This window comes from Lissotriton helveticus, chromosome 1_1, assembly GCF_964261635.1.
Source record: "Lissotriton helveticus chromosome 1_1, aLisHel1.1, whole genome shotgun sequence".
Lineage (NCBI taxonomy): Eukaryota > Metazoa > Chordata > Amphibia > Caudata > Salamandridae > Lissotriton > Lissotriton helveticus.
The window spans coordinates 1715421057-1715549651 of NC_136057.1; the positions used below are offsets into that span (position 1 = coordinate 1715421057).

General features: G+C 47.0%; 1 protein-coding gene across 1 annotated transcript; it reads right to left on the reverse strand.

Annotated features, from left to right (window-relative positions):
- Positions 1-63519: 63519 nt before the first annotated feature.
- On the reverse strand, positions 63520-120451 carry LOC144832986 (uncharacterized). The gene is made up of 5 exons (XM_078689135.1): positions 120236-120451; positions 81821-81926; positions 81325-81431; positions 81024-81196; positions 63520-64567 (listed from the first exon to the last, which is right to left on the reverse strand). Exons 1-5 carry the CDS (start codon positions 120339-120341, stop codon positions 64289-64291), a joined length of 771 nt encoding a protein of 256 aa, XP_078545261.1. The 5' UTR covers positions 120342-120451; the 3' UTR covers positions 63520-64288.
- Positions 120452-128595: the final 8144 nt, after the last annotated feature.

Below are 128595 nucleotides of genomic sequence, written 5' to 3' on the forward strand. Positions count from 1 at the left end.
ACTTTCCGGTTTTGCGAATCAAAATTATTAAGGTCAAGCGAAAGGAGAAAACACCAAAAAAAGAAAAAGGTGTTTATGTATACATTTTCAGGCCAGTCAGTATCCTGCCTTCGTTGGCGGTATGGAATACGTAGCATAAGATAAGGGAGAAGTGCTGCATTTAATAGAAAAAAAGGTTTCTTAATTTTTATATTCATTATATGTTAAGAGAAAGGGGACACCGGGATTATGATGTCAAACAGGGCTAGATAATAGTCAGATGTCTTTTCTCCAGATAGTGAGTTACATTCAAGAGTGTTGAATGCCACTTTAGTTACTAAAATATCTACAAGGCCTTAGTCGAGATATATTTTGAGATGTTTTGTTAACACTCACCTTTAAAAGAAAAGCAAGTACGTAATGATAATCACCCCGTCCGGGCGTTATTTGGAATTCGAAGTCATCAAATATATTCACAATTCGTATACAAATGATCTAAGGAATAGTATGAGATGTATATGTAATACATATATAACGTTATAGTATATTCGTCTAGAGCAAATTGATATCTCTAAGCAAAACATACCTTGGTGTTTACTCGGTCAAAAAGTAAACCGGGTGGAGAAAATGGTCGTGGCTGGGCGGATATGCCGAATCATCCACGTTGTGAAGTGCACCTAAAAAAGGGGGATTTACCGCCAAAGTTGTAAGTGATTTCTACTAAATTGTGCATTCATAGAAAGCTGTCTGCACGGACCGTAATTAACCGGCATACTCTCGTATCTTCACAATAGAAAGGCGCTTACCTAATTTGTCTATGTCTCCCTCTTGAGTTGCCCGGTGCCGTTTTTCAAAGACGGACAAGGAACCGGAAGTGAAAACGGTATAAGTACTTTTTTCTAAATGAGAAACACTAGACTGTTAGTTTTTCTGTTTCTTAGTAAAGTTGTGGCAAAAAGGAGAAGAAATACTCTCCACCGCTGTGAACCCTCGTAGGTTCATTTTTTAATTAAAGAAGTTTAACTCTTGATGACTTTATTAGGTACAAAATATCAATTTGTAAGATATAGTTTCAGACTGTACCGATATTCTAGTTATAGCTTTATATGGCCTGTATTTTTGAAAATTCTTTTATAAAAAGCAACATCCTAATTTCCTGTTGATACAGAGATTAAAAAAATTGGAGAAAAGGAAAAGGAAAATAACGGGGCACATGCACACCCATTATGATATTTCTCATTCTATATGAAATTTAGTTACTCTTGATAGATTAGGATCTAGATATGATACATGAGAATTTCGCTCTGTTATATTATGGAACCAAAATTTGTTTTGGATCGGAGAGACGATTATTTATATTATAGCCATTGGGTTTAAACATACGGTTGTTTTTTACCTTTTTGTGTTGTATGTATGGTATCAGAATTTCATATGCACCCTATGTTGGTAAAATAGAGATGCATCTCTATTGTTAAGCGAGAAACACAAACGACCACATTCAAAGAAATATAGGATACAATGCCAAGTAAAAATCGGCGCGTGAGAAAAAAAACACAATACATATATTGGTTAACTATTCATAATTATTAGAAATTGATCAAAAGTTGTAGGGAATATCTCCTCAAGATCTTATTACTGTCTGTCATTTTGATGTGATTTAGTTGCCCAGAAAGAATTGAAGCTCAGGGTCATAATTTAATCCGAGCTCTATGCTTCGCAGACGCATAATCCAGGTCGCCTCTTTACGTCTTAAAGAAAGCTCTCGGTTGCCGCCTCTTACATGGATGGGAACCGTTTCTATGCCAAAGAAAGAAACTCGGAAGTCTTCCACATTGGTCTGACATGTGGCTATGTGTAGGGCAACTGGATATTTGGGGTCCTGTTTTTGGATGGCCCTCATATGTTCGGAGATTCTCTCTTTCAAAGCCCTAATTGTGCTTCCAACGTATTGTTTGCCACATATGCATTCAATGATGTAAATCACGTATTTCGTGGTGCAATTGATATTGACCCTGATATCATATGTTTCTTCAGAAGGGCCCTTGAAATGTTTGGTATTATGCTTGGCCCACTTGCACATAGTGCAGAAGCCACACTTGAAAAAACCATTGCTATGTTGAGTTAGCCAGTTGGGAGCCATGTCACTGCGAGGAACAGTGGGACTCAGTCTATTCCTCAGGTTTCTCCCTTTGCGAAAAGTGATCTGCGGAGTATCTGGGATCATGTCTTTTAATGTCGTGTCTTTTTTCAGCAGACGCCAGTGTCTTGTCATGCTATTCCTGATCTGATGGTGAAGTGCGTTAAATTCCGTGATCAATCTCATTGTTTTTTCAGGCAATTTTTGGTTGTCCTTACCTTTTAGAGTTTCTACTCTCTTGATTTTTTTCAATTTCTTATTTGCTTTAGTGAGGATTGTTTTGGAATAACCACGTTTTTCAAAACGCGTATTCATGTCTTTCAAAGTGAAGTCGAACTCGTTATCTTCACTGCAGTTGCGTCTTGCGCGGAGGAATTCTCCAAAAGGTATGGATCTGATCTGATGAAAGGGGTGAAAACTGCCTGCTCGTAACACAGCATTGCAGGATTAGATGTTTGACCCACCCATCACCCGAACCTAATTCCTTAGATGGAGTGGATTGCTTTATGTCACGGTTTTTCTTTCCACTACCGCATTACCCTCAGGATGGAAGGGACTAGAATACCGCAATGCAACGCTCAAGCTAGCCATGGCCTCTTTGTAAGCTTGAGAGCTAAACGCAGGACCTTGGTCAGAATGTAGCGTGCCGATTGCGTATGTGCCGATCCTTTATAACAGTTCTGGCGTCAGCCGAGCGCTGGGGCCACATCCAAATAAATCTTGTTCTAGTAGTTGTGGGACCGCATCTGTCCATGGTGACGTCTGCGTGTAGATGGTGGAGTGGTGTGGCTCACTGGTTAGAGGCAGGAGACCCGGAAGCAGAGAACGGCCCGGGACCAGGGTTCAATTCCCGACGCGGCAGGGTCGTGGACCAGGGTCAGCGGACTCAATAATTCTCGCCTCGGTGCCTACTCTAACCAGGGATCACACTCGGCAACTCTGGGCATTAGCTTGCCTCATCTCTACAACGGCCCCCCACATTCGCCGGGGATGCCTGGTTTCACCTTGGAGATACCCAGTAGGGACCATCTCACAGGGATAGCCAGGACGGGTTCCCCAGCGGTCTACAGCGCCAGGACGCCTCAGGGCAGCAGTGCGCTTTACAAGACACATACATTTACAAGACACATACATAGATAGTTTAATGCTGTCTAACAATGGTGTCTGAACTGGGCTGGCTACACTGTAGTCAGGTATCTGGTGATCTTCAAAGCTATGATATCTGTAATAGGTATCACAGTTTATTTCAAATTTGTAAACTTGGACACTCATTCCTGGCCACCAGTACATCTCTTCTAATTCTATTAGAGATTTTAAGATCCCTTGATGTGTCAGACCCTCTCCCATATGTGCTTCTTGAACCAAAGCACCTCTCCGGTTCTTGTTTGAAATTACTCTGTCCCCCACTTCAGGGATTCGAGCAAAAGGAACGGAGTTTGCATCAATTATGTATGTATAAGTGAGTGGATAGTTTAGAGGTAGCGCTGCATTGCTGCCTTTCAATGAGGCTTTTACCGCTAGCAACGTTTCACCATCTATTACTCTTTTTGAACGAGTGATTGTAGCTACGGAAGCCGTTTGCACAGCTGCCTTTGCGGCTTCATCAGCCAATGAATTCCCTGCAACGTGAACGCCATCACGTTGATGAATCAGTGTATGAATCACGTGAGTCTTTTGTAGTTCTTTTTGCAAAAGAACTACTTGTTCCCAAAAGCTTTTTATGCTTGATTGTGCCACCTTTGTATTTTTGAAACCATTTTGAACCCAGGTCTGCAGGTATTCATTATAATTCCTGACGCAGTTATACGACTTGCACACTATTAGTGTGGGGAATTCGCGATCGGTATTTCAAGCGCCATCTTGAAAGCCTGTAGTTCAGCTCGCTGAGCTGTACAGTCTCCGAGTGATTGAGTTTTAGTGCTCATAGTTATAGTATAGTTCTTTTTTTTGTCAACTCTTTTTATTGGCATTTCTATGTCATTTTCAACAACACAGTTCACACATCGTGTACTTCAAACACAGTATCAACAGTATTCTGCTATCAGTGCTCCAACAACACCTTGTGCTATTAAGACGCTGTTATAGTGTGACATATACGTCAGGCGACTGAGTCCCGGTTCTTCGTACATGGCCATATCCTGTGCGAGCCTTTGCGTCTCTTTTCCGCCTGGAGTGCCAGTACATATAGACATAACTCAGTTGCAACCACAACATTTGCAAGAAACAGTAATAACGAGATACAGCTTTATCACCTGTGTTCAAGACAAAACATTCCTCCATTCCCATCCCCGAGGTCCCCCTCTCCCTCCTTCGGTCAGTAAATGTGTTTATTTCCTCATCTTATCTAACCGGCCTCCCGCACCCCCCGCTCCCCGTCTCCTCGCTCTCGGTGCATGTATGTTCCCCATGTCTATTGCCTCCAATAAGTGCTAAGTCGTGAGCAGCGCCACAATAGGTGAAGGAGGTCCGCATGTAGCTCGCCGCATCGGGTGCAAGACGCGTCTGCCCTATTAAAATACTTATTGATTAAAGCTGGGGTGAGGTAGGCCCTGTGGACTATATATACCTGGATCTGGCGAAAGCGCATGTTTCTGGGGATGCGCACCGGACTTTTGAGCATCCGTTCCCATTCTTTATCCGTCAGTGGTCGTCCCATGTCCTGTTCCCACTTCCCGCGGAGGGGGGCCAAGTCCAGCTCTGTGTGCAACCGTAGGGACGCGGCAAACCATTTGATGAAATGTCTGCCCCGGCCCATGACATGGAGGCACTGTATTGTGAGATGTTGCGCCGGCTCCTCCGTTATGTCACCCCACCCCACCCCATCACCATCCGGGCTGTGAGTGACCTATGCATTAGGAATCCCCCAGGGGGTAGCCCAGCCTCTGCAACCAACGTCTCGAAGGGGATCAGTGCTCCATCTTGGTAGAGGTCACCCAGCGTCTGCACCTCCGCCTCCTGCCACTGCTCGAGCATGCGGCATGTGAGAACTCCCTCACCTCCCGGAGAGCCCTCCAACGGCACCGCGGGCGCATAGGGAAGCACCTTCCTCGTGAGGTATAGTGCCCTGCGGAAGCACTTGTATGCCACCCCCAATAGGAGCGGGGCAGGTCTAGCCCTGGCTGCCAGCGGGTGAAACAGCGCAGTGATCCTTTCCATGGTATAGGGCAGCTCGCTTGTGGCGGTGTCCTCCCTCCCCCTGTCCGCCATCCAGCGGGCAATCCATTGGAGCTGCGCTGCCAGATAGTAGTGCTCAAAGCAGGGGGCCGCTAGGCCACTTTTGTCTGTGGGGAGAAATAGCTTCCCCAGGGCCAGCCGGTGTCGAGACGCGCCCCATACGAAATCACGTAGGGTCCCGTTGAGCTTGGAGAAGAAAGAAGCAGGCACGAACAGAGGCATGTTCGTAAAAAAGTATAGAAGGCGAGGAAGCATCACCATTTTGGTCAAAGCGACCCTGCCCGTGGGCGTCAGGGGGAGCGTGGACCAAAAGCCTATCTGCGCCCTGAGCACTGTAACCGCCCTACCTAAGTTCCCTTCCAGCAGGTCCGCTGGCTGCCGGTAGATCTGGATCCCAAGGTATTTAAACGTGTCCGCGCGCCACTGCACTTTCGTGCCCTGTAGGCTATACTCCGGATCATTCACCCCGCTGTTAAAGGTGTATAGGCAGGACTTACCCGCGTTAACTCGAAGCCCTGAGAGATCACTATACTTTACTTTATCAGATCTTAAACTACTGTTATCGGCCAATTATTGGAACACTGGATTGAAATCTGAGTAGATTTGCACTTCTGAGGGTGTCTATGGCACAAAATGTATTGATGCATTTTTACACCATTTCTAGGGTGACCCAAGTATGAATTTGGCTGAGGCTCTTTTCTTTCTTCTACACTTCCTTGAGGATACCTGTTGGTGTGAGGGTGTATCCCCAAAAGACGTACCTTTTATTTAAGAAACAAGTACTGATAAAACAGCCTCCTTATTTTGGAGTTTTGTATTTATTTTATTCTGACAAGTGCTTATTCCTGACAGTGGTCCACGTGGCCCTGTCCCCTGTACATAATCCCCTGTAAATTCTGCCCGTGCCTATGGCACATTGTAAAGTGTGTGTTTATTATCTAATGTGTTTGGTATAATACAAAGTCTATTTTTATATATAACCTTGTGTGGAGTTCCTTTTGTGGGGGGCCTGGGGTGTTGTTGCTGGTGGATGCGTGCGCAAATACTTAACCTACATTGCCTCCTGCATTAGCCTTACTGCTCGTGTCACGTTACCTACAGGGTGAGCAGGGGTTATATTTGGCGTATAACTCCCTTGCCCTGACTAGAGTGGTGGTTTCTGTCTGGCTTTGGCACAAGCCTTAGCAAACCGGAAATCCCCATTTCTAACAGCAAGAAAATACCTACTTTCTAAAAGTGGTATTTTCAAACACAAAATGTTAAAACCAACTTTACTAAAAGAAGTATTTTATCATTCTGAGTTCAGGCATACTAAATTAATTTTCTACCATGTTCCCTGGGTCAGTTAGGATTATAAGATGTTATAATAAAACTGCACATTCTGGCCTATGGGGGCAAGTAGCCTTGCAATAGTGAAAAACTAAATTGGCAGTAATTCATTATCAGGACATACTACACAAATCAGGGTATGTCTTACCTTTCACATACAATGTACCCTGCCCTAGGGCCTACCTTAGGGGTGGCTAACATGTAGAAAAGGGGAGGTTAGGGACTGGTAAGTGGGTGCACTTACCAAGTCCTGCGGCAGTACTAGACTGCACACAGGCTCTGCAATGGCAGGTCTGAGACACACTTTACAAGATGCTTCTGTGGGTGGCACAATCAGTGCTGCAAGCCCACTAGCAGCATTTGATCTACAGGCCCTGGGCACATATGGTGCACTGTACTAGGGTCTGACAAGTAAACCAAATAAGCCAATCATGTAGTCACTAATCCCTTATAGTAATTTACAATAGGGAGCACTTGCACTGTGGTACTGAATAGCAGTGGTACAGTGCCCAAAGCATCTAACCAGCAAAAACATATCAAAAACAGAGGAGACCACAGCAGAAAATGGAAGGGAGACTCACGCCATTGGTACCAGGTCTAACAAGTGTCCCCTCCAGCTGAAATGTGGGGAGAACTACCCAACCTCTTCGGAGTCCTCTGCACTAAGGTGGAAAAATCTGGACAGACCATGCGCATTGGCGTGTTCTGTACCAGGGCGGTGTTCCACCGTGAAGTCCTTCCCCTGTAGGGAAATGGACCACCTCAACAACTTTGGATTCTCACCCCTCATCTGCATCAACCATCTGAGGGGCCTGTGGTCTGTCTGAACCCGGAAATGAGTCCCAAACATGTATGGTCTCAACTTCTTCAGTGCCCAGACCACAGCAAATGCCTCACGCTCAATTGCACTCCACCTCTGTTCCCGTGGAAGTAACCTCCTACTGATGAAAGCTACAGGTTGGTCTGGGCCCTCCTCATTGATCTGTGAAAGAACAGCCCCCACACCATGCTTTGAAGTGTCTGTTTGGACAATGAATTCCTTTGAGAAGTTGGGCACCTGAAGTACGGGTGCTGTGCACATGGCAGTCTTCAGGGCGTCAAAAGCTTTCTGACAGGTATCAGTCCAGTTCACTTTCTTGGGCTGCTTCCTGGAAGTCGACTCAGTCAAGGGTGCAACAATGTTGCCATACCCCTTGACAAACCTCCTGTAGTGCTCATACATAAAGGAGCTATAGGGGTGGAAAACAGGTCATCCCCCACTCAATATCTCATATACAATGATGGAGCTGTTCACACGGTTAAACTCCTCCTCAGATCCCCACCCAACTATTAAAATTGTGTTGGGGCAGCGGTAAGAATTATGCCGTCTATGTCTTACGGATCTGGGTCACCACTTTCAAATAATTGAAAATGAACTGTTGCGCTGTGTTCCACCACTGTCTTCTCCGTCAGTCCCTCCCCTCGTGTGAAGTGGATCCTTCAAGTGAGTGAGAAGGGAAGAAAAATGTGTGAAAAGGGATGGTGGAGCCTCACGGTAATAATACCATGGGGGTAAACAGGATGATACTTGCCTGCTACCTTAGGTTCTCATCATCAGCATCCACCACTCCCAAACAAAAATTGTGAAAGTGCGAAAGGAAAGAAGAAGAAATGAACAATGGTGCTAGGATGTCAAAATCTGCCCGTACATCAGAGCAAGTCCGATGTACCGCAGGATCTAACCCACAATAAGGACTATGGAGCCTAGACCTTAGGTCCACCTGTCCTGATTAAAACCGAGCTAGACCACACTGGCTAATGGACCTTTATTCAGTGCTGTGTCTGCTCATTAAAAGCCAACATGTTTCATTGCCCAGAGATAACTCACGGCAATTTCTTCAGGATGTGGGTCTGTCACTTAACCCTCCACCAACTATTTAATATTTATTATTGTTCCTGCAGAAGACATAAGTGAAAACCAACGCAACATCAGCAGTAGGCACCTATTCTCTGTAACTAGTATTGTCATTAAAAAAAAACGTACATGAGTTGTCGTAGTCAATTACCGGGATCAAGCCCATTATGGGCATACCTGTACCCTCATGCATCTGTGAGTATGTGCTTGGTCACTGTCTCACTGGCTGTCACGTATACTGCTACCGTCAGTCTGTAAAACATAGTGTATTGGGGTGAATCACAACAATATTTCAATAGACACATACATTCTGTATCGTTTCACACTCCCATGATATCAAAATATATTGTCTCCCCATTTCTAACACATTGTCAGTTTAGTGGTTTCATGTATTGAATCAGGGAGTTAAGAAATATACTCCTCCCCAGCCCTCTGTTTAGCCCTCAGACCATCGGTTGGTTACGTAATTACCAAATTATAGGTAAATCCTATGTGCTGTTTGTTCTGGAATACCCACATTACTCCGTATTCCTTATAGCGTGCTCGCATAGACTAGATCGTTTCATACTCCAGCTAAACATGCTGCTGACCGCGCCCTCTCTTACGATGTCCCAATCTGCCGTATATGCGCTGCACTTAAAACTATTTCCAATAATTTAAACACATCAATGCTGGACCCTACCGCAAGCACCCACTCACTGTAACTTCGTTGGCGCAAAACAATGTCTCATCATCATTCGGGTCAGGTATGCGGTAGTAAATTATACACATGCAGAGCGTGTCTTGTCATCACGCGGATCACGTGCTACCTGCTCTCAGCTCGACCCTCTGAGGTAAACATGGCCGCCATCTTTTAATATACCAAAAAGACGTGTTTACTTAATGCTTGAAAGAAAACACGCTTTTAGACATCCAAATCAGGAGCAAAACCTCTTAGTTTAAACTTGTAAGTTTTATTCTCCTGACATCCTGTAAGGAAATACACAAACTTCAAACTTTGATTTTATCGCAAATTGATGTACAAATCATTATTTTCAGTACAGATCGCTATTCTAAAATACGACACGGTCTCAGTAAATTACCTGCATGCCCAGATATTTAGTATGAGGCCCTCCATCCTATATACCTAGGGGTGTTTCTTTACAGCAAGCAACTGTCAATTGAGAAACTTTATTGAGTGCCTTATAGTTACCTGGCCATGTCGGGGGTATTGACCCCCATGTTCATTATACATCTCAGATAACAATTTTTACATGCTGTCCCGACTCATTCGAAAAGTGTGGTTTTTAAACCCCTGCAATGAGTGGTGTCACAGTGCTGCCCTGCTGTATAATGGTACAAAAGGGGTGGTGATGGACGGAGCATCTGAACCAATCAAACACTCACACCCAGTCAAAAGATCTGGGTTTAATCCATCACCGTTCTTTAGCCCACTCTGCCACCCCAGTTCAGACATGGCTATATGCAAATCAGTCTGACCCTGTGCCTCATGGGAACAGTCCAGCCCGAACTGCCAAGCCATGCCTTCCCTGGACCGGAAACAAGCTTCCGAGGACCGGTTTCTGGCATTACAGCCTTCTTCAGCCCGGCTTGCTTGAATCCAGTGGCAAAGTGAGCAAGGGACTCACGTCTGAGCATACCCTGCCACACTTATGGCGGCCAAAGTGGTACAAAAGGGGGTGGTGATGGACGGAGCATCTGAACCAATCAAACACTCACACCCAGTCAAAAGATCTGGGTTTAATCCATCACCGTTCTTTAGCCCACTCTGCCACCCCAGTTCAGACATGGCTATATGCAAATCAGTCTGACCCTGTGCCTCATGGGAACAGTCCAGCCCGAACTGCCAAGCCATGCCTTCCCTGGACCGGAAACAAGCTTCCAAAGACCAGTTTCTGGCATTACAGCCTTCTTCAGCCCAGCTAGCTTGAATCCAGTGGCAAAGTGAGCAAGGGGCTCACGTCTGAGAATACCCTGCCACACTTATGGCGGCCAAAGCTGTACAAAAGGGGGTGGTGATGGACGGAGCATCTGAACCAATCAAACACTCACACCCAGTCAAAAGATCTGGGTTTAATCCATCACTGTTCTTTAGCCCACTCTGCCACCCCAGTTCAGACATGGCTATATGCAAATCAGTCTGACCCTGTGCCTCATGGGAACAGTCCAGCCCGAACTGCCAAGCCATACCTTCCCTGGACCGGAAACAAGCTTCCGAGGACCGGTTTCTGGCATTTCAGCCGTCTTCAGCCCGGCTTGCTTGAATCCAGTGGCAAAGTGAGCAAGGGACTCACGTCTGAGCATACCCTGCCAACTTATGGCGAACAAAGTGGTACAAAAGGGGGTGGTGATGGACGGAGCATCTGAACCAATCAAACACTCACACCCAGTCAAAAGATCTGGGTTTAATCCATCACCGTTCTTTAGCCCACTCTGCCACCCCAGTTCAGACATGGCTATATGCAAATCAGTCTGACCCTGTGCCTCATGGGCACAGTCCAGCCCGAACTGCCAAGCCATGCCTTCCCTGGACCGGAAACAAGCTTCCGAAGACCAGTTTCTGGCATTACAGCCTTCTTCAGCCCAGCTAGCTTGAATCCAGTGGCAAAGTGAGCAAGGGGCTCACGTCTGAGAATACCCTGCCACACTTATGGCGGCCAAAGCTGTACAAAAGGGGGTGGTGATGGACGGAGCATCTGAACCAATCAAACACTCACACCCAGTCAAAAGATCTGGGTTTAATCCATCACTGTTCTTTAGCCCACTCTGCCACCCCAGTTCAGACATGGCTATATGCAAATCAGTCTGACCCTGTGCCTCATGGGAACAGTCCAGCCCGAACTGCCAAGCCATACCTTCCCTGGACCGGAAACAAGCTTCCGAGGACCGGTTTCTGGCATTACAGCCTTCTTCAGCCCGGCTTGCTTGAATCCAGTGGCAAAGTGAGCAAGGGACTCACGTCTGAGCATACCCTGCCACACTTATGGCGGCCAAAGCGGTACAAAATGGGGTGGTGATGGACGGAGCATCTGAACCAATCAAACACTCGTCCATCATCACCCCCACCCACCACCCCCTTTTGTACTGCTGGATAATGGGGCCCATCTCCTCTAATATAAGAAATGAACTTACAGTAACAGTCATCTCCTCCATGCCAGGAACTGCCACCCCTTGTGCCTATACATTTACACTTAAAGGACAGGGGCAGGATAGTGAGATGTCTATGGGATGCTCAGTTAAATATTGACTTTACCCCATTCAATCAAATCATTAAGCCCTCGTTGGTCCACCCCTCCTGGTAAATCCAACGCGCTTCTCTCGTACTCAGTCTGCTTTCAATGTTATAGTGGTCACCTGTAACCTTCTCGAGTACTACCCAGCGGATGTCCCTCGGAGTATGTTTCAGTACCTGGAAATGCTGCACCAGTTTTGTTGTAAGTTTCCCTGTGCGCAAAGTGCTCAGGTGCTCTTGTATCCTGATTTTGACTTTGCGTGTCGTGAGACCAATGTAATGTAGTTCACACGGACACGTAAGTCTATAGATGACTTTAGTAGTATTACAGTTACTGAACTTGTTCAGAAACAAAGTTTTGTTCTCTGCCAAGGAGACACTTTTTGCCGGTGCAGTAAGCTCACACACCGAGCAACTGCCACATGGAAAATGTCCCTGTGGCACGTTGGTCTCTTGTGGTTCCTGTTTGGGCTGAGTGTGAACCAAACCGTCACCTAGATTGGCTGATCGCTTAAAAGCAAAGCGAGGTTGAGGCATATTCATGTTTTTCATAGTGAGTAAGTGCCAATGTCGTCCGATAATCTGTCTGATTTTAGTAGATAGTGGTCCAAAGGTAGTGACCACTGGAATACATTCTCCACTGCTCTTAGGTGTCCTTTCTAACAGTGCTGCACGTGGAGTGTTGAGTGCTCGTTTTCCTCCCTGTTTGATCACTTTCCTGGGGTAATAACGCTCTTCAAATTTCACATAGAGGTCCTGAGCTTGTTCAGTGAACTCTTCCAATGATGAACAATTCTGGCTATATCTTAAAAATAGACCCACCGGCAAATTGTCACGAAGGGCTCGTGGGTGATAGGATCTATAGTGTAGGAGCGAGTTCTTGTCGGTAGGTTTCTGATGCACATTGGTCACCAGCTTGTTATTCTGTGCTCGGATGTCAAGATCTAAACAAGTTACTGTGGATCTGCTGATCGTCCACGTAATCCTCAGGCACTTGTCTAGATTGTTAAGCCAATCTAGGAACTCGTTCAGTCTGGTTTCCGAGCCTGTCCAGATGCAAAGCACATCATCAATATATCTCTTCCAGAGGACAATGTTCCTCTGGAAGAGATTGGTGTCATGGTTGATGTAATGTGCCTCAAACTGGCCTACATAAATGCAGGCCAGACTTGGAGCGAATGTAGCCCCCATCGAGGTACCAGAGACTTGTGAGTACATCTGGTCCTTAAAAGCAAAAAAGTTGCTAGTCAGGGTGTTTTCTATGCACTGCAAGACAAACGTTTGTGGTGTGTCATAAAACCACTCGCATTCCCCCAGGGCGGACGCTGCTGCTACCCACGTCGCTTCCTGGGGGATGCTAGTGTATAATGACTCAATGTTTATTGTGACCAAAAATTGGTTATGCTGGTCATAGGTTACATTCTCCAATATTCTCAACACATCTGTGGTGTCTTGTACATATGATGGTTGTGTAACTACACATTCCCTCAGAAAGTAATCTGAAAATTGTGATAACGCTTCCAATAGTGATTGGATGCCCGATACTATCGGGCGGTGGTCGCTGGACTTTATGAATTTTAGGCACTATATAAAAGGCCGGCATTCTCTGTTTCAGATTGATTAAAAACTCTGCTTCTTTATATTTCACCCATTTTTTCTCTTTTGCCTGTGTGACTAGCTCGATAATAGTGGCCTGTAATTCCTTTGTGGGGTCCCTGACAAGTGGTCTGTAATTTTGGCGGTCGCCAAGTAGCCTGGCGACTTTTGCTTCATAGCTCTCGGTGTCCATCACCACCACCGTCCCGCCCTTATCGGCCGGTTTGGTGGTGATGGCCGAGTTGTTTGTAAGACCCTTAAGGCCTGCCAGTCCCTCCCGCTCATATTGGTATGGGATGTACCACTCGTGTTTTGCTCCCGGTTTGCAATATCTTGTAATACTTTCTGTTCAAACTCTTGCACCTCCGGACCTACTCGATTAGTAGCTGGACAAAAGGTAGAGGGGCATCTCAAATTTGTTGAAAAATTAGAGGAATTGTCTAGTTCTTTTCCTTCAAAAATATTTTTAAGTTTGATTTTTCCCATAAGACCAAATATTTCACCCCGTAATTTGAAAGCATCATGTTTTGGGGTAGGGACATACCCTAGGCCTTTATTAATGACCCATAGCTCATCTTCTGTCAATTGGTGTTTCGAAAGATTGACCATAATGTCCCTGTCACGCCTAGCTAGAGGGTAGTCCTGCCCAGACTGCGTGTTATCCTCGGGGAGAACATCTGCCATGATGAGTTCAGGTTTTGGCGAGCACGTCCTCGTCCTCGTCCTCTGTCCCTGTAACTGGCCCCTCTTTGATTTGTAGGGAGTGTGGGCTGCTGACCTAAAAAAGGCCCCTAGGTCCTCTTTCGTTCTGTCCTGGTGGTTGAATCTCACCCTTTGGTTAGATGTGTGTGGTTGGGCATTCAAATCCTCGTCCTCACTACTTGTATTTTCAAATGCCCAGTTATTAGGAGTCCACCTCCCTTGCTGTCGCCCACCTCGCTGACCCTGTGGTTGTGCTACCTGTTCTGGGGCTTGTTGATAATACTGCTCTTCAGTGTGAGGGAAAGCCCATTCGTGGCTAAATCTTTCTAGATTTCTCCTCAGTCCTTTAATTTTTTGGTTGACATATAGGTCTGGTACTCTCCTAAGTCGTTTTGAATCTTAGCTAGTTGTTCTTTAGTGTCCACTATCGTCGTGTCCACTTTAATTGCTTCCTCAATGTCTAAGATTTCTTTTAAAAGTTCTTAACTCAGTCTTTTGGCCGTACTGATAATGAGGACAAGCCAATCCCTGGTACACTTATTAGCTATATAGCTCCAGTCTACCCTGAATTTCCTGTCCTCTAAAAAGATTTTCGGCTCAATGCGGACCAAGATGCTGGCTGGTGCTGCTACTGCTCTCAAGTACTCGGTCATCAGCGCCCCACAGAGCACGATCCTAATTTTGTGTTTTCTAATGTTAGATAATTTTTCCCATTCGTCGCGTGCTGATGACGTCCCACTTAAAGGAGCATTCGGCAAAAGCGAAGAACCAGACAAAATGGAGCTATATGGTCATCAGTGAAGGCTAGACAGAATTTGTCCATACTCTTGTGATTATGACAACCGTGGAAATGGCCACCAGGGCCTAAAATGATGCAACAAACTCGGTAAATTGAGACAGAGTTTATGTCTGTTAAAACCTATTCCTAATCACAAGAAGTAAGTACATCTGGTCCTTAAAAGCAAAAAAGTTGTTAGTCAAGGCGCTTTCTATGCACTACAAGACAAACGTTTGTGGTGTGTCATAGAACCACTCGCAATTTCCCCGGGCGCGCGCTGCTGCCACCAACGTCGCTTCCTGGGGGATGCTAGTGTATAATGACTCAATGTCTATTTCTTAACTCCCTGATTCAATACATGAAACCACTAAACTGACAATGTGTTAGAAGTGGGGAGACAATATAATTTGATATCCTGGGAGTGTGAAACGATACAGAATGTATGTGTATTGAAATACTGTTGTGATTCACCACAATACACTATGTTTTACAGACTGACGGTAGCAGTATACGTGACAGCCAGTGAGACAGTGACCAAGCACATACTCACAGACACATGAGGGTACTGGTATGCCCAGAATGGGCTTGATCCCGGTAATTGACTACGACAACTCGTGGAAGTTTTTTTTAATGACAATACTACTTACAGAGAATAGGTGCCTACTGCTGATGTTGCATTGGTTTCCACTTGTTTTCTGCAGGAACACAAATAAATCTTAAATAGTTGGTGCAGGGTGGAGTGACAGACCCACACCCTGAAGAAATTGCCGTGAGTTATCTGAGCAATGAAACATGTTGGCTTTTAATGAGCAGACACACAGCACTGAATAAAGGAGTGTGGTCTAGCTCGGTTTTAATCAGGACAGGCGGACCTAAGGTCTAGGTTCCGTAGTCCTTATTGTGGGTTAGATCCTGCAGTACATCGATTGCTCTGATGTACAGGCGGGTTTTGACATCCTAGCACCAGTGTTCATTTCTTCTTCTTTTCTTTCGCACTTTCACAATTTTTGTCTGGGAGTGGTGGATGCTGATGATGAGAACCTAAGGTAGCAGGCGAGCACCATCCTATTTACCCCCATGGTGTTACTCCCGTGAGGCTCCACCATCCCTTTTCACACATTTTTCTTCCCTTCTTTCCTTCTCACTCACTTGAAGGATCCACTTCACACGAGGGGAGGGACTGACGGGGGAAGACAGTGGTGGAACACAGCGCAACAGTTCATTTTTAATTATTTGAAAGTGGTGACCCAGATCCGTAAGACATAGACGGCATTATTTTTACTGCTGCCCCAACAGACACTTTAATAGTTGGGTGGGGATCTGAGGAGGAGTTTCACCGTGTGAACAAGTCCTTCATTGTATATGAAACCTCCTGTAGTGCCCTGTGAGTCCTAAAAAGGCTCTTACTTGTGTCTGGGTTTTGGGGGGTTGCCATGAGAGGATGGTATCAATCTTGGGTTGTAGGGGCGTTACCTGGCAGCTTCCTACCCAGTACCCCAAGTACACCACAGAACCCAGCCCGATCTGGCACTTACTTGCCTTGCTCATGAGGCCTGCTCTTTGCAACGCCATCAAGGGGATCTGAGGAGGAGTTTCACCGTGTGAACAGGTCCTTCATTGTATATGAAACCTCCTGTAGTGCCCTAAAAAGGCTCTCACTTGTGTCTGGGTTTTGGGGGGGTTCCCATGCCAGGATGGTATCCATCTTGGGTTGTAGGGGTGCTACCTGGCAGCTTCCTACCTAGTGCCCCAAGTATACCACAGAACCCTGCCCGATCTGGCATTTACTTGCCTTGCTCATGAGGCCTGCTCTTTGCAACGCCATCAGCACTTCCCAGAGGTGGCACAGATGTTATTCCGAACTGGCGCTGAACACTGCAATGTCATCCAGGTAGGCGGCACTGAAATCTTCCAGTCCAGCCAAAAACTGGTTGACCAACCTCTGAAAGGTTCATAAAGGGAGGTGGTGATGGACAGAGCATCTGAATTAAACAGAACACTCATACCCAGTCAAAAGATCAGGGCTTGATCCATCACCGTTTTTAGCTCACTGCACCATCCCAGCTCAGAACCTGGCTATATGCAAATTAGTCTGACCCTGGCCCAGTGCATCATGGGAACAGGGCAGACCAAACTACCAAGCCAATTCTTTACTGGAAATGAAACAAGCTTCCGGGGACCGGTTTCTGGCATTGCAGCCGTCTTCGGCCCGGCTTGCTTGAATCCTGATGGTGCAGTGAGCAAGGGACTCATGTCTGAGCATACCCTGCCACTCCTATAGTGGCCAAAACGATTCATAAAGGGGGGTGGTGATGGACAGAGCATCTGAATTAAACAGAACACTCATACCCAGTCAAAAGATCAGGGCTTGATCCATCACCGTTTTTTAGCTCACTGCACCATCCCAGCTCAGAACCTGGCTATATGCAAATTAGTCTGACCCTGGCCCAGTGCATCATGGGAACAGGGCAGACCAAACTACCAAGCCAATTCTTTACTGGAAAGGAAACAAGCTTCCGGGGACCAGTTTCTGGCATTGCAGCCGTCTTCGGCCCGGCTTACTTGAATCCTGATGGTGCAGTGAGCAAGGGACTCTTGTCTGAGCATACCCTGCCACTCCTATAGTGGCCAAAACGATTCATAAAGGGGGGTGGTGATGGACAGAGCATCTGAATTAAAGAGAACACTCATACCCAGTCAAAAGATCAGGGCTTGATCCATCACCGTTTTTTAGCTCACTGCACCATCCCAGCTCAGAACCTGGCTATATGCAAATTAGTCTGACCCTGGCCCAGTGCATCATGGGAACAGGGCAGACCAAACTACCAAGCCAATTCTTTACTGGAAAGGAAACAAGCTTCCGGGGACCGGTTTCTGGCATTGCAGCCGTCTTCGGCCCGGCTTGCTTGAATCCTGACTGGGTATGAGTGTTCTGTTTAATTCAGATGCTCTGTCCATCACCACCCCCTCTTTTTGAATCAACCTCTGAAAGGTGGCAGGAGCATTCTTCATCCCAAAGGGCATAACCCGGAATTGGTAGTGCCCATCTGGTGTGGAGAATGCGGACCTCTCTTTTGCCCCATCAGTTAAGGAGGTCTGCCAGTACCCAGACTTTAGATCAAACGTGCTGAGGTACCGGGCAGCCCTAAATGACCAATGAGCTCATCAGCTCTGGGGATGGGGTACGCTTCAGTCCTGGTGACTGAATTGAGCCCTCGGTAGTCCACACAGAACCAGAGTTCTGGCGAGGCATCCAGTGTGGCAGTCTTTGGGACCATGTCCACTGGGCTGGCCCAAGGACTGTTAGAGGACTCAGTCACCCCTAAGGCAAACATCTTGGAGACCTCCTCCTTGATGTACGCTCTGACCCTGTCAATCCCTCTGTAAGCCTTGTGTTTGACAGGAGGACGGTCCCCAGTGTCTACATCATGGATACACCACTCTGACACCAGGAACCAGGGAGAACAAATCAGAGAATTGCCCCAACAGTTGGCGACAATCATTCTGCTGCTCAGGGGTCAGGGTGGAAGAGAGGTTTACTCCATCCACTGACCCATCTTGCTCTGTTGCAGACAGGAGGTCAGGAAGAGGCTGTCTCCTCCTCCATTCTACCATCTGTCACTAGGAGCAAGCCCACTTCGCACCTTTCCAAGTGGGGCTTCAGGCGGTTGACATGTAGGACCGGCAAAGGGTCCTGGGAGATCGCAAGTCCACCAAGTAGCTGAAACCACTTATTGCGCTCCATCACCTCAAATGGTCCGGTCCTCTTATCTTGGAGCATACAGGGCTTCACTGGGGCCATGACCCAAACTTTCTTACCAGGTTGAAGCTCAATCAGAATGGCATTCTGATCGTACCACCACTTCATCTCTTCCTGGCTGGCTTCCAGATTCGCCTGAGTGAGTTGTCTAAATCGCCTAGCCTGGTTCCTGAAGGCCATCATGTAGCTATATATATATATCCTGGGGAGGTTTCCTGGGAGTCTTCTCCCAGCCATCCCTAACCAGACTCTGAGGTCCTCTCACCAGGTGTCCATACAGCAGTTCAAAGGGACTGAACCCTAAGGACTTCTGTGGCACCTCACGGTAAGCAAAGATAAGGCCTGGCAAGAGGTCGTCCCACTTAAACCTCATAGGTTCCTCAAGACCCATATTCATGCCTTTGAGGGCCCGGTTGAATCTCTCAACCTGCCATTAGCTTGGGGGTGGTAAGGAGTGGTGGACTTATAAGTTACTCTACACTCCTGCCACAGCGACTTCATATACTTAGAAATGAAGTTTGTACCATGGTCTGAATCCACCTCTCTGGGGAACACCACATGGGAGAAAATCCCCATCAGTGCACGTCCCACCACAGGGGCCGTCACTGTCCTGAACGGGAGGACTTCTGGGCAGCATGGCTTACCAAGATCAGGTTAAACCTGTTGCCCATGGCTGTCTTGGGGTCCAGAGGCCCCACAATATCATTGTCCACCCTTTCAAAGGGGGTGCTAACCACAGGGAAGGGTTAGAGAGGAGCATTGTGCTTCCTCTCACTCTTCCCACTTGCCTTTGTAGTTTGACATGTCCTACAATGAGGGTCTGAACTCTTGCGCATCTGGGGCCAATAAAAGTGGGTGACCAGCCTTTCAAAGGTCTTGTCCTGCCCCAGATGTCCAGCTAAAGGCACATCATGAGCCAAACCCAGCAGGAAGGCTCTAAAGAGCTGGGGTACCACCTGCACACAGGCTGACCCAGGCTCAGCGGCCTTAGGCTCGCTATACAGGAGGTCCTTCTCCCAGTAGATCCAATGTGATTCAGACTGATCACCTGCTGCCTGTTGCCTCAAACCCACAAAAGAAGGGCACTTCTGCCCTACACAGAATTCCTCCCTGGAGGGTCCTCCTTTTTGCTGCCAATGGGTCAGCTCAGGCAGGTCCCCCGGTTCGGCAACTTGCTCCCCTATAGGTTCCAGGGCATCCCCTCAAGGTCTGCCTCCTCTTGGACCATGGGAACAATGGGGGCTGGTTTCCCGCTCCCTCTACCTCTTCTCTTTAAGGCAGGTACCTGGTCAATACTTTCAGGCTCCAGGATCTCTTGAACATCCTTACTGACTGCCATAGGCCGAGTGGTCACACACGCCCCCTCAGGCAGGCCCAACATCTCCAAATGAGACTTCTTCTTCACCTTAGCCCAAGGAGAGCTCTCTAAATCATTGCCCAACAGACAATCCACATGCATAGCTGACCCCACAGCTACTTGGAGAGTACCTGAGACCCCCCCACTCAAAGGGAACCTGAGCCACCTCCCACTGGCTCTCTGAGTTGTCCGCTGCAACTACAGGGAAGAATGCATGGGGGATCACCTGCTCCTGAAAGACCAGACGACAACAGACAGCTGTCACACTGGCCTGTGTCTCTCAGAGCCTCCACCCTATGGCCATTGATGGTCACCCACTGCCTGTATTTTTTAGTGTTATCAGGCAGCTGGGTCCTAGGGGCCATCTCACAATCTCCTAAAGAGACGAGGGACATTTCTGCGGGACCCCACCCACTTTGGGCACCCATCTCCTCCCCTCCCAGGGCTTCACTTGCCATCTGACGGGATGGTGCATTGCAATCCCTCTTGGGACACTGGGGATCATACCAGCAGTGGCCCACTTGTTACATTGAAAACATGAAGGGGGCCCCCTGTGAACAGGTTTACCTGTCTGGGGCTCTGATTTCTTCCCAGAGGGAGGCTGGGACCCCTTCCCTTGGTTCCCTTGGGAATTACATTGGGGCCCTTTCTGGAACTCCCTCTCTTTACCCTTCTCCCCCCCACTCTTCTGCTGAGGACCATGCCCACCTTTGGCGGAGTCTCCTACATGACCCTTGTGGACCCAGGTTTTCACCCAGCGGTCCGCCTCCTCAGCAAGCTTCCTAGAGTTAGTTAGCTTGCTAGCAATAAGGTGCTGGCGTAGCTCTGGATAACAACTAACAGACAAGTGCTCCCATGCAAACAAATCATAGAGCTCCTCAAAAGTACTCACTTTGCTACCCTTCACCCAACCATACATAGCTGAGAGATCAAAATCAGTTTCCCCTATATTAGCAGTATTAGATTTTTAAATATATTGTGTTAGCATAATGTATCTAAATATTCTTTATGTCCCGACCCGACGTTGTCCGGGTATGAAATAGAATGTGTGTAATGTGTGTATTTGGCAAGGCCACTTTATTTTAAAATCTCGCGGTAGACAACATTTTTTGTTTCATTAGAATAGGAACGGAGAAGGCCCAGCTGCAGCCCTGGTTGATGTTAGCAGGCGCGTGTAATTGGTGTAGTGATCCGCCGCCTGAGCCCGGCTACAGCCCTGGTTGATGTTAGCAGGCGCGTGTAATGTCGTTGAATGAGAGAGTTATCAGCCGCAGGTAAATACGTTTAATGAGAGAGTTGAGTGACAGCGAGTAGGAGAGGCTGCAGTAATTGTCCCCGCAGACACGCTCATTTGCGTGTTCCCCCGCTTGAGGCCCAGATGCAGGCCTGTTTGATGTTAGCAGGCGTGTGTTCCCCCACTCGAGGCCCAGCTGCAGCCCTGATTGATGTTATCAGGCGCGTGTAATTAGTGTACTGATCCACCGCCTGAGCCCGGCTAGAGCCCTGGTTGATGGTAGCAGGCGCGTGTAATTTCGTTGAATGAGAGAGTTCAGTAACAGCGCGCAGGAAAGGCTGCAGTAACGTTACTTACCAGGCCTCCAGGTGAACGCGTTTGTCATGCCCCAGCACACGGCCACAGCAGACGATCTTCTGATTAATGTACGACCCACATGGCCCCCAGCGTGCCCCTTAATGCGGCGCAATTGCGTTCACATGGCATGAAGGCCGGACACACGCCCCCAGGATTTCTCAAGCCCCCAGCGTGCCCCTTGATGCTGCGCAGCAACGTAATTGGCGCTTGTATGTACGACTCACATGGCATGAAGGGCGGACACACGCCCCCGGCGTTTGTCACGACCACACCGTTTATCACGCCCCCAGCACACGCCCACAGCCCACGATGTGATGGCTGTACCACACGCCACCAGCGTTAGTCACGCCCCCAACCCACGCCCACAGCACAACGCAGACACGCCCACAAGGGACTACTTTGCTGGCACAGTTCTTTTACCTTTTAAATGTATAGAGGAGTTGGCCTAACGGCTAAGGCGCTCGACCTCGGAATCTGGGTTCGAGTCTTGGTAACGACGCCAAACATCCTGTGAGTCTGGGCAAATCACTTAATCTCCCCGTGCCTAACAAAAATGAATGTGTGTCCTCATGTAACTTAACTGGTGCTATGTAAAGCGCTCTGATACCTGATTCAGTTCGGGTCAAGTTCGCGCTATAAAACTATACAAAAAAATATATATATATGGTGGCCGTCTGCATAGCCGATGTCCTTCTGCTGCAACTGCCCTTTCCAACGCTGTATTGGGTGTTGTGATTGGTGCTGTGGTTACTGAGATTACCCGCCTCAAAGGTTTGGGCTCTCTCTTTATAATATCAGTATGGATGCCTAACCTATATCTGTTTTAGCTAGTTGGTAAGGGTATATGCTGTTCGTGTGTTCTGTTTACATCGAGTAGGCCGAGAACCATACAGATGCCATCTTTTCTCTGTCTGTGTCAGGCCCGGGCAGTGATCACGTGTTACTCTCCAATAGTTGTCAGGCCCCAGTTGAGTTGAGTTACTGAGAGCAGCTGAATACACACCATTCTTCCTCTGTCCTGGGACTCAAGGTCACATCTGGCTTTGAGTGTGATAAGCTCATTCCTGCAGGCGCCGTGCCTGCACTACCAGGCACCGGGACGAAAGGGAGTCACCCCTCCTGACCTCCCCAATAATAGCTAAGCAGTGCTTTGAACTAATCATGTGTGCCATATATGGTCCTTCCTTGAGGCCAAAGAGCCAAGTAGTATTTTTCCATTTACGGTGACTTCATGTACTGTGCTGAAAGTATATATGTGCTGTTTTGAATATAAGCCAGCAGTCTTCTCCGCGCACCTGATGGGTGAGGGTTGGAGAGGCTCCTCTATAGAGTATTTTGCATAATAAACGATTGAACTTTCTTCACTGCCAACTGACTGGTTATTTGGTAATTGGTATTGGGGCTATTGGTAGGTATAGCTCCTTATCTTATTTTTATGGTACGTCATAGCTCTGCAAAAGAAAGACACATATTCTACCCAGGTGGTTGCCTCCAGCTTTTTACAATTCCTGAACGAACCTCTGTCTACAGAATTCTGGGTCAATCCATACCTGGTCATCAGGGCATAAAGCATCCTACTCTCACTGAGCAGGTGTAACAATGTATCCCTCCAATCAGTAACAAAGCGACCCCACAACCCCGCTCCCTCTCAGGGAACCGGTTGGCCAACATTGCAATTTCATAGGCTGCAAACCACTGCCCAATATCGTCATGCTTATGGAAATATTTGATGACATTCATGGGGAAAAATATACCCTGCCTTCTGCAGCCACAGATGGTGCGCTGCCTCCAGCGAGACTAATTTCTAAACTTTTAGCCGTAAGCTCCAATTCCCTCAAAAATCTATCATGTGCTAATTACTCTTTTTCCCTTTCAAAAGCTATCCTGTTATTCTAAAGCTCCAGTTTCTTACACTCTAGGTCCTTTTAACCCTCCATCTTGAGGTGGCCATCGCCATTCTATGCAATCTATTTCTCTCCCTGTCCTCCAGCTCTCCTTGGACATGCCCTTGGAAGAAACACTGCTGCCTATCAGAGGCAGGCTGGATGGTTTAAACCAGGCAAGAAAATACCAACTTTCTAAAAGTGGTATTTTCAAACAAAAAATGTTAAAACCAACTTTACTAAAAGATGTATTTATCATTCTGGGTCCAGGCATACTAAATTCGTTTTTCCCCATGTTTCCTGGGTCAGTTAGGATTATAAAATGTTATAATAAAACTGCCCATTCTAGCCTATGGGGACAGGTAGCCTTGCAATAGTGAAAAACTAAATTGGCTGTAATTCACTATCAGGACATGCTACACATATCTGGGCATGTCCTATTTTTCATATACAATGCACCCTGCCGTAGAACCTACCTTAGTGGTGGCTAACATGTAGAAAAAGTAAGGTTTAGGGACTGATAAGTGGGTGCACTTACCAAGTCATATGGCAGTACTGGACTGCACACAGGCTCTGCAATGGCAGGCCTGAGACACACTGTACAAGCTGCTTCTGTGGGTGGCACAATCAGTGCTGCAAACCCACTAGCAGCATTTGATCTACAGGCCCTGGGCACACATGGTGCACTATACTAGGGTCTGACAAGTAAACCAAATAAGCCAATTATGGAGTCAATAATCCCTTATAGTAATTTACAATAGGGAGCACTTGCACTGTGGCACTGAATAGCAGAGTCACAGTGCCCAAAGCATCTAACCAGCAAACACATATAAAAAACAGAGGAGACAACAGCAAAAAATGGAAGAGAGACTAATGCCAATGGTACCAGGTCTAACTCCTAAATAACACTTTCTAGACTCTTTCCGCCTCTATCCCACCTTCGTCCTATTCAATCAAACTACCGCTCTAATTAACAATTCATATTTCCCTATACTAATTCTTTAGGGTCGGGAGTAGGGTGCTACCCATCAAAAAGTTCTTCAATGCCTCCTCAGGGGTAGTAAGCGACATAAATACAATTACGAAGTTCAACGTCACCTACTGGTGTGCAGGGGTACTGCTCATGATTTTTCAGAGCCAGTCTGATGTCTGTGGAATATTCTAAGGGGAAGGATCTGCAGATAAATAGTTGCTACCAGATAACATGTTGCCAAAGATAAGTAACATGTTCACCACTGCCTAGTCCCTTGGGAGAGGAGAAGAGAATTAAGAGGTTCCCTATTACCCTTACTCAAGCCTCTGATTTTGAGTAAATTCTATTCCCATCTCGGGTTTATTTAGGACACTCTTGCAAAAAGTACCACAAACTTTTTTGAAAGTGTTTTATGCAGCTACAGCTATTGGAGCTGCAGGCGTGTTTGAAAGCTGAAAAAAACACAGAACAGTGGCAAGGCTTTCCTGCGCACAGTGAAACTATAGGAATCCCAAATTAAGTCAAAACAAACAGTATAGTGTGCTCCAAAGAACAAGGACAGCCACTCTTGTCCCTACAATGAGGACCAGAAACCCGATCCTATACACAAAAAAGGGGGATAATGTCCTGAGCACCAATCTTCATGTAACTCAAAGAAGTCCAGTCTTCCTTCTTTTCACACATGGATTTTATTCTTGCAGTAAAATAAAATCTTCAGCTTCAATACATGTGACTCTCTTCTGATACTTTCTAGCCAACACGTGTTTCGTCAGTTTAGCAATGCCTCCGCATCTCTGACTTCTTCAGGGCTCGATTTCAATATCCATTAAAAACGTTGCATAGCAAGTGTGCCACGTTCCAGGAAGACAATAAGTAACTTCGTAACACGGATCAAACGTCTAGTTTCTTGAGTTCCTCATCTGGAACTAATGTTTCAACAGAGAGTGTAGTCTGTTGCCTCGAAGAAATAGCATTCTCCTCACCTACGCGACTCGGCGTTGTGGACAGGCATGTAGGGGACCTCTAATTCGCTGATGTGCAAAAAAAACCTTATTCTTTGAGGATATGGTGTCAGTCCTGGGCGTCTTCTACGGTAACTCCAATATGTGAAAATCGCAGGGAAACTTGCTCTCTCTTCCAAAAACCAAAGCAGATTGCTTTTCCACACGGGGAGCTGCATCTTAGCAGCTCCCTATGTGGAAAAGCAATGCCGGCACCCGCAGGATGTGGGGAGCTGGCTGTGACCGTGGGGGCATTGGGGCTCCCCCCACGGTCCCCAAAGAGGTGGCCAGGCCCCGGGGGATGGGGTCCCCGGGGCCAGGAGTGGCCAGGGAGGGGGGCCACACAGCCCCCCTCCCCAATAATATATATATATATTTTTTAAACACGCAAGGCCGGCACTGGAGGATGGGGTCCCCGGGGCCACAAATGGCCTTAGGAGGAGGGCCACGCAGCCCCCCGGTAGGGTAGGGTCAGGCAGTGGGGATGGGGTCCCCAGGGCCCCAAAAAAGTAAAAAGAAGGGGTGCTACACAGCACCCCCCCCCCAAATAAAAGACTTGAGATCGTGCCTAGGCCCCGCCACCTCATGAAAACACTCTGCAAACGCGCCCTGTGGTGCGTTTTAAATTGGGGCATTAATTCCCTTTCAATACTGGGGGTCCCTGGAGGCCAACTAGCCCACCAGAAACCTCCAGTTTGCGCAAGGGAGCAGCGTTGCTGAGAGGTGTTCAGAGGCCACGCCCCTTTTCCCACCTCTCTGCAACGCTGCTCTGTGGCACCTACTGGAGGTACCTGGTGGGCTAGTTGGCCCACAGGGACCCTCAGGATTCAAGGGGACATAATTCCCCAACTTAAAACGCGTCATAATGTCATGACTAATGTCACTGACCATGGCATGAGTGATGTAATATGTGACGTCATCAGCAGTGCATTGCGGGCGCGCGAGTTATAGTTAGCTGAACTATAACGGGAATTTCTATGGATTTGTACGAGTGAAATGTCCAACTAACTAGAACGCCCCTGAAACCTGTTTTTTTTGTGAATATATATATATATATATATATATATACACACACACACACACACATACACAAATGTATCATTTGTTATTACAACGAGCGATGGGGGGGGTCTCTCCCCCACCAGTTTACGTACACATCTTGTCAAATTAACTCATGGGTTAGATGTACCTGGCTAATCCAACTTCCAAATTAACTCATAAATACAAGAACGAGAGATGACGCAAAAAACTGAGTGTGACATAATTACACTCATGAACAAAAATATGATATTGCTCATATCAATATTAGATGCTCCGCACTTTTGGCTGCGACCCTCCGGTGTGCTGTGTACCTCCTTAGTTTCAAAGTCTATGTGCTCCTTCCAGGATACAGTGATACATTCTGAAACCTTGCTGGTTTCGCCCACAAATAATTTTATTGGTAAAAGTCGGCCCAGATTCTGAACACTGTCACCCAGCCTCACAGCGCTGCGTGACAGGAAGAGAGCATGAGAGAAATGGAACTCTACTCCCCTCTCCCTAGTGCTGGAGTTGATTTCAGCAGCTATGTACCAAGCATATACCTAAGCGCCATATCGCCAGGATGTGTGCCAGAGTCTAGCATAGGGTTTTGTACAGGAAGGCTACCCTTCCTGTGCAAAATACTATGCCTAGACATGCACAGTGCAGCATGAATGCAAAGTCGGAAAAGCACAGAGAAATATAAACATTTCTCCATTTAACAACCGCTTTTCAGCGGCGTTAATTTTTGTCGATAAACCCTTTCTACTAATGTTGGTGAATAGGGTTTAGTGTCAAAAAGTATGGGTGGTTGCATGGGAACGCCCATGTGCCACTCATGTAAAACCCTATTAACGCAAAGTAATGCAAAGCAGAGTTTCTGGCTGCTTTTCATTGCTTTACCATAAAAACCAACACAAATATTTATTTGCTTTGGTTTGTGAATCCTAAAACGGGTTTAGCATCGGGTTAGCGTTAAAAAAAAGTAAGGCTGACCCGACGCTAAACCTTTGAGAATCTGGGCCCTCGTCTTAATAATAAATATAACGACCCAGTCAGAACCTCAGCGAAGCCCAGGTGTCACAAATTTGCCAGTGAAGTTATCTATCTTCTACCGACAGTCGTGGGACCTGGCCAGACGCGGTTAGGGGGTGCCCCTAAATATCACTACCCATTATTTTAATAAAATGTGCGTAAAAGGGCTGACTAAACATAAAACATTGGAAACTATGTCATACATTGCAACACATCTCTAATTGTTTGTGTGTAACTTACGTCAGTGGTTAGTCAGCGACTAATAGTCGATATGCACTAACATGACAGGTAAAGTCTAAGAGGTGATCATATACATTTGATTCTATTTATGCCACCACCAAAGGTATATATTTGCTTTTATTTAGGCCTTCACACAAAAGCGAAAACCTGGAGATGTCTTTCAGTGTATGACATATTTTACAAATGTTTAAGAACTGAGGTCATATATGAGGAGAGAGACAGAAGCATCAACGAAGACCACATCATCTTCCGATCAGTAAAGCAGCTATCATCATAACCAAGGGACGTAAGGTCTCCTATTTATTTTGCATTCGCTCTCAAAACGCGGTTGCATATTTTTGTACCACTAGAGGGTGCTGCACCCTTACGGACGAGGCAAAGGTCCTCATCACTTTGTTCACTTTTCAGCTCCGTCTCATTATCATCCAGTTTCACTGGTGGCTACCAGCAGGTTGACTTATGACTGAATTCTAGGTACCCATGAAAGGTTCCTTGAGCTAATGTGTCATTTCCAGGGAGTTGATCAAAAAGCACAAAGGCCCCCCAGGCACAGATAGTTGCAAACGGCCATACGTCGCGTATAATAACATTGGGGCGGGGAACGAGGCAGGGCTGCCCGCTCTCCCCACTCCTATTTGCGTTACTTCTAGAACCACTGGCAGTGAAAATCCGGCTGGACACTCACATCAGGGGGATAGCCTGGGAGGTGGGATGGGAGGACCACATTTCCTTATATGCGGACGATGTATTAATCTACCTGACATCCCCTTCCGCATCCCTGGCCGCCCTGCTGGACATACTCAACAGCTATGGTGAGGTATCGGGCTACACCATTAATTGGACAAAATCACTGCTCTACGTCCTTCGGGGTGACCCACCCGTACTCCCCCCTGATTGCGCTCTACAAATAGTCTCCAGAGGGTTTAAATACCTAGGAATCTACATAACGCCTCAAGAATCGGTTTTTATGGACGAAAATCTGCAGAAACCTCTATTGAGGCTGAAAGCTGATGTTTCCCATTGGAGATCTCTACCGCTGACACTACTGGGGAGGGCCGCGCTCTTTAAGATGCTGGCACTCCCCAGGTTCCTATATGTTCTACAGAACACGCCATTCCCGGTCCCATTGCATTATTTCAAATCAATAGACGCAGAGGTCTCTTCGCTCCTTTGGGACGGAAAACCGCCTCGCATTTCACACGCTAAACTATCCCGTTCTTGGTACGATGGGGGTATCGCTCTGCCCAACACGAAACTATACTACTGGGCAGCACAGTTGATGATAGTTAATCGATGGATACATGCCCCACAACAGGACCCAGCCTTCCGTCTTGACAGAGCGGTACTGCCCACGGATCAACTAATGAAGGCGCTGTATTCAAACAAACGACGTCACACACTGACAGGCCCAACAGCCCACACGGTCAAAATTTGGCATGCAGCACAAAGGGCGCTGGGATGGGACGGAGTGCTCACACTAGCCACTCCCCTTTGGGACACGCGCCGTCTCGGCACCCTAGCACACACTAAGGGCTTCCGCCAATGGGACCTTATTGGCATTTCTAAGATAGGTGATCTGTGGAAAAGGGGGGCAATTGTCTCTTTCCCCGTCCTTCAGGAGCATTACGGAATGGCGGACACAGAGAAATATAGATATATGCAAATAACTCATGCACTTCAAAGCGCCATACCGACAGGGTCTACACTTGCGGAATCATCTCCACTGGAAGACAGGCTCCTTACTGACCAAATAGACAAGAAAGCTATCTCGCTTACATACCAGAAACTGATCAACAATCTCCCGGACCATACAGTAGTGCTCCGTAGCAGATGGGAGGTTGACCTAGGAGACATCGAGGACGAAGACTGGCTACATGCCCTTGCATCGGCCAGGGAGGCCTCCATTCCGTCACGACTCAAACTGATACAACTCAAAATAGTACACAGAGTTTACTATTCCCGTACACTCCTACACAAACTGGGCCATACCCTGGACCCTCATTGCATGCGCGGTTGTGGCTCCCCTGGCACATTCTATCATATTTTGTGGGACTGTCCAAAGATAGAGAGATACTGGGACCACATACTATCAGAAATATCCGAGGCTACCGGGGTAGAACTGCTCAGGGAACCCAGATGTTGTTTGTTGAATATATGGTCGCCAACTGATATGAACCGGGGATTGCAAATGTGGGCTACACTGGGTCTCCCATTGGCGAAACGAAATATCGCAAAAAAGTGGGGATCTGGCGTGGTGCCGTCTCAGGCGCAATGGGAAAAGGACATGGACACAGCAATGGTTGCTGAAAGGGCTGTTTACGTGCACAGGGGCTGCCCCAAGAAATGGTCCAAGATCTGGGGGAAGTGGAACGAACACAGAGGACAGATATGTGATCCCCCACCGGACTTGTCGGACCTAGAAACTAGTCCATGAGGGGGTGGAGGGAGGAGCGGCATATTACGAATGTGGGGGATTTGTATGGTTATGGAAGGGAGGGGGTAGTTGTGCTCCATCACTGTTGGGGTCTAGTACTGAGAAATGTTTAACGTAAGATCCCACGGGGGGTAGGAACAAACAGGCACGACTGACCACGTCCCGTAGGGACAGCACGGGATCCCAAACGTTGTACATATACAGGATATTAGTCATAATTGATGTACCTATAATGTCTTGAGAAGTTTGAAAGCGACCTACCGTGTAAAATGTCTAATTGATCAACTGATTCTGAATGTATTTGGTGCTGTGTAATTTGATGAAAAGCTAAATAAAAGTTTATAAAAAAAAAAAAAGCACAAAGGCGATGACCACAGAAGGATATTATCGGACTCAAGTCAGACAGTCTGAGCAGGGTAAACTTGTAGAGATGCCAAGCACCAGAACTCGGTAAACAGATTCCAGAAAAGGAGGGGGAGAAGGGATTGTGTGGGGGTGTTAACGCGGGATTTCTGGTCTATGGTTATAAATCCAGATCCCAAATCAAGTCGATTGAATCGTTGGTACCTATCATTGAGTAAAAGGCAATCCACTATTAGGTTAATCAATTAAGAACTTACACCACTCTAAAGAACCACTGACTACAAATAAGTTTAAAGATTTATTATAAAGCCAGAAGTATCTGAAGATACAAACATCTCAGAATAAGATTCAAAAGATATACAGGTATCAATATAAAAAGAAATTCTCTGAATGCTCTTAATCGGCAAAAGGAAATTATCAAAAATATCTCAAATACCATGAGTATTGCAAGAATCGCTATGAGTTGCAACTTAAGAGTCATTTACAGAAAGGAAAAGTTCAGATTAGTCTGTCCCTACACTAGACTAAGTGACATCCCTACTTAACAAGATCTTTACCTAAAAAGGTGTCAGCCGTGGTGACTTCCAAAGAAGATCACGCACTTCTCTTAGTCTTCTTGGTGAATCGCTCTCTTGTGTTCAATCTATCTGCCTACCCATCCACTCTCTTAGGTTTCTCAGACCCTCTGCTCTGTCTCCTCCCCGGGGTGCTGTCCCTAATACAAAATCTCCTTTCCAATAGGAACGCCCCTAGAGACGCCCCTCACGTGGTATCGGTTCTGGCGGTAAATTCCATGCTGGTGCTCCTCTGGACCCTTCGTTAAAGTTGACCTTGCTTCCCAGGCTTCTTCTCCGCTGGTCGGTACCCCCCAGGAAATTCCTGAAGCCTCCTACAGGCCTGTGCCAGGCGTCTCTGAACAAAGCCCATTCATCACCAAACTGATTAGGGCTCCTCGCACCTGCAAATAGACAGTTCTACTGTGGGCCCCAAATTCCGGCCTCCACCATATCTTTAAGTCGTAAACTATGTCTTCGTTTGTGCTCTGTGCGACCTCTCCTTAACGAGCACATGCAGATCAAAGAAGCGACTTTATCTATTCAGGCCTACTAAATTACATGAAACAGGCCTCTGCACTCTGCACATTTAATTTCTTTGTTTAAACAGCATTCTAACTAACACACATTACTATAATGTAACACATCTATATAAAACATATATTTCAATTCTATGCTTAGTAATACTTTGCAGTAAAAACGACATTAGTATCCGAGTTACTTAAAAGTGTAGCAGCATCTTTCGTTTCTTGTGAAATGCCATGTGGCCTACACATTTCCATGGTTTGCAGAGTTACATTTCTTTTTCACACAGTCACATAACGTAAGACTCCAACATCATTCTAACATTTCTACAAACTTCTACATTAGTTTTCACACTGATATATGTATCCCTATTCTAGTTAAACACTCTTATTTATTTTCACTCTATGAGTATAACACTCTTGTGCAATCTATATTTAGACTAATACTACGTGCTTGTAAATATGGTGCACTTATACGTTTTTCAGATCTGCGCTCTCTCAATCCCCCCTTTGATGACTTCCAGTAGTCATCATCATCACAACACTCTCTCTTAGGTATAGATTGTCAAACTGAAGTTGTTGCAACATTCCCTCGTTTCATCTCCTCTAGAGCCCTCAGACTCCTGTACTGATTCTCCTGCATCGCAGCTAATCTTCTCCCCTGTTCTCGCATGGATTTCTGCAACCTGTTTGCTCTATACCATTTGTACAGTCGCACCAATCCCCACAAAGTGACTACACAAATCACTATTATGATGATAGGTTTCAGTATGTACCAAACGAAACCCTTTCCCAGGTTGGCAAACCAACCTCCAACCTTTCCCATTCCTTGTCCTACTTTTTCCCACACATTTACCTGCGCCAAATCCTCAACCTCACGATGAATTGAAGTAATGTTTCGTATGTACTTCTCTAGAGGTTTTGAATTGTCTGGAATGTAAGTGCAACATTCCTGGACCTTCAAAGCCTTACAGACTCCGCCCTCTTTGGCTAACCGAACGTCTAGAGCAAGTCGATTCTGAAGAACCATTGCCCTTATCGATTGCATCTCTCCCTCTACCAGCATTAAAGATCTAGCAGTACTGGCAGATAATCTATCTACGACTGTTGCCAATCTTCTAATCTTGATGTCATTCAATATGATTCCCAATAGAGGAAATGCAGCTCCAAATACGTCTCCAATTACTTCAGAGCTTGCATCTCTCCTCCCTCTTGCTTGAGCTCCTCCCTTTTTAGACTCTAATTCTTCAGCATGATATATTTTCGGGAAGACAATTGCCAAATAACATGATCCATACCAATTATCTGGTAGTTTCACATATGCATTTCTTCCACAAACAAAATATACATTGGGGATCACCTGCATCTCCTTCAAGAAGTCTTTAGAGTAATACTCCAATTGGAAGGCATGTTCACAACTGACTTCTCCTACAAACACATTCTCGTAATAGGTTTGACCCCTATGTATACATAGTTTCCCTTTCTTTTCTCGATCTAATGCTATTGGACCACTGCTACCCTTGCTTTTGTGTGCTCTTTCTTCTTCAGTCCAATCTGTTTCCCATTGACCTAAAGTCTTTAGAATCTTTTGTCTCCTGTATCGAGTATCCACCTGCCCTATAAACTTTTTCTCAATTTTTGACACGGTACAAGTCAAATTATTTCTTCGGGCATGTGAAGTATCTAATGTTCTCCATGGTAGGAAAAATTTCTGTAATCTGTCTTCACTCTTATAATAATCCCACTTATTTAGATGTTTATAATTTGGCACCTCTGGCAACACAGAATCGAAGTTCGAGAAGTAATACTCGAACCCATCCCGTTCATAAAATATGCTCAGCAACAAACTACATGTGATTCCATAAGTCAATGGAAGATGGTGGTACCTAATACCCTCGTCTACGGATGCTGGCAATTTCATGCAAACGTAGCAATCCTTCGCCTCCATGACATCAATGTATTCATAAAGCAATTTGGCATAAGCATTTGACTTAAAGTTCCCCTTAGATTCATCTGTATGTAATCTGCGAATCTCAGCTGCTAGCACAGCTTTCTCTTTCTCTGTATTGTCCCCCCTTGGACCAACAGTGACAGGTGTCTGTGTTGGTACTCTCTTTTCTTCTTTTGTCGCCTTTGCTTCATTCTCATGTCCCACTACATATGATACAGTAACCACTATCACTATAAGAGAAATCACTACCCCTAAAAGTATGCCTACTATGCATTTTGCCCTGCGGTTCGAGTTGCCAGCCTCCATGATCTCAAAACAGTGTAGCTCTGGTTTTCGTTCTCAGCCAAAGTCTCTTACTGGACTCCAATGTCCCTTTTCTTTGCACAACGTCTCTCTTTGAGTCCACACCTGGAAGCTGATAATTCCCTCCGCAAGAACAGTCTTTGAGTTCTGTAGCAATAGACAGCCCTAGCCCTTCTCCATCCACTAAAATGGAAGTCCCTAATTTCTTTCTTCTTCCACTCGGCGCTAGGTTATCTTTCAATCGGTATTTACAAAGTTCTTTACAAAGTCTTTAGCAATCCGGAATTATGCGCGCTCCAACAACTCTTATCACTTGCTTCAATACTTCCAAACGAAGAAGGAATCCCTCAAGTACTGGATACCTTGAACAGCAAACCGGAAATTCAACAGTGTTTAGGATCAAGTCTCTTATTCCGCTCAGGAGAGGAGGATAGACGATGTTAAGTGTCAGCAGTCTTTCGACCTCCACTCCTGGTAACAGGAACTTTACTTCCACTGTGATGATTGGGTCAGTTCTGGTCAGGGTCACTTCCCTCACCCTCCCAGTTCTGCGTGTCTCGGACATCTGCAGTGAGGTAGGTCCACTCAGGAGTAGCGTATCTTCTGCAGGGCACTCGCACCCTCCTTGATCTTCTCGGACCTTCCTGTTCTTGTCCTTGCGCACTTTCTTCTGGATCTGAGTCTTCGGATATAGGAGCAAGAGTTCTTTCTGAAGTCAGCTTTAAGTTCGGCCTTTGTTTTCTTTCGGGCCAACTAACTTCTCCACGTCTTGTTCTCCTACTTCTTGTCCTCTCACTCTGTTCTTGATCACTCTGGTACTGGTCTGTGTCTGAGCCGTTTTCATAGCAGCTTTCTCCTTCTGTGGCAACTTCGGTTTCACTGCCGCCCTGCCTTTCTTCTTCTAGATCTGTTGCACTCCCAACTTCTTCAGACACCCCCACAGCTTGACTGATCCCCTCTTGTGATTCTTCTTCCACAATTGGACTTTCGTCTGTGAGAGGAGCTGCTTCTTCCAGGGGTGCTGGAACTTTTCGAGTATGGGATGCGTGGATCCAATTAGGCAGCCCTCCGCACTTCACAGCAGTGTTCGTTATTAAGATTACTTGATAGGGTCCCTTCCAGCGCACGTCTAAACAATTCTTCCGGACGTGCTTCTTCACCAGGACCCAATCTCCTGGGCACAGGTCGTGGCATAAGTTTCTTAAAGACGGAACTTCTGCAGCCTGTACCTGAAGAGACACAGAATGAATGGCGTCAGACAACCCTTTGCAATAATCCAGGATCAGGTCATCTGTAATGTTCAACAATGCCGCAGTTGGGACAGAAGGAAGTCTCATTGCCCTCCCCATCAGCACCTCGTGTGGAGAGAGACCTATCCTCCTGTCGGGTGTGCTACGCATACTCATAAGGACTAAAGGAAGAGCATCAGGCCAACTCAAGGAAGTTGATGAACACACTTTAGCTATTCGGCATTTTAGTGTTCCATTTATCTGTTCCACAATACCCGAAGCCTCTGGTCGATAGCTACAATGCAATTTCTGATCAATGTTCAATGCAGAGCAAAGCATCTTCACAATTTCGCTGTTAAAATGAGTTCCTCTGTCCGATTCCAGAGAGGCAGGCACCCCGAAACGCGGTATCAACTCTCTAAGCAACAACTTTGCTACTGTGAGTGTATCGCACCTGCGTGTAGGGTATGCTTCAACCCATCTGGAAAATATGCATACAACCACCAGAACATACCTAAGGCGGTTGACTTTTGGCATCTCAATAAAATCCAATTGCATTCTGTTGAAAGGCCCCCCAGACCTCCCAATGTGACTCAGTGTAACTGGTGTTCTTTTCCCTATGTTCAACTGCTGACAAGTAACGCATCGTTTACACACTGCTTCTGCTGCAATCCTAAACTTAGGGCAATACCAAGTTTGCCTGAATACCCTCAGCATGGCATCCCTTCCCAAATGTACTGGACCATGTATCTGTCGTGCCATTGGACTCGCTAACTCCTCAGGTAGCACTGCCCTTCCATCTGCTGAAACCCAAAAATCCATTTCGCTTCTCACACAACCTGCTGTTTCCCATGCCCGTTTCTCTGATTCAGGTGCATTCTCTTGCATTACTCTTAGATCCTCCCAAGTGTCTACTGTTTCTAACATCATATTCAGTTCTGTCTTCTCCTGGGCCCCATCTATTTCCACCTTCGTGAAAGAATATCCATGCTCCGCACAATAGCGGGCAACTTCATCTGCATATCTATTTCCCTGTGACACAAAATCTGTATTTTTTGTATGGGCTACACATTTCACAATTGCAATTGCGGCTGGACCCTGTAATGCTTCCAACAACAGCCGCACAAATTCTCCATTTCGAATTGGCGAACCAGAGGAGGTCATGTAACCTCTCTGAGACCACAATTGCCCGAAATCATGAACAACACCGAAACCATATTGGCTATCAGTATATATGGTGACTCTGTTTTTATTACCCGCTATACAGGCACGGGTTAATGCAATGATTTCTGCTACCTGTGCGGAGTGTACTCCTTCCAGCCAAGCGGCTTCCACAACTCCAGTAATGGTGCAAACAGCATAAGCTGCTCTCAACCGACCAGTATCGTCTCTTAAGCATGAGCCATCAACAAAGTAAATTTCATCGGGGTCAGTCAATGGCTCATCCACAATATCTGGTCTGGGCTTCGTGCATAGTTCAGTCACATCAAGGCAATCGTGATCTTCACATTCTTCGCCTTCTATATCATTGGGAAGTGGCATCAACGTAGCAGGATTCAAGACAGAGCACCTCTTAAGGGTCACGTTCTCAGCAGCAAGAATAACTTGCTCATAGCGCGTGAGCCTACTATTGGTCAAGTGCTGTGTCTTGGTCCTGGTCATTAACAATTCCACAGAATGAGGTACATACACCACTAACTGGTGTCCCATCACTATGCTTTCACAACGCTCAATGCTGACACCTGTTGCAGCAACGGATTTGAGACATCCGGGCAACGCTGCGGCTACCGGATCTAATGTAGCCGAAAAATATGCAACTGGTCTACGGCCATTTCCATGAACTTGCACAAGAACTGACAAAGCACATCCCTCTCTCTCACAGCAGTAAAGTGAAAATGATTTTTCATAGTCTGGCATCCCTAGAGCTGGAGCACGACATAAGTCATCTCTCAACTGTAGGAAAGCCATCAAGCACTCATTGTCCCATGGTACCGGATCACTCACCTCCCTGTGCGTCAGTTTCTGTAAGGGTTTTGCTTTCAGTGAAAAGTTAGCTATCCACTGTCGGCAATAACCAACCATTCCTAGAAACATCCTGACTTCTCTCTGCGTCGTAGGCGCACTCATTTTCATTATCGCCTCTATTCTGTCTGGTGACACCTTGCGCTTTCCTTTTTCCAACCTGTGACCCAAGTACTGTACTTCTGTCAGACAGTACTGCAATTTGCTCGGAGATACCTTATGCCCATTTTCAGCTAAATGATTCAGTAGGGCGATGGAATCTGTCTTACACGCTTCCTCCGTTTCTGACGCAACAAGTAGGTCGTCTATGTACTGGACCAGAACCGAGTTCTGTGGCAGTACTAGACTTTCAAGATTCTTCTTCAACAGTTGGTTGAAGATTGAAGGGCTATCTGTGAACCCCTGTGGGATTCTACACCATGTTAGGACGTGATCTTCCATTTTAAAGGCGAAAAGGTACTGGCTTTCTTCATCTAATGGGATTGAAAAGAAGGCCTGACAAAGATCTATCACTGTGAACCACTCAGCTTGGAATGGTATCTGAAACAGTATCACTGATGGATTCGGTACCACTGGACAACATGAGACAACTATCTCATTGATTTTTCGAAGATCTTGAACTATTCTGAACTTCCCACTAGGTTTCTGCAAACCCATAATCGGGGAGTTGCATGGACTACCCACGATTTCCTTCAGAATTCCCTGTTGAATCATAGAATCGATCACAGGTTTTATTCCTGCAATCGTCTCTTGGGACAGTTTGTATTGAGGCGTTCTTGGGTAATCGACATTTGGTTTCACCATGATCTTCACTGGCTCTACCCCTTTGACCAATCCTATCTCTTCTCCTGTAAAATCCCATACCTCTGATGATACTGCCTCGCGTAAATCCCAAGGAAGTTCCTCCACAGTCAGAGTAGGATACAGTTCTATGCATGTTCTTGAATTAACAACTTTAAAAGTCGCATCATCGTCCGTAGTCTGTACCTCCACTCCCTGAGGCGTGCAATATATGGTGCAATTCAATTTGCACAATAAGTCCCTTCCTAACAGACACACAGGACTTGAATCACAGACTACAAACTGATGTTCATTCATGTAGTTTCCGATTCTCACTGACACTGGTTCTGTCAGAGGGCTAGTCATTCTCTTGTTTGCGACTCCAACCACCTGAATTGTTTCCCCCGACATTGGTAGATCAGGAACCACTGCAGATCTCAGAGTTGATCGAGTAGCTCCAGTATCCACCAAGAATGTTGTGGGACACCCTGCTACCTCTGCCTCAACAAATGGCCCTCTCTGATCCACTTCTAGAACTGCCCCGAGGGTACAGTCCTCTTCTTTGCTTACACGTTGTCCCGTCAAAGGGTCAATGTAGTAACATTTTTCTTCATCTATGAAAAGAGGCATTTGTCTAAAGACCTTTCCCCCGTCGCAATCTTTGGTGGCTGCGGAAACTGAGCTCGTGGAGCCGAGATCCCCCCTTTGCCCACCTTGTTCCTTGGCACTGTCACCCCTTGAACTGGAACCTCTTGAACTTCCTCTTCTACCTCTAATTCTCCGTTTTCAGGGTTATAGGGACACTCGCGTCTCCAATGTCCCACCTGATGACACTGGTGGCACTTTGTCGTTTTCTTCAACGTGGCAATGTCAATTCTAGGTCTCGAGTTTTCCTCACTGTCCTTATTCTGATTACTCGATTTCCGTCCCATTGTCCCTGTTCCCTGCTGCTGCTGTCCGCTCTTTCCAGCCGACTGCATCTGCACTACCATTAGTTTTTCTTTTAGCTTCTTTGCTTTGGAATCTATTTCATCACTGCAGTACCTTGTGTACCTCAAAATCTCATCTAATGGTCTGTTTTGCCAACAAATTAAATGTTGCTGAATCATCAAACAAATATCAGGTCTCAACCCCAAAACGAACTTTGACACAAACTGACCTATATCCTTGGGGTCCATTACATCGAGTCCACTGTATTGTTTGAATGTTTTCAGCAATCTCTCATAAAACTCATGAACTGTCTCCTTGGGTTCCTGTCTTGGTCGGTCTATTTTTACCCAATCTATGTCTTGTGGTGGTACCTTATCCTTCAGCCAAGTTATTACCCTTTCATACTTTTGCATTACAATTTCAGACGGTCCATTTGTAGCAGCATTCCTTTCTGGTTCTACAGTTGGCCACTCGACACTAGTCTTGCATGCTGTCCACAAATCTCCTGGGACCACAATGTCAAACAAGGTGTTCAAATCAATCCACAATACCTTTGAGATTTTCACAAACCTTTCTACCTGCTTGTACCACTCAACAGGATTGTCCCTCAACTTCGGAAATGAGTTGGTAAATGCAGCCAAATCTCCTCTACTCCAGGGCACATGTACATAGTTCCCATTCGATATTTCCCTCAAAGGAAATGCCTCCATCTGCATTACCCTTCCTTCCGGAGACATCACACTCGTGCTCCGCCTGACAGTACCCCTTTTGGACCACCTCTCTTCCCATTTGTCCAGATCTCTCCACGCTCTTATTCCTGCTATCAGCTCCCTTATGTGTGTTTTTAATCCTGTAGTTCTCTTCTCTTCTCGTCTAAGTCTTGGTCTGAATACTGCAACCTATGGTTACTCTGTAATGTCTTTGTTCTGGACAAGTCTACCATATACTTGTCTGCCAGTTCAGACAGTTTCTCATGAATTGCTCTAGCCTTTCGGGTAATATCCTTTGCTATAAACAGTAACTCATCTTGTTCGTACAAGTCAATCCTTTCTAAGGCCAACGTCCCATCTATTATCTCGTCCAAATCAGATTTTAAACTAGTGACATCGAGTCTTTTGGCCTTCACTGCAGCTTTCAATATGCTAGCTCTAGGGGGTCCATTCATACCTCTCCCATCCCAGCTCCGAGTCCTACGTCTGGGCTCAGGCGAGTTACGGGGAGTCCTCCCATGCTCCCACCCCTCCAGGTCCCATGCAGTTCCGTCCTCTCGGGGTGGATGATAAAACACTCCATTTTGCCTCGTAGTCCCACATTCCCCATCCTGCCTGGTTTCTCTGGGTGCATGGTAGGACATTCCATTACTCCCCTTTTCCCCACAGTTTGCCTGTGATCTCTGACTACTCGATGTATGGCGAGATCTTTCACTGTTTCCTCTATTCCAGTGCTGTACCTCCTCTCCAAGTGCGTGATGAGCGCACCTAAACCTATCTCTGTATGCTAGTACCATTTGGTCTCCACCCTTTTCAAAGAGACGAGACATCTCTTCACACTCCGTGCTTCTACCATTTCGCTCCTGCTGGTCCCTACCATCCATAGGACGTATAACTCCTCTATTCTCCTGACTTTGACCCTCACGCTCCTGACTGCTTTCGCTAGCCCCGCAGTGAGATACCGTTCGTTGCCTCGACTTCCCCATTCAGCTTCTGCTCTTGACCTGTTGCTCGGTGCTTCTGTGGACCCATCCCATTCTCTCAAGTCAGCTCTTAACTCTTTAAAGGATTTCGGCTGTGGTCCCCTTAGGTCCATCGGTCCTCTTTGACCCTCCTGTCCTGTTGTGGGACCCACTGCTGAATCGAATGGGGTGTTCCACGTTACTGGTCCTGGCAATTGCCTCCAGGCATTTGTCGTGTTGTTCCTCCTTTCCATCTCAACCCTTTCTCTGTCTAACCGTATCTGTTCTTCCTCTCTGTCTCTCTCGGGGTTGTAAATCGATACTATAGGACCTATGGTAACGGGTACTTGTAGAGCGTCTGGCAATCCATAAGACTCAACCTTCTCTGTGGTTGGCGTCTTCTGTACCACAAACCTTCCGTCTACACTCTGTGCTGTACTATGTTGAGGTGCCTCCTCACCTTTGGTAGGTGTCCATTCCGATATAGGAAGTGGTATATACCCCTCTATGGCAGCCCCACCTTCCCTTGAGAGTCCCCTACTTTCTGTCTCCCCAACGTTCGGAGGCGGTCTATCTATCAGCAATCTATTTATCAAGTTGTCCTCCGACTCGCTCTCCTCATCCTCTTCCATGAGCCTCTTTTCTCCTGCCACCTCTCTCACTGTGTACAGCTTATCCACCTCAATAGCCTGTACCCTCCATCTTTTGGCGTCCGCATCCCATTGAGCATCTCGCACTGCTCTTACCGATCGCTTCAGCCTTTCTTGGCGCCTATTCAGATTCCTGTCGTGCGCCACCCTAATCCATGCGTTAAGGGCCTCAAACTGTGTTGGTCTAGGCGAAGGGTTCAATGAGGACATGATTGCTTTCAGTCAATGTAATGCTTCTAACCTAAACGTTCCATACTTTGGAAACGTCAGTTCCTCATTCCCTTCCGTAATCTTGCTCCAATCACTAATCCACAGAATAGTGTGCAAACCAACATTCGTTGCCATATAGTAAGCTGGTGTACCCTCTGGCGGTGCCTCTTCCCCGTAATAAGATTCTCTTCTTTTTCTTTTAAAAATCCCTTTCAAACATTTAAAGCACTTCATGATTTCTATTTTTCTCCGCGTTTGTTTACTTCCTGATGACAATCCACCAATCTCAGCGCTGTTCTCGCTAACTGGCCTATCAGAGCGCGTCTTCTCGCCAACGTCACACCAACCGCCCTATCACAGCGCGGCTCTAGCCAACGTCACACCAACCGCCCTATCACAGCGCGGCTCTAGTCAACGTCACACCAACCGCCCTATCACAGCGCGGCTCTAGTCGACGTCACTCGTCCCCCTTTGCAGCAGTTCCCCTCCTTTCTCAGCTCGTCTCCGCGGTCATGATGCGTCCCATTCATACTCTGAAAAATGATTACTTCCGTCCAAGCGATCACTTTTCTTGACTGTACGCCCACAGTCTACCTGTAGTTGTCACCTTAACTGACGAAATGTCTTTCCGTTTACGTCCAGACAATCGCCTTCTCTGATAGGTTACTTACACACAGTAACTTTCAACCAGCGTCCGTTACTCACACACTCACTCTTACACTCCCCCTATCACGGTTCCGCGGAGGTCAAGGGTACCTCATGACTTCCTTACTCTGGTCGACAACTACTCTGGATGTTCGATACACCCAAAACCACTTAAGCTCTACCCTGAACTTAAGATTTTCCACCAGTTCACCCGTTTACCAGGTTTACCGGTACCAGGTTGCGCGCGCTCACAACCCTCTCTCAATCACACTACAGGCATTCAACTCCGCAAGACATTACAATACAGATACAACACAAAACACCGCAATCTGTTCACGCATGACCCTTGTTATACTCACTCTCTTCCGACACTGCTGCTTCTCTCGCACCGTCAGCACCTTCTTCGGCACTTGATTCTTCCGCTGCTCATCTCTCGATCTCTAGGGGCCTTGGGGTAAACTAACCTAGTCTAGATTACCTTCCTCAAGAAGATAACCATCCTACTCTGCTACCAACTGTTAACGCGGGATTTCTGGTCTATGGTTATAAATCCAGATCCCAAATCAAGTCGAATGAATCGTTGGTACCTGTCATTGAGTAAAAGGCAATCCACTATTAGGTTAATCAATTAAGAACTTACACCACTCTAAAGAACCACTGACTACAAATAAGTTTAGATTTATTATAAAGCCAGAAGTATCTGAAGATACAAACATCTCAGAATAAGATTCAAAAGATATACAGGTATCAATAAAAAAAGAAATTCTCTGAATGCTCTTAATCGGCAAAAGGAAATTATCAAAAATATCTCAAATACCATGAGTGTTGCAAGAATCGCTATGAGTTGCAACTTAAGAGTCATTTACAGAAAGGAAAAGTTCAGATTAGTCTGTTCCTACACTAGACTAAGTGACATCCCTACTTAACAAGATCTTTACCTAAAAAGGTGTCAGCCGTGGTGACTTCCAAAGAAGATCACGCACTTCTCTTAGTCTTCTTGGTGAATCGCTCTCTTGTGTTCAATCTATCTGCCTACCCATCCACTCTCTTAGGCTTCTCAGACCCTCTGCTCTGTCTCCTCCCCGGGGTGCTGTCCCTAATACAAAATCTCCTTTCCAATAGGAACGCCCCTAGAGACGCCCCTCACGTGGTATCGGTTCTGGCGGTAAATTCCATGCTGGTGCTCCTCTGGACCCTTCGTTAAAGTTGACCTTGCTTCCCAGGCTTCTTCTCCGCTGGTCGGTACCCCCCAGGAAATTCCTGAAGCCTCCTCCAGGCCTGTGCCAGGCGTCTCTGAACAAAGCCCATTCATCACCAAACTGATTAGGGCTCCTCGCACCTGCAAATAGACTGTTCTACTGTGGGCCCCAAATTCCGGCCTCCACCATATCTTTAAGTCGTAAACTATGTCTTCGTTTGTGCTCTGTGCGACCTCTCCTTAACGAGCACATGCAGATCAAAGAAGCGACTTTATCTATTCAGGCCAACTAAATTACATGAAACAGGCCTCTGCACTCTGCACATTTAATTTCTTTGTTTAAACCGCATTCTAACTAACACACATTACTATAATGTAACACATCTATATAAAACATATATTTCAATTCTATGCTTAATAATACTTTGCAGTAAAAACGACATTAGTATCCGAGTTACTTAAAAGTGTAGCAGCATCTTTCGTTTCTTGTGAAATGCCATGTGGCCTACACATTTCCATGGTTTGCAGAGTTACATTTCTTTTTCACACAGTCACATAACGTAAGACTCCAACATCATTCTAACATTTCTACAAACTTCTACATTAGTTTTCACACTGATATATGTATCCCTATTCTAGTTAAACACTCTTATGTATTTTCACTCTAGGAGTATAACACTCTTGTGCAATCTATATTTAGACTAATACTACGTGCTTGTAAATATGGTGCACTTATAAGTTTTTCAGATCTGCGCTCTCTCAGGGGAGTTGGATGGAGAAGACGGGGGGGGGAGGATGGAGAAGACGGGGGGAGGGAGAGGAGAGGCAGGATGGGGGGGGGAGAGGCAGGAGGGAGGAAAAGATTTCTCTAATTAACTTAATTTTTGTTTCATTTAATGCCCACATGAAACGGGATTGAACCCAGAGGAGGCTCCTCTGCTAAGGCGGAGGAGCATCGCAGAAAGGAAAAATAAAATGATAATAACACAATGTTATTATCATTTTATTTCTGGGTACTGAGCCACTTTTGGGGCGGGGCTGGGCTGTCGTCACAGACAGCAGGGGAGGAGTGGTTGGCGCACTTCAGTGAGCATGACGGTTTGGCGGGCTGTCTTGCTAAACAGTCATACGCACTTCCCATGTTCTCCACCCGGCGCTATAGCACAGCCTGGGTGGAGAACATGCACAGGTTGTCCGTCCTTGTCTGCGCGCCAAATCAGACCAATCATGACACTGGTGACAGCAGTACCATGATTAGCTAGGGGAAGGTTGTGTTCTTCCTGGAGTCGATGAGGACAGAGGAGAGACGGCGGCCATACAGAGGTAAGTGTTCGGAGATAGGCAAAAGGGCATGACCTGCCTAGATATTTCCTCTCCTTTAGGTAGCAGCTGCGGAGCGGAGTGGAGAGAGCGAGTGAGCAGAGCATCCGCAGTGGGTTTGGCGTTCGGTGTTGCGTTGTTAGCCAACAGCCGGAAGACGCCCCCCTTCCCCTGTTACGGAGCTTGAAGGCTGAGCCCCTGCTGTGGAGACAGCCGCCGAAAAATCTGCAACGGGCTTGGCAGGTTCGGCGGGAGGCTCGAGGCCAACAGAGCCTAGCTACTCTCCGGACTGCTGGCCATAAGTGCCCACCCTCCCTCAGGTGAGATCGCAAAGGGGGGAGGGGCGGGGGGGGGGGGGGAGTGTCAAGCACCGCGATCTGCCCTGCGCCACCCGCCCCAAGAAGAAGAGACCACAGTGAACTTAGAGGCGAAAGGAGGAGAGCATTAGAGGCAGATAAGACTCTCTCTCCCTCACCCCCCCGCCCCCTATCTACAACACTGCCCAGGCCAGTAACTTGAATTTGGGCCCCGCAGGATAGGACAGCGACTTTCAGGGTTGAGGGGGAGGAGAAGGGGAGGAGGAGGAGGCGAAGAGCACTGGGGACAGGCCCGATCTCTTACCTCCTATCTCCAACCCACCCAAGCCCTTGGAGTAAGAACCTGACCACGGGCCACACAGGCCACACCGTTGGAGAAACCAAAAACTCAAGACTCACTAGGAAAACTGTGTCTAAAGCCAAAATCAAGTAGGAAAACTGTGTCCAAAGCACAGAGACCACTCTCCCTACTTACATTTCCATTTGCCTAGTCAGAGGCAAAAAGAGGCAGAGGCACTAAGAAGTTAAGAAACCCACCATTTGCCCACCAATCGCACATCAATCAGGGTCAACCAGCGGACAAACGTCTCACAAACAGTGGCACAAAAATTTCTTACAGCAGCAATTACTGTATTAGCCTGCTGCAATCTGTGAAGGCCTTCCGTCATAAGACAGCTTCAACATCTGTAACAGCTTATCTCAGCAACAATAATAAAAGCATACCCAAAAAAAAAAAAAAAGAGGAAAAAACCTGTGCCGCAGAGCTGCAGGGGAGCACAGGAGGCGGTGTCACGTACTTGCTGCCGAGCAGCAGGGCCCTCAAGGTTGCCGAGCTCCGGGCTATCACCAAGCTATCGAATACTCCCACTGCCGCATAAGATCGGCGCATCACCTGACAGACCCGATTTTTCACCTGACCGCGGGTTTACCGCTACCCCCCACCCCCCACCCGCCAGCCCCGGACGCCTCCTGGTCGCTGTGCCTGCCCCATTGTCTCTGCTCTGAGGTTTTGGCGGTATCTGCGATTGTGGGCTGGGTGCTCAGGAAGCGAGCAGACAAGCAGGGGGGGCGGTGTAGGTCCGTAGCGGGGCCCTGGAGAAGCGCGAGCATGGGTGAGCGGAATAGCCTCACCTGTTGAAGATCCTGAGGCGTGGTGTGCGGAGAGGAGGGGAGGAGAGGAGAGGAGAGGAGGGGAGGAGAGGAGAGGAGAGGTGAGGAGCCGGTGTGACGGGGCTCAGTTTAAACACTGTTCAAACATTGTCCAGCGGTGACTTCAAAAGGACGGGGGACCCCACATCAATCTAGTTATTTACAACAAGGGGTGGTGATGGACAGAGTCTCTGAATTAAGCAGAGTACTCTCACCCAGTCAAGAGATCAGGGCTAGATCCAACACCGTTTTTTAGCTCATTGCACCATCCCAGTTTCAGAACCCGGCTGTATGCAAATTAGTCTGTCCCTGGCCCAGTGCATCATGGGAACAGGGCAGACCAGACTACAAAAGTCAATTCTTACACTGGGAAGGAAACAAGCTTCCGGGGACCGGTTTCTGCCATTTCAGGCGTCTTCGGCCCGGCTTGCTTGAATCCTGATGGTGCAATGAGCAAGGGACTCACATCTGAGTATACCCTTCCACGCTTAGGGTGGACAAAATTATTTACAACAATCTAGGGCAGGTGGAAAATAAGAATCAAAGAAGGAAGGGCACCTGCCCTATAATTTTAGGAAGAAGGCCTACAAGAGGTCCAAAACACTTTATATTACACTCTGAACCCTAGGTGGATATCTCTAGAATGAATAAACACATATGTATTATCAAACCTATTTATTAGGAATTCATTTTTTGCATTTTCATTTTATATTTTAGTAGTATGAACAATCATGTTCAAAAAGGACAATTATACATATACAATGATAAAATATTAGAAAAAGGGATTAATTCCTATTCATAGCCCATACTCCCACAAAACAGCCACCAACACACAGACACGATCATTCACACATCATACAACACTTCACACGATAGCCACAGATGGATAGGATGGATTGGGGACAGATGACATGGAGTCCCAGATAATTTAGTTGGTTCCAAAGGTGGAACAGACGCCGACGCGCGTTTCGGTATATAGCCCGGCACGGGCTACACCTTCATCAGGGCAGAGGTGAGGTTGTGGGTGGGAGGGCCACAGGGGAGAGAAGATTTTCTTAAAATTGGAGTGGGAAATTAGACGAGCTGTAGTTCCCTGCTCGCTAGGTAGCTATAGACCCAATTCACCATAGAGATTAGCATAGCAGGCCTAGTAGGCTTCAGGGAATCTGATGTCCACGGGGTCACGAGATTCAAGTTCTGGTCCCCAATTCCAGATGTCAGGGATTTAACGGTGCGAGGGAGATAGATATTTCCATATTTCCAATCTGACTTCTTCGTTGGATTAATATGCGGGACAGCAGAAGATCTCGACCATGTTATCAAAGGGATGGCAAATTGGGTGGAAGCAAACGGGAGAGCGCTTGACTTCCTTGTACGATAATAGCCGGAGAGATCGGGAGTGAGGTCACCGAAATAGGCGGATGCAGAGAGGTTAATACAGGCTCCCTTAAGCACTTACGGCGGGGGCGGCAGGTCGGATGTGATGACACCGCAACAGATGACGGAAAACGCTTCTCCGGCTGGCCGTACGGGACACACACTCAGAGCTGAGCGGGTCAAGCCACGAGGAGTGGGGGCGAACCCTCACTCATGTGAGTTGTTGGGGGTTGTGAGGAGGGATTCGCCCTTTGAGACCGCCTTTGAAGTGGGAGGCCGGGAGTCAGCGTGCAACCGCTGGGGTGGTTCGCACAGGGAAGAAAAGAGAAGCGCGGTACAGTGGAGAGGAGGCCACTACCAAGTGTTCAAGTGAGCCCTTGTCAGACCTTGTGTTGGACCCTGCATTGGCCCAGTGCCCCTGGGATCAGTTCGCATCAGGGTTGCGCTAATCAAAGATCAAGCAAAGACAGTGTGCCCGTTCATTTCCTTTCTTCTTCTACTTTGACATAATACAAACCTTAGTCTGTGATCTGTGGATATGAGATCAGGCCATCAACGTGGGGCTCTGCCTATACAGAAAAAAAGGCAAAAGCCAGAGGAGCTTATGGACGTTGTGACCCAAATCAAGCGAGGTCAAGAAAATCAAAATGAAGGTGGTCATGGTGCTTGTGCTCCATTAAGGGATACAACTGCGCATACAACTGAGTCAGCTGAGGCAGGGACATTGGCCTTTAAAAAGGAGCATTTAAATGACCAGGCACAATTGGTGGTTGCCCCCGTTACCTCAGGTCAAGACCGTAAGAACTTGCCACACGTCACTCATGTTATTCAGCCATCTATTAAGAACTTTTTCTTTACGTATCAACAAAAGCAGTCTCAAAAACAACAAAGAAAAAACAATAATACCAATACCAATTGTGGGTCTGTTGATATCTGTGAAACGCACCCTTTACCTTCCGTGCCATTGGGTAAACAAGCATTTACAATGCAACGGTTTCGCCTTTGGAGAGGTTAGAGCTATTGGCATTGTAAATGACAAAATTTGTATTTATGTGTTGGTTTTGAAAACAGATAAATAAATGGCATTGTCATTTACATTGCCAACAGCTTAATCTCTCGCAAATGTGAGAACTATTGTACCCTACGGATGAGCTCAGCAGACAGCAATTACTACCACACACACACACACCCAGAGCCACACACACACACCCAGAGCCAGCCACACCCAGAGCCACACACACACCCAGAGCCACACACACACCCAGAGCCCCACACACAACCAGAGCAGTCACACACACACACCCACTGGAGCAGTCACACACACACACACACACACTGGAGCAGTCACATACACACACACACACACACACTCTGGAGCAGTCACATACACACACACCCTGGAACAGTCACAAACACACACACCCAGGAGAAGTCACACACACACACACACACACACACACACTCTGGAGCAGTCACATGCACGCACACACTGGAGCAGTCACATGCAGGCACACACTGGAGCAGTCACACACACACACACTCTGGAGCAGTGCGCACATGCGCGGCTCTTAACTATATGTCAGACAGCAGGCGGCAGCTTGTCATGCACCCCCCTACCCCTCACAGCGCGCCCCTCCAGTAACCCACCGAGCTAATGAAGGTCAGTGGAGTGATGCCGACCGCCCCTCGTTACCACATTGTAAAGTTGTATCCGGCCTCATTGAAGCCGGGGCATCTACAGTACAGTGTGAAAAACAATCTACTGACTGACACAGAAGACAAAGGATGTTAGGTGAGAAAATTCAGGATCACCGCAGATGGGGTTTCCCCTCCAACCCACAGGGTCAGCGGACAGAAGGGAACAAAGAACATTGGCACTGCAGCGGGCTAAATATGGTTCAGATAGAACAAAGAGGGAAAGCGTGACGGGTTGAGATGCTTAAGTTATTAACCTGAACAGGGTACGTAGCTTGGTCAGTAAGAACGAGGGGGTGTGAGCTTTAGGTTTTCCAACAATGGCACAGGCATATAATGATAAAATACATTCTAGAACAAGCAGGGCACATGAGAGGGGCTTAAGGGGTAGTGAAAAGGGAGAAGAATACAGCTTGATAGGGGTACTGAGTAAGGGAAAACACAATATTTTGTAAACTAGCCAAATTGTTTAAGACTTTCGAAACCGAGGGAGAGTGTGTGTTTTTTGTCTGTGTGCATGCGAAATCCGAGAGACACATCACCATACCTGACCGAAAGCACCGGTACCTAACTATATACTTGAAAATACATTTATTAGGGGGGTGAAACACACCAAACACCCCCCCCCCCCGAAGCTACGTCCCTGACATAAGACTGACTTGAGTACTCCATCGTTTTTTTTAAATCTCTCTGTTACTATTAGGGTTAGGGGCCAACAATATGTAAGTCAATTTTGGCCCTTTACACACACAACACCCCACCCCAAGACCTCTGACTGGATCTTATTAGTTAGGTTGGCAGCCAGCTGGGGGCTCCTATGGCACTCCCACATAGGGAGACTGACTTAGACAGCAAACGTGATTGAAATGCTTTAATTAAGCTGTACCATGGACATTCCCCTGGCAGGTTCCATTGCAAAGAACTCAAGGCTCTTCCCGTGACTGTTATTGCTGGCCGAGGCTCCCACCCTCCTTCCTCAGTCTAGCATTGGTTAAAGCTCGAGTAACAGCGCTGCTAGAGTATTACAGACCTGTGGTGAGGGTCACTGGTGACATCATCTTAGGATAGCCAAGAGCTGGTATGCAGGTATAGTCCAGTATGTTTACAAACCACAAGTGAAAAGCATGTTTTTCAGGGTGGTGAAGGACCAATGTGATTCATGCTAATCCTTATCTTATCCATCCGCCGCTGCAGTAGGATGAAACTAGCAGAGGCAGCATGGCCGCTGGAGAGGGAGGGAGGGTGGGGGCCCGGGGGAGCGGCAGAGCGTGACAGAGGAGGGCAGAGAGAAGGGGGGGGGGGGGGGAGGCCAGCGGAGCCGAGCAGCTCCTGAAAGCAGCCACGCACAACATAACACGGAGACCACAGGCACGAAAACGACAGCCACGCACGAAAGCCGGAGCACAGGCACAAAGACGATAGCCACGCACGATAACCGGAGCATACATACCGGGCAAAGACGGAAGACGGAGACGACAGCCACGAGCCAAGCACGACATAACACGGAGACCACAGGCAACCAAATGACAAAAACATGGCTTGAAAAAGAAAAAAAAAAAACACCGCCCACCGCCGCATGACGTAGGGAAAGGGGTGGGATGAGTAAAAATCGCGGGAACGCCCACGAATCTGCTCCGGCAATGACGGGCAGATCTGTCTTCCAATGGCTAGCCTCCATTTATGGAGCTAGCCAATGGAAGACAGAGGCGGGAGAAAGCTCCGTACTTCTAAACAAAAGTTTTCGCCTGCGCGATACTGCTTGCGCAGTAAACGCCAGGCGAAACCTAAAAATGATGCTACAAAAGAGCCCTAAAAATAGACACCCAACGAGGAGCAGAGGCGGGCAATACAATAATCTGTCACACAATAACTCAGAGACACCTACTGTATAATCGCATAACTGTCAAGAGAGTGGGTTGAGACGAAGTGGAGTGTAGGGACTGAGAGAAATCAGAAATACACACGAGGAAGGAGTGCGAGCTGACCACAGAGTGACAAGCAGCAAGACGTGACTATAACCAGAAAAGCCTCAAATATAGACCCAGATGCCATGAAACGATGTCTGAAAAACCTCAAGGCGATTATCATCATGAGCCCTATGAACAGGACCGGCCTTCAGCATGGAAGAGCTGGGCGCAGGCCGCCAATATTCTGTGGGGCGCATGGAGCAGTGTGCATCAAGGTTATGCCAACAGTTGCGTCCTTCTCAATTTATTCCAAGCTTGTCCCTGCCTCTTCGTTTCTGTGCGCTTAGCCAGTTCAAAGTGATTTCAGTCCTTCCTTCTTATACCGTGGGCGATGTTTTTAACACACCTTTAGCCCCCTTACCTGCCCTCCCTTCACTCTCAGGCCCCTGCTGACACACATCAACAAAACCATCATCTGGTGAGGCAACTAAGTTATCCGTGATTTAGGTGAGCTGGGGGAGGTCCGGGAATGTTTTTGCTCAAGGGCCAGTCCCTGCTCGTCCAGGTGCTGACCAGTGTACACAAAAGGCCCCCTTGAAGCCTCATTTAATTCACTACCATTAGCAAGGGGGCCACATTTCTGTCCACCCAGGGTGCTATTTTAGCAAAATGCAGCTCTGCCTATGGAAACCATCCAATCTGGCAAATGCTAAACCCGAGAGGGGCATCATCCGAGAGGTACTGTGGCCAGTTTGAGAATGATAAAAAGCAAACATTTGTTTAGTATTTATTAACCGGTGGTATGGGCGCCAAAGTCAGTGAATTCAACATGGTGAAATGATGAATCACCGAAGCCAGGAATGCAGCCAGTAACCGCCATGAAACAGTTCCTTCGGTAGACTGACGCTATATGTGCTTTAACCCACTGAGGTGCAGTAGCAATTGGGCAGGAGTTTACTGACCAGACAGACAACACCAGAACCAACACAGCCCAGGCACCATAAGAGGCACTCCCAGTACTGCAAAAGAACCCCCCAGCATGGCTGTCAAGAGGCACTTTGTCATGAAGGTGACTTTGGCTCAGTCCTGTTTTTTCAGCCAACCAGACGAGCAGCGCTGGAATGTGGAGTTTCGCGGTTCTCATGCGGGCCTGTGGGCTTAATGCACTGGCTGAGAACCCAGGGCTGGCTAACAGTCGCAATCAAGATCAGGGCAAGACCAGTCAACAGCTACACTACTACAGAAATACCCCTGGAACTACAAGACTCCCGCACGTAGCTATTGACGCAATCAGCCCATCCTAGCTTTTCACTCTACAAACTTTTTCACGTTGGGATTTCAAAACCTCTAGCTGTAAACGGGAAAACTAAACTACAAGCCGCATGGAGCAAACACTGCGATAAAAACAAGGGCAGAGGCGACGTGACAGAAGACGTGGGGCACTGCACAGCCTTGCTCCTGAAATTCAAGAAAAACTACCCCTGCCCCGCCCTATATTACACCCCTCAGCCCCAGCATTACAGTAAGTCACCCTAACAACCTCACGAGAGATCTCCTAGGACAGCAGAAGGACCATGCTTGGCGCCACGGGAGAGACACCCTCAGCACTAGAAGTGTGTCCTCGGCAGCACCAGGCGAGACAGCCTCAGCAGCGATAAAAGAAGCGCCCCTTTAGCACTGCACGAGTGAGTCCTCAGCTCAATTGAAGAAGCCCTAATACAGCCAGAAACACAGGAGCAACAGGCAGGGGAACTCTTAACACTAAAGGATAGTCGGTCTCACTAAGGAAGAGAGGCACTCAGGCCTCTGCAATACTAAAGACGAGACATCCTGAGCGCCAGAAGAGACAGCTTCAGTGCCACGACATGACAGACACCCAAGGCACTGCAGGACAGATAACCTCAGCACTACAGGAAGTGCACACTCAATACTACACAATACAGGCCCGCAGCACTCTAAGAGACAACCTGAAGGGCCCTGCCTTTACACCACCACCAAGGAGGGCGCTCTTACCCGTGGTGGAGGTAGAAGCCGCCAGCACACTTAATATAATGTAAGAGCGCAGTTTGCTCGCAGGCCCCTCGCACCCCCCCTGGGTGGCCGCAAATGTGCTCCGCTTCCTTCCTTATCAGGTCCTGGGCCGCGGGGCTCAGGCAGTTCTCCATTTCCTCCATGGTGGCCTCCACTAATGCTCAGAGTTAAGCCTTCCGTGCCGGCGTCCCAGTGCCGGGCAGAACTGCTTCTAGCCACTCGCCGCCGCCACCTCGGTCCAAGGCGAGTCTGTGGCCAAAACTTCTATGAATCAGCCTGCCCACCTCAAGCAGAGGGGTCAACGGGGCTCCCCGCAGTAACTCAGCGCGCCCTCTGCGGAGCCTGCACGGGGGTGGCGCACCCTCCGCCCTGACCCGGGCGCCCTCTGGCCGGTCCGCAGCGACTCCTAAGCTCGGGGACCTCCTCGGACGAAGAGAAGTTTCCACCGGAAAAACAGGTTGCACAGGTGCGTCTCTGGTTTTGGAAAAAGGGGGGGGGTGATGGACAGAGTTTCTGAATGATGCAGAATACTCTTACCAAGTCAAGAGATCATGGTTTTAATCCATCACCGTTTTTTAGCTCAATGCACCATCCCAGCTCAGAACCTGGCTATATGCAAATTAGTCTGTTCCTGTCCCAGTGCATGATGGGAACAGGGCAAACCAAACTACCAAGCCAATTCTTATACTGGTAAGAAAACAAGCTTCCGGGGACCGGTTTCTGGCATCACAGCCTTCTTCGGCCCGGCTTGCTTGAATCCTGATGGTGCAATGAGCAAGGGACTCGCGTCTGAGCATACCCTCCCACACATAGTGTGGATAAACCGATTTTGGAAAAGGGGGGTGGTGATGGACAGAGTTTCTGAATGATGCAGAATACTCTTACCAAGTCAAGAGATCATGGTTTTAATCCATCACCGTTTTTTAGCTCAATGCACCATCCCAGCTCAGAACCTGGCTATATGCAAATTAGTCTGTTCCTGTCCCAGTGCATGATGGAACAGGACAAACCAAAATACCAAGCCAATTCTTATACTGGTAAGGAAACAAGCTTCCGGGGACCGGTTTCTGGCATCACAGCCTTCTTCGGCCCGGCTTGCTTGAATCCTGATGGTGCAATGAGCAAGGGACTCGCGTCTGAGCATACCCTCCCACACATAGTGTGGATAAACCGATTTTGGAAATGGGGGGTGGTGATGGACAGAGTTTCTGAATGATGCAGAATAGGCCGAAGAAGGCTGTGATGCCAGAAACCGGTTCCCGGAAGCTTGTTTCCTTACCAGTATAAGAATTGGCTTGGTAGTTTGGTTTGCCCTGTTCCCATCATGCACTGGGACAGGAACAGACTAATTTGCATATAGCCAGGTTCGGAGCTGGGATGGTGCATTGAGCTAAAAAACGGTGATGGATTAAAACCATGATCTCTTGACTTGGTAAGAGTATTCTGCATCATTCAGAAACTCTGTCCATCACCACCCCTCTTTTCCAAAATCGGTTTATCCACACTATGTGTGGGAGGGTATGCTCAGACGTGAGTCCCTTGCTCATTGCACCATCAGGATTCAAGCAAGCCGGGCCGAAGAAGGCTGTGATGCCAGAAACCGGTCCCCGGAAGCTTGTTTCCTTACCAGTATAAGAATTGGCTTGGTAGTTTGGTTTGCCCTGTTCCCATCATGCACTGGGACAGGAACAGACTAATTTGCATATAGCCAGGTTCTGAGCTGGGATGGTGCATTGAGCTAAAAAACGGTGATGGATTAAAACCATGATCTCTTGACTTGGTAAGAGTATTCTGCATCATTCAGAAACTCTGTCCATCACCACCCCCCTTTTCCAAAACAGGTGCGTCTCTGAATAGCGCTCGCGCGGCTGCGCCGCACCTGCCTCGGGCCGGAGAGTACACACGGGGCTGCTGGGCTCGCGCCGGCGCGATGGAGGTCTGCTAAGACGGCGCGCGCGCCTTGGAGCCCGGGGCCGCAGACAGACGCCGAGGGCCTGGGGGGCTGCGCCTCACACCGAGTTCGCTGTCGTCATGGAGACGCCCCGTCACCTTCCTGTGGGCTCCTCAGACCGGGACAGAGCACTCCAGAGCCAGCCGGTGTGTGCCAGGACGCCTGACTCACCGGGAGGGCGCGGCCCCGGCGGGCTCCACCTCTCTCTTCCTCTCATGCTCGCTCACCACTCAGGCGCTAATCGCTATAACAAGTTGGACCAGTGCAGCCAAATTTTGATACATGCAAACCAAAAAGGAACAAAAAACTTGCTGTTGTTCCCAGTATGTTCCGCTGTGACATCTCTACATAGGAATACCTAAGCATGTACGTATCAATTGCTTTGGAAACAAGTCAGGTCCCGGGCTGGCAGCCAATCCCAGCACGGCCCGGGGAATGACGTCACGGGGGTGTCCCGGCCGGCAGATTCGGGGGCATGTTTTTCGTGCTCTCCCCTTCCCATTGGCTGGAAGGTAAAATTCTAGCCAATGGGAAGAGGAGAGGGCGGGACTTAAAAAAACACACGGAAACGCCCCCGAATCGCGTTTTCACAGGGAAAGCGTGATTGACAGCCAATCTCTTCCAATGGCTAGCCTCCATTTATGGAGCTAGCCAATGGAAGACAGAGGCGGGACCAAAGACCCATATGTAGGACATAAGATTTCGCCCTGGGCGGAGCACCTGCATCGCAGGTGCTACGGCCAGGGCGAAACCTAAAAAGGTGCTCACCCATGTGTATTAATAGAGTCCTCATTGGAAATAGATGAGCAAAAGGAGGATGTAGTTTGCCACAATAAGATCATTTCTGATAAGGGCAAAAAGGGGAATAGTGTTGAAAATGTTGAAATAGCAGGGATATCATCTGAGTTCAAACTCTCCTTTTCGTCTCCTGGTCAGATTGGGGCAAAAGCTCAAATTCACAAAGCTCAAATTCTGTAGCATGCTGCACGGAGTCTACTGGGGTCGTCAGTAGTCAGGACGCTTTCTGCAATCAGACAGCCGGAAGGCAAAAGGAGCAAGGTTCAGTCATTATTAATATTTCCTCAGGTTTAGAACAGAACACAGTGATGAGGTTTTTGTATCAGATAGGGCACTATCAACCGTCGACTTGGTATCTAGCCCAAATGGTCATTCCATCAAAAATGGTAATGTAAGACCCCTTCACCTGGGCCAGTCAAGTATAACTTTGGAGAATAGTTTTTTCTTGAATAAATCATTATTGGTTCCAGGTGTGGTTAATGGTGAAAAAGACCCCATTGTTAATGATCAAAGAAAATCCATTAATACAGACTCAAACGATCGGTTGAATTCATCGGATCTTTCTTTGCTAACCAAATTTGACGGGAATTTTCAGGTAAGATCAGGGCAAATAGAAAAAAACTGGTCCTGAGGGTGGTTTATGGGACAGTCTACTTCATACTATGGCTCAATTACTAATACCCTTAACTTCCATTCAGACAAATTAGACATGCAGGTTGACATTTTCAACACACTGGCATCACATGTAGTTGGAATAGATGAAAAGTTACACCATCTATCTGATCTGATTACTAAAGTACAAAAGGACAAAGAAGGTCAACTAATAACCTGTACCTGTGCTCAACTGATTGACAAAATCTCAGATCTACCGTCAATTGTTAGTTCTATGGTACAGGAGGTAAAATTGTTTTCGGTTAGAAAGGTTCAATGTATCAAAGAGGGTATCAATTGTCTTGGTAAACAAAATATTATTAATGACTCTACTGATGCTGGGGGGGGGGACTACTATAGATAAACTAACCATTTCACACGAAGGCAGAAACAGCGCAACTAAAGATGGTACAAACAAGTCGCATTTGATGCCTGATGAATTGACAAGTAAGAGCCCGGAGGGAAATAAATCGCCAAATGTTATCATCAAAAATTCCAAAGCCAAAAAGACCCCAGAAATTGGCCAAGTTTTGGGTGAAAAAGCTAACCCTGGGATCTTATCAAAAAGGGCTAGAAAAAGGTTGAGGAAAAATCATAACAAAGTCCTTCAGGTAATTGAACTCCCCAGAGAGGAAGCAACCATAAACCCTAAAAATATCAAAGAATCCGAAAGAGAGGAAGCAACTACAAACCCTAAAAATATCAAAGTATCTGGAAAAAAGCCCTATTTCCAATATTCAGACTTGTAGAAGTCCCTGAAGCTAATTTAAGGGATAAACAAAATGGCCATTCCACTAATAACCCAGTGCAGGGTGAGGCCTATGCTAGCATGTGGGCCGAGGTTTCTCAAATAAGAGACTCCATGCCTGATCAACAATATGTTGAATCGGTGGAACAACATGGAGAGCAAACCACCCCCAACTGAAAAATTGTAAACTCTATAAATCCACATTGCTCAAGAAATAAAACTTATGCTGCTCCCTCATGCACTCTAGCCCAAAAATCAATTGAGTTGCCTGCCTCACGTCAGCAGGCAGTGCCCATATTGGACCCGGTCGTTGTGAGGAAGGCCCCGGTTGTTTCTAGAGTTAAGACCGAAAAAGAAATTACAGATAGTCGGGTTGAAAAGAGGAAAGTAGTCTTTTGCCCTCCGTACACCACGAGAGGTTCTTATGATATTCTGAATCGCGGAAATATTCTGAAGTTATTTAATGCAATTCCAGATCTGAAGGACGTAACATCAGAAGATCTGGAATCTGTGGAGTTTAAGACCGATTGCAATAACGAAACATCTGTTACTACTTGGCGAAGTGAGGATATTGTCAGCAAAATAATTTTCAATGTTGATACATTTGACAAATGGGGCATCAAAGTCAGGAATATTTGTAGTATTCATTACCCAACTCTGTTGATTCCTGCTAAATCTCCTTGTAGTATGACCCAAATAAAGGGCAGACAAAAACTAGCTCAGGGTTCACCTGTTAGAGTACTGAAAGGTGCTTCAGGTCCATCAACCGAGCTGAACTTGCTTCGTGGTATTAAGATCAGGAGCTGTCAGTCAGGCTCACGAGTATGTGAAGCACTCAGGACTACCCCCAACCCAATTGAGGATTGGAGTTGGCTTCCTTCAATTCTATCAAAAGCTAATTCTGCAAAGAATGATTGATGCCGACCTTTCCCTGTAAAAACATTAAAACCTTTGAAAGTCTGTTCTTGGAACACTAATGGTTTTAAAACACTTCTTGAGGACTCGAGTGTAATGAGTCTTCTGAATTCTTTTGATATTTTAATATTACAGGAGACTTGGCTCATGTGTGTAGTGAACCTATTATCGGCTAATTCGAATACTTGAATGTGGCAACTCGTAAGGCCTTTATAGGTTGTCCTAGTGGAGGCCTCTCTATATATGTTTCCTTAAACCTTGATGTAAAACACTTTCAGATAGATCTTCAAGTAAAATGGATATTGTGTGTTAAATTAATTGCGAAACAATCAATTATTTTTCTAAATGTTTATTTGAGTTCAAAGAAAAAGATCAGGTCTACACAACTCGTACAGTTATGGGAAACGGTGAAAGTGTTATACTAGGACCATTTGGACTCGATGATCATCATTACCGGGGATTTTAACATGCACCTTTTTTCATATAAAAAAGGGTTCGCACCGTCAAACATTTTATTAGAATGGGCCAACTGTGAGTTCATAAAATATAATTTAAATATCCTCAAAGACGCTGATAATACACTAACATTTAGCAAAAGTGTTAGTCCTTCCATAATTGATTACAGCATAATTTCGGAAAAACTTATGAAGGCAGTCCAAAGCTATCAGGTAGTACCAAGGATCGAGAGCGACCATAATCCTCAAGTTATTACTCTTGTTTTTGCCTTTGATTATCTGCCAGTTGAGAGTAATTAAAACTGTGCCTTCCGCATTCAATCTAAAAAGACTTATATGGAATGATAAAATTAAAAAAGATATCTTAGAAGTGCTAGCCGGTCTAATTGTAGATCTACAAGATGCGATTTCAGAGGGTAATTCAATGGTAGAACTTTGGCCTTGTTTATGTACTGCGCTTTTGACAAATTTTTCTAATCTGAAAGCTTCAGGTGGTAAGACGTTAATTCCCAGGAATCCAGGATGGTTTTCCCATCGCTTACAATACCTTAAAAGTAATCTTAACAAAACAATAAGATCAATATATAGGAAAGCGAACGGATCTTCATACGTTGTGGCAGCTCAACAAATTAGAAAATTAAAAAATGTTTACAGGAATGAAATTTGGAAGGCTAAACAAGCATATTATGAAACTATTTGGTCCAAAATACATCATGCCTGCAAATCGAAAGATCCGAGGCTTTCTGGAGTATTATTAACAATTTAGAAAATGGAAATAATAGCAGCAATAGCGCAAATATTGACGAATCAACTTGGGTGACCTTTTTCAATAATTTTAAAAGTGTTAATTTAGGCCCTCAGTGTATTGGTGGTAAAACTATTTTTACTCGCAATAATCGTCCAGAGATAATAGAAATATCGGGGCAAGATCCAATACGCACCCCGGATATTGAGTCATGGACGGTAGATAAAGTAAACAATAGTGATAAATAAGATTCGATCAAATGGTGCGCCAGGTCCCAATGCCAAACGCCATCTTTAAAGTTACTTTAAAGGATTGGCCAGAGGTCCTTACGCTCCTGTTCAATGATGTACTCAGAACCGGTAAAATTCCTATTTCTTGGCAGGGAAGCATCATACAACCAATTTATAAAAGTGGCCCCCAAGATAACCCAGCAAACTATAGACTAATAGCCCTAACAGATGTTGATGCCAAAATATTTGCAAGCTGCCTTCTAGAGGAATTGGAATCATGGGCTTCAAGAGAAGATCGGATGCCAAACTTACAAACTGGTTTTAGAAAGGGTGAATCAACTTATACAAACTTGATTTTATTAACTGTATTAGGCGAAAGAGCTAAATTCAGGAAACATAAACTGTATATATGTTTTATTGATTTAAAAGCTGCCTTTGACTCTGTGCCCCGAGACTTATTATGGACAAAGTTAGCTGATTGGGGGATAACTGACACTTTTAAAAATGATCAAATTATTATACTCCGATACTTGGGTCCAGATCAAAGTAGGCGACGGTAGACATACAACTCGTCGCCTTGAAACCAATATCGGCTTGAAACAAGGTTGTGTTTTGGCCCCTTGCCTTTTTAATCTTTTTATGTCCGACCTTCCAGCCCATTTTAACGACATTAATGCTCATTCACGCGCTGTGATGGGTAAAGAGATCAAATACTTACAATATGCTGATGACACTACTTTACTAAACCAGACAGTTATAGGTCTTAAAAGATTAATAGACTCTTTTAATCTATATGTTAAAGGAAATGGTCTAAAAATAAACACAAAAAACCCAAAAATAATGACCATGGGAAAAGGTAATTTAGGAGTTAAAGAATGGAATATCAACGGTCTGGTTTTTGAGTGTGTAAAATCTTACAAATACTTGGGGATTACATTTGATCATAATTTATCTTTTAGGAAACATTTTAATAACCTTAAAGCTAAAGGATTATCTCTCACATTCGCCTTTAGAAAACTGAGAGATAAATTACTATGCCCAAACTATGATCATTTGTTAAAAGCCATGACAGCGAAGTTAATTCCCACTTTGGACTACGGTTCTATTATTTTTTAGGGCAAGAATGCGAAATTACTAGAAGATATTGAAATAAGGGCATACAAATCGGTCTTTAGACTCCCAAAACACATTAGCCGTGCGAATGTTAGACTCGAATTTGGATTGAAGAAACAGTGTCTAGTCAGACAATCTACATTTTTAAAGTCCTTACTGTTATTATCCAGATCCGAGGAAGGTTCGTTGGCTAATCTGTGTTGGCTTGAGATCCAAATAGGGGCCCATTTGAAAAGCTGGCAAACCTATTTAGATGAATGTTTACATACCTTTGAATGCCCGTACTTAGTGGATGAAACAAGGAGTAAAATGGTCAACAAAAAATAATTAATCAATCAGCAGCCCTGTTGTCTTGTATAAGGGACAAAGAGGAACGAAGGAAAAAAACATCTTTGGTCAATTGCTAACTCTTTTATCAAACTGTATCCCCAACCTTATCTGCTATTTCATTTAAAACCTTTAATTAAGAATACATTTATGTTGTTAAGGTTTGGGAGATACCCAACCAAAGATGGAATCCCAAAATGGGGGGAAAAAAGTGGCCATCTAATGTCTGTAGATTATGTGGTAAGAATGAAGAAACCTTACAGCACATAGTAACTTTGTGCCCAAAACTGCTTGCAGAACGAAAGATGATCTTAAAGCCGATTTTTAAGGAAATGGGAGTAAGAACCTGCAGAACTGCAATTATTGTATGTTTAAGAGGTATTACAGCTACTTTAATTCATCAGTTTGTTAAGTATATCCTTCTAGCTGAAACAAAACTATGTAAGGAAGATATCCCTGTTATGAAAGTGAACTAAAATGTTGATGACATAATAATTTTAAATGTTTTTAGGGACCGCTGGGCTATTTTAAAGCACGTTTAAGCATAATTTCTACAATTGTACCACCTCACTTTAACGTTTCCACCCTATAGTGGATTATACCTTCTTTATGGATAATATCTACTCCTAGCACTTGCCACTTTAATCCTCTGTGTTCCTTGATTAATAGTAACAGTATTTGCTTTAGTACGTACAAGTCAAGGTATAACCTGCCCCGCTCGCACATGGCACTTCAATAATTTAATGTCCCGAATGTGTTAGTACAAAGTACATCAAATTTGGTTGGTGAACAGTGTATTATGCTTATTTTTAATTTAAAATGGCCTCATCAGAAATCTTTGCTGCTTATTTTAAAGCATTTGATCTTGATCCAGATTGCACATTGCACTTTATTCCTTTTGCTGCCAAATTCCTTATTAGAAAACTAACTTACTCCAATTGAGCCAAATATGTATATATGTGCCTGTGGAGCTCATCTCGGATTTAATAATGTGCTGGTTTTGTATTTTTTATTGTTCTCTTTTAATCAGATTGTAAATTGAATTTGTTTCCTGCTGTTTGTAATGATTTTAATTAACCAACAAATAATAAACTACTACTAATAATAAACTACTACTACTACTCCTCTCCTTTAACACCCATAACTGCAGATCCATTCTTTACTCCTACCACCTACCAAAAGCAATGCCATGACTCCATCTTCCCTCAATTCTGTGTCAGAGTTTCCAACTGCCAACTACAGGAATGCAGGCAATGTAGTTTCACTGTCTAGGGAAGAGATCTCCACCCACCCCGCACACCACCAACCACCCCACCATTTTGTGCCATGCTAAACTAGAGGCATACAAAATGGATACCCCTCCAGTTTAACTGCAGATGGGCCTGCATGGCAGGGTACATTCCAGTTTATCACAAATGGAGCATTCAAGTACCAGCACATACAAGCTTTCCTACCACATTCTGCTAGAATCCAAATAGGAGATGACTAATGGGGGGCCACATGCTAGTCAGCGGAGGTTACAGTAGTTAAACTACAGTTTTTAATATTTAAAAGATTATTATCTCTTATCAATTATAAAATTTTAATATTGAGTCAGTTCACCTGAGATTATCATACTCCAGTTGTTGCTTGCCCAATTCATTACATTTCTTTGGGTAAGCTGCTGTTTATACATTCCCACGCTAACCCAAAACATACAATTAGGAGGCAGCAAACAAGAGTGACACTGAAGCCAATAAATGGTAAGTAACGGGCGGGCTACAAGCTCTTTATTGTAAAGAATAGTCTTGCAAGTAAAGGCACATGCGGTGTCACAGGCTTGACTTAAAAACATGCAGGGAGAAGCTGGCAAGAACAGAGTGGGCTTGTAGAGCAAACAACAATGACAAGAGGCACCCATAGCACTTTTTTACTGGAGTGAGGGGGGCAAGCAACAATGATGGGAGGGGGAGGCAAGCAACAATGATGGGAGGGGGAGGCAAGCAACAATGATGGGAGGGGGAGGCAAGCAACAATGATGGGAGGGTAGACAAGCAACAATGATGGGAGGGTAGGCAAGCTACAATGATGGGAAGGGGAGGTAAGCAATGACAAAGGGTGAGGCAGTGCAGGATGCTATTGCAATGGTGCAGTCTATGAGAAGATTGGCGCACCCTGTGCTTATGGAGATGTAGGCTGACAAAGAGGTGTTGCAGGCTGTGAGTTGAGTGTTGCTGGAGTCTGTGAGGTTGGGGAGGTTGTGAGGTCGTGGAGACACCAAGTAAGGAGATAGTGCAGGCAGTTAGTGAGGCCTGTCGCCTCCCCCTCCCATCATTGTTGCTTGCCCCCCCTTCCCATCATTGTTGCTTCAGGGGCAGGTACACAACAGCAAACACAAAAAAAATGCAGTGGCAAATACACAAAACCACACTAACATCCACTCTGCGTAGATGTATACAGCACTAGACATGCTACAAACAAGGGTGGTGCGGGGGCGGAGTAGGCAGATGGAGTGAAAGGGGGGGGGGGGGAGCAGCAGCAGATGTGCACGAATTAAGTGGAATCAACCTGTGCTTGGTCCATGCTTTACAGAAAGGAATGGAAGTGACATGCCCTGCGCTAGCCAATTAGGAGGCTGCATAGAAGAGTGACACGGAAGCCAACAAATGGTAAGCAATAGGTAGGCTCCAAAGCCTTAATTGTAAACAATATTATCTCGAGAGGGCATGTGCTGTCGCAGGCTCGACACAATGAGCTCTGCTGCGCAGTGCTGAAGTGTAAAAGCAAACTGAAACACGTGTAATTTATTGGTAAGTCCCAAGTGTGGGAACATACAACATTAAAGGCCACTCCAGTTTGCTGTCAAAGCATGAAAAAAGTTTGAGTCCCTTGTTAGGTTTGTAGAAAAAAAGCAAAAAATCTGCGTGCTGTCACATTTAATTAACTTTTCATTCTCACATTTAAAAATGACTGTGCAGTGGAGAGGGTATCTTCCCTGCTGTGAGGTGGGAGAAGAGGGTATTAAGAGCATACACATGTATGCAGGCTATCAAGACTGCCACAACATGGATGCTGATGAAAAACTTTTTTCCAAACTGGAAATTGAGGTAGTGCCTTGCTTGTAAACACATTATCACAGGTTGAAACATCTTAAACTAAATTCTCTTGCACGGAGGCAATGTGCGGTTTCCACTCTATTGTCACAGGACCTGCTTTTTTAATATGCATGTTCTTTATAAAGTACATAATTCAATCAGAATTTCCTAAAATATTTCATCATTTTTTTAACCCTGAATTTTCCGAGTCTATTTTAATCAAAGGCAAGGTGGATCATTTCTTGGGGCATATGAAACCACTGATTTGAGTGCTAAAGAAGATTGCTCCCTTGTGTTTGATTATAAGCACAATGGAAACCTTACTTAAAGAACCCCTGATCATGAGGAAGTCAAAGGCCAGAGCACAGGGGTCTTCTTTAAATACTGCTGGTATGCAGGATCTCCTCCCCATTTCTTTAAGGCTTGCCGCTCCAGAATTGGGATGCCACTGACGTAATTCAACAGGAACCAAACAAAAAGTGGTGAGATTATGCTTATGTATTGAAATCCACTCATAACCGAGGATGCTGAAAGGAAGAGCCCAGTCCACTGTAAGATTTCTCCGAGGTAGTTGGGGTGTCGGCTGTATGCCCATAGGCCGCTGTGGATGAACTTGCCCTGTGAGGAAAGAGAAAACTAGATGAAAATTCTCAAAATTCATATTAATCTTTGGTCATAGGAAAACCAGACGAAGCAGTATGTAGAAAGTATTGTAGACAGGCCAAACGTAGAGCACTCCTCCTCAAATTGTACACGCCGCTCCAATTAAAAAGTTAATTATCAATGAATAAACTTTGCTAGAGGAGTGAGAAAATAGCTCATTAAAAGTGCTGCAATCACCCCAAGATCGGTCGAGCCTCACACTTGCGCTGCAGTTCTGATTGTTTTTTACCTAAAGTAAAGGTATCATTTTTACAGATGGTTCCACGGTGTACATGTTCTCAGCATTCTCTAATACTGGTTAACAAGCTCCTTTTAGGACCCTCGGATTGTGGCCACTTGGCACAGTGCATGCTTGCTGCACACCATCCAGTGTGATTGGACCGCCCAGGAATATTGTAGGGTGACCATGCTGGTCACAAAAGCTCCGATTTTTATTTGTGGTGTCGCTGAACACCAATCTACAAAATACATGCACTGGAGAAATTTAGGACTGGAGCAAGAAATGAGAAGAGCTCCTCAGGTCCTGCCTGTTGAACAAGGTATTTACTGCCTGCAATACACCCCTTTTTAGGTCTGGCGTGGCGTTTCAGCGCAAAGCGCTGCTCGCCTCGATTTAATGTAAACAAGGAGTTTCAGAAAAGGTCTTTAAGCCCCGCCCCTCATTTCCATTGGCTGGCGTCACCATTTATGCTAAACGGTGTCCGGCCATTGGAAAGGAGGGTTTTTGGTTGATGCCCTTTGGCCTCCGAGCTGGACTGGGTCGCCTGCTTTGCTGCTGTCGCAAAGCACTTTCTTATCTTTATGGGGTCATGTGTTTCTAATTAGAAACGAATGGCCCCATTAAGACAAGAGATCCCCATGCTCCGGCTGCAGCGCGGTCCTTTTTCACTTTCGGGACCCTGCTTGTTTTTGGTAGGCACGGGGAGTTGATGCCGGCGCCCAATCCCGGTTCCCCAGCTCCATCGTCGGCAGCTTTAGCAATAAGGCTATTCCCGCGCCTTATTGCATTACAATTTTTTTTTTTTACCATGGCAACAGCAGTCAATTTCCGATATCTACTTGGGTATGGTATAGAGTCATAACAGTAACACTCCCACCCAGCAGTAGCATTTTGAATGCCTTTCATCTTAAACATTTCCTTAAAAAGAAAGCAGGGATCTTCATTCATAGCCACTTGATCGATCACCCAGATCAGCTTCTTCGGGATTGACAGCATCAATAGCAGTGTTATACCAGATCCAAGTTACAACCAGAGGCATAAAAAGCAAGAAGCGCCCTCTGCAGGGGGTGTGGTTGTGGTGTGAGATCGTTTCATAAACAAGTTAGGGAGGAAACACTTTCCAATGCAGCCTTGGGGGTTTTCCACAGTACCCAAGAGAGAGTAAGTGTAATTTCTCTGCAGGAGCAAACTGCCACACACTGTAGATGCCCACAGGGAAGTCCTACATCGCTACTGTGGCTAGGACATCCCAGGGTCTCTATTTTGTGTTCTGGAAGGACACCTCCCGTTTATAGCAGGCAGAGATCGCTAATAGCTATCACAATCGCCATTAACAGCAGGGAACAACATCCAGCTTTGAAACCAGACAGTGGTGTGTGCCCAGAGGCGTTTCACAGGACATCTGTTTCGAGGAATGAATGCCTCGATGAATGAATGTCTCGAGGAATGAATGCCTCGACTCTTGCCTTCCCCTGGGTCAGGCCTTAGTGCAATGGGGTAAAGTTTACAGCCCCCCTGCCTGCCAGAGATGCTTTTCTCGTGTTCCTCATTCTATTGAAGGGTTACATTATGGAAGCGGTGTTCCTGTTCTTGGAATGTTTGTGTATTTAAGACAAGGATATTGTGTAACTGCCAGTGTTGCCGATTATGAAGCTTGGGGAACCAGGTTCGAGTCTCGGCATCCTGTGATTCTGGCCAAATCACTTAATCTCACAGTGCCTAGCAAAAATGAATGCGTCCTCGAGTAAGGTAGCTGGTGCTCATGTAAAGGACTCAAAGACCTTCGGGTTGAGTTCGCGCTATATACATCTGCAATAAAAAAGGTAAGGTTCCTAGATGTAATGACTGGTCATTCCACACAACACTTTCCACATGTCTCACACCTCATGTGCACAAGGGTCCCTCTACACCTCCAAGCAACCTACTTTCATGTATCACCACGTCTTGGGGTCTGTCACAATGAATGGGGCACTACGTGGTTGGGTTTTTGTGTTTATTTATGTAGTGTCTTAACATTGTCATTGAAACTTTGTGAAGTCTGAATGAAGCAAATAGGTAAAGGCCAGCAATCTGGAACATAGAATTTGTTTTCTGTATATATTTTCTAATTAAAGGGGGTAAACTGCATATGTTCCTAATAGGGCACGCAGATCTTAGGAGAGTTTGATCAGACGACTGCGGGACATCTGGCCTGTTTCTGACGCATGTGTGATGTGCCTTTACAGCGAGGATTGTGCTAGGTCACCAGACCCTTCTCATGACCTGGAGTCCCTGCATGGCCACAGTCAGCGAGTGTGATGCCACGGCGTCCACGCTCATCCATCATTTCACTGACCTTTCCTTCTCTCCCGCTGTAGCCTTATTCATGTATTAATTATATGTAGGCTTTCCTGTTTTCAGTTTCTATTTTTGGTAAATACTGGTGGGGATTTTTCAGTGTTTAAGTGATTTTAATACCTTAAAAAAAAACGTTGTGATCAGTGGTTACACATTTTCGCGCTACTAAAAACAACAGAAAAAGTGTTTTTCAGGTGTGTATTGAATGTTTTGCTTTTATTATTGCTTGCTTTCTGCACTGATACACTGTCTATATACCATGTGCTAAGTATAGTGTATATGAGGTCCAAATAGATTTTTGAAATTAAACTTATTGTAGTACACCATACAATACTTCTTCAGTAAGTCTTTGGTCATGTGCACTCACTCTTACTTTCCTATGTAAACTTCTGGGAAAAGGCAATCTCAACAGTGGCACTTGAGACAGGCAATGCCAAAACAGCCAGTACACAATGTGTTAACTCTGACCACTGACATAGCTTTCCATGCCAATACTGGTGCACTTGAAGATTGCGATCCTCAGGGCAGGTACTGCAACATGTTTGTTGAACTAGGCACTCGGTTATTGAAGCAGTCAAAAATGAATCAGCACTTTTGAAACTACGGAGGAAATTCCCCTTTACTGAAGGGATCTAGAATTTGTACAGAGTACCACAGTGAGGTTCCATTGACTTCAAATGCTATTGGTGGTGAAGGAACATTTCTATGCATCATTTCCAAAAGTCTGGTGTCATGTTTTCACCGCTATCCCAGATGCTTGGTGATAGCACTCTTTTTACATATACTTGTCACTATACCATGCATTGAATGTTTAAAGCCTGAGGCATTGGCAATTCACCTACTATCAATACTGACCCACTAGAAACTGGGGGCTGATGTATTAAGGGTTTTTACCCATTCTCTGTGGGTAAATGTGATGACACACATTAGGACAGATTCTTATGAAACCAGCCATTTTACCTATCAGTGAAAGAATCAAACACAGCCACATCAAATATGATTTTGATATTTCCTAATTCTCTACACTTTATAAACTAATTGAGCAAGACCTATAATATGCTCCTAAACCCTGCATCTTTGGACCAAAGACCACAAAACTGAAAAAAGGAAGAAGAAACAATACGTTAGTGGCACCCCTAAACAACAAAACTCAAGCAGAATAATGTTAGCACAGTCTTTCTTACTGCTAGCTTGTATAATAACGTTACATTGTATTGGCCCCCTCAGGAACAAAAAAATGACTCATTCTTTTTCCTTTCTTTGAATGGCATTTAGTTTGTGTTTGTGCAGGTGTTTTTTCAGTGTTTATATGTTTTCACTGGTGAGGGCTATTTCTCTTTCAGTGGAGTTTTATCAGTTATCATAGGTTTAAACCTAAAACCCCACAGCCTAATTATATGTGATGCAGGCAGCCGGCAGGAAGACGAGAACAATTCATCCTGTTGGGTGTGCTGCTCTAAAACCTCCCCTTGTGTAATGCTTCTCAGATACAAAGTCTGAGAGTAGAGCTAGGGTGGGTAGGGGCTGGTGAAAGGACCACTTACTCACCGGTTATAAATTTTTTGAGATCTACTCTGGGATTCCAATTAGACCCAGAGGCCAGAGACTATGGGGTTACAGTAGAAGTTATGTTTTCGGAGAAAAAGTGGCAAATGCATGGAACTGTGTCTAGTGGAAGTGGTGGAATGAAATTACAACAATGTAAATGATCCTGTGGCGAGCACGGGGAAGCAGCAGTGATGAGAAAATGATATGAAGCAATAGTTCAAGTAAGCAATGTTAAACGCCCACCGCTGACATCTGCAGTGATTTTGTGAACCAGACCTTTGAATCAATGTCGTAATCTTGCACCCTACCGAGGTCGGAAAGGGTTTTTATTTTTAAACTAAATACAACACCTCTTTTTTTACAGTGAGTAGAAACCACAGAGAATATGCTTGAAGTGCTGTGTCGAAACAAGTTATGATCTACATTGAGCAACCCTTAAATAACACTTTTGTTACGAGCACCTATAGGTCCAGAGCATTACTATGGGAGGAGTGTGTCATTGGTGTAGGGGAATCCTTATATCAAGAAGGCTAGGTATGAGGGAAAAAAGCAATGTGCAACAATGATGTTCGAGTTGGTAATCTAGGTCTAAATATATCAGCGTTCAAGACTGGCATACCGAGGGGGGCCTGGCCTAGCAATGGAGCGAGATGAGGTACACCCTGGGCAAACCAAAGGTATTATTTACTGAAGAACAGTTGTTTTTTCCGGGACTGTACTAATGGTAAGCTCCTAGACAAACCTTAGTGGTGGCATACTGAGAATAAGAATACAGATATAAAAAATCACGCACCCAAATAATGACCGCTCATTGGTGCATATGTGTATATGTTTAAATGTCCGGGCGGGTGCGCTCGTTGGGGGGGGGGGGGGGGGGGGGGGAGCGGGCATCCCTGTACCTTTGGATTCGCCATCTGCCAGAACCAAACCCACAGCAGCCTAACGATTTCATGACAACGGGTTACTTTCTGGCACCTATCTTTGACAGGAGGTCTGGGACAGGTAGGGTAAAAAGAGCACGCAAATGAAAATGAGGATTCATGGGAACATGTCAGCATCAAGGACACCTGTGCCGATGCCAACCTGGACACACTGAAAAACCAAAGGAGGTGATGGACGGAGCGTTGACAATACAAACACTCACCCCCAGTCAACTGATCTGGGTTTAATCCATCACCGTTCTTTAGCTCACTCCGCCACCCCAGTTCAGACATGGCCATATGCAAATCAGTCTGACCCTGTGTTTTTCTTTGTTCGCCCTAAGTTGGCAGGGTATGCTCAGACGTGAGTCCCTTTCTCACTTAGCCACTGGATTCAAGCAAGCCGGGCTGAAGACGGCTGAAATGCCAGAAACCGGTCCTCGGAAGCTTGTTTCCGGTCCAGGGAAGGCATGGCTTGGCAGTTCAGGCTGGATTGTTCCCATGAGGCACAGGGTCAGACTGATTTGCGTGTGTCCATGTCCGAACTGGGGTGGCAGAGTGGGCTAAAGAACGGTGATGGATTAAACCCAGATCTGTTGACTGGGTGTGAGTGTTTGATTGGTTCAGATGCTCCGTACATCACCACCCCCTTTTGTACCACTTTGTTCGCCATAAGTTGGCAGGGTATGCTCAGACGTGAGTCCCTTGCTCACTTTGCCACTGGATTCAAGCAAGCCGGGCTGAAGACGGCTGAAATGCCAGAAACCGGTCCTCGGAAGCTTGTTTACGGTCCAGGGAAGGCATGGCTTGGCAGTTCGGGCTGGATTGGTCCCATGAGGCACAGGGTCAGACTGATTTGCATGTGGCCATGTCTGAACTGGGGTGGCAGAGTGGGCTAAAGAACGGTGATGGATTAAACCCAGATCTGTTGACTGGGTGTGAGTGTTTGATTGGTTCAGATGCTCCGTCCATCACTACCCCCTTTTGTACCACTCTGTTTGCCATAAGTTGGCAGGGTATGCTCAGACGTGAGTCCCTTGCTCCGACCATCACCACCCCCTTTTGTACAACCTGGACACACCAGCAGGAAGAGGTGAAAGGAATATGCATTAATAAACAGTTGTCTCAGGCACCAGTGAGTTTCTACTTATCAGTAAAAGTAATACATCATGTACACATTGAAGCTGCAGTCATTAAGTCATACTCAGAGCAGACAAAGTAGAAAAGAATCATTAGGATGACTCCAAATATAGGCACCCGGTGGCACACAGACCGGAGGCCACCCGTGTGAGACCACACTCGCACAACAATCATAAGCCAAACAGCAGTACAGTCACACCTGCAGGCTGACATGAAAGAAACAGAGTACACACATGTATAGAGGCATGCAGTCAATGATTCGTACACAGGCAAAGAAGAAAGCACACACGAAAACAGATAAGCTCAAAACAGGGGCAGCCAAACAATACACACAATTAAGCATATATTAATTAATTAAGGCATCGATTACCCTATGTGACTAGGTATCATTGTTATTACGTAAGGTGTTTCACGGTTACATATTCACTAGCCCGTCCTTCCATATTTTTTGGTCTCTTTTTCGTAAAGAGGCTAGACATGAAATAACTTTGCATCCCTTTTTAGGGTTTCGGCCTTCCTGCTCACATTGAATTGGGTTCCACGCTCGAGCTAAGATGATGCATTAGACCTTCTGTGCACCAGAGATGTTGAAGGGATGGCTAAAGGGCTACATCCCAAAAATGTACGATAAAACACATGATCGCACGGACTGTGAAAATCCACCATGGAATGAATGAGTATCTCTATTTTCCACAACCTGTTACCAGATGCAAGTGTGAGCTGAAACCCTGTTCTTAAGCTGTGCAACAGCATGGAGACTATGCAAAATGACCTCTAAGCCTTGAGGGTACAGTAATGTAGCTTGAAGGTCCAAAAATATATAGTGAAGTACATTTAGTTCACAATAAATGGCGAAGCATTCAGTTTGAAATTCTATAGCAACCCTGGGAAAACCATTGAGGTAAGAAAAATGGCTGACTGAAGTGGTATAATTTATTTATTGCGTGATTTGAAAAAAACATTGCAAATACAAAACTTTTTTAAAAAAGGATTACAGAATTTCATTTAAAATATCATGTTCATAAAAACCAGTCAGGGTAGCAGTAACAGGTGAGGTTTGACAAACGTTATGCCAATGGAGAGTCACGAGCAGTGGGCACCTCACTTAAGTTTTTTTGCAGTGCGCTCCATAAATCGTACTAGGGCACAGTTTAATTCAGTGTTCCTAGGATCAAAGCAGGCCGGAACTGCCACTCTACAGCTTCTGATCATTTTTCTATTCCAGTGATGCTTGAGTAGGCCCAGTCTCTCAGTGAGCAGTTTTGGGCACAGACAGATGATGTGTGTAATGTCTTCTTTGTGATTCCCACAAAGTCGGCATAGATCTCGTCCATGCTCTCTTTTCCATTTTGGCCAATGCATCAACAAGTTGATAACGCCCAGTCTCAATTTTAAGAAACTTAGTTTCATTTGTGCACTGAAAGAAATGGTAAGGTACGGCTGTGCAATTAACGAGGCATAGGAATGAAGGGTCATCCACCCATGGCTTCTTTTTGCAAGGGTGGCTTTATCTTCCACTATTGATAGTGGTTTGGTGCTAATTTTCGCTAGCCTTTTGAATTCCTTCTGACTAGCGTGCATGTTCCAGAGGTCGTTTAGGCACAGGGTTGTTAGACCTTTTGACCAGTAGTCATGACCTGCTCGCCATGAGTTGTTGTCAATACTGACCCACAGATGGTGCCCTAGGCTACCCTCCTTTGATAGCCTCAGTTTGTGACAGCACATAAGAAAATACATGGCTCTGGCCAGTGGTTGTTTGCAGATGCCTAGTTCCAACCTAATTTGTGCCGGTGATGTATGGGTTGGTAATTTGAACACTGATCTGTAGATCTTAATAATGATTGTGTCCAGTTGGCCACTGTCCAATCCTTTTAGAGCTTCACTACCGTAGGTTAGGGTCGGAATGATTTTAGCCTGAGCGGCCTGTAGTGTGGGTGCGAGAGTTGGGCCTTGTAGCTTCTTTTGAATTAGTCCAATTGCAAAGGCAAGTGCCACACCCTTCCTTTTCTGTTCTTCAAGGTGAGATTTGTATTTTTCATTGTTGTTAAAAATAACTCCAAAATACCTCTGACAGTTTGATTTCGATGATGCTTTCATTGTTCAAAGTCCAAGAGAGTTTCTTAGCTTTACTTGAATGAACTGCTAGGATTTTCGTCTTCCTGTTGATGCAAAACTCGTTATTTGAGTATTCAGAGGTAGCATCCAGGAGCCTTTGCATACCGATCTTTGTTTTACTTAACAAAACCACATCATCAGCATATAGTAGGTTTGTCAACGTCAAGCTAGAAAGTTTGAGGCGTGGGAGTTAACCTTGTTGAGGGCTTCAGGAAGGTCGGCTAGAAATATTAAAGAGCGTCGGAGCCAAGACACACCCCTGTTTGAGGCCTTTTTCCGTCGGAATTGGGCGGGACAATCTTGAGCCATCCCCGATCTTAATCCTGACCCATGTGTCCTGGTGTAGAAGTTGAATGGCTCTTAGGAGGTCCGCTGGAATGTCGAGTCTGGACAACTTCTGCCAGAGTTTGCTTCTGTTGACATTGTCGAAGGCCGCTTGGAAGTCAATAAATCCCAAATAGAGTGGGCAAGAACAGAAGTTCGCTTGGTCAATCAGGCAGGAAAGAGTCATAAGATTGACTGAGGTGCCGGTGTTTGTTGTGAAGCCTGTTTGATTCAGAGGAATTATAGAGTTGTCCGCCCATGCCCTGAGTAAGTTGAGCAACACTCCCGGGAAGTACTTTGCTTCATTGTCAATGAGAGCAATAAGGCGATAATTCCCTGGGGATTTGTTATCTCCTCCTTTGAAGATCGGTGCGAGAATGGATCCACGCCAGGAGGGCGGTATGATGTTATTTTGCAGGCTTGAATTGAAAAGGGTGCTTAAGCTCGCAGCCCAAAAGGTTGCGTCTTCCTTGAACAGAGCTTGAGGAATTCCACCTGGACCAGGCTCAACATCCTTCCGTCCCTTTTTTATCATTTTTTCTATGTCAGCCTTCTGGACTGTTATAGGATTGACATAGCTTTGAGACGAAAAACACTCATTTGTTGGTGCCATTTTAAGATCAGCAAAGGGCCATTCCTTCGTTAGGGAGTTTGAAGTGTTCGAGACAGATGCCCAGACACTCTTTTTGTATTACTTTGTCCACGGAGGGGAGACTTAAATAGGTGTTGTGCGCATCCCGATCATTAAAGTGAAAGTAGAGAAAATCTACCCACTCTGTTTCCAGTATGCTCGAGGAGGCGACTTTAGATGCGCGCCCGAATACACTATTGATAGTACGCCAAAACCTGGCAGAGTTGTTTGTTTTAATGTCATGCTGCAGTTTGGCCCAGAACGAATTCCATTGGCTTACGCGTAGCTCACGTTTCGCTTTCTTAAGGTGACTGCGAGCCTCTCTCAATTTTATTATTTTGATGGGATCTGTTGGATCTGTTTTTAAGGCCCGCCATATCCGATTCATGGATCTTGTTGCTGATAGTATCTCAGGATTCGTGCGGGGCATGTGCTTTTTACCAATTTGGATTGTGAATTTTATTGGTTTCGCGTATCTGTCAATAAGTTCAATTGCAAATGTAGACCAGTTGGCAATTATGTTATCCGGGCACCTATTTTGGCGCTCAATTATTTGTTTGGCCTCTGTTGCTACTTGTTGAAGATTCTTAAAGGAGCATTTAATTCGTTTGAGGTGGATTGTAAAACTCTCGGATGGCAAAGCCCTTTCCTCTTCGTGTTGCATGAAACAGGTGCTCAGCATAATTTCTTGGGGACAGTGGTCGCTTTCTGTTCTGTTTCCAAAGCAATAACCTGCTATCTGTTGGAGCAATGAAAGGCTAACAAAAGTATAGTCAATTAATGAAGTGCCTTTTTTCGATAGATATGAAAATCGAGGTGGCTTGTCTGAAGAATAACGCCTGTTTAAGGCTCTAAGGCCCAGATCTTCAAAGTTGCCTTGTAGGGAATTTCCATGTGGGTCATCCTTGTGCCGTCCAGGCCGGTCCTGCGGTGGTATAGCCCAGATGCTATTGTGTGATTTGGTGACCTCATTTTTTTGGAGGTCTGACATTAGCCACATGTTAAAGTCGCCAGTAAATAAGATTTCTGAATTTAGAGGATCTGTTTGCATTCTCACTACTGACGCTGTAGCTTCTTCTACAAAGGATTTCCTTGATGCTGTATTTGGGCGGACGTAAGCATTCATTAAGATTAGCCTCAGAGTTTGGTCGTTGCACGAAGTGTGAGAGATTCCCACACACTGGAGACAATTTGATGAGCCCGACAGGTCCCAGGAGGTGACTGCATTTTTTATTGATATTTATACTGCAAGACCGCCGCTCCCTCTTCCTGGACGATTCAGTTTATGAGCTGGAACGTGTTGGGTTTTAAAGCCTTCTAAGTGCTGCGGAACCATAAGCCATGTCTCTTGTAATAGCAGAATATCGAAACTCCGAAGAGAGGAGATTGTGGCGTTATCCTCAAGTTTGCTTGTTAGGCCGTTGATGTTCCATGAACAGATTTTTAGAGGAGTCTTTTCGTAGCGGTCCTCCCTGCTGAGCTGTCAGCGGAGGAGGCGGGTTGTGTTCAGGGCACCAGCCAGCCATGACCATGTACCGGCCTCGTCATTGTTCCTAGTTGGTGTGATCCCGTCTTCTCTTACATTCCTCCGAGGGCGGACGGAAGTGGGGGATTTGTTTCGAGCACCCCTGAGGACGGAGTATACCAAACCCCTCCCTGCACGACTGCGTTCATCATTACGGCTTTCCTGTAAGACGTGAGGATAGCCCGCTTCCTTGCCCGGTTGTATCAGTATCCCCCATTGCTTGAAGGTATCAGTTAGCCCTAGAATATTGTTCATTGCCTCTGCGGTGCTCCAGGTGACCTTAGTGGATTCGTTTGATTGGCCTTGAGACGGTGCAATAAATTCTACCGATATTATGTCTTGTGTGGTTATTGCCTTTGACAGTCCTGTCGCTTGAATCAGCTTTAAGATGTTACCCCAATTTAGGATGTCATGGCAACCTTTGGACTTCTATTCTGGGTAAAAGAAGGTAGAGAGGGCTTCCCCACTTAGTGCTGAGCTGATCGGCCTAGGCATGTCCTCTATTTTATCCATATTGGACATTTGAGCAACCTTTGTCGAAGGGTCCGAGAGTAAGACCTCATTATGCACGATGTCGGGCCGTTCGTTATGTCCATTACCGAGGACCCATGTGGCACTCGCTGGGAGTTCGCCCTGTTGGTTGTTGACACAATTTACTGTGCCTAGCTGCTTTAAAGTGGGGCCTCCAGACTGCCTTGTCACGAGTGTGTGGTTCACAGCTTTATCGTTCTGTTTGATGGTTGTGATTGGGGGAGCCATGTTAGTCGTAGTTTTTTGCTCTTTTGCTCCGCTGAGCACACATTTTCCTAGAGGAATCGGTGTTGTTGACACGCAGGAGGTGTCACTCTTCCTTCTTTCGCTGTCCCAGATGATTCGTTGGGCTTCCGTTGTAGTTGCAGGATCAGAAGGATTTTTTGAATCGTCATCTCCTGAGGCTCCAGGACGTCTAAGGGTGTTAAACATCTGGTAGAGATTTAAGACTTGATTTAAGGTCCCTGCTCCATCCGACGTCAAGGCGGTGACAGTTCCCTTGATGGAATGGATAGTAGATAGGCCGTTTTGACTACAAGGGATGCTGAAGCTGGCTTCAAGAAGCGTTTGGTTGAAATTTTCCAGATTAGTGGTTTTTCCTACAGCTGGTTCTATATGTAGCTCCAGTGTGTCGGATGCAACACTGGATATGGCGACTCCGGATGGTGCAGAGTTGTACCGGCGGGCCCTCTGTGTTGAATGACACTTCCTTGCTGGGCTCCCCCTGACCACAGTTTGATCTACAATTGGCGATTTGTTAGTAACAATGGCTGACGAGTGCCGCTCCGTTTGCCGCACTGCTCTTGATGATGGTCACCAGTGGACTTAGGGGGATTGGGAGGCCAGTGATGTTCTTGTTGCTAGAGAAAACCGCTGACCCGGCATCCTTTAAGTAATTGAATTTTGTTGTTATCTTAGGTTGGTTACCAATAAGTCTGCAGGCCATCATGTCAGGACACTTCCTGGTGGCTTGAGCCGTGCTTTCCGTTATGATGTCAGTATCGCTCAGCAGCAGAATGGGTGACTGCTCAGGGTCCGAACTTGACCTCGCATTTTTCCCTCTGCTTTTCTTTTTCCTTTGGGGAGCCGTTGTCCTCACCCTGCCAGATCTCATCTCAGGGCGGACAGTGTAGATGTGGAGCGATAGCTATAGGAAGGCACGCTTGGCTCCTACAAGACCTATACCCTCACTTCAGCTGCTGGCCACCAAACACTGGGCGCAAATCACAGCACGCAGGTCACTGGTCACAGGAACCTGCCCAACCCTGGCCAGGAGAGGTTTTTTCTCAGTCCCCACGAGCTCGTGCACCTCGCCACGTTGCCGCTCTTCTCCTCTCCAAACCGGCAGCCCCCAGCGCCCAGAATGAGCAGACCGGGCAGGAGGGGTTACTTCAGGGTGGCGGTGGCGTCGATAGAACAGACCCGAGCCTGCCGCTTGGTTTATGGCACGGACTGAGTGGTAAGGGTGATAGATTTCCACTTGCTCAGTGACCCATTGTCCCTGTGCCCCAAATGCCAAGGAAGCAAAAGGTGCGGGTGAACGGGTGCGGATCAACACAGGTGAACACGCGAACACACGAGCTCGCGTCTCACAGCTCGCACCAAGGGCTGCACGCCTACCTCTTCTGGTGTGGTGTGGGTGAATGGCGTTGACGTAGCCTGGGGCCGGCCTCGTGGGACAACCGGACACGTCCTCCTCGACCGGCCACGTCCTACTCCTCCTCCGACCTCACGGCACGGCAGCACAGCAATGCACGTCACGGCACACCCCAGGTGCAGCCCTCCGCTGCTCCGCTCTGGGTTGCTTCCAGCCGCCGGACCGCACAGCAAACACAGCAACGCAGCTCCCTCGAGCAAAAGCTCAACAGCCTGACTGTGTTAGAGCCTGGGTCAGATACAAAACGTGGATAGGTCCTGGTTAGACCTGGCACCATTGGCGTGGGTCCCCTTCCATTTTTTCTGTTGCCTCATGTATTTTTGCTGGTGTTGCAGGCTTTTGGCACTGTGCCACTGCTATCCAGTGCCACAATGCAAGTGCTCCCTATTGTAAATTGATGTACTAATCAGTGGTTCCATGTTTGGCTATTTGGTTTACTTGTCAGACCCTAGTCTAGTGCACTGAGAGTACCAGGGTGTGTAATCCAAATGCTGCTGGTGGGCCTGCAGCACTGGTTATGCCACCCACAGAAGCAGCCTTGTAAAATGTGTCTAAGGTCTGCCATTGCAAGCCTGCGTGCAGTCTGGTACTGTCATGTTGACTGGGCAAGTGCACCCACTTGCCAGTCCCAAAACCTTCCCTTTTCTTCATATCAGTCACCCCTATGGTAGGCCCAATAGCAGGGTGCATTGTAAGTATATGGTAGGACAAGCCCTGGTGTGCGTGGCATGTCCTAAAAGTGAATTACAGCCATTTTCGTTTTTCACTGTTGCAAGGCTACCTGTTCTCCATAGGCCAGAATGGGCTGTTAGAGTTATTACATTTTATAATCCTAACTGTCTCAGAGAACATGGTAGAAATTAGAGTTTAGTATGCCTGAACTCAGAATAATAAAATACATATTTAGTGAAGTTTATTTTAATATTCTGTGTTTGCAAATACCACTTTTAGAAAGTAGGTATTTGCTTGTCTAACCATTCAAACCTGCCTATGCTAGTTTGTGTATTCCTATGTCTGGTTTTGTGAGTGACAGTGCAGGGGAATTCTAGGAGACAGGCTGAGCCACCCAGTGGTGAATAGAGAGATCTGCTTCATGGGAGTGAGGAGTTGCACCTGAACCTTGAATAGGGCTGTGCCTGCCTTCCACAATGCTGGCTCCACCCCCTGGGGAGCAGCTGATGTCTCTGCCCTGCACACTTACAGAACAGAAGGAGTCCTGTAAACAAAGTGCTCTAGGACTGTACTTGCCTTCCACAATGCTGGCTCCACCTCCTGTGGGGCGTCTGATGTGCCAGCCCTGCACTGTGAAAGGAAAGGAGAAGTCTGGTAAACAGAGTGCTTCAGAACTGGTTTGGACTGGGCAAAGGCCCCTCTCCCCTCAGAAAACAAAGGATTTTGGGGTATAAATATTGGGACCCTGATCCCATGAAATTAGATCACTTTGGACTACAAGAAGAAACCTTTACTGAGAAGAGGAACCTGAAGGAGAGACTATTCCCAAGCCGAAGTGCTGCTTGGGGGATTGGCCTGCAGTGGTTGCTTTACTGCCAAAGGAAGGAGAAAGGAACTTTGTGTACTTTGCTTTCAACTTGTGAAGGATCTCCAAGGGCTTGGAAAAGAGCTTGCCTCCTGCTGAAGTCGCCGGGACAAGAGACTTCACCCCCCAGCTCCGCAGAGTTTTTTTTGAAGTGCCTGCTGCTGTTTTGGGCCTTCTGAGGAACTGCGTGTCGCAAGGAGCTGGAAGCGCGACTCAACGAGAAGCGTGTCGCCGTCGCTGTGCCTGCCGTTGCAACTCCGAAGGAGGGTGTCGCCACTGGAACTGTCGCACTGCACCGCATCAGAGAGAAGCGTGCCGCAATGAAGAGGAAGCGTGTCGCTGTTGCTGCTGCTGCCGTCGCAACTCCGAAAGAGGGTGTCGCCACTGTAGTTGTCGCACTGCACCAGGAGAAAAATCTCGCAACGAGGTCGGAGCGTGTCGCCGTGCCTGCTGTCGCAACTCCGGAGGAGGGTGTCGCCACTGGAACTGTCGCACTGCACCGCATCGGAGAGAAGCGCGCCGCAACGAAGAGGAAGCGTGTCGCAACTCCGAAAGAGGGTGTCGCCACTGTAGTTGTCGCACTGCACCGCATCAGGAGAAGAATCTCGCAACGAGGTCAGAGCGTGTCGCCGTCGCAACTCTGAAGGAGGGTGTCGCCGCTGGAGCTGTCACACTGCACCGATTAAGAGCACCTTGCAACCCCTTAAAGCGCACCACCGTCGGAGCTGCTGCCGTCGCATCTTGGATGTCGCCGCTGTAGTTGTCGCATCGAGCGGAAGCTTCACGCATCGTGGGAGAAGAGCATCGCCGCTGGAGCTGTTGCCGTCGCATCGTAAGGGTGTCGCCGCTGCAGTCCACGCATCAAACCGAGAGCTTCTCGCATCCCCGAGAAGTGTGCCGCATCTGGAAGATCTTCACGTCTTTATATCTGAACTTTGCCGCATTTCCCATCGCTGCGACATTGCTTGTCGTGGAAGCGCAACGCAACTTAAGGTATATTGACGCAGAGTGTCGCATTTAAGAACTGAACTGAACTAAGCTTAAATCTACCATCTTAAAGTAATCATAGTGTGTATTTTTGTCGTTTAAGGTCTTGTGGTAACTCTATATAAAGTCTACTTATTTTTTATATAAAACCTGTGTGGTGTCCATTTGTAGTGTTGTCACTGGGTTACTGTATGTGGTCACAACTGCTTAACTTACATTGCCTCTGAAATAAGCCTAGACTGCTCGCGCCACGCAGCCTAGAGGGTGAGCAGGGGTTATTTTGGGAGTGTAATCCCCTTGTCCTGACTAGAGGAGAGGGTCGCTATTTGTCACAAGTACCTACCTGTACCAACTAGAGACCCCCAAATCTAACAGTCCTGGTGAAAGTCTGCAAGTCAAAAAATCTCAAAAAAGTTTCCAAGACCGACCATACAGAAAGGGACTTTGTCAGTTTTTAAGCCAATGTGTCTTATTTATTGCTTTCTCCTGCTTGCTGTTGCAGGCAGGACACAGTCTCCTAACGCTTTCTGTTTATTATAGCACGGGTGCCAAGTGCATTTGAAATGCAATAGGTCTCACATTTGCGAGAGTTGGAGAAGTTTGCATTGTAAATGACAATGCCTTTTATTTATCTGTTTTAAAAACAACACATACATAAAAGGCATTGTAATTTACAATGCCAACAGCTCAAACTCTCCTAAATGCGAGACCTATTGCATTGCAAATGCTTGTTAAACCAGGCACTTTGTATCCAAATAAATGTTTAGCTTCTAAAAAGCCTACATGTCTGTTTGAGACTAGTAGTGCTATGCAAATAACTACATTTAAAAGACAACTTCGGACACTACTAAACTCTAGTTTTGATTTTTTTTTTTTTTTATAAATGTTGTGGTCTGGATGATACATGATTATAGAATCCAGGAACATGAATTAACTTACTGCGTTGTCCGGGTCAGATTTGAAATTCCACTTCTGTTGGTCTGCGATGGCCTGAGTGAGGAAGCCCACAGCCCAAATAGTCCATCCCAGGTACTCTCTAACACCCAAGGGCCTATCGTGCTTCTCCAAATTTAGGATCAAGGTTGGAGCAAGAGTCACAAATATCCAGATTCCTGTTAAAAAGACAAACCAGATTACTGCAATGAAGCACAACAGGATGGAATCTGTAATAGAGTGAGTACATGGACGAGAAAAGGCTATTGTTCCTATAGAGCACAAAAGTGAGCTTGAAACCTCTCACCTTGCACTGTCCAGTACACAAAGAAAGTCCCTGGATTTTCACGAACATGGTTGAACCTCTTGTCCTGTCCCTCCTTCAGGATCCGCAAGAACAGAAAGCCACCCAGTCTGAGTAAAAAGAAACAAGCAGTCAATTTATATCTGGGAATTATGGTTATTTTCAAGCATACATACCACTGAAAGTGGATCAGCCCCGTGCAGTCCCATCAATACTAAACAAACAGTAACATCAAAAACAATAGGGTATGTGGACCCCTTTTTAAGTTTTACATGTAAAGATACAACACCCTAGTACAAGAAAGCATCCTTGCTTATTTCATCTAAAAGTTGTTCAGTGAAAATAGCCATTTGTCTCTTGGTTTTATCTAAAAAGTCATAATTTGTATTTATCCGCCAGGTGCCTAATCTGACCCAACTACCCCTTCTAACACACTGATTTCTGCAAGGTATTTCCCTTTGTGGCTTACTGGACGCATGGCAGCACAAAGCAGACATACCTCAGGCCCCACACTGTGACCAGCCCAGTCTGGATCTTCTGACGCAGGTACTTGGTATCACCCCACCTAAGGCTCAGGTTCGCCAGTAGCACAAAGGTCCCACTTCCTAAAAAGGCAAAAACCTACTGTTAAGTACAATTTGAAAACAGCAGGCAAAACGTGTAAGCGTAAGCATCTCAGCTTCTCCCTCCACGTACATTTATATGCACTCGGGGATCGCACCTGCTTTAAGTGCACCAGGTACTAAACAAACTCCTGTGCTGACCAGTATAAATTCTTAAGCAAATCGGACATAACAACCACTCTGTTATGGACACAGCAGCGGCTTGTGTGACAAATGCAGCCATTGATGACGAGCTAAGGTGTAAATTAAGCCTGGGCGGAATCTGCAAAGCGCAAAAAAAAAAAAACTAAGCCTTGCTACATAGAGCTCCATAAGCGGCATAGTGCGTTAGATAAATGGTGTTTGCTGTGATTTTCAGTGCCAGGTGCTTGTCCGCACTGTGCAATCATCGCGAACGGTACCATGCACACCGCAAGCAGGCGCTGCTTTCCTTCTGCCGCTCGAGTAGATTTTACTTGAGCGGCAGCTTTCTCAATGTGAATGGACGGTTTCTCAACGCGAGCGATCCTGAGCATGCGTGACCACTCGCAATGAGAAATCTCACCGGGTGGTTGATTTTCCACGCTCGCCAACTTGATGTTGACAATCGTGAACAAGGACAAATCGCGCAGGGAAGTGGATTTTCCTCGCTCACGCTCGCCAACTTGACGTAGACAAACGCAAGTGGAGTTCTTCAGAACTCCGCATAACGCGGTGTGCGGAAAACTCGGCTTTACCACCCAGACTTAGTGTAAACCTGTCCCCAGGTCCATAAGCACGTCGGTTTATCACCTTGCCACATTCCACTGGCACACCAAACACCAGGCCTGCCCAGTTTTCCCATATCATTGCCTTGCCTGAACACAGACAGCATATGGCAATAGACTTAAACATTCCTTTTCGGAAGGAGACTAACTTTGCAGTCACATCAGATTAGTGAAAGCAGCATCTCCCAGGAACGTAGAAGCAGCTCCTGAGATAGATCTTGAACACCGAAAATGATTTTTAGCACTCTGTACAGCCCATTTGGAGGATGGTGACTGCATTTAATGAAAAATGTGAATAAAAGATAGACCTCGGGAGTACCAGTGCTTTGGCATGCTACCACGGACCTAGACACAGTGGCAGCATTTAGACAACTACCAATAAAAGAAGTGCCACCGCCAGTAGTATGCTGTGAGCTACTACTTTATTGTCTTCATGTGGGTAACTTGGTATAAGTGCCGCCAGAGAGTTGTGCTAATGTAGAAGTTGTTCTTTCTTTGCAGAAATTGGAGTGTGCATGCAACCTTTGGGAAACACAATCTCTTTAAAAGTTAGAGGTTGCCCGTGATATACGTGACCCACAACAGTGTTAATACAAATTACCTCTTTTTTGGACGCACATGCCCCATATCCAACACACCTCTCGCTCCTTCAACATCCAATTGTAAATGAGTGCTTTTACATACAGGAAACTGGCAGGGCTGTGCAGTTGATGGCCTGGATCTCATCTCAAGAGACTTCTGTCTCTTCCCACTTAGGAGCTGCCTCATCTGCTTCCATATCTACTAAGCTTATGCCAATCTCCCTAGAGATCACCTTCCAAAATTCTATGCTTTCCCACATCAAATTTTATATTAGTCTAGTGATCCACCAGTCTAACAAAATAGACAGCTACACCATACCAAAACCCCCTCCGACGGAAGGGGGGGGGAGGAGGCAGAAGAGTCATCCCGGGGAGCCATAACGGAAACCATCAGAGATCTAAAGGGCACATTTGAACCAAAAATAGACACAGTGACCCTAGAAGTGAACCTAATCAGAACAGACATGTCTAAGTTAAGAGAGAAAGTCGCAGTGAAAGAAACCCACATCGCCCAACTCCAGGCCACTACAAAATACCTACAATCTCCAGGACAAACCCTAACTGAACAAAATACGACCATGGCGGCCCAATTGGAGGACCAAGAAGGGAGAGCAAGGAGAAACAATATCAGAGTAGTGGGGGTTCCGGAGGGGGCAGAGGGCCATCGTGTGGATCTACTCCTGGAGGACCTGATACTAAACACACTGAAACCCAAGAGACTCTTCAATTTCTTCTCTGTCAAGAGGGCCCACAGGGCGCCGATCCCTCCGCCCAAGCAGGGGGCTCCGCCGAGGACGATTATTGTAAGATTTCTTAATTACAGAGATCGATGTCCTATTATAGATTACAAATAGCCAGGGTGAAAGCTGACATACAATACCAGAATGCGCAGATTAGTTTCTTACCCGACTTCACCCTGCTTGTACAAAAGCAAAGAAGAAGCTTTGAATCAGTGAAAAGTGAACTCCGTGACTGCAACATGAAGTACATGATGTTGTTCCACGCAAAGCTCAGGATAATGGCAGAGGGTAAATCATGGCACTTCACTTCCCCGGATGAGGTGTGGGAATGGCTGGAGGGAATGAGGAGATCCCTCTGGCAGGCTGAACGCAACTGGAAACAGCACCCGTCAGCAGCCCATCACCATCTTCTCCGTCAGTCCAAAAACGCATACAATAGGAAAATCCGTAACAACAAAAAAGAATTCTTTAGAACAGAATTGGAGAACGCCAAGAAGAGACGGCGCAAGCTATTCGAACTGGTTAAACACCAATCTAACAAACTGGCTAAGCCTCCAAAGAAACCCCCAAAATGCTAATAGCATGCAAGGAATTTTCCTCCTTTTTCTGTGACAAAATCTCTGCCCTAGGAAATTAACTTAAATTGGCTACGCACTCCCAAACCACATTGGCTCCACCTCTTTGCTTCGCGCTGCCTTCCCAGCGTTCATCCAAAAACCTAGCGCACTGGTCCAACTTCAAAGTTTACGACAAACATTCTGCATCAAAAATTCTGTCTTCCTTAAACCCGAACAACCACTACAACAATCCTCTCCCCTCTAACTGCCTAGTCGCCTTATCTCAAGGTATCATCCCCTCTTGGACTGCAATAATCAACGCATCCCTCCTACAGGGAACGATATCGAACTCTCTTAAAGCCGGCCAAATTGTCCCTATCTTAAAAAAAACATACGCTGGATCCTGCATCCCCTGACAACTATAGGTCTATATCCAACATCCCACTCCTAGTGAAAGTTCTTGAGAAACGCGTGCAGCAGCAGCTGAGCCAACACATCACCAACTTCCACCTACCACCTACTAGACTACTTCCAATCCGGTATCAGATCTGGTCACAGCACTTAATCCACCATCCTACACATCGTGGATGATGCTTACAAGCCCTTGACCAAGTCAAAACATGTCTCCTAATCCTCCTCGACCAAATCCTCAGCTTTCGATCCGGTCAATCATGAAACACTCCTCGAACACCTCAAACTCAGGATCGGATTGGCACTGTTCTCGAATAGTTTAGATCCTTCCTCCAGAATAGTTCACAGAGAGTCCTAATCAATGGCAACTCATCCACTCCCACTCCGATCACGGTTGGAGTGCCCCAAGGATCAACCCTGTTCCCAACCCTTTTCAATCTTTACCTTGTACAGCTCACAGAGGTGCTTCGTACCGCCAATATTGCATACCACATGTATGCCGACGACACTAAGATCTACATTAAAATCTCTTCTCTCGAGGACATTCTCTCCCCGAATGAAGCCTTGAAGCGGACGGTGCATCGGCTCACCTCTAACCAGCTCAAACTTAACACAAAAAACACAGAATTTCTCCTTATCTCCCCAAACAAAAACTACCCTGACATTCAAGAACGGATCAAGGCTATCACAGCATTCAACTGCCCCCCTATCATTGTAGACTCGGCCAAATCCCTTGGAATAACCCTTGACGGCTGCTTGAATATGCGTGGCCATATCAATTTGATGGCCAAAACCGCCAGATTTTACCTGAGCTACCTAAGAAACCTGAAACCCTTCCTCGACACTCCAGACCTAAAAATGGCAATCTAGGTGCTAGTCATTTCCAGACTAGAATATGGATGCTCCACCCTCGCAGGTCTACCCAAGAGCTTGTTGGCCCCACTGAAAGCCTGCCTTAACGCCAGACTCCGAACAGGTTCAAAGAAATTCGACCACATCTCTCCTCACTTGAAAGCTCTAAAATGGCTTCCTTTGTAAGCCAGTATCCAACTTAAGTTGGCTTGCATCACTCACAAGGCTCTATACTCCAATTCCCCAGCATTTCTGGCCCAGAAACCTGTGATATCCGGAGGGACTAGAAACTCCTGATCTGCCAGAGACCTTTTGCTCCAACTGGCAGGCCTATGAAAAAAAAAAGTACAATCTGGCCTTTTCTGTTGTTCTAAATGTTAATGTATCTCCCTTTTTTTCCCATCCCAACTGTTTCCTACCCTCCTAAACCCTGCGTTTGCCTCTTATCATTCCTGTAAAGCGCTTGAAAACCCTCAAAGGTCTGGTTCGTGCTCTGAACCAAAGACATAATGGGAAACCCTGAAGACGCTCCCCCCCCCCCCCAAATATAAATTACAAAAAAAAAACAATAAAGATATGGTCATGGAATGTCAATGGCCTCAACAATGGATTAAAACGGGCCACGGTGTTGCAGTTCCTTAAATGGCACTCCCCTGAAAACGTCCTGTTACAAGAGACCCACTTGGTGCAAAGCCTTTAATTGATATGGCTACACCCTACTATCACACTCGGGATACAAGTCAGGGTCCAGGGGTACCAACATATTAGGCAAACACTCCCTTCCCTTTGTGCAGGACAGATCCTAGACTGACCCGTAAAGGAGGTTTACAACGATAAGTGGGTCTTGGGAGGGTAGGAGGCGGAATCCATGCTCCCTCTATGCCCCCCCTCACCCCGGGTCTGCAATCTGCATCACTGGATGCGTTGGGCCCACTACTGGTGGAACTACCGGAAGGGTGGTGGGTACTTGCAGGGACATGAACGATGTTGTGTCACTCGACTTAGATGTCCTGGGGGCTCGGCAGTGGGAAGACTAACAGGACCGTTGAAAGAATACCTCTGCACAATGGGCCTTGGTGACATATGGAGACACCATTACCCATATACCAGACACTTCACACACAGTGCCACCTCACGTAAAAGCCTCTCTAGACTAGACTACATACTAACTCAGACACACAGCCTCGGAGAGTTTCACAAAGCAACACACATAGCAAGAGGGGTGTCGGACCATTCCCCGGTGGGAGGGCCCTCGCAGGGACCAGACGCTGCACCCGCAAATCGACCCATGGCATCTTAAAGATCCAAAAATTAACTAGCAGTTAGGAAACAGACCAGACAATTGTTCGTGGAAAACAAGAGCTCAGTGGCATCGGCGGTGACTCTCTGGGAAGTCTTTCAGGTGGTCATCTGAGGCCAGACTCAGGCATTAATAGGGGCGGCGAAAATTGAAAAAAAGCTGCAATGCCTCGCTCTGGAGGATGCCATTTCCAAGTTGGAAGCTCAGGTGGTGGAGCAAGGGGAGAGCGAAGCAGAAATGGGTCACCAACTAGGGCTTCGACAGCGAGAACTAAGAGACTTAAAAGAAGATAAGGCCAGGGCAACACAACACAGGCTCTATGAGGTGGGCGACAAGGCATCCAAACTCCTAGCCTGGCTGGATAAAAAAAAAAAAGAGCACTGAACACAATTGGGTACCAAGCATAATAGACGACAAAGGCGAGATCCATGTTAAAGGCAGTGAGATTTCGGAGGTATTCGCCTCATACTATGAGTCCCTCTACTCCTCCTCCGTCCGGAAGTCAGAAGAGGAATGCACAGAGTTCCTCTGAGACATTCAGCTGCCAAGGCTATCCACAGACGACTGCGATGCTGATGGAGGACCTCTTGGTGGAGGAAATTATAAAAGGCGACCCGCTTTCTGCAGACAGGAAAAACGGTGGGGCCTAAGGCCTACAGGTAGAACTATTTAAATGTGCTTTCGATCATGCAGCTTAGCACCTCCATAACATGTTCACTGAGGCGGGGGGAGGGCACTCCCCTATGATCAAAGAATCGCAGTGATCGTAGTAATACCTAAAGAAGGCAAGCCCCCAACCAATTGTGGGCCATATCAACCGATATCTCTCTTAAACTACAAGGCCAAAGTACTGGCCAAGGCCCTCTCAATTTGACTCTGTAAAGTCATAACTTCCCTCATTCATCCAGATCAGGCAGGGTTTATGCCCAATAGAAGACGGCTGTTTGGGGTCATCCATATAACATCAGAACGAATAACGAATCCAGCGGCCCAGCTATCATTAGATGCCAGAATGACTTTTGACAGTGTGAAATGAGAGTATCTATTCACAGTTGTGGTTCACTTTGGCCTCGGACCTAACTTTGTGAGCTGGGTGAGGTTCCTCTACCACAAACCACTAGCAAGGGTGAGAGTCAATTCCGTGACGTCTCGCGAATTTGAGTTGCAGAAGGGGACAAGACCAGGCTGCCCACTACCCCGCTTCTGTTTGCCTTGGCTCTGGAGCTACTTGCTGCCTGGGTACAGCAAGACCCCTTGATCTGGGGAATCCCCTATCAGGGATGACTGGGAGGAACGCTACCTGTGCCATTGGTTGCATGGACTTGTTTTAGGACTACTGGTAGGATTAGGGCCTTTATTGGACGTAGAGATCAGGGTGTTTGAACTGATTGGGTGCTTGGACTAAGGCTAAGATTGGTTGTAAGGTCCTGGTCTCCTATTGGTTCCTAGATTTTAGGGCTAGTGTTGTGATTGGATAGGGTTAGGGGTAGGGTTCCCATTGGATGAAGGGGTCACCTGATTACTAGGGCTATAAAAAGGCCAGGCTTAGGGCATTCTCAGCCCGGGCGTCGAGGACAAGGGCAGTTGCCTGTTTGAGACTGTTAAGGACAGAGAGGACAAGGGCAGTTGCCTTTTTGAGCCTGTTAAGGGCAGAGAGGACAAGGGCAATTGCCTGTTTGAGCCTTTGAGACTGGTCGGTACTAGGGCCAGAAATGCTGCCCTTTTACTCATTTAGCAATACCGAGCCCATACCATCCACAAACAGAGCAACACACTCACACCAAATGTACACCACGCACAACACTATGCACAGATTAATGTACCAGCCTGCACTACAAACCCAACCAAACCACATCTACAAACCCTACTATCCCAACTACCACACATATCCACCATCACCAACAAACCGTACACAACTCTATCCTATACCACTAACCAATACACTCATCTCTAACACAACACCAATCAACACCATACAAAACTACATCCCATTCAGACACACTCTCCCTGCTGTAATGACACCTAACAGACCTTCCACAGTTGTCCAACAAACACCCTCCTCTCCCTTCTACCATAATAACACAAATGCACAACACACATACTGCAGCACACCACCACACTTTGTAACTGTAACTCTTGCAACACATATACTTTCAATGTAATTATGGATCTACATATTTATCACTTTCTTCTAATTTAGCATTTCCAATGCACTACCCTATTTCTCAGCCTATACTTCACTCAATATATCTTCTAGCCTAACCTTCCGACTCATCTCAAACGTCTTCTACTACTCCTTCCAATGCACTACCCTATCTCTCATCCTATACATCTATCAATATATCCTCTACATCCACTCTCTCATTTATCCCAAACCCCATACCACTACTATGATTGCCAAAATAACCCTTTCTAGACTCTCTCCTACTCTACCCCTGCTTGTATCATCTGACACATCTTTTACTATACTGATCCCCTAAAACAAACCTTTCTAAACTCTCTCCTCTGAGTCCTCCCCTCCAAAACTCCTTTTTACTCATCCAAAAGCCTCCTCCTATTGCTAGGACCTAATTTTTTTTTTTTTAAACAAACTTTCACTCTTTTATCCCTCCACTATCCTTTTCAATCGAAATTAACAGACTAACATATTCACTTCTCAAATTCCATTTTAAACTATACTAATATACTACCCAAATAACTGAATAACATGTCCACTACTCAAATTACATCATTTTTTTTTTCTATACTAATTTTCAACAGTAATCCTTTATGGGTTCCAGAGTGGCGTGCTACTCACCAGAAAAGCAATTCATCATCCATCAGGGGTAAAAAGTGCTATATAATGCAAATCTTTCTTCCCCTTTTATCCCTCCGCTGTCCTTCTCACTCCAAGTATCTGACTAATATCCACCACTGAAGTTACTTCATATTTCACCATATTAATTCACCACTAATCCTTCGTAGGCTTCCTGAATAGCGTGCGTCAACAAGCGCTATATAAATACAAACCTTTGTCCTCCTCTATCCTTCTGCTATCATTCCAAATAACTGACTAACCTGTGGTAAATAAATAAATTACCGGTACTATTTTTCTATGCATTAAAGGTAAAAGGATAGCTCAATAAAATGAGAGGCAGAGTCCGTGGTATCGGAGTCATACGGGCTTTAATTAAGTGGCTCGAGCCAATGGACATCGGGTTCCATCACCTGCTAAGGTTCAGGAAGGGACAGACAATCTCAACCTCGATCTCAACATTTCATTAACATCATACAGTATATATAGTAGAACCATACAGTTGCATTGAATACAGTAGGCGTAACAAGTGAAAAAGAAAGAAGATAAGAACATATGGGCGTGAAAAGAAGGCGTGCACAGGGCGTACACGGAGGTGTGTGATGTAGACGTCACAGAAGTGTCATAAGTGGGTGGACACATGGAGGGGGCTTCATGGGCAGCTGGAACCTTTAACCTACTGGTGCGCGCAAAACGAGTCATGACGTGTAACTGGGGAGAGCTGGGGGGGGCGCTGACTTCTAGCACTAGTAGAGGAGAGGAGACTGAAGTCTAGGATGTCAGAACGACCTGTACCTATAGCGTATCTGATATCTTGTGTTTAGAGTACATGTTGCTTGATTCTAAAAGTCATCAGGGCAAAGGCTACTTGTCACTAAAGCTAGTGTATGCATATATTTCTTCATGTATTGCGTGAACTATGGATCTCTTGCTTGGACTAAATCACTTGCATGGAGACAGAAAGACTGGACTGTAGATGGATATGTTTATACTGTTCGTTAGCTAGGAATGTGAAGCCGGGGAGCTGAACAGATAACTGTAGGCATAACATATTCTTGGCAGGCAGGCCAGGCCGAGCCGGGCACCGCGCTGCTTGGCAGGAAGTAAGGGAAGGGTCAGGGATGCGGGCGGGGCTGCATCTCTCGGAGTGGTTCAGGAGACTTGAGGCCTGGATCTCGTGTCCGGGCCCTGCAGAGCCCTAGAAACGGGTGCAACTCGAGGATTTAACGTGCACCATGTAAAGACATTGGCAACATAGGCCTAAAAGCCTAATTCACGTTGCTTTCAGGAGGACTGGATAACTGACATACTAACGTTGGACGCAACTGTAAATGCGTCTTTATATTCGGTCATGGAGGGAAAATGCATATTAATCATGCACATATATTACATGCTGGGGAACACGTAGGGACACATAGCAGGGCAAAATTCAATTTTCCTCATTCCCTCCTTGTTCCCTACGTTCCCTTCAGGAAACAATATTCATGATACCATCTATCTGTTCATACAGCATCATTTGCTCGTCTTTTTTCTTTTGGGAATGGGATTTTGGACGTGGAATACAAGCTGTAGCGCACAAGCCGCAAATCGCTGGGCCACATTGTAAACAGAGACAACAACTGAATATGATCATTACTACTACTCCCAGGAATGACAGTACTTTCCATCCCCATGCAGATATTACACTCCAGAGCCAGCCGGACCAAGTCCAGGTGCCTGGATTCTGGTGTAGCTGATGAGCTATTTTATGAAGTCTTGTTATTGCTGAATACACAGACGGTGCGTTATTAGGAATGAAAACGCAACAACTAGATCCGATGACTCTACAAGCTCCGCCCCTATCGGCCAGTATGACGTCAAGAACAAGGCGGTTCTGAAGAACAACAAATCTCATAGCAGATTGCTCTTCTGTTAAGTTACCTAGAGCGGAAGTAGTCTCATTCACTACTGCTTCAAGGGTTCTGGTTAACCTGCGTATTAATTTACTATTCTGGACAGGACCTATGAAGAAAAAGAAACCTTTATTGAAATCCGTATACTGTTCCAATGCAGTTTCAGTCTGATCGACAATTGGGGGCTCGATCTCCCTTCTATGTCTGACGTGTACTAGATGTGTATTTCGGTGATAATCAGATGGGGCCAGGAAAACCGGTGGCAGTAGGAATGCAATGTAACATGTTCCATCCCAATCTAGGGGCAAACGTACATAAGCGGTCTGACCACATATAAAATAGGAATGACGTGAGGCTTTGAAAGTAGATTTCCCACTGTCACTGTACTCGACCATAGTAGTACAATCACTGTGTCCTAGATGTACTGAACCATTCTTTCTAACACATAATTCGCCTTTCACTGGTAGAACTGTTATAGAAGGCAAGTCTGGATTGGTCTCGGACTGAACATTCAAAACCATGAGGTTGGAGGAAAAATTACCTAGATCATATACTTCATTTTCTAGATCTAACCCTGTCCTATGAGAAAGACCGTCCTTGTCTGGGAAACAGGTTTGATTCATAACTGTATTCAGAAGGGATTTATCGTCTAAAGATGACGTCAATGTAAACCATGCTCCACACGAACCATTGTGTGAAAACGGATAAGGAAAGAGTGGCAGAGCACCCTTCACTGTCTGGTAAGGGGGGAGTCGACCACATACCCAGCAATTAGTGGCATTGCTGGTCTGGTGCGAATAGTGTAACATACGAATAAAAGTATTATTGCGCATTGCAAGTCGATAGGATAACTCGTGAGGGGGTAGATCACTAAATGTGTGCTCTACTGTATCATTAGAGGAAAAGGGTACATGTGAACCAAGAGGAGGAAAGAATACGTGTAATAAACAACTTATACATGTGATCGTAAGACTCAGAAAAAACAATAACGTAACAATGCATCTACTTCGGAGACTTTTACAATATTTCATTTTCTTGAAGCTTCGTCTATCTCTCTCACTAGGTGGGTCTATCTCATACATGTCAGGAACCTGTCTAACCGCTTCACCCGAGGGGGACTTAAACAATTAAACGCTGTCTGACTTACTAGACCTTAATTTAAGTTTATACTCCTGCTGCGGAGTTCTCTAACAGGGGAAGTTTAGAGTCAGTATCGGGGCAGTCCTTGAAAAAAGTCTTTGGACGCAGTCCATGGAAACGCTTGATGTGACTGGAATGGAGCCAGCCTTTTCTTCCTTCTAGCTTTACGGCGGTCCTTGTGGTCATCAGAACGAGTTTTGGCTCCTTCCAGCGGGGCTCCAGAGGGCTTGAGCGATCAAAGTTCCGAACCAATACTAGATCACCAGGAACGACCTCGTGCGGTTTCACCTGGGTGTTGTCCGGGAAGGCAGCCGCGACCTGTGAACGACAAGAGAGTAGTGCAGACATCAAGGAAGCTAGGTAATCTGTCAGCATGTTACTGTCAACATCGGTGATTTTACGAGGCATAGGGGTACCCCACATGTTCGGGGGACGACCGAAAACGACTTCATAGGGTGACAAACCAGATCTGGAGTGAGCGACCATTCGCATATAGAAGAGGGCAACCGGCAGGGCTACCATCCAATCTACACCTTTTTCTGCACAAATCTTCGCTAATCGTGTTTTCAGAGTTTGATTATGTCGCTCGACGAGGCCAGCTGCCTCGGGGTGTCGTACGCAGTGGAATTTCCACTGGTACCCCAACAGAAGTGATACTGGTTTCATGAGTTCGGACGAGAATGGCTGTCCGTTATCTGAATACACGACACGGGGTAAACCGTATCGAGGGAAAAACTCACGAACCAACTGCTTGGCAGTGGTCGCGGCAGTATAATCTGGGACTGGATATGCTTCTGTCCATCTAGACAAAGCGCAGACAACTACGAGGACATACTTGAATCCTCGACATCGATCCATCTGGATATAGTCCATCTGGAGGACTTCAAAGGGGTGGTCAGGAGGATGGAATCCACCTTGTTCCACGGGGACACCTTTTCCTGGATTGAACTGACAACAGATCATGCAGGTACGCACTTTCTGCTTCGCTGCTGCTCGTAAATGCTTATTAAACCAGAGGTTCTGGATGCTGTCTAACATGGCTTTTTCTCCTAAGTGTGCTTGACTGTGTGCTGTATTAATGATGACTTAAACCATAGAGTCGGGGAGAAACCATGTGGCTTTTCCCTTCGTCAACCATCCTTGATCTGTCTGGACCCCTCCTTGTTCGGACCATTTCTTGATTTCGTCTGGAGTAGCGTGTGTCTGTATGTCTAGTACGTCTTGTGTAGGGTCTTTAACTGTCATGCAAGTTGTCAGAACTGAAACGTCTGTCTTTGTCGTGTCAGCTGGAATGTCTGGAGTCTGAGCTGTAAGTTTGGCTGTTCGATCTGCCAGGTCGTTACCCTGGGAAATGGTGTCAGTGACTTTCGTATGTGCTTTGCACTTCATAATGGCTATAGCTGTAGGTAAATGTATTGCTTCTAACAGAGCTTGAATGAGGGGGCCATGCTGAATCTTGGCTCCATGAGAGGTCATAAAACCTCTTTCTTGCCAGAGGACTCCAAAGTCGTGAACGACTCCGAATGCATAACGTGAATCTGTATATATGTTTACTTTCAGGTTCTTGGCTCGTATGCAGGCTTGGGTCAGAGCGATGAGCTCTGCTGCTTGAGCAGACAGGGTGTCAATACGATGTGTTTCTATAACTTCAGTTTCAGTAGTCACTGCATATGCTGCTACTAACTCTCCTGTACTTGTTCTCATACATGAACCATCCACATAAAGTGTCAGGTCTGGGTCAGGTAATGCAATGTCCGTCAAGTCTTGTCTTGGTTTCGTCATGGTGTTAATAACTTCCACACAGTCATGTGTTGCAGGATTTGAGGTAATCGAGGGTAACAGTGTAGCAGGATTTAATATGTTGCAGCGTCTGATCTCTATGTGTGGCTGAAACAGTGTCAGTTCATACCCTGTCAATCGTGCTATAGTCAGGTGCTGAGTCTGTGTACGGTTTAAAAGAACTTCCACGGAGTGTGGAACTTGTACTGTCAGGGAGTGTCCTAACACTATGGAATCACTTTGTCTGATAGCTAAAGCTGTGGCTGCAACTGATTTGAGGCACGCAGGCAAAGCCTGGGCTACTGGATCTAGTGTGCTAGAAAAATAAGCACAAGGCTTGGGTTGTCCTGCTTGATCTTGTGTCAGAACAGATAATGCTGTACCATCACGTTCAGTGACAAAAAGTGTAAAAGGTTTACTGTAGTTTGGTGTCGCTAAAACAGGTGCAAAACATAAAGCTTTCTTTAATTCATTGAAAACAAGTGTATGTTCCTGGGTCCAAGGGAGGACAGTCGATGTCGCTGCCTCCTGTGTTGTCAACTGTATCAGTGGCTGGGCTAGATATGCGTACTGAGGGATCCATTGTCTGCAGTAAGAAGTGAGGCCGATAAAAGCTCGTACCTCCTTCTGTGTCTTGGGCTGTGGAAGATGTGCAATTAACTGGATACGGTCAGGTGTCAGCTGTCTACCCCTCTTGGACAGCAAGTGTCCAAGGTATACCACTTGCTGGACACAGAATTGCAGTTTCGAAGGGGACACCTTGTGCCCCATTTCTGCCAGAAAATACAAGACTGTCAGTGACGCACGTTCGCAGTCACGTTCTGTACAGGCTGTGATCAATAGGTCATCCACGTACTGGAGCAGGGCAGTGTCAGTTGGCATGTGAATACTGTCTAGTTGTCGTTTCAGTGCTTGACTGTAAATACTAGGACTTTCTGTGAACCCTTGAGGTGCACGTGTAAATTTATAGCTTCTTCCATTTAAACAGAATCCGAAAAGGAACTGGCTGTCTGGATGGATGGGGACACTAAAGAAGGCGTTCTTGAGATCGATAACAGTAAAGAACGCTGCTTCGGAATCAATGGCAGTCAATAGGGAAGAGATATCTGGAACCACTGGGTACTGGGGTATGATACATTTATTAAGTTCTCGAAGGTCAATCACTAGTCGATAAACTGGAGGTGCATTTGGATCAGTACGTTTAAGGATCGGAATGATAGGAGAATTACATACGTTGGAGTCAGTTTCTACAACCACTCCTTGAGTAATGAGCTCGTCAATAATTTTCGATAAGGCCGCTACAGCCTCAGGTGGCAACTTGTATTGTCGGATTCGTGGTAGTACAACTCCTTGTTTCAGAGTGACACGGTACGGTGTAATGTGCATATAACCTACATCAGTTGGACCTTGCGCCCATAAATGCTGTGGTACATTCATTAATCTTGGATCAAAATCTCTTAACACATAATGTCCTTTAAAATCACGTAAAAACAATCTCACTCCTTCCGGAGAACAACAAATCACTGCACCTAATTCTTTCAATGTTTTAATACCAAGTAAGTTTTCTGGACATGATTTTGTAAGTAACAAGTCTGTAGTTCGGGACAATGGACCAACTTCTAGGGAAACTGGTTTCGATATTTCGTTAACAATAGGCTTTCCTGAAAATCCCAGGGAAACATTTCTTGAGCCTGAGAGAGGAGCCCCTGGAACCTCGTCATGACTGATGGTAGTCCTACTTGCCCCTGTATCAATCAGAAATTTTCTGTCTTTCCCTAATACTTGACTGTGTACATAGGGACCCTCTTGATCTACAGGAACCTCGATGAGAGGCAAGCCAACCTCCCTCTCTAGGCTGTTTCATGAATACTGCTGATATTCTGGATAATCTGACTGTGCGTACTGGTACATTTGCTGTGTAACGTGTTGTGTGGCAGCTATAGGCTGCGGTACTGTAACTGTCTGTTGTGTGTTCTGCGGAACATGTTCCTGTCTAGGAGGACGCGGTCTTTCTTTCGTCTTACCAGTAGCTATGTTGTGTTTCAGAACTGCACATTCGTTTATATAGTGACCTGGCTGTTTACAGTAATTGCATGTCCCTTTAACGGGAGCTGCAGAATGACTGGTCTGAGTCGTACCCCTCTTCTGACTATCTATCGGAACAGACTGTGCAACTAGTACTTTCATTTTCGTGTCTTTCATACGTCTCTTTTCGTGTTCTTGCTCTTCTCTGATTCGGTTCTGGTGGTACTGTAACATTTGTAACATTTGGGACGGGGTATTAGCTTGCCAGGTACTCTCGACTTTCAGTACTCGATTTTTAACTTGTGGTAAAGAATTCTCTACTAATTTGGTAACAAAAAGATGTGGATACGACTCACTACTTGTTTTCAAGCCGCTATTAATAATGAAACATTTCTCAAATCTGGAATAAAAATCACTAGTGTCTTCGTCTTGTTTCTGTTTACAGGCTGAGATGGCATCCCAGTCTTCCTTTTTCGTGGCTAGTAATCTTGGCAAGACTTGTATTAACAATTCGGGCAATGCTTTGGCTTTTTCCCCGAGACCGGTACCAGGAACTCGTGTATTATCTTCGTTCTCTAATTCGGCCCAGTCAATCTTTTTCTCTCCCACCTCCCATTCTTTTTCTTTAAGTTTTTCATATATGCCCGCAGGCAACAGGACCTTTAACATTTTAATGATATCGGGATACGTGTATTCTCCCATACGGAGCATGTCCTTTAATTCACGGTGGAACCCTGCTGGATCTTTATCGTGACAGGGTACTAACTTTTTCATTTCCAGTAGTTCTATTTTCGTTAAAGGGGTGTAAACAAATACTCGTTCGAGTGCACCTCCCGTTCCCTTAACAGGATGCACTTCTCGCAAGGGATTCTGTCTGTCTATGTAAAATGTCTTCCTTACTGGGGGTGGAACAGGAACAAAATGTGGAGTCAGGAACGTTATGTATTTATGGCGTTGTTCTAAAATGACATTAATCAAATCGGTACCTAGGCCTTTCCATCGGTTTAGGAGTAACTCGTCCAAAACATTATACAGGGGACCTGGATCAGAATGCTGACTTTCGTACAGTGTAATGAGGTGCTGGATCATGTACATACCCACCAGTCGCTGTGAAAGATTCAGAAACATATGGGCCACTACTTCGTCTTTAAATGCACTAGAATTACTAGTCCATTGGACTGCTGATCGGGCTAGCTCCTGTTCATGCATGGTACTAAGCTCACTGTAACCTATACGTTGTCTCAGGACTCTATCGGTAGCTTGGAATAAATGTTCAAGAGAACACTGTTCTGGTACGGGAGGAAGAAAAGTTTTCTTACATTCTAGGCGTGGTCTTGTCCTACCTACGTACGCTATTCTATCTGGGCTGTCTGTGTCTGCATCTTCGTCTGAAGTGTCATTCTCTTTCTCGGGTTGTCTTGTTGCTTTCTCCCTTTCGTGTATGCCTAGAATTTCTTTACGGATCTTTCTATACATAGTTTCTATACAATTTTGTTTACTGTGTTTTCCGTCTGCTATGTTGTCACTCCATCTTGTCAGGACTTTCATCTCATCTTTGTCTTTACCAGGCTGGTCTTGTTCTCTTATTAAACAATTTATCAAAAACTGCAAGAGCATATTTGAGTCTCGACTTTCCTGTGTGCCATAGCCTCGTGAATACTTTCTGGTCCTTCCCCTGTTCGGATGAAATGATATATTCTGTCTAGATGTTCCCCCATTTCTGGTATGATAGTCAAATAGCTTGCAACTCGTCGTAGACGCACGGAATATAATATCATGTGATCTTCGCCTGGCACTGGATCATATCTACAATCAGTAAGATACTTTTTGAGGGCTGCGTAAGTAGCCACTTTTGGCGTGCGCTGTAATGCTATGTCTCTTAGCGTCATTCGTTTTGTTTGAGGCGGGGTGATAGGGATACCTCCCCCTGCTCCTCCTGAACTAGAATCGTCAACTAATACTGGATGTGCGGTCGCTGGTAATGTAACTGGCAAAGTAGGCAAGCGTAATGTGGGTTGGTCCTGGATTATTGGCGGATTAAAAGGATTCCCGGGACCAGTGACTGGAGGAACAGTAATTACGTTATTAACAGGGTCTTGAGGTTGAGCAGGCGGAAGAGGACGCGGATTTGTATATTCTGGAACAGTGTCGTCTAAATAGGAAGAAAGAAAAATTTCAGCTGCGGTCGGTTTATGACGTAGCTTAGTCGGAATCAATGGTGGCGGTAAATTACAGGGTGCTTCCGGGGTCGCCTTAGGCAGGCCCTCGGCGAGAAGGGGATACATGCTTTAATAAGGGCATTTCTTTGTCTGTCTAACTGTTCTGCTCTAACTCGTTCACCTTCTTCTAGTAGTTCCCTTTCTTGGGCTTTTTCTGATGATTCTCTACTTAGTTCTGCTTTTCGGATTTCTTTTTCTGTTCTTTTATGCGATTCTTTACGCCACAATTCTATGGCATCTTTCTGGGATTGTCTGGCTTTCTTTTTCCATAATGCTTCCTCTACTCTCATGATGCACTCAGCATCCCATGTTCCTGAAACAGGCCATCTATATTTCTCTTCCAGATCCTTGGTATAGTCTACCCACAAGTCTAAGTACAGTATGGCATCTAAGCCATGTTTATGATACATAAAATGTCCGGGACTGTCCCTAGGCGGGACAGGAACTGATTCTTCGAGTATCCCTTTTCTGGTTCCTATCCGACGTAACTTTGAAAACAGAGGCATATTTGAACGTACTCGAACACAATATACAATGAACACAGTAATGAATAGCAAACAAATCATTCATACCACAACATCAAAAACACATTAAAAACAGTTCGAACAGATACTACCTAGTACATTGAAAACATAATACTGGAAATCTCGAGAGACAATACTAGAAAACAGAATTACTGGATGCACTGCTAAAACAGTACAGAACATACCGGTCTCATAAAGAGACACGTCATACCGTATCCACCTAGGTGAACACGTCGGACCGGATCTGTGTACCCAAACCCGTCTGGACCGGGGACAAATTAATGAACCCGTCTAGATACGTTCCCAGCAACGGTACTCACCGGGAAGCAAAACTGAAGGCCTCGGAAACTCGACTGGACTGGACTGCTACGACGTCTGGTTACTGCTACGCACTACGCATGCGCTTCGGAAACAGGTGGGCCTCTGGATACCTCGGACCTTGCTTTCTCGGCTTGGGCTCTGGTCGGGACTCCCCGCATTCCTCACCGCCTCGTCTGGATGCTGGACCGCAGTCTCCGTCTCCTCCGTGGGCCTGAGGGAGTTTGCAGGAAAACCTGCAGGTGCGCAGAAGGGGTCCGTCACGGCTGTAGAAGGGGTCAGGGGGTCTGCGTTACATCGCCGGCGCGTGGGGAAAGGGGACGTCCCTATTCGGGCGCCATTGTGTGGTAAATAAATAAATTACCGGTACTATTTTTCTATGCATTAAAGGTAAAAGGATAGCTCAATAAAATGAGAGGCAGAGTCCGTGGTATCTGAGTCATACGGGCTTTAATTAAGTGGCTCGAGCCAATGGACATCGGGTTCCATCACCTGCTAAGGTTCAGGAAGGGACAGACAATCTCGACCTCGATCTCAACATTTCATTAACATCATACAGTATATATAGTAGAACCATACAGTTGCATTGAATACAGTAGGCGTAACAAGTGAAAAAGAAAGAAGATAAGAACATATGGGCGTGAAAAGAAGGCGTGCACAGGGCGTACACGGAGGTGTGTGATGTAGACGTCACAGAAGTGTCACAGAAGTGTCATAAGTGGGTGGACACATGGAGGGGGCTTCATGGGCAGCTGGAACCTTTAACCTACTGGTGCGCGCAAAACGAGTCATGACGTGTAACTGGGGAGAGCTGGGGGGGCGCTGACTTCTAGCACTAGTAGAGGAGAGGAGACTGAAGTCTAGGATGTCAGAACGACCTGTACCTATAGCGTATCTGATATCTTGTGTTTAGAGTACATGTTGCTTGATTCTAAAAGTCATCAGGGCAAAGGCTACTTGTCACTAAAGCTAGTGTATGCATATATTTCTTCATGTATTGCGTGAACTATGGATCTCTTGCTTGGACTAAATCACTTGCATGGAGACAGAAAGACTGGACTGTAGATGGATATGTTTATACTGTTCGTTAGCTAGGAATGTGAAGCCGGGGAGCTGAACAGATAACTGTAGGCATAACATATTCTTGGCAGGCAGGCCAGGCCGAGCCGGGCACCGCGCTGCTTGGCAGGAAGTAAGGGAAGGGTCAGGGATGCGGGCGGGGCTGCATCTCTCGGAGTGGTTCAGGAGACTTGAGGCCTGGATCTCGTGTCCGGGCCCTGCAGAGCCCTAGAAACGGGTGCAACTCGAGGATTTAACGTGCACCATGTAAAGACATTGGCAACATAGGCCTAAAAGCCTAATTCACGTTGCTTTCAGGAGGACTGGATAACTGACATACTAACGTTGGACGCAACTGTAAATGCGTCTTTATATTCGGTCATGGAGGGAAAATGCATATTAATCATGCACATATATTACATGCTGGGGAACACGTAGGGTCACATAGCAGGGCAAAATTCAATTTTCCTCAAACCTATCCACCACTTAAAAAGGACTTGCATGTTTCACTATACCAATTCAACACTAATCCTCTATGGGTCCCGGAGTAGCGTGCTACTCGCCGAAAAAGCGATTAGATGCCTCGTTAGGGGTAGTAAGCGCTATATAAATGCAATTACAATACAATACAATGTAACTAGGTACCCACGGGTGTTCTATCAGAAAAATGTAGAGACTCAGTTAGCAAGATTCTCCATAGAAGCCAAATGCTGGCACTCTCTTCTCACACTAATGGGCCGTGCGGCACTACTTAAAAAGATGACGCTCCCACGGTTACTATATACAATCCAGAACACACCCTATGAAATCCCTAAGTTATTTTTTCAGAAAATTGACTCTTAAAGGGCACTCATATGGAATGGGCTTGCGTCCCTAACTAAAGCACACAAAGGAGTCTATGAGGGAGGACTGGCTATACCGTATGTCAGGGCTGACTACTGGGCCTCCAGATGGCGTGCATGAATGACTGGGTCTTCACTGATAGATCAGAACCCCAGCATTCTGGGTGGACAGAGTGGCGATGGGACCCGGGGGCTATCTCTCCCTCCTATACAGCAAACTGAAACTGACAGACCTGCTGCCCCACACACTGACAGTGTTAAGGGCGTGGCAGGCTTCCACTAAGTTCCTAGGATGGGAAGGGAAGTTAACTAGGATGACCCCACTTTGGTCTAGTGGGCCAACCCAAGGATTTTGAAAAGTGGAAACTGTTGGGTCTGGACAGATTGGGGATGTTTGGAGAGGACAGGAGTATATTACATACACAACGCTAAAATGGAATTTGAAATGGGGCGGGGGTGGCTTAGATACATTCAACTGGGACATGCCCTAAAGCAAAATATATATGTGAAGGGGAGGTCCTAGTGGACGCATCCCCGTTAGAAGATAGGCTACATACTGACCCCTTGAGTGAAAAGGCAATCTCACTAATATACAAAACAATCCTCAATAACTCCCCTGACCCACTCGTGACATTAACGACCTCCTGGGAGGGTGAAATGGGGAATATAGATGATGAAGAATGGACAGAGGCCCTTCAGGGCTCCCCGGAAGCAGCGGTCTGAGCCATATTCTACCTGATCCAGTTAAAAGTCCTACATCGAGTTTACTACCCCAGGCCACTACTTCACAAACTAGGACGAGCAGAGAATAGCCTCTGCCAAAGGGGCTGCGAACAGGAGGGGACCTTCCTGCATACACTGTGGGAATGTTTGAAGATACAAAGCTATTGACCTAAAATTAGAGAGATACCATGGCCGGGGTGGTGGGAGTAGGGGTCCGACTGGAACCCAAATGGTTCCTGATAATGATTTTAGGAGATGAGGACTGGCCTAGACATGCGAGAATATGGTTGACGCTGACTGCCGTGGTCGCTAAGTGCAATATAGCGAAACACTGGGGAGCAATACAACCCCCAAGGCTGTCAGAGTGAACACCCGACTTGGACTGGTGCCAACAAGCAGAACAGACTATATATAAGGCATGGGGTTGTCCACGGAAATAGGAGAAAGCATGGGGTCCTTGGCAGGCTTTCGAGGTTTGTAAGCCTGGGATGGGAGGGGGGGGGGTGGGGGGGACCTTTTATTACCCGAGTTTTAATCGACCATTCGGATATAATCCACGTCTGCTCATCCTCCTGTACACTAAAGAATGACTCAGACATCTGAAATGTATAATATATCTACCAAGCTATTTGCGGAGCAAAAAATAATAAAACTATTTATAAATAATAGTACTTTATACTACTCTTCTTTTAAAATATAGAACATTAACTCATGAAATAAGCTTTCACAAACTCTGTAACTTGCATGATCTTAAGCATTTTTTCTACCCGTCTGATTCACAGGAAACTCTGGATCTCATGAATGCCACTAAACACATTCAAAGCAGAAACACCAATACATTTAAACCAGTCTGACCACTTAGCAGTCCCCTCTAAAACGATCCTCACAACCCACCTTTTAAAGGAGTACGTAGGTCCCTTCAAAAAGGTTGTTTTTCAACCTTTAGCACTTCAAATAAGTGACTTAAAACTTCAATTCCAGGATTTATTCATCCAAGTTTCTATCTATTGCAAATTCTAGGTTGATTGACACTTGTGAACGAGATTGAAACACCAATCGCTCATTTGTCGCTAGATTAACCTCGCTGCATCACCTCAAGTCTCCAGAACATTCATATTTGGACTTGACTTTCTATATATCAGGATGATAGTATGGAATCATTTAAATAAACACAGATCTGGGGAGGGGGGGTGGAGTTGGTGTTCATGATCCCACACAAAAATGTAAATTTGTTTTCTAGCTACATTTGAGGTTTGCAGGGGTTTTGGTTAAGAAACCATTGAGGAATCTATGCAAGCCACACATTCTTGGACTCCTCCAGTGCGTCTAGTTTTCAGAAATGTCTGGGTTTGGTAGGCTTCACTAGATGGCTGCCGAGCCCAGGACCAAAAACGCAGGTGCCCCCCCCCCCTCCCCTGCAAAACCAGGTTGTTTTGCGATAGATCATTTTGATATCTCCACAATACGTTTTTGGGCATTTCCCTGTAGGAGGCACTTGGCCTACCCACACAAGTGAGGTACCATTTTATAGGGGGAATTCTGGGTGGTAGGAAATATGTGTCGGCCCCGTGATCCCACACTACTCCCACGCCGAAAATGTTATGTTTTTAGTAAAAGTTGATGTTTGCAGGGGATTCTGGGTAAGAAAACATTGGGGGAATCCACACAAGCCACATTTTCCTGAACTCACCTGGGTGTCTAGTTTTCAGAAATGTCTGGTTTTGTAGGTGTCCCTAAATGGCCACTGAGCCCAGGACCAAAACACAGGAGCCCCCTTTGTACAAATAGGTTGTTTTGTGATAGATGGGGGGGGGTTAATCCAGGGCATGGCAGCCATCTAGGGAAACCTACTAAACCCAGACATTTCTTAAAACTTGGGTAGGCAGAAGTCTTAGGAGGTCCCCATTTGTTTGGGATGGGGCATGGCCATGCCCATTGTGGGCAGCACCACCCCTCTTTTATTAAATATAATACTGCCTGGTGTTTAGTGGGCTTTCTGCCTGCCCCCTCTGCCCCGTAGAGGCTATTGTCCCCATCTGCTCTCCGGGGGGTGCGAAGGGGGTGTTAGAAAGACTGTGCTTATTTTGGGGTAGGGACATTACAATGCCCATTCATGGCAACCTCCACCCCTACATTTACATTTTGAAAAAAAGGAGTAGTTTCTGTCCTGTAACTCCAGTTCTGTAGTAGGGGTATCTCTGTTATAGTCATAATCTAGTGAATAGTCCCGCCCATGTGCGTGGACCCCGGAGCAATCAAAAATAATCTCTTACAGTGTCAAAAAATGCAGAAAATGCATAGACACTTAAGAGAGAATTTAAAGACAGATAATGCAGCCAAAAAAGGCTACACTGTCCAGTACTTCAACTAGAAATTCCACCATAAAATCCACAAAACAGCAAAGCCTGTACAGATTTCCCTTGCTTAACAGCAAAATCCCTCAGGAATGATAGAGAGAAGAACCTGGACAGACAAGCCCCATAGGCTGCCATTATGTGGCTTAATTAGGATACTGTGCCTTTAAGGAACCTTCCAGAACCTTCTCTCAGTATCCCAGAATGCATAGCAGGTCCAACTTAGCCTCAGTTCTTTTTGAAGGCGCAGAAAACGCCAGACCTGTAGCATTATGATCCTGAACAACACTCCACCGGGGAGGCGGGAGGGCGCTTATGACTATAACAGAGATACCCCTACTACAGAACTGGAGTTACAGGACAGAAACTACTCCTTCTGTAGTAGGGGATCTCTGTGTATAGTCATAATCTAGTGAATAGAATGGCAAGCCCATCCCCACACCAAGCGGCGGTGGAGAATAAAATAACGCCACTACTGTGCGAACAGATTCCGCAGCGAAGCCTGCCCAACCTGAGCGTCTGCCCTGGCATCAGTGTCCAGGCAGTAATGCTTAGCAAAGGTATGGACCGACTTCCAAGTGGCCGCCTTGCAGATCTCTGCAATGGGAACATTACGGAGCATAGCTGTCGTAGCAGCCTTGCCCCTGGTGGAATGAGCCTTAGGTTTGCCCCCTAAGGTCTTATTAGCTTTGCAGTAACACAACTGAATGCAGGACACAATCCACCTAGAGATGGACTGTTTAGAGGTAGCAAGACCCGTCCTGACTGAGCCATAATTGATGAACAATTGGTCTGACCTACGAATATCTTTAATCTTATCAAGATAAAACTTCAGCACCCTCCGCACATCCAGGGAATGTAAAGACCTTTCCGCCGGAGATGAAGGATTCTGAAAGAACGTAGGCAAAGTGATAGTCTGATTGATATGAAAATCAGAAACAACCTTGGGAAGAAACTTAGGGTGAGTACGCATAACAACTTTAGCATTATGAAATACAGTATAAGGTTCTTGGCAACACAATGCCTGAATCTCACTCACCCTGCGGGCCGATGTAATGGCCACGAGGAACGCCGCCTTCCAGGACAGGTGCTGCAACGAAGCCTTATGAATGGGTTCGAAAGGCTCCTTCATCAATCTGGACAGCACCACATTCAAGTCCCATGAAGGCGAAGGAAGCCTGACAGGAGGGAACACTTTCTTCAAGCCTTCCAAAAAATCTTTGATCACAGGGATCTGGAAAAAGGAAGTCTGTGAAGGGCCTTTCCTGTAGGCAGTCAAAGCAGCCAGATGAACCTTAATGGAATGGACATTAAGGCCCGACTGCGCCAGATGAAGCAGATATGGAAGGATGACATCTTCCTTGCATGACGTAGGGTCATAGTTCTTAGACTTGCACCAGATGCAAAACCTCTTCCACTTGTAAGCATAGGAAGTCCTAGTGGAAGGTCGCTTAGCCTCCTTCAGTATGCCCATACAATCCTCTGGGAGATTCAGATGGCCATATTGCACTATTTCAGGAGCCATGCCGCCAAACTCAAAGACGAGAGGTTGGGGTGCACCATCCGCCCCCCGAACTTCGTGAGAAGGTCCGGCCTGCACGGCAGCTTCATGTGAGGAAGGAGAGATCGGTGAAGCAGGTCCGTGAACCACCACTGTCTGGGCCATTCCGGGGCAATCAGAATCATTCTCGCCCTGGATTGAGACAGCTTGATGAGAACCGCCGGAATCAGGGGAATTGGTGGAAAAGCGTACAGAAAGCTGTTCGACCAGTTGATCCATAACGCGTTCCCCAGCGTCCCTGGCTGGTAGTACCTGGAGGCGAAGCCTCGGCATTTGCTGTTTTCGGCGGTGGCAAACAGATCTACGTCTGGAGTTCCCCACCTTGCGAAGACTTCTCCTAGTACTTCGTCGTTTATGACCCATTCGTGGTTTTCCTGCACGATTCTGCTCAGTTCGTCTGCCTGAACATTCTGCACACCTGGCAGATGGGTGGCCGTTATCGACAGTCCTCGAGCTAGAAGCCAGTGCCAGATCGCCTGCGCCTCCTGCGACAGAGTGCGCGATCTCGAGCCCCCCTGCTTGTTGAGGTAATACATCGTTGTCGTGTTGTCCGTCTGAACAAGCAGAGAGTTGGTCTGAAAGGACGGATGAAAGGCCTTCAGTGCCAAGTGAACAGCTCTCAGTTCCAGGAAATTGATGTGGTACGTGGACTTCGTCGGGGACCACGTCCCTTGAATTTGCAGGTCTCCGGAATGCGTCCCCCAACCTTGGAGAGACGCATCCGTCACGATGGTCTGTGTGGGAATGTCCTTGTGGAAGGGAACGCCTCTGAGGAGATTCTCCTTCGAGCACCACCACTTTAGAGACTGAAGAGCGTGTAGAGACAGTCGTATCCTGTCGTCCCAAGAACCTCTCCTCTGGTCCCACTGATCCTCCAAGCACTCCTGCAGAGGTCTCATCTGTAGCCGTGCGTGAGGAGTGAGAAAGATGCAAGAGGCCATCGATCCCAGTAGAGAAGACACCGTCCTCACAGTCGTAGACGGAGTTTTCATGAGAGCCTGAGCCTTCCGAACGAGTGATAAACGTCGCTCTTCCGAAGGAGACACGCTTGCTGACAGCGTATTGATGGAGGCCCCCAAGTACTGGATGCACTGTACCGGAATCGGGACCGACTTGGACATGTTGATGTGCAACCCAGCTTGTTCAAGAGAACGCACGTCTTCTGGAAGTGTGCTTGAGCTTCCGAGAAGGAGGAGGCTTTGATCAACCAATCGTCCAGGTACGGGTAGACAAACACCTTGTTCTTCCTCAGGTGTGCCGCTACCACTGCCATACATTTTGAGAATGTCCTGGGTGCAGACTTCAGTCCGAAGGGTAGCACCGTGTATTGATAGTGATTGGTGCCGACTTGAAAGCGCAGAAATTTCCTGTGTTTGCATGCAATGGGCACGTGGAAGTATGCGTCCTGTAGATCTATGGCACACATCCAGTCTCCTCGTTGCAGCTGAGGGTAGATCTGATGCAACGACAGCATGCAAAACTTTTCTCTGCGAATCCACTTGTTTGCCTGCCGCAAATCCAGAATGGGCCTGAACTCGTTTCTGTCCTTCTTGCGGACAAGAAAGAACCGAGAGTACAGACCTCTTCCTCTTTGAGACAGAGGTACGTCTTCGATCGCCCTTTTCCTGAGCAGAACGTCCGCCTCCGTCTGAAGCTCGCGCAGTTGATACTGCGAGCTGACGGGAGGAATCGATGGAGGAGGGCTGGTGAAACGTAGACTGTATCCATTGCAAACAATATTCAGCACCCACTTGTCCTGAGTAATTTTTCTCCACTCTGCCAGAAAAAATTGAACGCTTCCCCCCACCAGAGCGGGTAACGGACGAGGGGGAAGTAACAGCTCAGGGACGGGACCCGGCCGGGCCCTTGGTCACGGTAGAGGACTGTTGACGACCTCTACCACCCTGTCGCTTCTGGAAGGGCCGCCTGTACTGCTGCTGCTGTTGATGTTGTCCAGCAGACTGACCCCTTCCACGACCCTGCGACCCAAACCGACGTTGGTACTGTCGGAAGGGTTTCTTTTCCTTGGGCTTCTCCAAGCCCACTGCCGTCAGGGTCTCCGCCTCGGCCTTCATCCTGGCCATCTCATCATCCGCGTGTTTCCCGAAGAGGGTATCTCCGGAAAACGGGAGATTCGCCACGCGTTGCTGTGCTTCCGGTTTCAATGACGTCAACCTGAGCCAAGCGTGGCGTCTCTGGTGAATCCCGTGGCAATATCCGTGCGCGGACAGCAATGATATGTCCGCTGCGGCGCCGATGGCCTGATTAGAGACCAGCATCCCCTCCTGGACGATCTCCACAAAGTCCTCCTTGCGGTCTCGAGGGACAAGGTCTGCGAACTGCTCCATCGAGTCCCACAGGGACCGGTCGTAACGTCCCAGCAAAGCCGAGTCACTGGCGGCCTTCATTGACGAGGCGGATGTCCCACACGCCTTACGACCAGCAGAATCGATCCAGCGGCTCTCCTTGTCCGGAGGCACCGTGGACGCAGGGGAGGTGGCATGAAGCTTCCGTGCAGCAGTCACGATGACCGAATCCGGTACCGGGTCCTTCCTCAAGAAGGCTGGGTCCGAGTCCGGAGCCCTGTACTTTTTTAGGATCCTGGAAGGCACAGACTTCACCGTTGCTGGCGTCAGGAATAGCTGTTCGGCGGGCTCAAGGAGCCCCGGCACCAGAGGTAACAGGGGGCGAGACAAGTGCCTTTTGTGTAATGTCTCAAATATCACCGAGGTAGAAGCCGTAGGTGCTTCAACCTCGATGCCCAACTTCGCCGCTCCACGCAGGAGAACCTCCTGAAATGTGCTTATATCGTCTATCGGAGACACCCTAGTCTCCGGCGAATCGGACAGCGTGGGCGAGTAGGAACGGGTCCCAGAGGGAGAACGTGACCTGGACCGACGTCTCTTGTGGTGACGCCTGGATCGTGAGGAAGATCCATGGCCACTCCTTGATCTGTCCCGTCTCCCCGAGCGAGACCTCGACCTCTTGGGCCTCGGACGCTCCTTCGGCCTCCCAGGGTCAGGAGTCCTAGGCTTCTTAGGAGTCTTCTTCGGAGGCGTCGGAAACTTAGGCATCGACACCCCCCTCGGCGGGACCGGGGGTGGAGGAGCAACCGGACGCGGGGTCTGCGGAGCCGGCTTCGGAGGTGGGGTCGGGGCCTTCGGAGGCGGACCCTTCGGCACAGCAGGCCGCGAAGGAGGTGTAGAAGGCTTCATCGGAGTGTCCACCCCGGAATGCGCCGTTCCCGGCGAGCCACCCTCTCTTCCGGAGCGTGGGGAGCCCCCCACAGTCCTGGGCCTGTCCTTAGGACCTCCAGACGTTGAAGACCGGTGCCCAGACGACGACCGATGTCCCCTCGACGTCGAACGGTCCTTCGGCGTCGACCGAATCACACTCCTCGACGTCGAACCGTGTCTCCGTCTCGACGTCGACCCCGACCAGATCGACGAGCCACGAAACCTCGACGACGGGCGATGGTGCCTCGACGGCGACCTCGACCTCTTCGCCGGCCTCGACGCCGACTTCTTGGATCGCTTCGACGTCGACCCTTTGGACCTTCTCGACGTCGACCTCTCTGACCTTCTCGACGTCGATCTCCTTGACCGTCTCGACGTCGGCCTTTTGGAATGCTTCGACGTCGACCTCTTCGGCGCCGGAGACGCCTTCCGTCTCGACGGCGACCTCGACGACGAGGATCCCCTCGACGACGATGTCCTCGACGGCGAACGGCGGTGTCGCCTCGACGGCGAGCGCCGACGCCGGGCCCTCCGATGTCGACCACTTGACGCCGACGAGGATATCGACACCGGCTTCGACGGCGGCCGGAACACGTTCCTCGACGTCGACGGGCGACGTTTTCTCGACCCAGAGCCCTGGGGAGACCTGGAACTGGCCGTTGACCGTCCCCTCGACGTCGTGGTCAGCGCAACTGACCCAGACGGAGATCTTGGGCGAGGGCTGGTCTTCCTGCCCCTGGGGAGCCCCCCAGAGGCCTCAGCATGGGTAGAAGGAGCCCCTCCTGACCCACCTCGTGCCTTCAACTTTCTCTCCTCAAGGCCCTGAAGCCTGATCTTCTTCCTCTCCTTCAGGGTCCTTCCAGAGAAGCTTCTGCAGATCACACACTCCTCAGGAATGTGGGAAGAGGGAAGGCAGAGAATACAGACCTCATGGGAGTCTGACTTGGCCTTCTTCCTTGAGCACTCAGGGCATTTGTCGAATAATGCAGGCATTATGGACAAAAAAGAGTGCAGAAACACAGAAAGAAAGCCACCAAAGTACTTTAAAAAAGTACCAAAAATCGAAATTAGTGTAAAACACTAACAAAAACCCTTGAAAAGGGAGAGCTCAATGCTCCAGGGTCCTGCTTGCAGGAGCCGGAAAAAAGAACTGAGGCTAAGTTGGACCTGCTATGCATTCTGGGATACTGAGAGAAGGTTCTGGAAGGTTCCTTAAAGGCACAGTATCCTAATTAAGCCACATAATGGCAGCCTATGGGGCTTGTCTGTCCAGGTTCTTCTCTCTATCATTCCTGAGGGATTTTGCTGTTAAGCAAGGGAAATCTGTACAGGCTTTGCTGTTTTGTGGATTTTATGGTGGAATTTCTAGTTGAAGTACTGGACAGTGTAGCCTTTTTTGGCTGCATTATCTGTCTTTAAATTCTCTCTTAAGTGTCTATGCATTTTCTGCATTTTTTGACACTGTAAGAGATTATTTTTGATTGCTCCGGGGTCCACGCACATGGGCGGGACTATTCACTAGATTATGACTATACACAGAGATCCCCTACTACAGAACCCTGGTTCCTAATTGGGCTTTCTGCCCCCAGGGGGGGGAAGAAAGACTAAACATGCACAAAACTTAAGGGGGAGCCAAAGCCCTTACCCAAAGAGCTGCTCCCACCTGTAAGGGGTCTAGTCATGGATCCCTGCTTGGGAATCGCCCTTGTGAGACAATCCTCAAGTAAGGATCCACTAGGAAAGGGGAGATTCTCCCCTATCCAATGATACCTTTCCTTTGTGTTTCGGTGCTCGGGCTGAGGTAGCCCCGCGAGCTCCGAAGCAGTGAAAGCGAAATGAGCCGATTAGCTCATTTCACTTTCAGTGTAATGACGTCAGCATGCCATGCGCGCTGATCGTCATTAGACTGGAAAAACAAATGCCTTGGAAGGTTGGGGGAAGCTCTTTCCCAGCTCCCAAGGCCCAAAACCAAAAAAAGGGAATACTTCTGCTGTAACCTTCAGAGCAATTTGGTTGTCGTATTCAGAGGACAGACCGATCAGTCCTCAGCACACGAGCACCAGGGTGGAGGACGGAACTGTTCCGTCCTCTGCACCGAACAGGTTAAAGTTGCTAAATTGGTGTGTCAAAGTTTGCATCAATTTTAAAAATGAATGAAATTTTAGGACCGAGTTTTGACAGTGCAGCTGTCAAACAGACCTATTGCTAACAATACACCTAAAATGGGTTTTGGGTTTACCAGTTCAAGCACTGGCTATTTTCAACCAGCCTCTACCTGCCATTGGCTTGACCGAAACTTTGTCCATCATGCCATGGCTCAGCCGAATGGAGTATTCATCTCTTACTTACTGTTACTGCTGCTTGAGTATAGCCTTCCGCCTCCATTCGAGTCATTGTACTGAAACGCTTTACCCCTGTAGCTCTTTCGGTCTATTGTTGCTGGCCCCCTCTTGTGTGTTTGGCTGCATTTTTTATCATATTAAACACAACTAAGTCAATGCTGGTTTGAATATGACTTAGTCACAGGGATATCTTTGATGACTTGTTTGAGGTAGACTTGCTGTGCAATAAAAATCAAGATCCTTGGTGGGTATTAAGTATGTGTAGGAAATGGGGTTATTTGTTTAAATGGGTGATAACCCACTTCAAGAAAAAAGCATCACAATCCTTGTCAGAGTGAACCACAAATGTCAATTAAGAAACCAGTGCTTAACCCTCTACTAGCTTGGCACAAAGCAGTCAGGCTTAATTTAGAGGCAATGTGTAAAGCATTTTTGGCACACTCAAACAGTAATGAAGGAGAAACACAAGAAAACCCCCAAACCAATGTAGAAAGCCAGAATATCTTAATAAATAAAACTACACTCCAAAAACAAAAATTCAATAAAGAGAACCAGCGTAATTAATTTTTAATGTTTGAACTAAAAACAGTACAAAAAAGCACAAAGCACCAACTGCAGTTATCTGAACACGCTAGACTAGGTCCAAGTCAAAGGTTAAGGACTGCCATGATGGAGCATGGGCCAGATAAAAGGAGCAGGTTCGTCCTAGTAGAAAGTTAACCTTTGTACTGACCGTCGTGTGTCGGGCTGCAGGCTGGATCCGAAGATGGGTTTGTCAATGTCAGTCGGCTGAAGAGCAGGAACTCGGTGCGAGCCTAGGCTGCGGGGGGTGGGGGGGATTTTGAGACTCAGCATTGGGAAAGCTCCGAGCTGATGAATACTTTGTGCCCTCATCTGGGCTTAGGAAGGTGTCATTGTTGATGGGTTGCTGCTCTGGCTTTGCCCTGGTGAAATCCTCCATGTTCAAACTTTTCTGGAAGTCGAGAACCTTTCAGCGAGGCAAACCAGAAAGTTGAATCCTACCGGGGGTTTGACACCGGCAGCTGTGACTTGGCAGTGGTGGTAGCCTCTGGTGCCTTTAGCAGAAAAGTTCAGAAAAATATTCTAAGTGTCCAGTTTGCAGTATTTTTGACAGGAGGAGCACACCCCATCACCAACTAAGTGCCTGTCACTTGGGGGGGTGATGGAACCACTTTGGGGTTAGGACTCACTCCAGCGGGTCAGTAGCAGGATCCACAGTAGTTCAAGTTGGAAACTTGTCAGCAGGAAAAGCACTAAAGTTGCAGAAGATGGCCTCTGGAAGCATGTAGTGTCCATTTAGCTCTCAGAGAAGGTCAGCCAACTGACCCTTGGAGTCACATCTGGGATCCTGGGCTCAAGGTAAGCAGTCCAAGTCTTCCATCAGGCTTCACATACCAGGGAAGTCTTTCAGAGTCTTGACAGGTCAAGGAGTGTTCTGATATCAGGTTCTGCGTTTGCCACTTTTATGCCAAGTCCCAGCCTGTTGGTGAAAGATAATACTTTGTCTACCCTCAAAACTAGTTCTAGTCAGTTCACCCCTCTTCCCTGAGTTTGGTTCCAGCTTAGTTAGTGAAAGAAAAGACAGGGGCAGACTTCTTGTCCAATATCTTTGTGTGTGTTGGGGCAGACCCCTTTGTCGTGTAATCAGGCAAGGGCACAGGTCCTCCTCAGCTATTGTATCAGAAGACCTACTCCCCCCTACAGCAGGCCCTTTGTCTACTCTCTTGTTCCAATACACATGTCCCATTGGGGAGCCATCAACAATCCAAGGCAGCTGGTCACTAACAGAAAGGCCCCAGAAACTTTAGGCAGGAAACAGCAAACTTTCTTAAAGTGGCATTTCCAAAATACTATATGTCCATGGGGGGGGGCAGCCTTGCCACAGTGGAAAGGGCTTTGTCTTTTTTACTGCCAGGATATGGAAAACGGTCAGTATACATGTCCTACTTTTTTACATGCCATGCACCCTACTCTTTGAACTTTTAGGACTTACTTTAAATGTGAATTAGAAGTATTCAAAAGGAAGGTTAGGCCTGCCAATAAGTGTTGCTTTGCCAGGCTAAAATGTCAGTTTTAAATTGCGCTACAGGCTTAAATGGTAAGCCTGAGACATGTTTTTCAGTGCTAACTTAGAGTGCAGCACAAGGAGTGTTGCAGCCCACCTGTAGTATTTCATTTATAGGACCTTGTACATATAGTACTGTATACTAGGTACTTCTAAGTATATTAAATGTGCCGGTTAGGTGTATTACAGTGTTATCATGTTTAAAGGAAAGAGCAGAAGAACTTTCACACTGATTAGCATAGGGTAAAGTGCATAGAGTGTTATGGCCAACAAAAAAGGGTTCAGCAAGAGAAGGCCAAAAACAAATCTGGGGTGGCCCTGCAGAAACGGCAAATTTCCAACAGTGTTTATTCAACCTTACAAGAGTGCCATCAGGTGGTGGCACATCTACTGCCAAGCTGCCCACAAATAACTAACTGACCTCCCTGTGTTAAAGACTGCAGGAATCACTGTTAGCATGAGCCGAAAGCCATTTTATTCCTGACATCCATCTTAGTTAGCCATGTGCTTTCTCCCTCTTCCAGAGCCGTGAACATGCTCAGAAAGGCCAAGCTGGTAGAATGCACCTGCTCCTAGTATAGGACTGTCAGACTATTCTTGCTGATGTAAGGAGAATGGTCTCTCCTCCCACTTTGTTGAGCAAGCAAATTTTGTATAGCCATATTAGTCAGTAAGTATTCTTGTATGTGCCAGGACCTCCCCTTGGTTTTAAGCTGACTATGTAACTTATGCATATATAAGGCCCCTGTTCTCTGTACTCATTAGACTGTCTCACACAGTGGCCTGAGGGTACCATATGACGCAGTCTCACTCATGTGAGGTTAATAAATGCATTGTTTTTATATTACAGCTTCCGTGCCAATTTCTTCTTTGTTGGTTTAAAGGACCAGGTGTATCAGCGAACCCCTTAGAAGGTTTCCATTTCTTCACCTGTGCCACTAAAATTCAATAGCAAACATTTAAGGTGGCCAACTTTCCATGTATTGGTATGTGAGGGTAACAAGATTGAGGACACATTTTTAGGTTTTATACAGGTGGAACATGGTGCTGGAACAATTTTTTGAGTGACTGTGCTGCCATCAATGCTACATCACTGAAAACACAGGCAAATGAACAATGATCATTCGGCATGAGTGGTAAGGGTGTTTTATGTAGTTGGTGGTTTATTTTGGAGCACACCGTCGCAAATAGATTATTATGCATGGAGTGGTAATGAACTGTAATTTACGGATAGCACATTTTCCATTGTAATGTCCACTTAATTTGCACGCATACAGTTTTACAGATAAAATTATAGACAAGCGATAATGTGTGGAAATCGGATTTCAGCTAATATTGACATTTGCGCAGCGTCTTGATTTGTTCCGATCCTAATAAAATCTTCATTTTCATTACTTCAGAAAAAGGGAGCAGTTCATTTGTGCTTTCATAACTCCTGATATAGTTTTAAATACTTGTAAAGTTCATTTATAGGTATTTACATTTGATTGTGTTAAAAAAATGACATCCTGCATCCTTTCACACCAGCACGATTGTTGCATTTTTCAATTCCAAAATCCTCTCACACTGCACTCAGAGAAAGAAAAGTAAACCAGAGTCTCCAAGTTAAAAGAATAAGCAGCAATTTGTAATAAGACATAACCTAACATTTGACCTCTGCCTTTGAGTACACAGCAAATGTGAAGAGATCAAACCAAAATGTAAAGCCAATTTATATTGCCAATTCACCTCTGGAACTCCAGCATGGCTATTTTGGTGGTGCTGCCGCACTCCTGCACCCCTAATTCAAGCACATATGGTTTCATTCAATGTACACCTCGTCTAAATTAGGCCTTTTAAGAGATGTAATCGGAGGTTATTGCGTGTGGTTTGTCATACTGCCTTTGAGCTCCAATGCTTTCATTTCCTAAGCCTTACCTGCTCTCCATTGATGACTTTTGCAAGACAAGTGCACAAAATTAATAACTATTATGCTAACAGAATGAAATAGTATTCACTAAAACAGAAATGGGGAGTATCCATGTTTTTACCATTAACCACCAAAACCCAAAGAAAAACACTCAGCCTCCTTCTGCAGTTTTCTCATTACATGAATTTATTGGGAAAACTCGGGAATAGGCTTAATACAGCTAGTGCGTACAGGTGTAAAGGGGGAAAAAAGACACCTGCTCAGAACTTATTACAAGGAGAGCAATTCACTGGGAGGAGCAGACAGCATCCCGACATGTGGTCCAGTAAATACATTTTAGCAATGTAACTAGGAGTCTTCTCAGGTTTACCACTTGACCTAAATATGCTGGAAAGAAGCACTGTATTCTAGATCTGGTCAGAACCCAGGACAGTGGCATTTCTTTGGGAAGGTTAGTCCATTGGCCTTACCATCACAACTACTGCCACATCAGTAGTGGTAGTGTGAACTAGTTAGGAACTACGGATCAAGACGATGTGTTTTTTTAATATAGGCCACCTCCTTTGGCCAAACTGTTTGCACTTGGACAATCACTTTTTAGGGTATATCCCTGCAATCATATTTTGCTACGCTTGGGGGTCTTTAAAATTAATTTAAAAGGGTAGGGGGTACAAGGTCAGAAAATGGATATGTTTCATGGTCTATTAACCAAAATGTATTATGGTGGTAACTGTATATCTATTCCATCAAGTTGTACTGTGCTGCAGTTTTCGGACTCCTATTTTACCCATTTGTTTGATCCTGGGGAAATCTTACGCTCTTTGCCCTAATGAGACAATATGTGAGCACTGTGAGTAATGCTGCATATAAGGAGCACAAACCCAGGGGATATTTCCAGAACAGGCCCCCAGCATAGTTTTCATTCACATATCAAGGGCTGTTTAAATACAGATGCCCATTTTCACTATTAGTATCTCTGAAGGTAAATGAGTTCCTAGAGCTCGGTTATGCAGGTCTGCCTCAGTGCTGCAGTGTCCCCTCGAACCCCCCAGTCATGCAGTAAACAAATGTTTGCCACAGACAGCTGTCTCTTAAAAGCTCATACACCGCGGAAACAAGATATAGGTACTCCATGCTAAGCAGCTTGTAGCGTCCCACTGGGTACTTAAGGGCCTCTAGATCCTGCCCTGTTCGTCCTGGAAGCAGCAAAATATAGCACATTTGTCATCCTGCGTCCGCCTCACAGCTGGCGACCCACCAAATTGTGGGATAAACATGAAGAGAATTGAAACGCTGGCTGATTGATTAGAATAAAATACGGGATGCTCTGAAAAGTGGACAGGTTCACCGCTGGGACGTTTTATCTCCCTTGGTTAGCGAGTGGCCAGGAGCTTCCCCAACCCATAGGCTGGCACTGGGTATAAACGTGAAACCCAGGGTGCCCTCCACAAATCAATTTTGGACCAGTAGAAAACAGGAGGAGGACTGGACCAGCCACCTGTGATCTGAGGAGCGCCTTGATGGCTATACCTGCTCTCCCTTTTGTAACCAGGACAAAGAAATTGACTCTAAGAGTCACAAGGCTGACCTCCTGTGTAGGTTACAGGGACACCACAAGCTTCAAGAAGCCTTTACCAGCATTCCCAGCTGATCCCTTCCAAAGGGACCTGATCTCTGTTGGTGTGAGCCTTGGCACCGAAATGCTGTGCCTAAAGTCCTGAACGTTTGAATGATGTAAATGCATACTCCTAATTCTCAAATTTAAGACTAAGAAATGTTTTACCAAATTTTTGCTCCGAGAACCGAAGGGAGAGTGGGATCAACCTGCCTAGGTGACTTGACGACTGTGCATTACTGTTGACCCAAAGACTGAGGTGACTCCCGCTGCATTCTTCTCCAGAGCAGCAAATCTGATTCAGCAGGAACTCGCAGAGAAGGTATCCGATCTCGTGGAGCCCTCTTCAGCAACAGCTTGCAGCCTTGCTCTGCTGGAAGAATCTGAGCTCCCTAAAAGTGACAAAGTTCAAATGTAGAAATCTTTACCAGGTGAAAGAGCAAGAATTATCTCGCCAGCAAGTGAACTTCTCTGGGCGCAAAATTCAAATTTCTACCAATCAGCTTTCCCACCAAAAGTCAACAGTTTTGCAAATATCTAATTAAATGACTATGCCTGGTAGCCCCTTTCAATTTCAGCATGCTGCCATGCCCCACTTTATAGAGACCAAGTCCGAAGGTAAAACTCTTCACTGGGCCATACTTGGTCCTTGTATCCACGCTCTATCGCAGTCAGCCTTAAATCTTACCCTTGTACCAGTCAGCGCAACCAGTTGATGCGGTTGGCGCTATTTTGAACTTTAAAAATGTATAACTTTGGTTCTGTTCATCGGATTTATGTTGTTGTGGCGTCAATTTATTGAAATCTACTCTTTTTTTATTGCTTTGGGTTGTGTTTTGACATGGTTACTGTTTCAGTACTGCATGAATACTTTACATATTGCTGCAAAGTTAAGCCTGTACCTCTATGCCCTACCTACCGGGGGTGGTTGAACCCTGGTTTATTATTGTGATTTTAGTGGTTGATCCTGACATGGATTGTGGTTAATACTGGAGGTGGGTACTCATCAACCTTATTTATTTATTTGTTTTACATACAGCATAAACATATAAGGTGTGATGATGTGGAGGCCGCATTGTTTTGTTGGTGCACCTATACTGGCCCTATATGGAATATGACTATGAAGTGGAGCAAAAGTGTTTTTATTTCAAAAGTGGGATGGCCATCGGCAACTTGCTTACATGATCTCCAAACAAAAAATATATATAAATAGGGCCTGGGTACGGGTTTGAAAGGAAAAGGAGGAGTGGGTTGTGCGAAGTATAGGAAAAGAAGCAAGAGGGTGAAGGAAAATATATGGATGAGAGCAGTGGTTGGAGTGTATTAAAGAAAGTATGGGAACTGTGATCTAATGGAGAAGGCCCCATGAGCATGGATGCAGGGTCAGAGAAAGCAGCAACGTGAATACATGTCGTTATTTTAAACTTGCATACAAGGTAGGCTCCCAAAAAAAGTGATAAAAGATTTAAGTTTCAGGTGAAAAAAGTGCTTCCAAAATATACATTTCAGCAATACGCAGACTGTACCTAGCACAAACATTTTTTACACCTCCATTAAAAGCTCACCCTCCACAGCTCAACTGGTAACACCCATAAAATACCTCTAAAAAAAGAATACACCTTAGTCATCACAGAGCTTCAAGGGGCTCCGGCAATAAAAGCCAATAGTGTCATCCAAGAAGCCTTTACATTGGCTGATTAACCACTTGCATACACTTACATTTCTTTCAGGCAGCAGGCACCCTGGCAAGAAGGCTTGTTTCTTGTTTATTAGCTGCCTGTTCGTCTTCATCACAAAACAGAACGCTCCCTCCTTTCCACGTCAGCGAAGACATCCAAAATATTGGAATTAACCATTCCAGGACAGTTGTGTTTTAAACAAAAAGTAGGGGGAACTGTGTTTGTTAACTTAAAAACATAAAGGTGCATTGTGCTCCATAAGATCCCACCTATTTCAACCTCTAGGCGAGTGCAACAAATTCGCCATGGCACACCAGAGAAAGACAGCAAAACAGAGCAGGGGATGCAGAAGCATATTGAGCAATAGCGATTAACACAAAGCTCGAAGGGAAGAGAAGTGTTCAATGAAGACTGCTGTAAAACAAGTACTGTCACGGATTACTCAAGCTAATTGAGAAAAGTAGTTTTCTGAAAGTGGGCAGTGAAAGGATACAAGTAAAGAGATCTTTGATACAGAGAAGAAACAAAACACAAGCTATCAAATAAGAAGCAGCTAAAATGAGTAACTATAAAGCCAACCAATTGAAAGCAACGAAGGGGTTTAAAGCCACTGTTAAGTAATTGATAAACCGTCAATAGGTGTTTTGCCGCCAGACAGCGAAGGTTTTTTTTAGCCTCGGCACTGGGGTGGAGGGAGGAGGAGGTGGGACGAGGGCCACAACAGTTAAGGGATTAACTCCAATACAACTTCTTGAAGAGCAAGGGTCAGATTGATAGCAAGGCCAATAAGCTTCCATCTTTGGGGAGCCGATCTAAAAAAATACGTTGAGTAATTGCAACACTAGTTATTTGCAGCAACTGAAATGGCGAAAAGTGCTGCACGAAGTGTTATAAAAAAAAAAGTTACCTATATAATATTCCACTTCTGGCACACCAGTTATGCAACCCCTAAAACCCCGCCCCTACTTTTACAAACCACACCCTCTCCTTACACAAGCCACGCTCACCTGTCAGGTCGTAGAATTTCTCTGTTTTGAGCAGCGCTGAGAGGCCCCACATACTCCATTGCACCGCTAGATCAATTGCTGCCCCCAGAGCAAGTTCTTGCAGCATCGCAGCACCTAGAAACCTCAAGGCAACCGCTGAACAAAAGTCTCCCTCTCAGTCCGTCAACTTTAGTTAGGAGCTCCGCCTGCCAGGTGTACGCCCACCAATCTAAGTCTGACGTTTGACATCTAGCCAATAAGAATTGTGCCTTGTCCCTCTACTATATGGCTATTGTTGATGCCTGCTGCCAACGTGTAATTTGAAGAAATGCTTCTGTATGTTTTTATAAATATTTTTTTGAAACAGTTTTTCTTTTTTAGCGACGGGCAAGTTATTTGTAAAATATATCTGTTAGAAATCATAAAACGCGGATTAATACACATAAGACGTTTTTAATATGACTGCCTAAATACTATTCGAAAAAAATTAAATGAATCCACTTTTTCTTCCTTTGTGCTTTTCTATAGTGAGGCCATCGGCAGTATCAAGATGGCGATTTTTTTTTAGGGGATCACACAGTAAACATAAGCCACAATCATCGTGCAGCCGCAATTTCTTCCGATCTTGTATGACCATGCGCGATGGGCGTGGCTAAGCCACTGTTCTATGGCAAGCGCTAAAGCCAGCACATGCCAACTCCGTGAGTGCTAGGGTCACGTGACAGCAAACCAATGAAAAGCTCGATTCTGTTATCTAGGCGGGAAAAAGAAAGTGACGGAGAGGGACACCCTCTGAAGTGTCTGAGGTAAAACAACGCAGAAGCGCACCAGAGCCAAATTTCAGGGGTGGGGGCTAATAAAGATTTCGGGGGAGGGGGGGGGGGGGCTGACTTTTCGATCTAGATGCAAAGTGGAGATGCAGGGGCTCTAAGATGGTGTGAAAAACAACACAGCCTCGTTAACAAAAATGTTCTTTTAAGGACCTGTGAAGTACTGGGGGGGGGGGGGGGGGTGGTCTTAAATCTGCCGGTTGAGAACATAGTGTTGTGGTGTCCTGCTGGACACAGTCTAGTGTTTTTGCCAGCCATTTCCTCGAGGGCTGTCCCATACACCCGCCCACGCCCATCCAACTCAGGCGTCCCCCACTGGTCAGGTGACCATATCAATCAAAGAAACTGAGTGCATGTGTTTATGGCCAGTTTTGAGTACCCTGCTGAGGTGTCCATGTCAATCATTCACCACCAGGCCCAGGGCACACAATACTACAAGTGTATGGTCAAAAGTGACAAGTGCCATGGAGCTCCTCAGCCTGCATTTCAGGTATGGCATACAAGCTGTAGAATACCTACAAACTGCACAGTCTAGTAATGCTGAAAAGAGATTAGGCCTCAGACAGGCGTGATGTGATGCATGATGAAGCACACAAAACACAGCCTAGAACATAGTGTTTCCTACAGAAGTCAAGTCCATATATTCTTGCCATGTATGAAGTTAGTGTTGGTCTTCGAAACACTGGAGCTCACGCTTGGAGAGGTACTTCCTAATTATAGTACTTATTTCATTTCTGAGCACTCTAAATGTGTTATTGTTACTCACGTTAAGGGTATGTAATGTCTCCGCCTCGGAAAGGGGGGCGGTCTTGTTGGTTTTGAAACCCGTTGTGGTGTTGGGCCTCAAGCCCACATGACGTGAATGACTGAGACAGACACTAGGAGATTGGGTGCAGTAATTGGCCACGAGCACGTGCACCTGGGCCCTTTTAATGGCGGGGCCACGTCACTTGTGATACCTGTGATGGGTGGGGGTGGAGTGTGTCTAGCCCTTGATGGAGTGGCTGGGAGTACAGCTTCCTGCTGAACACTAGAACGTGCCCAGCAGGACACTACATTCCTCCCCAACTTTATTGAAGAGCAAACAAAAACGTTAGTCCAACCTGTGGGGACAAAACAAACAGTTAACTAAACACCACAGTGTCCATCAGTCTTCTGAGTCAGGTGTCAGGAAGATGTCTGACATAATCTGGTGACTTTGCTTGCAGCAGGACCATCTCGGCGGGCACCCGTAGTTTAACCTGAGGGGTTCAAGACACCACAGCTGGCTTGGAGACATCCGCTGCATATCGTCAGTTCATTGATGATGACATGAATTGCTTGGCTTCCACCTTCCTGACGTCGGTGATGGTCTGTGGGGAGTTCTAACAGTTCCTTATAGTGGGTTGCGTCGTGAACATGGATGGACTCCATGGTGAGAATTCACAGACTGCCCCTGTTAAACTGTTTGGCTGTAATCGATAACCTGTTGGTGGGGCAATGTCTCTTCTCACTCTCCTGCCTGGGGAGGCCCGTTGTAGTGGCTGCTGCGGGACTGCAGGAGGGCTACGCTGGTGCCGCTTGTGTGCCGACTGGGGGCAGCTGCAGGACCGCCGAGGAGCCGTTACTTAGTCGCACGCACAACCCTCAAGGGTGGATGAGTACTGGCCAAGACTTGCTCTCGCTGCCGCGGTTCCGGTGTAGGCCAGGTTCACAGGTAGCTTCTGATTTCTTGGCAACAGTGTAGGACTCCCATCCATCGGTACGCTGGGAGCTGAGGGCTGGCGTGATGGCTGCTGCCAGCCATGTGGTGAATGGGGATGACAGGTGGTGGTGACTTGCTGGGAGAGTTGGATGTCCGGAGGAACTTAGCAATAATTTGCCTCCGCCTAGCTGATGTTGAGTTTCGGTGGTGGATTGACACGTAGAGTGTGTGGATTCTCTCATACCTGGTTTGGGGCCACTGCCGACTCCATCTTGAGGCAGTGTGAGGAAAGACACTCAATGCTGATCTTCACACATGGCATCTGCGGTCAGGAGCAGAGATGCCGTTTGACGTAGACTACCGCCACTCTGGGATGGGCGGTCACCTGGGGAAGCGTTGGGATGAGACGCGGTTTGCGCTTGCTTCGGCTTACGTTCGGTTCTCCTTTGAAGCTGTATCCAGGGACGTTGGTCCGCTTTGGTGGCTGTCTGGTGTGTTAGGGTATGCTCTTGGCTTGCTGTGTGAGTCCTTGGTTTTCTCCCTTGTTGGTCCTCTCAGCACACCTGTGATCTGAAAGAGACACCTTAGTGATAGATTTCTTACCTTAGAATATCCCCAGGCGTCAGACTGGATCCGGAATTTTTTTGCGTAGCAGTACCCTTGCGCGTCGGTAGGCGTCGTCTGTGGCTCCGCGTCCGTCGTCGGCGTCATGGGCGCCGCGATGACGTCGTCAGAGTACTTAGACGCCGCCACCGCGTGCTGACGTCAGTTCTTCTTTTTTCCGCGCCAGCAGCGCAGATCCGGAAAAAGTGGTACCGTAGTCACTTTTTGACTAAACTTTTTTGATCTTTTGATCATCCTTTTTCGAAGTCTTCGACTCCGAACGGTGCCAGTAGGGATGCCAGGTTTTAAGCCCTGTGAGGATTGCGACCGGCTGATGTCGGTCACCGACCCTCACCGTCGGTGTCTCCACTGTCTCGGCGTCGACCACGACGACAAGACCTGTTCCGACTGCCGGGCCCTGACTTCGAAGGCTAGGCGGGAGCGGTCCCGCAAGCGACTCGAACTCCGGCAGTCGGCCCCGCGCCGAGAACGGTCCCGGTCCGGACGGAGGTCGAGGGACCGGTCGCGGCAGAGGAGCCATCGGAGCTCTGGGAGTCGACGTCACTCCTCAGGGTCGAAGTCGAAGTCGTCAGGTAAGCACAAGAAGTCGAAGAGACGTCATCACTCTTCCGACTCCCCCCGACGCTCGCGCGATGCGGCCGGGGTCTCAGGTGGCACCGCCCACGCGGCTCCGTCGGGCGTCCGGCCCCATACCCTCCGGTCCCTGTGCCTCGCGCGACGCCGGAGGAGATCGAGCGGTTCCTCATGGCCATGAGGTCCCTCACTCCTCCGACGGGCTCCGCGGCGCCTTTGGGCCCAGCGGACCCGTCTGGGGGTCCTAGCGGGTCGGGGGCTTTGGCCCTGACGCCGTCGTGTTCTTCGGTTCCGGCGCCTTCGGGCCCGGCGCTGCAGGCCCCCGCCGGATCCGGTTCTGGATCCGGGTCGACGCCGGTGGACTTAACGACCTCCCCGGCGCCGGCCCCTCAGGTGTCACCCCCAGCGCCGTCTTCGGGCGGCGCCGTCCCCGATGCCTCCCTCGACTCGGTTTGCCGCTTCAGACGCCGTTCGGAGAGTTCACTTTCTATGAACCGGCCCCATCATTTGCTAACCCTGAGTACCAGGAGATAGGTGATGAGGAGTATTGGGAGGGGTCTGAGGACCCTCTGACACGTGAATGTCAGTCCCAGGAGGACTGGACTGGTGAATTTGGGGATGCCAGTGGTCTGGACACTTCGCCGGACACTGGCTTTGTCTCACCTCCTACTGTGCCTACGGAGGAGGGGGCAACCTACAGTGTGGTGTTGATGAGGGCGGCCAAGGCCTTGGGCCTTGAGCTCCCCGTCGCGGCCGTGAGGACTAACCTCCTCACTGAGGTCCTTAAGCCGCAGTCATGCTCAGCCGAGCCTCTGCTGCCGTTTAACGAGGCCTTGACCGACGTTCTTTTGGGCACTTGGTCCAAGCCGGCTACAGGTTCGCCTGTAGATAGGAACGTGGCCAGACGCCACCGCCCGGCTCCGGGCGACCCTTGTTTCCTGTCCTCCCATCCCACCCCTGAGAGCCTAGTGATCCAGGCCTCAAATTCCCAGACCGCATTCCCGTCGGCGCCGCTTGACAGGGAATCCAAGAGGTACGAGCAATACGGCAAGAAGGTATTCTCCTCCCTGAGTCTGGGACTGCAGTCTTCCAACACCGCGTGCCTCTTGGGCCGTTACACCCACTCTCTGTGGGATACGGTCGCGGACGTGCTGCCAGAATGCCCGTTGGAGGTACGGGCTAAACTTGGCCAAGCCCTTGTGGAAGGCAGAGATGCGGCACGTTATTCTATCCGGTGTGGACTGGATACCACCGACTCTCTGGGCAGAGCGATGGCAACGACGGTGGCGATTCGTCGCCACGCCTGGTTGAGGTCCGCCAACTTCTCGGCAGATGTCCAGAACACACTCATGGACATGCCGTTTGATGGCCGTCGCCTTTTTGGTGACAAGGCAGACCATGCGCTTGAGCGCTTTAAGGACTCCAGGGCTACGGCCAAGTCCTTGGGCCTCTCGGCCCCGCGCCAGCAATCGGCTGCCTTTCACTCCTTTCGTGGCCACGGAAGGGGTGCACCCACACGTGCTGCCATCCACGCTCCGCAGGGTAATACCCAATGCGGTGGCGGCCGTGGAAACCGCCGTGGCGGCGGTCGGGGACAACGGTGAGGTCAGTCCACACCTTCCCCCGCAGCATCCGCCTCAAAACCCTCCTCGTCCGTGCTTTCAGGCCCATGTGACGCCAGTGGGGGGCAGGGTTCGCCATCACCTCCTCCACTGGCGCACTGTCACGTCGGACAGGTGGGTGCTGCAAAAGTCCGAAGGGGCTACTCCCTCCCCTTCGAGGCGACCCCTCCAGCCATGCCACCGCAGTACCACCACGTATCGGGGGATCATTTGCGGCTTCTGCAGGAGGAAGTTACGGCCCTCTTGGCCAAGGGGACCATCGAGCGCGTTCCTGGGCCAGAAGTAGGGTGTGGTTGCTACTCCCACTACTTTCTGGTACCCAAGAAGGGCAAAGGGGGCCTACGCCCTATCTTGGACCTGAGGAACGTCAACGGCTTCCTCCGGAAGGAGAAGTTCAAAATGCTGACACTGGCTCAGGTCTTAGCTGCCCTGGACCCAGGAGACTGGATGGTAGCGTTGGACTTGCACGACGCTTATTTCCACATCCCCGTCCTGCCGGCCCACCGACGCTACCTGCGGTTCACGGTTGGCCACGAGCACTTTCAGTGTACCGCGCTCCCCTTCGGCCTTACCAGCGCCCCACGGATGTTCACAAAGGTGATGGCGGTGGTCGCAGCTCATCTGCGCAGGTTAGGGGTTTCAGTCTTCCCCTACCTCGACGACTGGTTGTTGAAGGCGGGCTCGCCCCAAACAGTCGTCAGCCACCTCCAGACAACGGCAGACCTCCTGCACCAGCTGGGGTTCTCCCTCAATGTGCCGAAGTCACACCTGTGTCCCTCTCAGAAGCTCCTCTTCATCGGAGCGGTTCTCGACTCGGTGCAGTTTCGGGTTTATCCTCCCGAACAGCGGGTCTGGGATATTCAGGCTCTGATTCCACTCTTTCAGCCTTTATTCCGGGTCTCGGTCAGGTTGATGCTGCGGCTTCTGGGGCTGATGGCCTCCGGCATCCTACTGGTGGGTCACGCCAGGTGGCGGATGCAGGCTCTGCAGTGGGACCTGAAGTTTCAGTGGGCCCAGCATCAGGGCAACCTGTCCGACCACTTCCTGATCTCGGAGGGCACTGCGAGACAACTGCAGTGGTGGCTCACGGACCGCGATTGGGTCAGCGGCAGATCCCTCTCCCTTCCCCAACCGGAGCACGTAGTTGTGACGGATGTGTCCCTCCAGGGCTGGGGAGGCCACATGGGAGAGGCGGAGATCAGAGGCGGACAACACCACCGCCATGTGGTACTGCAACAAACAGGGCGGGTGGGGTCGTGGACCCTGCGCCTCTGGCAGTGGCTGGAACGCCAGGGCGTGACCCTGGCGGCTTAACACCTGGCAGGTTCTCTGAACGCCAGGGCGGACGAGCTCAGCCGTCGGTGCATGATGGATCACGAATGGCGTCTGAACTCGGACGTGGCGCAAGGCCTCTTTCAGCGATGGGGAGAGCCTTGGTTAGATCTATTCGCCACCGAAGAGAACGCGCAATGTCATCAGGTCTGCGCGTTGGAATTTCCAAGGCGGCACTCGCTCTGAGACGCTTTTCGTCGCGAGTGGAGTTGCGGTCTATTGTACGCCTTTCCACCTATACCACTTCTACCCAGAGTGCTGAAGAAGATCAAGCGCGACCGGGCCCAAGTCATCCTTGTGGCTCCGGACTGGGCACGAAGGTACTGGTATCCAGAGCTACTCAGTATGTCAGTCGATCCCCCGGTTCGTCTGTGTTGGACTTTGGCCCTTAGGGCAGGTTCACCCCTAGACTTTTTGCTTGAAATGGTGACCTGGCAATGGTGATTTTAGGGATTCTGCGCACTTTCACTGTGTCCCAGTGGAAAGTGCGTGCGCACTCTGAGTGCATGTGCTGAGCTAGGCCTGCCCGCCCATAGGAATGCATGGGGAATGTATGTGTCCCTGGTAGTTCCTGATGCGTGGGGTGTACAGGCTTGAGTCTGGTATGTGTGAACTCGTGTGAGTGAATGCTGCGCAACGGTGTATGCAGCATGTATGTGTCTAGTAGGGAAGCGCCATTTCTAGACATGGCTGTACGTGTGCTGTGAGGGTGCTGGCGTGTGATTGGCTGGAGCTGGCTGGCATGCCAGGCTCCAGGAAGTCTGGATGGGTCTGCCCGGTGGTGAGTGGGAGATTTGCATGAGTAATGTGTGGGAGGAGTGTACCTGTGTCCTGGATGGGCTGGGTTTTCCCCACACAATGCTGGCTCCGCCCCCCTGTGGTGTGTCTAATGACCCAAGCCCTGCCAGTGAATAGAGAGGGTGGTTGAGGTAAACAGAGTACTCAAGAACCAGCTGCGACTGGTTCCGCCCCCACTCTGCACCTTCAGACAAAGGAATGCACTGTATAAAAATGGGGCTGTGTCCCCACTGAAGTTGTTCTCTTCCAGGATCCTGAGGGGGCGGTTGCTGCTGTCGCTGGGCCAGAGGACCGCCACTTGGACTGTCTCCCTGCCTGGAGACCCAGTGTGCTGGCTCTGGGCCCAGCCTTGCCCCCCTGCCTGCCTACAAGGACTTTGGGGCCTGAACTTTGCCTCTAGCGCTTGGAAGCGCTTCCTTGTGGCCCTTAGCGCTTGAGAGCGCTTTCTCTTACCCCTGAAGCGTTGGAAGCGCTTTATTTGCGGCCATAGCGCTTAGAAGCGCTTTGCTTATCAGCTGAGCGCTGGGAGCGCTGTCGTTGTCCTTCCGCGGCTGCCCACGCCGCTTTTGCTGATTTTGGAGTCCCCTGGCAGGTGCCCACCCTACCCGGGACATTGCCGCTGTTTTTGATTTATAATTTACCTCGAGGGAGGCCACCCCTCGGTAAATTCATCCCCCGCCTGCCTGCCTGAATCGCGCTGCCCGCGGTGACCCGGAAGTGAAGGGCCGGCCGGCCAATCCGTGCGCGGCCCCGGGGAAGCAACCGGAAGTCCCGCCTCGCCGCCGGAGAGGAGAGCCCAGCAGCGAGGAGAGGCGGCGGGAAGGTGCAGGCGGGGCCCCGTTGCGGAGAGGAGAGCCCCGCCGCCCACAAGAGGGAGAAGTGTGGGAAGGGAGCCCCTGAGGAGCGGGAGCTCCCGTG

What these genes read in the sequence shown, in the direction of transcription:
- LOC144832986 (XM_078689135.1), bottom strand. Translation starts at nt 120,341, where the DNA reads ATGCTGCAAGAACTTGCTCTGGGGGCAGCAATTGATCTAGCGGTGCAA. An exon ending in GTCACAGTGTGGGGCCTGAG is followed by an intron (nt 81,432 to 81,820) that starts GTATGTCTGCTT and finishes CTTTTTACTCAG; the next exon opens with ACTGGGTGGCTTTCTGTTCT. An exon ending in AATCTGACCCGGACAACGCA is followed by an intron (nt 64,568 to 81,023) that starts GTAAGTTAATTC and finishes CTTTCCTCACAG; the next exon opens with GGCAAGTTCATCCACAGCGG.